At 35.2% G+C, this 144,179-nt stretch overlaps 5 protein-coding genes across 5 annotated transcripts in view; 3 read left to right on the top strand and 2 right to left on the bottom strand.

Annotated features, from left to right (window-relative positions):
• LOC132561712 (uncharacterized) overlaps positions 1-847 on the bottom strand; it is a 1,754-nt gene extending 907 nt beyond the window's left edge. The window contains exon 1 of the mRNA XM_060226411.1: positions 735-847. Within this exon, the coding sequence (XP_060082394.1) occupies positions 735-847 (113 nt within the window). The remainder of the gene's footprint in view (positions 1-734) is intronic.
• Positions 848-17,400: 16,553 nt separating this feature from the next.
• LOC132561718 (sex-determining protein fem-1-like) lies at positions 17,401-27,630 on the bottom strand. Its single transcript, XM_060226420.1, has 4 exons — positions 27,354-27,630; positions 24,359-24,460; positions 17,829-18,035; positions 17,401-17,624 (listed from the first exon to the last, which is right to left on the bottom strand). The coding sequence occupies exons 1-4, from the start codon at positions 27,628-27,630 to the stop codon at positions 17,401-17,403; spliced, it is 810 nt and encodes a 269-aa protein (XP_060082403.1).
• A 22,515-nt stretch (positions 27,631-50,145) lies between these two features.
• LOC132561702 (lys-63-specific deubiquitinase BRCC36-like) lies at positions 50,146-58,066 on the top strand. The gene is made up of 5 exons (XM_060226401.1): positions 50,146-50,268; positions 51,974-52,093; positions 53,225-53,312; positions 53,491-53,579; positions 56,473-58,066. The coding sequence occupies exons 1-5, from the start codon at positions 50,164-50,166 to the stop codon at positions 56,608-56,610; spliced, it is 540 nt and encodes a 179-aa protein (XP_060082384.1). The 5' UTR covers positions 50,146-50,163; the 3' UTR covers positions 56,611-58,066.
• A 2,970-nt stretch (positions 58,067-61,036) lies between these two features.
• LOC132561719 (microfibril-associated glycoprotein 4-like) lies at positions 61,037-63,942 on the top strand. The gene is made up of 3 exons (XM_060226421.1): positions 61,037-61,342; positions 62,849-62,951; positions 63,257-63,942. The coding sequence occupies exons 1-3, from the start codon at positions 61,037-61,039 to the stop codon at positions 63,940-63,942; spliced, it is 1,095 nt and encodes a 364-aa protein (XP_060082404.1).
• A 16,286-nt stretch (positions 63,943-80,228) lies between these two features.
• On the top strand, positions 80,229-114,578 carry LOC132561724 (A disintegrin and metalloproteinase with thrombospondin motifs adt-2-like). Its single transcript, XM_060226426.1, has 17 exons — positions 80,229-80,325; positions 91,627-91,820; positions 92,467-92,550; positions 93,414-93,534; positions 103,714-103,864; positions 106,290-106,368; positions 106,694-106,771; positions 106,985-107,136; positions 107,976-108,010; positions 108,834-108,939; positions 109,353-109,535; positions 109,942-110,083; positions 110,706-110,825; positions 111,854-111,905; positions 112,599-112,715; positions 113,535-113,684; positions 114,344-114,578. The coding sequence occupies exons 1-17, from the start codon at positions 80,229-80,231 to the stop codon at positions 114,532-114,534; spliced, it is 2,052 nt and encodes a 683-aa protein (XP_060082409.1). The 3' UTR covers positions 114,535-114,578.
• Positions 114,579-144,179: the final 29,601 nt, after the last annotated feature.

Below are 144,179 nucleotides of genomic sequence, written 5' to 3'. Positions count from 1 at the left end.
AGCAGCGCATTTGATTCTCTAGCCGTTTGGACCCCATAACTAAATTGTTTGGTTTGCGATATTTGGTAAGCATACGCATGTTAACATCTAAAATTAATACATTTTATCATATGATATCTTTTTATATCTGCAGTGTTACATTTTGCTTAGTCTGAAGCGACGTCAGTCTCTAACCAAACATTCACCTAAAAGATCGCTTAAGTGATGACCCTTCAGATAACCGGAGTGAAAACAATATTGCGTTTATAACGTCATGAATGCAATTTCAATAGCTCAGTCGTTACAGCGTTGGCCTAGAGTTCTGAGGTTCAAGGTTCGAGGCTCCCTATCCATGACGGCTTATGGTTTTCATGTAGCTGCAAAATGGACAGGTCAGTGCTAACGTGGTTGTGACCATGACCTTTGCCCTTTTGCTCTGAATGGCGTGCGACGTGTCTCCCGTATGGTGTTTAGTGAGGCAGCTACTACTGAAAATGACCCTGAATGTTCACAGGTCGATAAACACACCAGACAAGCAAACAGACCCGTAAATTCTTCGATATTCTTAAAACTGAAATGCATCTGAACTAGCGGAGCTAAATGTTAATTATCTAGAAGGATTCAAATTTGCACGTAGCTATCGTTTAATGTTTATGTTTACTAATTAAACATTCGTTACATGAGTTCGAACCCATGTTACTTGGCTTGACCTGCCTAACACAGTACATAAGCTACGTGGATATTTAACAACTTACTCTTTACTCGGATCAGTCGCGATTAGTTCACTTTCCTGCATGCGATATCGTACACGTCTCCGTGTCCTTTTCATCACTACCACGTGCATTTTCTGAGCTGTGTACCTCCTCATCTTGAACCGACTTTAAGTTTAACATATCTGGTGTTTTTGACACGTTCGGTAACATATATATGTATGGTCAAATCAACGATAGGATCTTGTCAAAAATACATTATCCACACCCAAGGACGGTATACTCGTATAGCCATGTTCTCTCCATATATCCGACAACATGGACTGCATGAATATTTTATATATTGAAATTGATTACCATTTTAAGACTGTTATTGTGGTATACGTACTGACGTCGTCAACATTACACACTCTGAATACGATACTAGAAGGCGCCTTCTCTCCTCACACTGACTTTACTTTCTGGTGTACGTGTGTGACACTGGAAGTCATGTACATTTTAGCGATACCCTTGGCTGTTGTCCTGGACCGTGCCTCAAAATGAGCCCATGTTTTCATGAGACGATACACCCAGCAAGCAATCACTGCAGAATTAGCTCACGTACTTCTGTATATAATTATAAGATATATTTTATCAATGTGCTTTGTCCACCCATAAAGATGCGAGTAGTGTGGTTCGATGCTCTCTATTCGCGGCGGTTTGTTTTTCCCGGGTAACAGAGAAACAGACAGGTCTGTGATGACGTGTTTGTTTTTCTTGCGCAAGACACTTACAACTAATTGCTCTGAATGACTTGAGCGCGATGGGTCTTCCATATGTTGTTCAGTGGGGTAGCCACCAGCTGCTATAGGAAGACCTCAAAGTGACCCTGACTTGTTCTACATTTATTGTACATTTTGATACTTTGTTTAACTTTGTAGCTGTACCAATAAAGCATGTTCGTTAATGCAGACCACCGTCAATTGTATTGCTTGAAAAACAGAATCTCGAGAAATCTTGTATTTATCTATTAAGAATTAATATCTGTAGCGAAATCATACACGTGGAGTCTTAAATATCTTAATTATTTCGTGATTCCGAAGTTACATGTTTTAGTATTTTGTAATGAACTGAGTATGTTTGAATTCATGGTTACGAAGTGACTGCTTCAGAGATCGTCATAACGAAGCGACTATTCGAGATTGTGCAAGCTTACAAAGTTGATGTATCAGAGTTCGAGTTAATAATGTGACTACTATGTATTTGAGCTCCTGATAACGAAGGGAACTTGACATTCCTTAGAAAAATTATTCCACTTAAAGAAACATCAGTACCTCTTTAGTTTACCCTGTTCTTGTCTAACTTCATTGTAGAATCTCCCCGGGAGTGATGGTGTCGACATTTCAATTAACTCCTACACCGGTACCTAACCTTAAATTGTATTGCTGTCAATGCACGTGTTCAATAACCACAATACTTTAAAAACCACGGACAAAATGTAATTCCTTGATTGTATAAAAGTGTGAGATATGGATTGACGACAGTATAAACATTGAAAAAAAATCTTAAAGTGATTGGCAGATATATTATCTGTAAATGTTATAATACTGGCAAAGAATTTGTCTATTTGTCTGTCCTACTTCACCGTGGATTTAAAACTATTTATAGACCTTGTCCATTCAATGCTAACGGAGCGCGGAGGTACACGAATATAGATCGATGGAGCGTTTCTAACGAAAAATAAGTTGTACCGTTAAACAGTGTCACCTATATATATATATCTAGAGGTGTGTTGACCTGCCTTATTTTCAAAATCTTAAATTCAATGATGACATGACCGTTTTTAAATGCTTCATATCTGAGGGGTAAAGATAAAAGATCAAAGAGTTTTAACTAGGCCTGTAAACAAATCTTGAGGAATTATTTCTTTAGAAGGATTCCAAAAGGAGATCGGCATATCTCGGCCAACTCCGTGAAAATACGGAATCCACCGTCAAGTCAAACGTCTAATTAACACTATTGACAATTTACACTAACCTCCCAAAAGCCATTGTAAAGTTTTTTAATCACCTTTTAGGAAAAGCGAGGGAAAAGTATATGCTGATTTACTTAATGAAGTATAATAAATCTCTTTGACTTTAAAATTCCTTAAATTTCACGGGGATCCGAAATAACGTTTTAGTTTTCTAGAAATGATATTCAAACCGAAATTCTAACCAAAAGTCAAGAAAATGAGGACAATTTATGATCAAAGGAAATGTTTTCATTAGAATTCTTGAGCGTTACATATAAATAAGTCCACGAGTTCCTGAAGGATAATGCGACGCTTGCTTCATCGACTATGCCTGTAGTAACTTTATCAAAACTGACGGAATAGTATCGAACACATTACTTTATATGACCACTAAATTGTATACAAATTCACCCAATCTCCAACTTGGTTCTCTCGAAACGATTACAATTCTATGCGGTTTTCGATTCACTGTTGATATTTTTAACAGATATTGTGATATAGGGAAGTATTTCTGGAATGTAAAATGTAACCACGAGATGACGGTACCCTTTCTATAAAGATAAAGAACTAGACAAAGTTGAGTCATAATTTAAAAATCAAACCGCATTACACAGCTGTTTCTTCCTTCGCGGACTCGTCAGTGGTGCTAAAGGTCGAAACCTTGAAACATTGGAGGTAACTATGGAGACTTAAAATTTATAAAATGAATATCAAAATCTAGATCGGTAAGTCGTGAAAAAAGGTAGGGTGTCATCTGTCCAACCACGTGGGTTTTCCCGGATATTCCGGTGTCCTCCCACAGGAAGTCTCACGCTGTTATCCGGACCAACACGAGTGATTAGTGTTAGTCGATACTTTGTTTCACAATTCTTGTAAAGCAGATAAATGTTATGTCTGTATTTAGATAGGGAGGTGCGATAACCCCTATAAATTATATAAATAACGTTAAGCACGTGAGTATATTCTAAACCGTGCCAGTAAATGAGGCGATTTTGTGTAATCAGACTACACCTTTCAATCTCTGACATCGGCGGTAAAAACTTTATCCAAGACAACACTGAATTGCCATGTGATTGATGTGAGACCCCTCTTCTAATAGCGCATACCTTTGAGATTTTCGAATGTTCATCTTGCTTCAACCAAATATTTTCCGTTAAGATGAAATCATATATACGTACTTTACCCACTAATAGCCAGCTAGCGTTTGAAATGAACTGAAATCTTTCCTGTTACTTTAAGTCTATCACGAAACGTTTTCACACACTCACCACGGCTTCCAACCACGCCTTACCTTTCAGACTTATTCTAAATCCCTATCTGCTTTTTACTTTTCCACGTAACCACCAGCGACCATCATTGTCCCCGGTTGAGTATTACATCTATCATTCCATTTATAAATTCAAATGTCAGTAAACGATCAGTCACTAGCAATCAACATTACTAGGAACAATTTCACTGCTTACCTGTTCAGGTAAATTCCATTTATAAATTCAAATTTCAGTAAACGATCAGTCACTAACAATCAACATTACTAGTTACAATCTCAATGCTTACCTGTACAGGTAAATTATGTAATTAGTCACCTTATGTCAGGCAAACATCCACATGTAACCTCTACAGACACCACATACTTTATAACACCCAGCAGATTCCGGAAACTAATGGATCAATTTCGCATGATCACATGACTTATTAAATGCTATCACTCTCGAGTCTCATCGCAACACTGCAGTTCAGATACTTAATGCCACTTGTCATAAAATCAATCGTGGATATAGACATCGATCATACCGAACAGGCTCACTGTAAAATATGGACCAAAATACATTGGAGCATGTTATATGGTGTTCCTCTCAGGATAAAAATGGAATCATTTTATTCTTTATTTTCACAGAAATTTCCATGATTTTTTTATGTTACCGATTCAGGAAAATGAGCATACATTGAAATCATTTGTGTAATGTATGTGTACCGAATGAAAGTGTTATGAATATATAGAAAATTATTATTAAACCTACAGTTCGCGCACATTGTGACTTGTCACCTAGCAACCTATATCAATGTTACCTCTCCTTTACAAACGTCACAATCTCTACCACGAGTTGTCGTTCGTTAGAGAGTCCACGGAACGAGAACTTTGGGTACAGATCTAGACATTGATTAAATCTAACTGAATTTGAAACATGTAATTTAATTATTGATAAACCGGTACAACATCGGACTTTGCAAACGCTCAATTGAAGATCCGGTGTGTGCCGTGGTTCGAACCCTACTCATGGTATCTTGGTTAGACACTTTATCTGAATCATATTAACGATAGCAATCCGTGGGCCTCCCGCATCGGATTCATAGAAGTAACCGCCAAATAAATTATCACGGTTGTTCACGGAGCGATAAACACAGCAAACAAGTATGATTTATAACAGGAATGAATGAGGTCATCAGACATTTACAAAACGGTATCCAAATACCTGGTTATGCCTCACTCCAAATTTTCAAAACGTATAAATCAATTTTTCATCACATATTTTTTTTTTATCACAATCGCCACTTCAATCGTCAATTAACGTCTTTAAAGCAACATATTTGTTTTAAACGGATCAAAACTTAAAATGTAAATAAGATGTATCCTATTATTTGGATTATATTACACGTGTTAATACAAAAATGAAACCGATAACGGTTGCATGGTCATATTAACTTTTCTGAAATAAATGAGATATTTTAGGTTCAAAATGTTGAGTGTATATCATCGATTAAGGTTTAAACAATTAAAGGTGACAAGCACGGGGTTTTAGGTGTAGGTATGTATTGACGTGTTCTGTCAGAACAAGGTAAACACAGTGGTCACGTGATCATTGATTAAAACACCTGAGTTCCATCAAACATTTCACATCATATTTAATGTATAAGCATGGCGGCCATTGTTCGTGCTAGACGGATAAATTTGACGTTAGCATTAATATAGGCAAAATTCAATATCGTATGTAAATACTTTGGGAAAGAATTCATATATATATATAATCAATGTTTTATGTCTTTCTTCCTGTAAAAGACCTACGGCCTTCAGAAAATTCAAATTTATAGAATCTTAATAGATAAAGTTAATGGCGTCATGTTTAATTTAAAATTCTATAACAGTTATAATGATCGACACAGAAGTATATGGAAATTAGATATTGATTTTAACAGAAATTGTGTACGTTATATAAAAATGTATGATGATCAATAATTTCCCGACTGGTATGAAAAGTTCCCGAATTTCCATGAAGAAGGGAAAATTAATAATAGTGTTAATATGAAGTTATTTAGAGCTAGAGTAAAGCCAGGTTTAACTTTGTGAAGTTAATCTGTGTTTTCGTGCGGTGTGCATGTATACGTGTACCACAAGTTCTACTTAAGTGGTCCAATTAGAGAGAGAAAAACTTGTTACATACAAATGCCTATGTATAAAAGGTATTACTATATTCTCTGACCTAAATGACTTTTCTAGAATGGAGACGAGTTATAAGAGTGCTGGTGTGGTAGGTATTTAAAACAAATTAGCTGACATGCTTTAGAGAAGAACAGATTTGATCCAATATCGAGGACGTCGGGGTTTGATCTTTGTGTCAATACAAATACAACGTTTCTAATAAACGGACCCGTTGGTCCGGAATGAGTGTATTACGACTTGTGATCACGTCGCTATTGAGCTAGGAAGATTAAAAAGTCACGAAGATCTCACTGTCTCCTTAAGAATTAAACAATTGCGTCAGACCAGCAACGACCAGTATAAATAGTATATGAGTGGGTGACGCCATGCGTGGGGTCCAGACCCACTCAAAGTTATAGCCAATTTTAGCGTCGTTATCGGCAGGTGAGCTATTTTACCGTCTGCTAAAATTCACACCTGGAACGATAATTGAAATAATCTGTTGTTCCAATAGAACTTTCCATTGTAACATATTTATTCTGTTTTCTTCAGATCTGCTAAATCATAAGACTCCCTAGGTTACATCGTTAAAACACATATCCATATTTTATCTCCCAACTGACTGTTTGTTTACTGGGTATATCAACCGTCAATAGTCAGGGTCGTTTTAAGGCGAGGTGTCCTACTGGTGGCCACCTCAATGTGCACCATATAGGGAGCCCGTGACATGTCCCTCACAGCAATTTGGGGTTTATTATTTGTTAAGGTTTATCGTCCAGTCCGTTCAGAAGCTGGGGTCATTTTATCAAGAGGTATCATTGTAGGAGCAGGTGACTACCACAATGAACAACATGCGGGAGGCCCATGGTACGTTATCTAAAGCAGTTTGAGTATACAGTGTCTTTGGCAGAACGTGTTTTGTCCATGCCATAAGCACAACGACACATACTGATCTATTTCTCTCCGTTTTCTGAGAAACATGAACTGCCACGAGCAGGGCGTGTCGAACCACACACCTCGGGCCGTCACTGTCGAACAACACACCTCGGGTCTTAACTCGAGGTTGTGCTGATCAGTTGATACGTTTGTGATTCTGAATAAATTGCTGTACTTTTTAATGGATGAAAGTACATTGTACACGTCTATTAGCATCAGAAGTAAGTCGCTTAAGGACCTTTAGTTTGTAAGTCGTAGATCGATAATCTGGTGATTGATCTTGTGATTGATCTGGTGATTGATCCGCTACAGGATTTACTCTATATTCTAAATGATCTCATAACTATAATTGATCCTCTTTAACAACTGTTGTTTTATATCGATTTATCAAGCCACAGGAATTATGATATTAGGATTCAACATAAACGGCTTTAAAAATTGCTTATCATTGCTACATGTATAACCGTATATTAACCCTTCTGTGCTTTCATATAAAATCAATGTCCTGGACTTGAGTTTTACGCGGCAATTTATCAAGTATCATGTTATGTTATTTATAAACAGAGTCACCGGGATAACCTGGTTATACAGTTTTGTGTATGTGGTATGTGCATGGATAAATACACACACGTGATACATTTTTCACACATGCAGGAAACGAGTATATTTTGTTGGGGATTGTAAAAATATTTCAACCAATTGTGAAAATTTTGAAAAATTCAGTAACAAAACGTTAAAAAGTTAGTAATTAGCGCATTATAATGCTTATTAATGGGTTATTATGGGTTATTGCAGTGTGTTCTCAGATTGTTATAATTCCGTGTGTTCTTACCTTGTTCTATCGTGGAACATAACGCCACTGAAATAGACACATAATTATCAGTCTTACTGTTCATGGAACCTGTTAACGGACTGGAGATGGGTAGATACAGGGACATATAAGTTATAATTACTGAGGAGGAACCCCAAACCAATAACTCAATCATCAACACCATTTATTTGAGGCTGAATCTTATTGAAGATTAACTGTTGGTGATAGTGACATCATTCGTACTGTACACACAATATGTTATATTGTCGACATATTATCTAAAAGAAATCGGTATATTTTAAGGACTTTGATTCCAGCTTATCTGTCGGTATATGATAAAAATAAATTCCTATTTCACTGTTGGTACATCATTGGTTTAACTTCCGTTACATTATGAGAACAATGACTCCTGTTTATTTGTGGGTATATTCAGGGACTTTATTTTCGGTACATAACGATAATAATTGATTCCAGTTTAATTGTCGATACCATATACAAACACTGACTACAATTAAACTATCGGCATAATATGAGAACAAGGACTCAGATTTAACAACGATGCATCATGAGAACCCTAATTTAACTACATGTACTTTATGATTGACTCTAATTTAATTACCGGTATTTTATGATTGATTCCAATTTAACTGCAGGCACATTATGATTGACTCCAATTTAACTACAGGTACTTTATGATTGACTCCAATTCAACTACAGGTATTTTATGATTGATTCCAATTTAACTGCAGGCACATTATGATTGACTCCAATTTAACTACAGGTACTTTATGATTGACTCCAATTTAACTACAGGCACATTATGATTGACTCCAATTTAACTACAGGCACTTTATGATTGACTCCAATTTAACTACAGGCACATTATGATTGACTCCAATTTAACTACAGGCACATTATGATTGACTCTAATTCAACTACAGGTATTTTATGATTGATAACAATTTAACTGCAGGCACATTATGATTGACTCCAATTTAACTACAGGTACTTTATGATTGACTCCAATTTAACTGCAGGCACATTATGATTGACTCTAATTCAACTACAGGTATTTTATGATTGACTCCAATTTAACTGCAGGCACATTATGATTGACTCCAATTTAACTACAGGTACTTTATGATTGACTCTAATTCAACTACAGGTATTTTATAATTGACTCCAATTTAACTGCAGTCACATTATGATTGACTCCAATTTAACTACAGGCACATTATGATTGACTCCAATTTAACTACAGGCACATTATGATTGACTCTAATTCAACTACAGGTATTTTATGATTGACTCCAATTTAACTGCAGGCACATTATGATTGACTCCAATTTAACTACAGGTACTTTATGATTGACTCTGATTCAACTACAGGTACTTTGTGATTGACTCCAATTTAACTACAGGCACATTATGATTGACTCTAATTCAACTACAGGTATTTTATGATTGACTCCAATTTAACTGCAGGCACATTATGATTGACTCCAATTTAACTACAGGTACTTTATGATTGACTCTAATTCAACTACAGGTATTTTATGATTGACTCCAATTTAACTGCAGCCACATTATGATTGACTCCAATTTAACTACAGGTACTTTATGATTGACTCCAATTTAACTACAGGTACTTTATGATTGACTCTAATTCAACTACAGGTACTTTATGATTGACTCTAATTCAAATACAGGTACTTTATGATTGACTCCAATTTAACTGCATGCACTTTATGATTGACTCTAATTCAACTACAGGTACTTTATGATTGACTCCAATTTAACTGCAGGCACATTATGATTGACTCTAATTTAACTGCAGGCACATTATGATTGACTCTAATTTAACTACATGTACTTTATGATTGACTTCAATTTAACTGCAGGCACTTTATGATTGACTCCAATTTAACTACAGGTACTTTATGATTGACTCTAATTCAAATACAGGTACTTTATGATTGACTCCAATTTAACTGCAGGCACATTATGATTGACTCCAATTTAACTACAGGTAATTTATGATTGACTCTAATTCAACTACAGGTACTTTATGATTGACTCCAATTTAACTACAGGTATTTTATGATTGACTCTAATTCAACTATAGGTACTTTATGATTGACTGCTATTTAACTACAGGTACTTTATGATTGACTCTAATTCAACTACAGGTACTTTATGATTGACTCTAATTTAACTACAGGTACTTTATGATTGACTCCAATTTAACTACAGGTACTTTATGATTGACTCCAATTTAACTACAGGTACTTTATGATTGACTCCAATTTAACTACAGGTACTTTATGATTGACTGCTATTTAACGGCCGGTACTTTATGATTGACTGCTATTTAACGGCCGGTACTTTATGATTGACTGCTATTTAACTACAGGTACTTTATGATTGACTCTGATTCAACTACAGGTACTTTATGATTGACTCCAATTTAACTACAGGTACTTTATGATTGACTCCAATTTAACTACAGGTACTTTATGATTGACTCCAATTTAACTACAGGTACTTTATGATTGACTCTAATATAACTACAGGTACTTTATGATTGACTCCAATTTAACTACAGGTACTTTATGATTGACTCCAATTTAACTACAGGTACTTTATGATTGACTCCAATTTAACTACAGGTACTTTATGATTGACTCCAATTTAACTACAGGTACTTTATGAATGACTCCAATTCAACTACAGGTACTTTATGATTGACTCCAATTTAACTACAGGTACTTTATGATTGACTCTAATTCAACTACAGGTACTTTATGATTGACTGCTATTTAACGGCCGGTACTTTATGATTGACTGCTATTTAACGGCCGGTACATCATGAGAACTGATAAGTACATTTTGAGAATAATTTACTCTAGTTTGGTTATCGTTACATTAAAAAAAGGGAAAAAACATAAAATGATTACCATTTTAGAACGTTCACTTCTCAGTTTAACCTTAGTACTTTACAGACAATTTTAGATTACAGCTACTTTGGATCAATCCGATATTTTCATAAAAGAACCTTAAAAGTGCACGTTGGTTAAACATGTTTTGATGAAGGACTTCTCGTAGGCGTCTCAGAACGGTACCACACACATGTTCCATGGTCCCATTTTTAAATAGTCACTTAATGTCGAGTATTGACCAAAGACTCCAAGTGTAACTCCATCTCTAGCTTAGTGACATGAACAAGCTCAGATTTTACAATGATTAATTTTAAGTGTTAAGACGTCATTTAATCGATTTTATCTCGTGGTGATAGTTTTGACTACTAGAATGTGATTTACACGGCACTATGGCGGTTATTAGTCTGATGGTAAAGCCCTACTGACTATCATACTATCATCTGATATACACATCGATAGGATTTAATTTACAGAAGGAATGCAAAAACATATTTATTTGCTAGCAATAAGCTAAATCGTTTAAAATCCAAATATAATACACTTGTAGAAATGTGTTTATGGGGTTGCTGCACGTCCCATGTAGAGTTTGACATTTCTTTCGTTCAATTTTGGTTTTCCTCAGTCGCCTCATAGGTCCCTAGCATCACTGACGAGTCCTACAAGGACGAGACAGCTGTATGATGTAGCACCACTGACGAGTCCTACAAGGACGAAACAGCTGTATGATGTAGCACCACTGACGAGTCCTACAAGGACGAAACAGCTGTATGATGTAGCACCACTGACGAGTCCTACAAGGACGAGACAGCTGTATGATGTAGCACCACTGACGAGTCCTACAAGGACGAGACAGCTGTATGATGTAGCACCACTGACGAGTCCTACAAGGACGAAACAGCTGTATGATGTAGCATCACTGACGAGTCCTACAAGGACGAAACAGCTGTATGATGTAGCATCACTGACAAGTCATACAAGGACGAAACAGCTGTATGATGTAGCATCACTGACAAGTCATACAAGGACGAAACAGCTGTATGATGTAGCATCACTGACGAGTCCTACAAGGACGAAACAGCTGTATGATGTAGCATCACTGACAAGTCCTACAAGGACGAGACAGCTGTATGATGTAGCATCACTGACAAGTCCTACAAGGACGAGACAGCTGTATGATGTAGCATCACTGACAAGTCCTACAAGGACGAGACAGCTGTATGATGTAGCATCACTGACAAGTCCTACAAGGACGAAACAGCTGTATGATGTAGCATCACTGACAAGTCCTACAAGGACGAGACAGCTGTATGATGTAGCATCACTGACGAGTCCTATGATGTAGCACCACTGACAAGTCCTACAAGGACGAGACAGCTGTATGATGTAGCATCACTGACGAGTCCTATGATGTAGCATCACTGACGAATCCTAGAGGGACGAAACCTCTGTATGATGTAGCATCACTGACGAATCCTAGAGGGACGAAACCTCTGTATGATGCAGTTTAATTCATTGTTTGGCTCTACTGTATCTTACTCTAAATCATAAACATGTGTCATTTACTTTTATGTCTTTTTTACAATCTTTAAAATGCTGTAAAAATAAAATTATGTCATGCGATTTTTTATGGTCGTGTTACTCCGTGCTGTGCTATTGATTTCACTAGTAATTCTCCAGTAGAAACAAAAACACTGCTATGACTAATACAGGTAGGACAGACGTGATTCTATCCTGGTTTATAAATCAGGGCCAGGCAGCGAGGTCGGTTTAAATATGTATTTACTTTATAACAAATCAAAAGAAATCTAGCTTTGTATACTGTACACATATGTACTCGTCCACATATATACTTCCTCGATACCGTTTTAAATAGTGGTCTATCGTGACTTAAATCTGATTTGCACTTCTAATGGACATCCTTTCCCTAAACCATTGTGTGCTTGAGTTATATACTTTCACAAAGTATATCCCAAACTATTATAGAATCTGTATATGTTATCTTAGTCTCACACACAACCCGATTTCCTTGGTACAGATAGCCATGTCGGGGTGGCAATTATAATTTTTATTATATGATATAAAATACAAAAACAAAATATTTCGTAGAATACATATTACACATGTTTTCGCATATTTGACATTTTATCATATTTTTGAACCCAATGATATAATTGTTTTATGTTACAAATGAAACATTCTCTGATTGATGTCACGTGATAAAGCTTTCAGCTTTCGTACCTTTCAAATTAGTGTTCATTAACGGATTTAACAATGATCTGTTGTTGAGAAGAATTTTAAGTCCTGAGTAACACACCCCGAAATACCCTTATTGTTCTATTTATAGAAACATATCTATTATATTCTATATTACATTATCATATATTATATCTATATATTGTTGAATTTGGGACCATGTAAAAAGGACAGACAGGATCTTCAGAGATTTGTATCTGTCTGTAGACTCTCCTTTATCATAGTAAACCAGATTAGACATTATAGACAAATGCTAACGTTATCTCGCTATAAACCTTTTATCAGAAAGGTGACACAACATACCTGTATCCGGGAGAATATCCTGGACTTTTAGCATTTCATTCTACAATCGTCAGGTAGTCATCAAAATCACAAAACCGGAAAAGACGGGCACGATGATGGCTCCTATAACTAGAAAACGTTTGTATTGTGTGTGAGAGCCGTTAAGCAGCTTTCCAAGTTTATAAAAACCTGCCTTAATTCCAGTTGAATGGAGAAAATCACAGGTCTTGTTTTCAGTTAAATTTCTCTCTACCTTAAGGTGTATAATGATATAGGCGATATACCCGTACTTCTCAATCCGGTCTCGCTTTCAACTACTACGGTTGCCCATGACGATTACGACGCTTCGACATGCCCCCTCCGGCAGGATTATAGGCTATCTAGGTGTCATGTATATATGTAGATAAATATAAATACCCTGTATTAACAAATGAACGCACTGATTTAAACGTCCGTTCTACAGGTTGTTGAAAAGGAACATTTGAAAGACTTTTAATTACACATCTGGTGTCGACTTCCCTCAGACAGGCAAGCTTTATGATATCGTCAACAAAATCTAATTCCTTTTCAGAGTAAGTTTTTTAAACTATTAACTATCAGAATGACAGGGTGAAGTATTTTCTGTCTTTTAACCTATTGTGTATATTTTGTTATTTTATAATTTTACTGAAATTTGAGAAAATTAAAGGTTGTATTTCATGGAGACTTTTTGTAGTGAGGACCACTCTATAGCATTCCGCGAGATCATCCATTTGTGTACCTTTAATTTACCTGAGTGTACAGCTGTACACCAATACCTGTCAGTTTGTCGTGATCTCAAACAAAGTAGAAAGAAGAATATGATTTTTAAGTATCGTTAATTCTATTTCCTTACTTCCGAAGATGTTCCATTTTTGTTAAATACCATACTTACTTCTCATTTTGTAACAGCAATAATATCGGAATGGACGGTCCAAAACAGAGTCCTCCATATCGCCCTTCTCACCGCATCAATTTCTTCATCCCCGCCTTACTGTCTCTCTCTCATCATCCCTATCTTACTGTCTTACCCTCCTCATCCCTGGCTTACTATATCATTCTCCTCATTCCTGTCTTACTGTCTCACTCTCCTCATCCATGTCTTACTGTCTCACTCTCCTCACCCCTGTCTTACTGTCTCACTCTCATCATCCCTATCTTACTGTCTTACCCTCCTCATCCCTGGCTTACTATGTCATTCTCCTCATTCCATGTCTTACTGTCTCACTCTCTTCATTCCTGTCTTACTGTCTCACTCTCCTCATCCTTGTCTTACGCTCTCGCTATCTTCATCCCTGTCTTACTGTCTCTCTCTCCTCATCCCTGTCTTACTGTCTCTCTCTCCTCATCCCTGTCTTACTGTCTCTCTCTCCTCATCCATGTCTTACTGTCTCACTCTCTTCATCCCTGTCTTACTCTCTCTCCTCACCCCAGTCGTACTTTCTCATTCTCCTCATCCCTGTCGTACTGTCTCACTCTCCTCATCCCTGTCTTACTGTCTCTCTCTCCTCATCCCTGTCTTACTGTCTCACTCTCCACATCCTTGTCTTACTGCCTCACTCTCCACATCCTTGTCTTACTGTCTCACTCTCCTCATCCCTGTCTTACTGTCTCACTCTCCTCATCCCTGTCTTAGTGTCTCAGTCTCCTCATCCATGTCTTACTGTCCCACTCTCCTCATCCATGTCTTACTGTCTCACTCTCATCATCCCTATCTTACTGTCTTACCCTCCTCACCCCTGTCTTACTGTCTCACTCTCCTCATCCATGTCTTACTGTCTCACTCTCCTCATCCTTGTCTTACTGTCTCACTCTCTTCATCCCTGTCTTACTGTCTCTCTCTCTCCTCATCCCAGTTTTACTGTCTTACTCTCCACATCCTTGTCTTACTGTCTCACTCTCCTCATCCATGTCTTCATGTCTCACTCTCCTTATCCCTGTCGTACTGTCTCACTCTCTTCATCCCTGTCTTACTGTCTCACTCTCCTCATCCATGTCTTACTGTCTCACTCTCCTCATCCCTGTCTTACTGTCTCACTCTCTTCATCCTTGTCTTAGTGTCTCAGTCTCCTCATCCCTGTCTTAGTGTCTCAGTCTCCTCATCCATGTCTTACTGTCCCACTCTCCTCATCCATGTCTTCTTGTCTCACTCTCCTCATCCATGTCTTACTGTCTCACTCTCCTAATCACTATCTTACTGTCTCACTCTCCTCATCCCTGTCTTACTGTCTCACTCTCCTCATTCTTGTCTTAATGTCTCTCTCTCCTCATCCTTGTCTTACGGTCTCACTCGCATCATCCCTGTCTTTCTGTCTCACTCTCCTCATCCTTGTCTTACTGTCTCTCTCTCCTCATCCTTGTCTTAATGTCTCACTCTCATCATACCTATCTTACTGTCTTACTCTCCTTATCCCTATTTTACTGTCTCACTCTCCTCATCCCTGTCTTACTGTCTCACTCTCCTTATCCCTGTCTTACTGTCTCACTCTCCTCATCCCTGTCGTACTGTCTCACTCTCCCCATCCCTGTCTTACTGTCTAACTCTCCTCATCCCTGACTTACTGTCCCATTCTCCTCATCCCTGTCTTACTGTCTCACTCTCCACATCCTTGTCTTACTATCTCACTCTCCTCGCCCTCTCCATCAATCCTATCTTACGGTTTCACTCATTCAACTCTCATCTTACCATCTTACCTTCTCCACCATCACTTTACCGCCTCGCCCCTTCTTCGCTACCTTACCGTTTCGCTTTCCCCGCTACGTCTTACTATCTCGCCTTCTCCACTCTCACTTTACCGTCTCGCAATCTCTTCAGCTTTACAAACACTGCCTTTTCCACCCCACCCTCTCCCCTCCTCTCATTATGATATTCGTTTGAAGGTCTGTATGGCGGTAGATGTACGGATTGATGTTGTAAAACATAATGAACAATTGAATACAATTATATGATAACATTTTCACATATTAATGAAAATTCAAAGCAATGTTGTTAACAAATGTTTATTTTGAACGTAACAATATGAAAATTAATTCATTTCAAAATGCCAGTGTAAGGGGGATAACTCTTACACATTATTCAACATATAAGAATGTACTACATGTAACACCTTACATAATGCAGAACGGCTTAAATAATGTATCATAGATTTGGACCAGCCACATAATTAAATAATGTTCACATGACAATTGTAGACCGGAACTTCAGTCTCTACATCAACATCCCTATTATCCGTTATCATCAGGTTTTTCTTTTAGCACGTTTTTTTTTATTTAATATTTTCATATTTAGAAGCCTATTTTATAATTTCTTCATGCATTTATCATTTGACGCTATAACTCATTTACCTTATAAAATTTTTAATTTGTAATTGCAGGATATCCAAAACCGCAAACGATAAAAATATCAAAAACATCAGATAATGAAAAAATAAATATGTGATAAAAAGTTTTTTCAAAGACTGAAGATTCCGTATGATCGATGATTTATATATACACAGGATGACCTCTATAAAGTAAGGTACTTAATCTGTTTCAGTCCCAATATCTTAAGTGTTCGATCTGTCAAACAGCACTTCTCCCGTGTAATCACGTGATTAATCCGTTCGATACGTGCATTACATTGTGTCAATAACAGCATTCGGACGTGTCTCATTCATTAGGATGTTCCAACAAATTAGGTTTCTTTGGTCAATATGGAACTCGGAAAATACGATTTTGAAGAAGCGTTCCGACAACGCGGAGGTATTGCTCAGTTCCCGGCATTGTCATCATGTACTCACTTTAAAATGAAAGAAATTGCTGAAGATATTTCTAGCTGATAAAGTTTGACAAACATGTCAGGTTTTTCCACAGAATATTTCTTTAAATCGTTAAACAGATTTTATGCAGACCAACCAACCCCTTTGCTACAAGCTCTACAAGGTTCGTGAATTCTAACATTCTTTCTGTTAGTTTGTTATATAATACGTTTTAACTTTATCATTTCTACTCTGTTTGCGTAATAGTCCACAACATTATTGATAAATATTCAGTTTTATTTCCATCGCCCAGTCTTGTGTGCAGTTTTAATTAAAGGAAGAATTGTTCCGGAAGCGGAAACGCGGATGCGCGTGATTGACTCCGCTACCCAACGGTATCGTACTCCCTCCCAGAATTCCTTCACTGTGACGTCGACCGGAAGGTGTCGTGATACGAGCTTTAATTCTCTGGAAGAAATTTTTCTGTTGGAATGCGTTCAGTTCCATTCCCGCCTTAGCGAGCCATGCCCGGTCCTTGTCTGTTTCGTAACCTGAAAAACAATCACAAGATAATATTTAGAGTTTATTTGGCACCTTTCAGTACGGAAATTTGAGATAATTTCTACCGAACGTAACCACTGTATTATCTAAATTGACAAAGTAGTTGAAGTGTTGTACTAAAATGACAAGACTCCAACTAACTGCAATAGTCTTACTTCAGCTATCCACGTATAAACATCTACGTCACAACTTACCGGCTTTCAACAGTCGTCGAATATTTTCTGTTGACATTCCATGTGTTGATGTAAACGCTAAATAAAGAGCAGTTTGACCCAGTTTGTCAACAATATTGACGTCACATCCGTTTTTAATGAGATAATCGGAAGTGCGCTCCCTACCGTCCGCCATGGCAATCATGAAGGCTGTTTTACCCGTAGAATCCAATTCGTCAATGAGTCCACCTGAGTTATATAAAACAATATATAAATGTTAGATGTGGCTGCATTCGTATTGTAACTTGTGTTACGTATGACTGACCTGCTATGTACGTTCGATCAACGTTATGTCGTCACCTTCACTAATTTGGTCTAAATATGTATATGTCAACGTGTCCTGTATAGTTTTATATCAGTTAAGGATGTCCTTATAACGAATATTTACACCTATACTGTATTTATATTTATACCGGAAGTTGACACTATCGAAAGTGTCCTTTATACCGGAAATTAGCACTAACGAAATTGTCCTTTCTACCGGAAGTTGACCCTATAAAAAGCGTCCTTTATGTCTGATGTTGAAACTACAAAAAGTTACGCTTTTACCTGATGTTGTCACTAAATGAAGTCATTTTTTTATACTGGAACACTAGATGAAGTGGTTTTTTTTATACCGGAACACTAGATGAAGTGTTTTGTTTTTTTTATACCAGATGTTTGAAACTGTACATCGTTTATACCTGGTGTTGATACTACATAAATTGTCATTAATCATAATTGAATGTTAACTGTGGAGGAAAATGCCGTATTTACAGACAAACGACATGACTCTCCGAATGTGTCAGATAATATCATAAACACTTCCGGAAAGGACTAAGGACAAGAATATCACATATCAGACAGAAAAGACATATGTTATTTGCTATGTAAACATTTTTCATGTCATTTTATGCGGGTCAGATCTGAATGTTTAGGTTATGATGATCAACAGGTCGTATCCCTCATTCCGTCATTCATGGCAGAGTCTATGTACTAAGTGTTTATTTTGGTCCCGGAGTAATTTGGAACGCGACCCCTTCTACCAACCGCACAGGTGTGCTCGAGCAGGTGTAATGAGGAATATAAACTATTCCGAAACTGTACTACATACTTGTTGAACTTTTATGTACTTTTTTTTCTATATTTAGAATTAAAGTTTTACTTCTGAGTGTTTAATGATAGGAAACTCAAAAGATGATATAGAAATAGAAATAAGAAAAAAAAACCAAAAACAAACAAACAAACAAAAAAAATTAAAACAAAAAACAAAAAACAAAAAAACAGAGGTACAAAATAAACAAAGCCCCTTGTGTATTAGACAATGTATAGACAAGCTTTATATATGTGTTATCTGGCCGAGAGAAAATAAATCGTATTTGCGTCTGTTGAGAACAACACTGTGGTCATCATGGTGACTGGACCCTGTTACACTATGATATCATTAAAACAGTTTAATTGGTAGGTATACATCGACATTCGCCACTCATGGACCAAACCCACTTGGAACTCTATAAAATAATTAAACGATCGGATTAATGACTTTGTGTGACTCCCTTAATTGTCGCTGAATTTACTGAAATTGTCCTTTTTAATTTCATTTTCATCAAAAGATAAAGTTGATGTACCTCAAAGATATCAAAGATCTTTTCAAACATCTTCAGATATTTTAAATATTGTTTATAATATTATTTCAGGAGACTTGTAGCGTCATCAGTTGGGTATAATGGTTTAGATTCAGGAATGAACTTTTAGATGTTGGTGAAATCCATGTGTAATTATTTTTATTCAGTGTCTATCGTCGGATTCGGACGTGCAAAAAATAGTCAGAAAAAACGGTTTGCCGCATAGGTTTAGTATACTTTGATTTACAAAACTCACTTTAGCCAGCTGTTAGGAAAACATGATTCTTATCATCTTCATTACTGACAATAAGCTTAGTGAGTGTTAAAACACGAATACCATTCTGTTTCAATATTGAGATCCATATTCACATACACATCCGGGGAACGTTTTATTATAAACTATCAAATCTTTAATATTTAAAAATAGTTTCAAAATTTTATGTAGTCTAAGAAAACTGAAAACTGTTGACTACACAGCTTGTTAATCTATCTCAGTTTTAATAATTTCAGAAAGTCGTTCAGTGAGATAATTTTTATTGTAGGTCCTGTCTCGTGTAATATATCGGTCAGAAAGAATTACAATACTCCCGTGTTTAATTAACATATAATTATGTGACGAAAAATTCCGAATATTCTTAGAACTCGATAAAGATGGATGTTCCACTTATAAATCACAAAGGTTAGGGTGTGTCTCGATACAATGTATGATTATAAAACACGGAGATTCATACCCAGTGTAAGGTTTACTGTCTAGATCAGAGAGAGCTCCCGGGGGCCCGTCATTACATTGTCAAACAGAACACGACAGTGATCGATCGCGTCAACAATATCGATCATGGATATCAATAATAATTACATATATGGTATATTTACTGTCTTGTTTGTACCGAACGATGTTTGTATATGGGCAAGTCTGGTCACAAAAATCAAACATTTATACATGTACATCACCCCCTCCCCCCTCTCCCTCTCGTCGTGTCCTAGCTGACCGACCCTCGCCACTATTGAACTACAACAGGCAACAGGTAATGACACTTTCTCTGTCAGACTTTTTATATCTGTAGCCAATTTCTGATAAACACAGGTAACATCCCCCTTTCGGACGAGTTGGGACGAAGTTATGTTGTCAACAGGACAAATTTGGTTGACCTCTGTATTAATAATACGTCATTGTTGTTGGAGTCTGTAGCAGTGACGATGTCGGTTTGTGCAGCTAGATAATTTACTCGCTGCACTATTTTAAAAAATGACTAAAGTTGCATGTAAGAAAACAACGTTTTGTCAGAAACATATATCTAGGGTCAAAAAGTAGGTCACGTGAGCAATTACGGAGTATATTACGAATAAGTCAAATTATGACGTTAATTGCTATTTATAGGAAGAATCGATCAATTGGACAGACTTTGTTTTTTGACTTTTTCATTGCTCAATAAATCAAATGATTTTACAACATGTAAAGCCTCTTTTTAAAACAAATTCCACAAATTGTGTAAAATATTTACCTCATCGCCCCAGTTGTCAGACAGAAACGCTTTATTATCAATAAAAACATCAATGTATTGGTTTTTCCCTTAAACAATATAATATGACATCTTTAAAAGTAATGTTTGTTTTTATTGATCTAAATAGTAATACATGATGTAAGTAAGTATAGGTAATGAATTTCACCTTTTCACATAACCATTAAAAATCTGACGTTTATTTGGTATGGGCATTTATAGTGTAAATAAACACCTGGGGTCTATAAGACATATCAACTTCAAATTGTATTCATTTGTGAAAGCAGATATTGTGTGAAACAGGAAACAAACGCTGATCGAGCAAAAACGCTGTTCAAATGTCCGGTCGCTGACGGAATCCATGATGTAATCGTGTGACATACTGAGAGTCAAATGTTAAAGATGATGAAAACTAATTAGCCTTTAAATGTCAAAACTAACAAACGAGTCTTCATGAATAATTCACACAGTGGAAGTAATTTGGGCGAGACCGTGATATATTAATTTCATCTTTTCTCAGTATTTCTGTTGGAGTTGGTAACTAAGTTTCTTCATATATACTAACTATTCTAGTATACTTTAAAATCATATACTTTCGTGCGGATTAATTCTCGTGTTTTCCCCCAAAATTTGGTTTTTCACAAATATTTAGTTTTGCGAAAAGAAATATCTCAATAACTCTTGTTATATTAATTTGAACAGTTCACGGGCGTATGAATTCTGAACTAAGTTCATCCTAGATAACATCGAAAATAAATCCCCACGAAATTTAACGACCTTACAGTATACAAAATAAATCCCCGCGAAATTTAACGACCTTACAGTATACAAAATAAATCCCCGCGAAATTTAACGACCTTACAGTATACAAAATAAATCCCCGCGAAATTTAACGACCTTACAGTATACAAAAGTATACAGAAGTACACAAAGTTGTATATTATTAATAAGTTACCATGACAACAAAAGTATACAGTCACAAAGTTGTATATTATTAATAAGTTGCCATGACAACAGGTCACATTGACAGAATCTTGTGTCTTTAGGTATATGCCATGATATGTATACATCTCCTCTATCCATATTTTATCTGAATAAACTTAGCATTGCGTAGAATCTTCCTTTACAAACATCGTTCTACATTCCTCCTTAGACACAATCAATAACCGCCGCACATATTTGAAATATTTATGCTTCCTTTCTGCACAGCGTTACACTTTTGTGGTTTGTACTTTTTTCCATTTAGCATTTGTTACATTAACATTTCATTCATGGACTGTCAGGTGCATTTGACAAAATATGACCTTCCCCGTCACGGTTCAAAACTTCCCGTCACTCCTTAACATATGAAATCGTAACGGTCAGCTTTCTCCAATTTCAACATGATAAAGACACTAGACATTTCTTATGTAAAATAATAATAATAAAAAAAAAAAATCTGGGAGACAGGTGCGCTTGAAGAGCTTCATTACAATTCAGGGGTCACTCAAGTGACCCAGTCTGTCACAGTTTCACAGGTGTATCATAGTATATGTTGGTCGTTCGTGCGAGAATTTCACCCAATATACGTGTAACGTTACATTTTGACTTTTTAAATTACTTTTTATATGTCTTACGTGTGTAGTGACGGTTTCTATGACGTTTAAGACCGGAAGTGTAAAAGTTTTCCAAAAAAGTATATAAGATGCAGACTAGTGAAGTTTCCTTTATAATTCGAACTTCATCAATATCATTGATATTTATAAACTAATGTTACCATAGCAACCAGTCTGGACTTTATCCAACGATATCGACATAAAGGTGATAAGAGACCCAGAAAAACAACATATGTTCACTTCTTTAGGTTTATTGAAATTGGACACCAATAGTCAAGTCTTTATTATTTTTTCGTTTTCCCATCATCCATTCTCTTTATCATTTTTTCCTTTCTGAATCCCTGAATCCCTTTATTTTGATTCTATCTGTTTAAAAGTAACCAGATCATTCATCTTTAGATTTGTTTCTTCAATGGAGTCAGAAATCCATTTTACGTCGGAAGAAATTGTGTCTGAACACGTTTTTAATGACAAATGAAGTATGTTGAAATCAAACAAAACAATGACCATTTTTCGATAGTATAAAATACCAGACTATCCCCTACTGGTGTTACACTTTGTCACGCCTCCCTCAGCGTCCTTCCCGACCCAGATTCCAGCCCTAATATATTGACATACAGACGAGCGGACGGACAGGCAGACAGACAGACAAACTTGTAACTGTTTAATGTATATATGATGTATAGGTTCTTTCAGCAGAAATGTGAAAGAAAAAAGATTTAAGCTCCCTACAGCAGCGACAGAAATAGCCTGACGTGTCACGAAGAACTTGTCTCTATAAGTAAAGAGCAGTGTTTCTGTGAAGCGTAAATGTTCATCATCTCATGATGGACGTCTCTCTCAACACTCAGAAGACACCGTTGAATATAAATCCAGTATTTATCATCATTACCGTGTCTGAGAAACAATTAAGTAGTTGAAAAGTTACATTAAAGTAAACGATTATTAACAGTTTAATGTATAGCAGAAGTAATAATTACACAGTCGACATATGTTTCTGTCCGACGTAATGGTTTAATCCTGTCAGGGTAACTACTTCCTTGACAAACTAGAGCGTTATTTTAACTTAACAATTATTCAGACATGAATTTCATTTCCTTTCTTAAATCTTCATACAGGACCACACAGCGGTCTTTCCTTACTATGGAATATAGGTCTTACATGGGTAAACGGTAGTTCTTTAAGATGTAACAACAGCACGGTAGTCTTAACACCTCTCCATCACAACACAGGCATACATGACAACACGGTAGTCTTAACACCTCTCCATTACAGACATACAGGACAACACGGTAGTCTTAACACCTCTCCATCACAGACATACAGGACAACACGGTAGTCTTAACACCTCTCCATCACAGACATACAGGACAACACGGTAGTCTTAACACCTCTCCATCACAGACATACAGGACAACACGGTAGTCTTAACACATCTCCATCACAGACATACCGGAGGACATACAGGACAACACGGTAGTCTTAACACATCTCCATCACAGACATACCGGACAACACGGTAGTCTTAACACCTCTCCATCACAGACATACATGACAACACGGTAGTCTTAACACCTCTCCATCACAGACATACAGGACAACACGGTAGTCTTAACACATCTCCATCACAGACATACCGGACAACACGGTAGTCTTAACACCTCTCCATCACAGACATACAGGACAACACGGTAATCTTAAGTCCTCGTCAACACAACAACGTCATTTAGTGCAACATTTGTTGTGTACTGGTGTACTTTCCCAGATTTGTGTTGTATCCTAAGTGACTACGTCATCAATTGTTGTGTACTTACCGGCTTTGTGTAGTATTTTGAGAGCATCTACGTCGTCATATAGTACTGATTTCATTAGGGCAGTTTGTCCGTTTCTGTTCTTCGCATTTATTTCAGTTTTATCTGAAAAAAAAATCACATTAATGTTGCAGGATCGACTATAGAAATGAAATCCAAACTTATAACCAGAACATTCAACGTTTAAAGAAATAATTGTTGACCGTATAAAGCCAACTATTTTGTTATGTTCTAGACCTCAACTCTTATTCATTTTAGTTCAGTAGCTCCGTATTCAGACCACAATGCCAAGACCTTGTGGATGATGGTGTCTGTTATACGAAGTTTACAGTATTCTCTGCTACACAATGGTATATTCTATCTTATCACTACGATTTATCACCGAATAGATCGCTATAATATGTGTTTTGATACCGTCTCCTGGTTACAACATGTTCCTTTAGGCCTTTTGACTTGGCTGGTCTGAAAACCTCATGTTTACATGAATAAATTAATTTCACAGGATATTATAAACCATCTGCAGCAGGACACATCACTTCAAAGACACAAGAGACTGATATATAGCCGCTGTATTTGATTCCGGAAATAAATTCCGGAGACGGACGGGTAATTATTGTGTTGGACAAGTGACATTTCTGACTACCAAATAACAAGTTTGTAAACAGTCTTTTACTGTATATGACGCAGTATAATGATTGATGAGACTTGGATGTTAATCAGTCAGCGCTGCACGTTCTACTGCTGTTTAATAGTACAATGTGCATTTGTCTTGAGGCCGGTTGTTTAATTTGCGTGTGATACAGGTAAAATTAATTTTGTTTTTCAAAGTGTCATAACGATTTAAATGAGACATGTAAATTAAAATGGGGTCATGGAAAGTGACTTGATTTCTCATAATTGCATACATATTTGATTAATGAACATTTAAAAACACAGAAAAAGGATGATGTGCGGATTCATTTGTCGGGAAAACGTGTCAAAATAATCAGTATTGTGGGAAGTTATATAAAATGTATTTGTCTAGGATCAAATTTAACATTACTTACTCAGTGTATTGCATATTCACTATTTACGCAGCAGATGTACATAAAAATCTATATATGTCATGTGTTTGATTTCATGTCACGAAAAATAAAATGTAAATTGGTTTTCTGTTTACATCATTCCAGATGTCTTTTCCAAACTTTTGCAAAAAATACGGGAAAAAAATTTAAAAAGTAAAAAAAAAAAAAAAAATTAAAAAGAAACGATTACGCCGTCTGATGCAATTTTCATCGACATTTTTATAACTGTGGCTTATATATATATATACATGATGATATAATGGTAGATAGAAAGGGGACATAACTCTGTTAAGGGCAATTTTCTTAAATGACGAAATATTTTTTAAGGACAGTTTTCCTATATCAGAACGAATACAAGATCCGGAACATATTGATTTAAGCGGACAAATCTTCTGGTCGTGTTTATTCTGAATGTTTCCGGTATCAAACGTGATTGTTTTGTTCGTGTTTTGAAATTTAGGCCCATATTTGTCAAGGTTCCTCGGAAAGCAAAACACAATCAACGTTGGTCTGTCCTTATTTCATTAACGAACAACTTTGGCATAATGATGAAAACAGTAAACAAAAAAACAAACAAACGGTCTATACATGCTATACATGTATATAGTGTTTCGTTAAGCGTTTGCACAGAAAGGACTTCGCTTACAATATGTAACCCGAGATTTGATTTATGAGACTATAACCCGAACAGGTAAAAACCGGAAAATTTGGAAGTTTGACAATCTATCGGACGGGACAGTACCATGTCTAATGACCTTGTTTACACACATAAAGATAATCAAATTTCTACTCGTATACGACAGAATCAAAATACCATGTTTAGGAATTGAAAAGGAATTGAATACTCATTGTACACTGCATTAGAGTCTTCAATACAAGACACTCGCTGTTCGCATTAAAAAGTCTTCACAAAAGTCTTGGACTGTTTCAGCATCAGTTACAGTAAAGTTATGACTGGGTGAATGGTGTGTCAGTTGTGGAGTTATCATACAGACGACTGACATCGTGTAAATCTAAAGATTTCACCCAATTGTCTTTTTTTGTTCATGTTACTTGGATGTAGCATAAATAGCACCTGAACTACAAAAATGACTTTTCTCAAACACGAATAAACACAAAATACTAAAAATGTCCTTTTAAGAACGTAACAGGAAAGATGACGCATGTCTTTGGCTGTTTCTTCAGTTCAACATCCTGGAGATATTTTGATATGATTGTGACGACGTTGACGGATGATGTGTGTATCTATTTATTCTTATTGTGAAACAAGTGTTTTTTTCCAAAATTATTAATCACTCATGTTGGATAGAAGCACGCAAGGAGTCTAACTGAGGGAAGAATCAGGAGTACCTAGGAATACCCACGTGGTCGCACAGGAGACCTTCCCACGTCTGTCACGGGAATCATACTCCGGACGTCTTGGTGAAAGCCAGGTCTGTTACTACCCGACAACCCGACCAACCTTACCTTTTGCATTCTGTTTTATGTAAGTTGATTAGCGAGACTGACGAGTCAACAACGTTCTAAATAAAGTCATAATATCAAAAATTCTGTTTAATATATGATAATTAATTCACAGTAATCCACCAATCAAACCGAAGTAAGATTTTACTTCGAGCTTGTACATTAATTAGATAAACTAACAAGACCACGTGACTCTTTGTAAAGTGGATGTGTACTTTCAATAGAATTTTCTATGTTTCCCGATCTAATGTGTTTTGTTCCCGTTCTTATATGGGGAATCCTTTCGTGAACATGATCTCCAGTCAGTCTCTGATGGAATAGGCGATGCTGAGGATTCTAATTATCGAGAAAGGGATAATGAGCTGTGTGTTGAGCCCTTAATTCCCCAGGTTATCGTTCAATAGCATACCAACAAAGAACGACAAGAAATTTTAGCTAAAACACCACAATCATGGCAATGCCATACATACCATTTTTTAAAAGAATTTTGACGATGTCAAGGTGACATCTCTCTGTTGCTTCATGTAATGGGGTACTGCCTTCCACATCCGGTATATTAGGATCACTTCCGGCATTGAGTAAGTTTTTAACAACTTGTGTTTTTCCGTTTCTGGAAGCGTAGAAGAGGACTGTACGTCCGTTAGCGTCTCTCGTGTTCAGTTCTGATTCTGTGATGCCAGCAGCTGAAGCAAGTGCGTACGACCTTGACATCGGCTTAGCAACAACAACCGACATCGTCGTTAACATGGATGATGTTTGACTGAAAGTCCAAAAACAAATTTGCTAAATATCTGTCCGCACAAGAATATTATTATCCAGTTGATTTTTCATGAAATCCTTTCAAGATGATAATTTCAGTAAAACTTGTTTCTTTTAATATGCTTTGCCACAGGTTGTCGAATTTCACCGCAAAAGAACTTTAAAGTTTAAAACCGTTGAAAAGTTTTCTAGATAAGTACACAAAAATTAAAATGCACCTTTAGCATTTAGTTAGAATGTAGCTCGCAAAAGAATTTTCCAGAATCTTCAAACAAAAACATTAATATCCCAGCAATAACATTTCACTAGTGTTGTATAGTCCCTTTAGTCTTCTCACAAAAACGTGACTGAAAATACACAGTCTCGGCCAACAGCGGGAGGCCTAAAGCTTTTGTCCTTAACTTTGAACACCAACGACGCTCGCTCGTCCAGGTACACGACACGTTTGATACTCCAACGCAGTTGCCTTGTCTTATAGTCACCGAAGTAGGTTTTTAATGTCAGCTACGTGCAGTGTGTAGTAAAGCGAGGCATGTTGATGATTGTATCTGTTAACGATACATATCTACCTTTAGCTCCTACGTACATCACTCACACTGCCTAGATACACCTGTCATGTGTCCAGGTACACGGTCCGGGCAGGTCAACTAAATTTTTATATATACATGTATACACTAACACGTAACGTAACGATAGTAAAGAGCTACCGAATGTTACCACACCTAAGCCTTTAAGTCTTATTTCTGTTCGTTACTGTGACTTTGTCTGATTTCAGTCCTTTATTGTGACTTTGTCTTATTTCTGTCCTTTACTGTGACTTTGTCTTATTTCTGTCCTTTACAATGACTTTGTCTTATTTCTGTCCTTTACAATGACTTTGTCTTATTTCTGTCCTTTACAATGACTTTGTCTTATTTCTGTCCTTTACAATGACTTTGTCTTATTTCTGTCCTTTACAATGACTTTGTCTTATTTCTGTCCTTTGTCTTATTTCTGTCCTTTACAGTGACTTTGTGTGATTTCTGTCCTTTACAGTGACTTTTCTTATTTCTGTCCTTTACAATGACTTTGTCTTACTTTGTGTGTAATGTAAAAGTGTGACTTTGTCTTATTTCTGTCCTTACAATGACTGTTTGTTTTAATTGTCTTACTTCTTTACAATGTTTCTTATTTCTTTCCTTTACAATGACTTTGTCTTATTTCTGTCCTTTACTGTGACTTTGTCTTATTTCTGTCCTTTACAATGACTTTGTCTTATTTCTGTCCTTTACAATGACTTTGTCTTATTTCTGTCCTTGCTGTGACTTTGTCTTATTTGACTTTGTCTTATTGACAGTCTTTAAACATTATATAACATTGTAATACATTATTACAAGTATATAATAGAATATAATTAATAAGTATAAATCTAACAATATAATACTAATATATAGTAATACAGATTTTGTTATAACACCAAACAAACACATTGTACAAAGGACACACAAGTCAACAACACTTTGTCTTATTTCTGTTTTAATACAAACTTTGATAAGATACAATACTTTGTCTTAGCCAAATATTGACTCTTATTTCTGTCCTTTATTTCTTTCCTTTACAATGACTTTGTCTTATTTCTGTACAATGACTTTGTCTTATTTCTGTCCTTTACAATGACTTTGTCTTATTTCTGTCCTTTACAATGACTTCCTTTACAATGACTGTCTTATTTCTGTCCTTTATGACTTTGTCTTATTTCTGTCCTTTACAATGACTTTGTCTTATTTCTGTCCTTTACAATGACTTTGTCTTATTTCTGTCCTTTACAATGACTTTGTCTTATTTCTGTCCTTTACAATGACTTTGTCTTATTTCTGTCCTTTACAATGACTTTGTCTTATTTTTGTCCTTTACAATGACTTTGTCTTATTTCTGTCCTTTACAATGACTTTGTCTTATTTCTGTCCTTTACAATGACTTTGTCTTATTTCTGTCCTTTACAATGACTTTGTCTTATTTCTGTCCTTGCTGTGACTTTGTCTTATTTCTTTCCTTTACAATGACTTTGTCTTATAACTAAGTAAAATTTCTGTACTATACAATGACTTTGTCTTATTTCTGTGACTTTGTCTTATTTCTTCCTTTACAATGACTTTGTCTTATTTCTGTCCTTTACAATGACTTTGTCTTATTTCTGTCCTTTACAATGACTTTGTCTTATTTCTGTCCTTTACAATGACTTTGTCTTATTTCTGTTCTTTACAATGACTTTGTCTTATTTCTGTCCTTTACTGTGACTTTGTCTTATTTCTGTCCTTTACAATGACTTTGTCTTATTTCTGTCCTTTACAATGACTTTGTCTTATTTCTGTCCTTGCTGTGACTTTGTCTTATTTCTTTCCTTTACAATGACTTTGTCTTATTTCTGTCCTTTACTGTGACTTTGTCTTATTTCTGTCCTTTTTGTCTTATTTCTTTGTCTTATTTCTGTCCTTTACAATGACTTTGTCTTATTTCTGTCCTTTACAATGACTTTGTCTTATTTCTGTCCTTTACAATGACTTTGTCTTATTTCTGTCCTTGCTGTGACTTTGTCTTATTTCTGTCCTTTACAATGACTTTGTCTTATTTCTGTCCTTGTACAATGGTCTCGTCCTTTACAATGATGTCCTTTATGACCTAAATTGTAAACCTAGGAGGCAACTGAGGAAAAACCAAAGTGTTCGAAAGAAATCTAGACGGGGGAGGGTTTAGCCCAATAATTCAGGGAATTTCGTAAATTTCATATATCTGATGATTTTAGAAAACAGTTACTGAGTGTGTATGTTCTGAACCGTCCTACTATTCGTGTAAATTAAAACGTGACGAGCAGGTTACGGTAAACATTGGGGACTTAACATACTACATAATCATAGTATTGTAATATTTTTATATAAAAAGCAACTATTTCTTTCTTGTTGTGTAATTATATATTCAATATAATATATATACATATTCATAATCTGACATCTTTGTTAACTCTGCTCTTTGATCTGTTTGGACACGATATGATTTAAGTAAAGACAAGACAAGCGTCCGTTCGATCGAGACATAAATGCGAACGATAGTTACCTTACTGTGTTCTTCGTTGCCCATTGGAGGGCGGAAATTCCACATTAAAATATCTTATTATATCACAAACTTATCTAGATCCAATGTTAACTATTTTATTGTTTTGATACTTGGAGACAGAGCATGATAAACTGTATGATAAATGATAAATGTCACATTACGTAAAGGCTACACTCCGGAAATAAACACACAAACCGGATGTACAGGTCATACAAGTCTGTTTAATTGTAAAAAATATCCTCATTAAAATCAGCCCTTAGACATGTCTTTAACTTTCACGTTGATATATATGTATATTAACAATGTATTGTCTGTATTGTCAAGAACTTTGCTGACAAAGCCCATCCTATATATCAAACTGAATTAGAAATGAAGGACACGGCAGAATCGTTTACATAAACTGTTGACCACGGTCTTTGTTTACGATACAACGAATAAAATCGTTTTTTACTTAACTGTATGACAATCGAGATAATTCTTTTGACCAGTGTGAATTTTCTATTTCGAAATAAGAAATGTATTTCAATGTTCCTGACTTTAGTGTCGCCATTGGCTCGATAATTAATTATGTTAATCACGTGATAGCTACAACGTCCAGAGATGTCGTTGATGAACCTTGTTATAGTCACCATGGTGATGATTTCTCTGTCACGATGCAAGTTATATCTGAAGATCGTTAGTGGACAAGGGTCAGGTAGAGAGGATGAAACTGGTCCTATATTATACTTACAAGTTGTGTTTATGAGGTAGATATGATGTAAGTACAAAAAGTAACAATTGTATACAATTTTAACAAGAGTTCGGCATTTAAGACAGAATATCGATACCCTAAAATCTCACTGTTAAGACAACAATGACAATAATTCGGTCTGATAATAAAACATACCTTTCTTACAGAAGAGTGTTTTGAAAACAGAAATTGACTTTGGAAATACACAAGTCTCCAAAATAAACCATTGGAAATGTCATCTTTCATGCTGAAAAACAACTTAAGTTTGAGAAGACTTATTTAATTTTTTTGTGCTAATCGTTTTGGGTTTTAATTGTAGAATGCGCGTTATTATTCATGTTTTTTTTTCACTGCAATAACCCTGAATGTATATAGAAAAAAACAGACTCAAAATGATCTCTCCCTCAATCTGTTATTCCCAAAATGATCTCTCCCTCAATCTGTTATTCCCAAAATGATCTCCCCCTCAATCTGTTATTCCCAAAATGATATCTCCCTCACTCTGTTATTCCCAAAATGATATCTCCCTCACTCTGTTATTCCCAAAATGATATCTCCCTCACTCTGTTATTCCCAAAATGATATCTCCCTCAATCTGTTATTCCCAAAATGATATCTCCCTCACTCTGTTATTCCCAAAATGATCTCTCCCTCAATCTGTTATTCCCAAAATGATCTCTCCCTCAATCTGTTATTCCCAAAATGATATCTCCCTCAATCTGTTATTCCCAAAATGATATCTCCCTCACTCTGTTATTCCCAAAATGATATCTCCCTCACTCTGTTATTCCCAAAATGATATCTCCCTCAATCTGTTCTTCCCAAAATGATCTCTCCCTCAATCTGTTATTCCCAAAATGATATCTCCCTCAATCTGTTATTCCCAAAATGATCTCTCCCTCAATCTGTTATTCCCAAAATGATCTCTCCCTCAATCTGTTATTCCCAAAATGATCTCTCCCTCAATCTGTTATTCCCAAAAAGCTTTGTCCAAAATGTGTTTTCCGAAAATGATCTCTCCCTCATCTGTTATTCCCAAAATGATATCTCCCTCAATCTGTTATTCCCAAAATGATCCCTCTCCCTCTCCCTCAATCTGTTATTCCCAAAATGATCTCTCCCTCAATCTGTTATTCCCAAAATGATCTCCCCTCAATCTGTTATTCCCAAAATGATATCTCCCAAAATGATATCTCCCTCAATCTGTTATTCCCAAAATGTTATCTCCATCAATCTGTTATTCCCAAAATGATATCTCCATCAATCTGTTATTCCCAAAATGATCTCTCCCTCAATCTGTTATTCCCAAAATGATATCTCCCTCACTCTGTTATTCCCAAAATGATCTCTCCCTCAATCTGTTATTCCCAAAATGATCTCCCCCTCAATCTGTTCTTCCCAAAATGATCTCTCCCTCAATCTGTTATTCCCAAAATGATATCTCCCTCAATCTGTTATTCCCAAAATGATATCTCCCTCAATCTGTTATTCCCAAAATGATCTCTCCCTCAATCTGTTATTCCCAAAATGATCTCTCCCTCAATCTGTTATTCCCAAAATGATCTCTCCCTCAATCTGTTATTCCCAAAATGATCATCTCCCTCAATCTGTTATTCCCAAAATGATCATCTCCCTCACTCTGTTATTCCCAAAATGATCTCTCCCTCAATCTGTTATTCCCAAAATGATCTCCCCCTCAATCTGTTCTTCCCAAAATGATCTCTCCCTCAATCTGTTATTCCCAAAATGATATCTCCCTCAATCTGTTATTCCCAAAATGATATCTCCCTCAATCTGTTCTTCCCAAAATGATCTCTCCCTCAATCTGTTCTTCCGAAAATGATCTCTCCCTCAATCTGTTCTTCCCAAAATGATATCTCTCTCAATCTGTTATTCCCAAAATGATCTCTCCCTCAATCTGTTCTTCCGAAAATGATCTCTCCCTCAATCTGTTATTCCCAAAATGATATCTCCCTCAATCTGTTATTCCCAAAATGATCTCTCCCTCAATCTGTTATTCCCAAAATGATATCTCCCTCAATCTGTTATTCCCAAAATGATCTCTCCCTCAATCTGTTATTCCTGATATCTCCCTCAATCTGTTATTCCCAAAATGATCTCTCCCTCAATCTGTTATTCCCAAAATGATCTCTCCCTCAAAATGTTATTCTCTCCCTCTCCCTCAATCTGTTATTCCCAAAATGATATCTCCCTCAATCTGTTATTCCCAAAATGATATCTCCCTGTTATCAATCTGTTATTCCCAAAATGATATCTCCCTCAATCTGTTATTCCCAAAATGATATCTCAATCTGTTATTCCCAAAATGATCTCTCCCTCAATCTGTTATTCCCAAAATGATCTCTCCCTCAATCTGTTATTCCCAAAATGATCTCTCCCTCAATCTGTTATCTCTCTCCCTCAATCTGTTATTCCCAAAATGATCTCTCCCTAAATCTGTTCTTCCCAAAATGATCTCTCCCTCAATCTGTTATTCCCAAAATGATCTCCCCCTCAATCTGTTATTCCCAAAATGATCTCTCCCTCAATCTGTTATTCTGATCTCTCCCTCAATCTGTTATTCCCAAAATGATATCTCCCTCAATCTGTTATTCCCAAAATGATATCTCCCTCACTCTGTTATTCCCAAAATGATCTCTCCCCCAATCTGTTATTTCCATAATGATCTCCCCCTCAATCTGTTATTCCCAAAATGATATCTCCCTCAATCTGTTCTTCCCAAAATGATCTCTCCCTCAATCTGTTATTCCCAAAATGATATCTCCCTCAATCTGTTATTCCCAAAATGATATCTCCCTCAATCTGTTCTTCCCAAAATGATCTCTCCCTCAATCTGTTATTCCCAAAATGATCTCTCCCTCAATCTGTTATTCCCAAAATGATCTCTCCCTCAATCTGTTATCTCCCCAAAATGATCTCTCCCTCAATCTGTTATTCCCAAAATGATAATCTGTTATTCTGATATCTCCCTCAATCTGTTATTCCCAAAATGATATCTCCCTCAATCTGTTATTCCCAAAATGATATCTCCCTCAATCTGTTATTCCCAAAATGATATCCCCTCAATCTGTTATTCCCAAAATGATCTCTCCCTCAATCTGTTATTCCCAAAATCTGTTATTCAATCTGTTATTCCCAAAATGATCTCTCCCTAAATCTGTTCTTCCCAAAATGATATCTCCCTCAATCTGTTATTCCCAAAATGATATCTCCCTCAATCTGTTATTCCCAAAATGATCTCTCCCCCTATCTGTTATTCCCAAAATGATATCTCCCTCAATCTGTTATTCCCAAAATGTTATTCCCCAAAATGATATCTCCCTCAATCTGTTATTCCCAAAATGATCTCTCCCTCAATCTGTTATTCCCAAAATGATATCTCCCTCACTCTGTTATTCCCAAAATGATATCTCCCTCACTCTGTTATTCCCAAAATGATCTCTCCCTCAATCTGTTATTCTCAAAATGATCTCCCCTCAATCTGTTATTTCCATAATTATCACTCCCTAAATCTGTTATTCCCAAAATGATCACTCCCTCAATCTGTTATTCCCAAAATGATCTCTCCCTCAATCTGTTATTCCCAAAATGATATCTCCCTCAATCTGTTATTCCCAAAATGATCTCTCCCTCAATCTGTTCTTCCCAAAATGATATCTCCCTCAATCTGTTATTCCCAAAATGATATCTCTTTCAATCTGTTATTCCCAAAATGATCTCTCCCTCAATCTGTTATTCCCAAAATGATATCTCCCTCAATCTGTTATTCCCAAAATGATATCTCCCTCAATCTGTTATTCCCAAAATGATTCTCCCCAATCTGTTATTCCCAAAATGATATCTCCCTCAATCTGTTATTCCCAAAATGATCTCTCCCTCAATCTGTTATTCCCAAAATGATCTCTCCCTCAATCTGTTATTCCCAAAATGATATCTCCCTCAATCTGTTATTCCCAAAATGATCTCTCCCTCAATCTGTTATTCCCAAAATGATCTCTCCCTCAATCTGTTATTTCCATAATTATCACTCCCTAAATCTGTTATTCCCAAAATGATCACTCCCTCAATCTGTCATTCCCAAAATGATATCTCCCTAAATCTGTTATTCCCAAAATGATATCTCCCTCAATCTGTTATTCCCAAAATGATATCTCCCTCAATCTGTTATTCCCAAAATGATATCTCCCTCAATCTGTTATTCCCAAAATGATATCTCTTTCAATCTGTTATTCCCAAAATGATATCTCCCTCAATCTGTTATTCCCAAAATGATATCTCTTTCAATCTGTTATTCCCAAAATGATCTCTCCCTCAATCTGTTATTCCAAAAATGATCTCTCCTTCAATCTGTTATTCCCAAAATGATCTCTCCCTCAATCTGTTATTCCCAAAATGATCTCTCCCTCAATCTGTTATTCCCAAAATGATATCTACCTAAATCTATTCTTCCAAAAATGATCTCTCCTTCAATCTGTTATTCCCAAAATGATCTCTCCCTCAATCTGTTATTCCCAAAATGATATCTCCCTAAATCTGTTCTTCCCAAAATGATCTCTCCTTCAATCTGTTCTTCCCAAAATGATCTCTCCCTCAATCTGTTATTCTCAAAATGATCTCCCCTCAATCTGTTATTTCCATAATTATCACTCCCTCAATCTGTTATTCCCAAAATGATCTCTCCCTCAGTCTGTTCTTCCCAAAATGATCTCTCCCTCAATCTGTTATTTCCATAATGATCACTCCCTAAATATGTTATTCCCACAATGATCACTCCCTCAATCTGTTCTTCCCAAAATGATCTCTCCCTCAATCTGTTCTTCCCAGAATGATCTCTCCCTCAGTCTATTATTCCCAAGATTATATCTCCCTCAATCTGTTATTTCCAAAATGATATCTCCCTCAATGTGTTACTCCCCTTAAGGATATATATTTAACGATGTGCTGTTACTTACGTGGCGTTCGTTGTGATCTTGGTCCAGTCCTTGATGAAAAAGATTTTATAAACGTTAGGTCTTTGTGATGTTTTTCTGTGAGGATCTGAAGGACGTTGATGTAAAGCGTTGGAGTAACACTACATATCACAGGTAAATAGATATTAAAATACTATCATTGTTAGTGTGATCCAGCTATAAACTTCGTACTATATAGCAGTTGTATTTTCGTTAATTCTTAGGGTGTTTAATGTCACGAAATAAAGTTATATTTACTTCGAAAATGAACATAACAGAGAGGATGACCATTCTGTTTCCTGACAGTTTAGAAAAAATAAATATTTTCCTCCATGATTCTAATGAAGCGGCTTAAAGTTAATAATAATAATAAAACAAAAAACAAAACAAAAAAGAAAAAAAAACAACAAAAAAAAAAAAAAAAAAAACAAAAAAAAAAAAAAAAACAAAAAAAAACTAAATATAAGCAATAAAAACACTAAAAAAACAACAGTAAGAAGGTAAGTGTACCTAGATATTTTCCAACCTGATGATGAGAAGAATAATTTTTCAATGTAGCTTGGTTGTGATGTCTTGCCTACCAAAACATCAAATCCAAACCGGCACATTAACGTAATCACCATAACATGATTAAAAATAGATTAATCGTAATCCTGATATTGTCGTATCCATCCAAGGGTTACTTAAAGAGCCACACCCACTCCGTTATAGATATTTTTTCATATTTTATTGATTGGAAATGTTGTTGTATACTAATAGATAATATATAAATAAAGACTTGTATAAAGTTTCGAACTTGAAATTGAAAGGGTACCGGAGATATCAGTGCCGGAATTAGTCTCATTAATCAACACCAGGATATGATTATTGATGAGGAAAAGTCATGTGATACGTTCAGACGCGGTCAGAACCACAACAAAAAGAAGAGGAAGAGGTGAACAGTACGTCCATATGACATCGCTTGTAAAGACATTTTACCGATAAATGAAATCAATACTCTATATATCATGTATGGAAATCAACTTACGTATGTATTGATCACATCTTTCAATGCTTAGATATGACACAAAAACGTGCTGATTACGAGAAAAACTACGATTAATTGCAAAGAGACCCTCAAATGGGGGCTACAATACACTAACGAACTTATAGAACATCGCGAAATGGATCTATCTAAAGCGAATATTCGATGATAAGAGTTTTTATGAATATGATTTTAGAGTGATACTACACGAGAGAGCCAAACAGAGAGCAATACAGAGATGAACCAGCCATCTTCCTTCTTTTCGCCTCAGAGTCCGTCAAAAAAAGACGGCAAATTTATTTACAGTTTTTTGCGCATGCGTCAGAGGGCAGGACTTCCTGCATAATTATGAATTAGCTCTGAGTCGTTTCGAATTCTTTTTTAAAACTATTTATTACGTTAGATTGGTAGAAATTTACTTTAAAATTGCGGTATTACAGGGTTAGTCAGAACTTTTGCTACTCGAGAAAAATAGAAAATCATGAATTTTTTTATATAAAATAATATCAGTCGAGGAGTGGGTCTGGCTCTTTAAGTATTTATCTTAGCAATAGCTACACATGTTGCTAAATGTATTTTGGTGCATACTGTGCTTGTTTGGTAGCATTCAACGATCCAGTCTACAAGTTCCGATGTCTTTTTGTCATCTTGAAAGGTTTTGTATTGATTTGCTCCAATCGTACAGGGTCACTTATTCTCCACGTGTCCTACTACTGGACCAAGAGTTATAAATTTTTATTTGCACAAAAACAGTTGATTTATGGACCAATCTCACGTGAAATGTTGTAAATTCAAGCACTATTAAGCAATTTGAATATAAATTAGATGAATACTAGAATTATCTACCACAAACATTGTTATATAGAACAGACTGAGTTGTAAATGTTACAACATTTTAATTTTTTTATTTCAGAGCTGATCGTTAAATGATCGTAAAATCCTATTTTGTAAGAATAAAATCTATGTATATATGTGTTATTACACGTGGCCCAGAATGTTCTGTCTGCTGATGACGTCATACGACTACAGATGTTGCGCAAACGCAAAACAAAGGAACAATTCGGTGACTTGGTTTATCGACACACAGGTAATTGATCATGAATTTAGTATTAACACTTTGTAATATCACAGGACGCCCATTGTTCGTTCAGAATACTTGACTAGAAAAATAAACCAGATATAGGCGACATTTTTATGACCAGAATCAGTGTTTTATTTGTTTGTTGACCCCCGTGTTTGTCTGTGTACCTGTCCTATCATACTTACGTCGTTCTCCTTTGTATATCTTTCTCCGGCCAAACACAAGGTTTTACTGGATAACCAACTTTATCTATAAAATGAAGTGTTGTTAATTTCATTGAGTACAATTATAAACAATACATATCCCATTAAGTGTACGTGTCACGTGACGTGCGTGACATAGATATTTTCTCTACAAAGACATCATGACATATCGTAATTAAAAAGTGACCGTATATTGATGTAATCACGTGCTTGATGTTGTTCTAAAATTACCAAATATAAGAAAATCACAAACTTTATTGAATTCTGGGTCTAGAACACTTGACGGGACCATTTCTTTCAATCACGTTGGATTATCGTCAGTCGCCTCAAAAACTTTGTAATGAAATATACTACTACTTCTATTCTTCTGTGGCCTTTGAAAAATTATCAAAATTTAGACACCATGATGTCTGAAATATGTGACTGATACAGTGTATTCTGAAACACACATAAAACTTTAACATACACAAGGCCTGTAACTATTGTACATAACACTAAAATTCAGTATACTAATAATACACACGCAAGCTTAATATAAATCACAACAAAGAAATTTAAAACAAACTAGTTTTATCATATGATATATTAATTTTTTAAATGTTAAATGGTTTAGTTAACATGTCCAGGTACATTGCACACATGGTTAGTCTTGCTGAACTCGTCATTGATTCTTAAAGCAAAGTTTGAGGGGAAAGTCAATGTCGAAGAAAAGTTTAGAAGATGGCGAACATGATTTAAACCTCCTTATAAATCTGTACAACTTGATAACATTGAAACAACATCAAGCATACATTTTGTGTTGATGTTAACCGTCAATATTGTTGTGGAGGTCACCGATATTTTCTTGTCATGAGAGAAGCGTGGGTGAAAAACAGATCGGACGAATTTGGCAATCTCACGCACGAACACCAACAGAAAAAAGAGAACAACAAGGATCCTTAATGTCAGGACAGCACGTAGTCACTGGCCATTAGGCACTGGTGTTAGCGGTATTTTTTTTCAACTTTTCGGACCAACATTGTCAGCTTTACCAATCCGTGACACGAAAACAACATAAAGACCATACTTAAAAGAATGACACAAAAATTATTATAGAAAAAATATAACTCTTAAATAAAATCTACATTAAAAATTATTTGAAACATCGGTCGTATTTTAATGAATTTTCTAGAGATGAATTACTGACATTATTTCAAGCTAGACATCCTCCCGTTAAGGATTTGCACGAGTTAATTCGGCGTCACGGTGGGCGCTACAATGACCACTCTGTCCAAGGCGTGCCTTGTAACTGTGGTCACTGCGGTCACTACTCTGGCCAAATAATTGATCATAACAACTATATAGAAAATATTTATTGATGTCCAATATATATAATTACATATTTTTGTCGGTTGGAAGGTGGCGGGGGCGAGAACACCAACTCTCTCTAAATAGGAAATTAGCAGAGACGAGTAAATAACATATTTTCATACACATTCTGAATTAGTTAAAGTAGAGCCAAAACATGGAATAAATTGCATCCTACAGATGTTTTGTCAATTAGATCTGGACGTTAGTGAGTTAAGAGCCTGAAACCTATTGGTGGACGAAAGAAATCCAAACGTTATGTGACGTGAACTAGCCTCAAAGTTCAATAAATTTGTAGAGAACTCAATATTTGTATCCACAATGTTTTTTCATTTAATCAACAAGTGACTAGTCAGTTGTATTATATTGTATTGCGGGTTTTTAACTTATTTCATTAATTTATTTTTTGATTATGTAACTCTTCCAAATATATCTTTGTTTGAGATGGCTCCGTTCGAACAGCTGTACTTTAAAATACTGTATCAATATAGGAACGTTCTCGTAATTTTGTAAATTAAAAAATAGATTTATTTTACAACTATCCTACGACTTTTTGATGATATTCGTCCTGGCATAAAACCCAAGTGCAAAAGTTCATTCCTACCCACACCTCCCTCTCCGAGAAAAGGCAACAAAAATGATTCCCCATTCCAAGAGAAGGGGTTATCTGTTTGTAAACCTCAGTATTTCTTCAATATCTATAACAAGCAATCAAGAAAAAAGGACGGGTTCAGAATACAAATACAGATGTAGTAAGGGTTCCTAGACCGTAAAGGTTTCTGGGTTGTTTGTATACCAAATGAAATCCATCAAGGCTCCTTATTTAGAAAACCTTCGTCAGTGTGAACCACTCTTATGGCGTTCTGGAAGAGTTACTATGGCACGTCGAATTAGAAACTAAGTAAATACCGATATGTCTCCAGATTCTTAATTCAAACTCAAAATCCATGACATATGCACACAAGAAAGATTTACTTGGAAACTCCTGGAAAATGTACAGGGAGAATAAAACCGACGTTCCTGATGGGTAAACGTCTTTTGGTTTGTAGTCAATGTAAGGAAGTAATGAAATGAGAAACAAATATAGTATCAACACTAACACACAAATATAATATCAACACAGGCACACAAATATAATATCAACACAGACACACAAATATAATATCAACACAGGCACACAAATGTAATATCAACACAGGCACACAATATAGCCACAAACACCCAGACATAGATTAGCAGCATTTATACACAGAGATAAAGTCAAACACAAGCAAACAAATATATTATTTACATTCCTTCCTTTCAAGTGTACCTTAAGACAAGGGTAAAGATCACGTCAACATTCATTTCTCTCAAAGTTACGTGTTGACACGAGTCTATATATCTTATGATAATTATGTAATTTTGTCAAGAGTGTGATATATAACATCCTTGGACTTTCAGGGTAAAGATCACGTCAACATTCATTTCTTTCAAAAGTCCTTGTTGACACGAGTCTATCACTTTCACGAATTAAAATGGTAAGTAACATCAGAATAAGATTTGTTATAAAGTTCTTGATGTTACGCTTTATTTCAAAAGTCCATAAACAGCAAAATTTACATACTAGCTAGATGTTTATCGCTGATACTGCAAGTCTAGACCTGTTTCATATAATTATTAAAATTAAGCATATGGATGTTGTAAGATGATATATCATTGTGTCGTTCACCGTGTACTCAATGATAGAAAGCATTCTTATGTCCATGTGTACGTTTAATTTATTTGACAATAAACCTTGACAAAATAAATATATAACAAGTATCAAGGTCACTGCCTCTATCTCCTAACTATGCAATACACCAGCAGTTCTATTCCTAGTTTAAATATAGGATTGCCTGGAATAAACAATATCATTTCACATTTTTATAATCATTATTTCATCTATGTTTTTTTATTGTGTGATTTCCATGTTTTGTTCAGTGTTTTAAAATAAAACTATAAAATCTTCGGGAAAAAATATTCGATCGCATATTGTCTTTATTTTCTACTAAAGGTCGTATAAGAGTACAAAATTAGAGTTGAGGCTTTATCTGACCAAAGAAAATTCAAGTTGACGTTAAATATTAAGTAATTATGACAAAAAAATACCTAAATATTTACGTTACAGACGTTTAATAATAATAATAATAATGATAGACTTTATTTCAGGTCGATAACACTTTGAGTCAAAGACTCTTCTTACAAGCGGTCGACAGTAAAATGTACAGTATTTACAACATTAAATTACATTGTATTATTAAAAGGTTATAACATCACATATAGAGTAAATGTATCACAGTGAACATAATGATAGTTTTAATTTGGATCATTAATTAAAAGTAGTGCACTACATAAAGCTCATGATGCATATATATTGGAATTAAAACACATATTCAAGTGTCCAATATACATATATGTCAATGTGACAAATAATAAAATTTAACCGACTATACGCTAATATAGCATATATTAAAATTGATTGGTTGTAGCTAAAAAGATGGACATTTAATTCTTAACTAAAAGTTACTGGACAGTCATATTACTAAAACCTTACAAGGCCACTTGAAAGTAGTTAGAATCATAACTAAGACAGATTTAAAAAGTGTTTTTTTGCATTCCACCTTGAAAGTTTTTAATGTCCCACTTCCAGTCACAGTAACTGGTAAACTGTTCCAGAGTAAAGGACCATTGTATATAAATGAACTTTTAAATTTTTCAGTTTTGTGTTGAGGTAATACCTGAAGTTGCTGACCTAGTTTTCTTTTTATGGACATTGGAGACCAGGGTATTACAATTTAGATAGTTTGGACAAAGTTTGTTGATAACTTTATACATCAGTATACACTCATTATACTTCACCCTGTTGCTGAAAGGTAACCATTTAAGTTTTAAAAATAGTTCATCTCCAGAGACAATGTAGTCAGCATCTAAAATTATGCGGAGTATTCGTTTTTGCATTCTTTCAAGTTTTTTCAGGTATGTTTGAGAACAATGCCCCCAAACATTAGAACAATAATCAAATTATGGTAAAATGAAACAGTTAAAAAACGTGATTCTTGAAGATACTGGTAAAAATTGTTTAATTCTACACAGTTGGAATATTTTGAAATTTACTCTTTTGATTACTTCTTGGGCGTGTTTATCCCAAGTAAGTGTATCATCTATGCACACGTCTAGTAATATCACTGTGGTAATATCACTAGGTAATATCACTGTGGTAAGGGGTAATGATGTGTGGAGGAGGTTTTGTTAAATTTCCCCGCTAATCACAGAACTGTTTCTGGTTTTTATGTTGAAATATTCTGCTGTAAAGCATACACTTTCCTTGGACTCATGTTTCGTGATTTCGCAAAAGAATATTGCTTGATTGTATGGATATATGCTACCGAGAAATTGTCGGAAAATGAGAATAACACATTTCTTAATGGTCGCAAAACTAGTTACTTAAAATGTTCATGGGAGATGGTGGTGGGGTCGGAGGGGGGGGAGTTGGGGGGGGGGTTACTCTGAACCCACCAAGTCATTTATCAACGAATCAATTGACTGTTAAATTAAGTACCCCCTGATTGAGCTCTGATGATCCCCGATAAACGTCATAATTGATTTATTTTATACTAGAAAAACATATAATGATCGGTATCAGAATAGTGAGACTTTGTGATAACGATGTAAATAATCTGACAGTATAAAGAAACAAGCTCATTCTTTATATTCAGTTTCTATATTGGGTTTCTTTCAGCTGATCATAATAAAGTATTGTTATAACACACGTGTCAGTGCTACACTGCGGACAGTTACAACGGTATGACTAGATATATTTTATATACCTCACCGTTTGATAATTCCACACATCTTTTTGTGATGTACATAGCAATACCTGGCGACATATTTGTATGTAACTCTGACATCGCTTTGCTGTCACCAGGACTCGTCCTCCCTGTGACTATATATACACACACCTATAAAGCGTGTACTTTTCATTATACATTTAACATATAGTATATAACGGTTAAATCCCGAGTCTTACTGACACGTACGTCAGAAACACAATAACTATGTAGTTATATCTGTGTCACATCCAGCCTTAACCTGCTTTTCTTATTTCTTTTTTATGTTGTGATGTGCTATTTATAGTGTGGTACTTTAGAGTCACTTCCGAATTAATATTTTCCAGTCAAAACGACATTCACTGTTGACGATATATATATTACCGACGATAACTGGCTCGTCAGCCTAAAATCGGTATACCCTCTGTTTTATTATAGATCTGTTATCAGAGGCTGTCTGATATAGAGACAAGTAATAACTTCATGTGTTTAAGTCAAGATGAGAGAAATATAGAAACATGAATCAAAACAGTTGAAATACTAAGTATTTACATAGAAGAAGAAGAGGAGGAGGACGAGAGGAGGAGGAGGAGGAGGAGGAGAGGAGGAGGAGGAGGAGGAGAGGAGAGGAGGAGGAGGAGAAGGAGAAGAAGAAATAAAAGCATCGTTTCATATACAGTTTTGATGATAATAAATTATACCAGCAATTATTTGATTACGAATCCTGTTTTTTCTTTCTTTTTCACTGTTAAAATTGATATTACAGTTTTCATGGTACAATGTATTTTAATTGTTAATACTAACGTTGTATAGCTTTATATTGAGATATTTTGCGGCTTGAATTGGTGTTGCTGTTTTCACTAATTATTAGCTTCTCTTTGTTTGTATGCATTCATTCGATTCACAAATCGTTTTTCCTTCATATCAGCAGTAATCTAAAACTACAAATCTATCAAACTTAATTTTCTAAAAGTTCTAATTATGTCGCTGTAAGCACTGTAAATATCAATATTGTGATTTTCCTTGTTAATACTGATTTTGTCATTTTGCTTGTTCATACTGGTATTGTAATTGTAACTAATGCTAAAAATATCATTTCCATAGTCAATATTGAGATGTTGCTATTTTCACTGTTTATACAATATAATACTCTAATTTTCACAAATAAGGATATTTGAGTATCCCACACTTAATGTCGACATTTTCAAAATTAATACTGACATCGTTATTTTCGTGGTAAATACTGATATCGTTATTTTCGTGGTAAATACTGATATCGCTATTTTCGTGGTAAATACTTCTATAATAATTTTCATGATGAATACTGATGTCGTTATTTTCGTGGTAAATATTTATATTGTAATTTTCACGGTAAATACATCTAATGTAATTTTGATGATAAATACTGATATCGTTATTTTCGTGGTTAATACTGATATCGTTATTTTCGTGGTAAATATTTCTATTGTAATATTCATTGTAAATACCCACATCGTTATTTTCGTGGTACACATTTTTATTGTAATTTTTATGGTAAATACAGATATCTTTGTTTTCGTGGTAAATATTGATATTGTTATTTTCGTGGTTAATATTTCTTTTGCAATTTTCATGGTGAATACTGATATCGTTATTTTACAAATCTAAGATTGCAATTTTCAACGGCGAATTAATATTGATAATACTGATATTTTCAAGATAAATACTGATAATTTCAAATATTGATATTGTATGTTTAATTGTTTATGTCGATATTGCTGTTTAGTATTATTATACTGATAATCACTTTTTGTACCGATATTGATCTTCTATCCGTTACTGTACTCTGAAATGTTATTTACCACACAAAGCAATCAGAAATATCTTTAAATCGAACAAGTAATCATATAATTGTAACTAAGATTGTATGTTTAATGTGTTATTCAATTTATAACACTTTTTGAGGAAATAAGAGAATAATAATAACAATAATTTGATGGAGGTTTAGTCGATAAGGGTTATCTCCCCTGTCGCAGGCAATATGTTACAATAATTTTTTAAATTCTACTCAAGTTGGACAAAAAAAACCCCCAAAAACCCAAATTTAACTTGTTTTTTAAAGTTACCCATGAATAGGATCTTGGCGTATGATGAATACATCCTTTACAGATTATGTCAGGGGAGGTAACCCTTGCACATTTTTGATGCTAAATTGTCAACAAAAGTATTGAAATTTGCTCGAGAATTGTAAGTTATAAACTGATAATGTATACATAATAATTGTTAGATAAATCAAAACATGACATTTAGTAAAAGTTTTCCCTTGTTTTTATATTGCATAAGACCACGGACATGTTATCGTCTGCTACAAATTATTTTCTAACCTTCAAAGAACGGAAATATCGAACAAGAGATTCCACTGAACGATTCTGAAACAGAACTTCTTGACTAAGCTCTTTATGTCATCGATACATACTGAAAAAAGGCCGCAACATAGTCTATGACAGTTTTTTTTTAAAATGACTTCCATCCAGTTCGGATCGGAGCGGGAGACGACCGTAAAACTCACTATAGACGGTATTCTTCCGCGAAGAATTATTACAATCTAACTATGGTACTGGTATTTTTCTGTGTTCGATAATCGTATTTGGCAAGAGTAATACTGTTTGATCATCCTCAAATTTTGAAAAGTCGGACTATATTTTTTCAACTGTCCGTTAGACTTGCAGTAATAACTGCTGACTTTGAAATATTGACCCATGGGGTGATGAATTGAGTTGCTATCGGGACAAATTCAATACGAACTGTTTCTGTATACGTATGGTAGGGGAGATAACCATTATTGACACGAGATGTCAGGTATCATTCTCTATATTTTACACAGTCGTTTAATGAAAAATAGTACGGGAACATTTTTTCTTCTTCTCTAGTTCTGTTTTCAGCCGGTTAAAATTGTAGTTCAAATAAAACATCAACAGGAAAACTACATGTACAGGGTAATGTGAGGATGTAAGGATATCATCTTTTTCATCGTTTTACTGCATTTTCCACATGTTTGTGTTTTTTTCCATATATTTCATAGCGGGAAATACTTGTCCTTTGAAATGCATACAGAGTTATCGCCCTTCCCATGTAACGCGATTTTCGTGGTGGGGGTCAAATGTCGTTACTTTTGCTGATTTTGCTCTTAGTCTCCCCTGAATAAACTTCCTGCTATTGGTTACTTAAAAGTTCAAATAATTCTTGAATCCAAAAATAATTAAACTTAAAGCGATATTGCGCCGTCAAATCCACTTTGCGACACGTGAAGTCGTGGTCATTCACCGTCAGCTTGATGAAGGCAATCCCTGCCTGTGTGTTGTAACTTTGCGACAGGTGAAGTCGTGGTCATTCACCGTCAGCTTGATGAAGGGAATCCCTGCCTGTGTGTTGTAACATTTACCGTCAGCTTGATGAAGGGATTCCCTGGCTGTGTGTTGTAACTTTGCGACACGTGAAGTCGTGGTCATTCACCGTCAGTTTGATGAAGGGAATCCCTGCCTGTGTGTTGTAACTTTGCGACACGTGAAGTCGTGGTCATTCACCGTCAGTTTGATGAAGGGAATCCCTGCCTGTGTGTTGTAACTTTCACCGTCAGTTTGATGAAGGGAATCCCTGCCTGTGTGTTGTAACTTTGCGACACGTGAAATCGTGGTCATCCTTGAATCTCATTATCGTTTCAATAGTATGTATATTTCTTTATGAAAACGAATCAAATACACCAAACTGTAACTACAGCTACTACAGGTCTGATAATATATTCCTAAATTGTACTTTTGTTCACTTGTAAAATCATCTTTAATAACGTTCTAACTGAATGTAAAGGCTAAATATACGAGGTCCACCAACTTTATGTTTTCATTCAAATCATCCGGGTGTGAGAACAATCAAGAAACAGTTACAGATACTGGATGTTAGTAAAGTCTCGCTGATATACATCTTAAAGGTCACATTAGGTCAATATAACAAAAATGATATATAATCTAGGAAACCGTTTAAACAAGGGCTATAAGAAACAAAACGGCTACATTTAGACATCTCTAATCAATATGTTAAATCCATAAAAAACAGTCCTACTACATACACTAATGTAATATACCGAGAGTCAGGCAATATTTATGAATATATATCTATTGGTAAAGTGAATTTCTTAATCTCTTTAAAATTACCTCTAGTGCTCTGGCACTTAATCTGTAACATTCTCTTTCAGATAAGGTTAGCTTCACTTCATTAGAATAGGACAGGAAGTCAACAATATCACACGTTGTGATTCGTGTTTACATCATGATCAATGAATGAACGCTGATATCTTTGAATTCAAACATTTGTGATATAAACATAAACAATTAATATGTTCAAAACATCAACATAGTGTGACAGTGTTGTTATTTAACTTCACTATACTTCACATAACGTTTTAAAATAAAGTTATCTATTTCTCTGTACAATACTATAACTGGCACTTTGAAAAGAGAAACAGATTCTACGACTTGTACTGGTAGGAGGAGATTGATTACGTCTACATTCCAGAATTAGAAACTAAGTCTATTGTTAAAGGAAATTTGTCGAGATTGACATTGATAGCTACTATTGTCCCACCTCGGACCATTTCTGTTAACTTATGATTGGTAGTCCTCTTGATAAAGTCATTTTGGGGGCTTTATTCGATTTTACTTGTTTCCCTCAGACTGAGAGCAGAGCTAATGGTTTGTATGTGTGGATTTCGCAATAGGAAAATAGTTTTACGAAAAAACTTTAATTCGAAATCAAACTCGGCGAATTGTAGTAAAGAACCGGCCTTTCATAGAAAATCCGAAAAGATTTTCCTCCTTTTGTTCGACATCCATCGAATATTCAACGGAATGCAGTACAGAATGGAGGCATGTTTACAAAGTGTGAATTTCGGGCGCTTTTAAATCTATATCCGACACACGATTTCATTTTGAGAATTTCTCAGAGAAGTATGTTGTACTATATATGTATAAATATGATATATTTTTATTGCATCTTTAGCTAGTGAAACATAGAGAACTATCACATTTATGATATCGCGTTCTTGTTATTTTTCACTTGTAGACATCCACCAATGTAAAGAGAGAACACAAACCCTCTTATAACATTGACCAATTATAAAACCCTGTAAATAAAAACAAAAACAAAAAAAAAAATGAAAAAAATAAGGGGTTGTTTACTTGTGACACAATCGTCATTTCCAATGTAAACTTTCATTTCCATGGAAATCAACAACTCAAATTACCTTATCTTGTGCCGAACCCAAACCCCAACCGAACGTCCGGAAAGTGGGTCTAGACATTCAGTCGCTTTGTAACTTGTCATACATGTAGGTTGAATTCTCTGAACGTTTTACAACAAATTTTGTCTCCTAGTGATGTACTATGTGAATATCAAATTAAATTCACATTGAAAATTATTGTTTTGTTGATATGTTATTAATACTTGTTTTAAAACTGACTATATGATTCTGTTAAAATGAGTGAGTTGTGTACGAGAAAAGCAAACACAGTGGTATAACGGCGATGATAACAATATTGTAAGCAGACATCAAAACAGTAGATATATTGTATACTGTCCCGACATCAGACATCAATTATATCTATATAATAAGAAGACTAATTATGAAAATAATCACCCTGGGGATGATATTTAAATAAAGTTGTTGAAAATTAAATTTCAGAATATTTTCATGTAAACTTTAGCAAACACAACAGTTTATTGGGTTGCTATGGAGTGTTTGATCCATTGAACTCATCTAAAAATAACATTTTCAGATTACTTTTATTATTGTTATCATCAAAGTATTATACTGTTTGCATATTAATAAAACAGTTAAAGGGAGATAAGCAGGGTAAAAAAGAACCTCAACATTTTCGCTTACCCATATTCTAACGTCTATAGCAACAGAAGTGCAGCAATATATCGCTTGCTTTTTGAAAATTCGTCACAGACCATAACAGAAATAATGACCATCAGAACTTCATAGTATTTATCATTAGAACAATTCAAACTTGATAAAAATAAAACAATTGTAATCGTTCCAACATCGTACTAATTTGATTCCGCTAAAATTGTACTAATACCGGTCAGGATTCCTGATTTTAGTAGTCTCTATTTACTCTTCTGTGTGTAAGGTAAAAAAGGCGCATTTCCGGTTTATGTTTAGTCATTCTCTTATCTCAAAACACAGGAAAAATGGCTATCAATTGTGTTCATCTAGAAACTGATGCTTATATGGTTTGTCTAACCCACGCTTTATCGACAGAACGGGAGGAAGTCATGGGTCTATTAATCGGGGAGGTAAGTGTTGAACGCCAAAAGGAAGGAATTGAAAACGTACGGGCAGACACGACGAAATGGGCCCAGGACAAAATCGTTGTGAAAGTTGTCGCTTAAATAATTTCGTCTAGGTTTTTTAGTGATCGTTTTTATGTAGTTTAAAGTGGTGTTGCTACACTTTTAATGGTAACCTGGAATATTGTTTGCGTTAATAACCTCCTTATAAATCTTGTTATTTTTTGTTTTGCAAATTATTATCCATATGCAGGGCTGTGCCCAACCTGTTGATTTGGGTTGGACACAACTCAGTCTATTGGTAATTATGATCAGGTTGGGCAAATCTGTCATATGCAGATATTTATGTATATATCTAAATTAAACTGAACAAAGCTACTGTAACCCTGGTAAAATACTAGCAGCAACATACCACTTGGCTAGAGAGAACTTCTCTTTAGCTCGATTGGTTGAGCGTCAGACTAGTAAGCCAGGGGTCCCGGGTTCGATTCCAAGCGGAGGCATTGAGATGAAAAATGACCTCTGTTACAATTGGCGCCCATGTAGGGACCCGGGATTAGTACTTAGCCATGCCCCATCGGCATCGCAGTGACCCCTGGAAACTCGAGGACGAGTTCTTTCCTGGAGGGGGAGTATGTAACCCTGGTAAAATACTAGCCGCAACATACCACTTTGGACTCGCAAATGCGTCCGCCACGTACCAGCGTCTGATGGAGGAGTGCCTGCACGGTCTTCATACACAGATATGTTTTGTCCATATTGACGACATTATTTTTGGCTTCAGGAAAGTAAACTTGACGGTAAAAATAGTTTTACATTTAGCAGAGGCATATATAACACGTGTTATATGTGTTTCTTAATATAACTTCAGCACATACCTACCATAGCACGACTGCCTGAAGTATGGTCAGCCATTACTCCAACAATGTTAGAGGCTTTACACAGCAAGATATTTATGACAGGCACCATGTAATGTGTCACAGTTGGCGCAATAATGCCAGATAATAAAACGGCTGACCAGCGGTTTTCTTATGTTATAGGAGTTGGTAAGCCATAAAATATTTATTACTTTTATCTATCAAGTTTATATTTCATTTTATAATGGGTTGATAAAATTGAAATATAATCCTTACAAAGTTGCACTACAACAAACTGGTTGATGAACTTTTGATATGATACATAGCAAAGGGACATAACTCTCTGACAGTTGTTTCTTCCACTAATTTTATTTTTGAGATGAGAAAAGGGGACATGTTAGTGTTACAGCTATCTAGAGAACATCCTCTCAGATCCAAGGATGTTCTCAACCTAACAAATTCAAAGTCGAAAGCATTCTCTTCAGGTCTTGAAACATTTGCATTATATATACCTTATCACCTATCAAGTAGCCCATTTCTTAATTCTGTGCAAGACTTAATCACGGTTTTCCATAAGAGCTGGTCGCCGGCCAATTTGACTGGCTACTTTGATCATTTGGCCGCCTACACCAATCCAGTTCCGTAATAATGTTCCGTACACGACTACACGTACACGGCAGGCCAGCCTCCTACTTTCACTACACAGCCTACTACTAACAAAATTATGGAAAACCCTGCTTAATAGGAACGTGGCACTGTATAGTACAACCTTTAATGTCCTCGTCAGTGCCAACAACAAAAAAATTAATCTATTTCAGATTTCTTATTAATGCTAGATTCACTTTTTCTTTCAGATTGATGAGAACAGAGTGTCTCATATATCTGCAGTGATAATGTTGAGACGTTCAGATAAACAGCCTGACAGAGTGGAGATCTCCCCAGAACAGCTATCAGATGCTTCCACAAAAGCAGAGGTACACAGTAAGACTGTTAAAATTAGCATTACTTGACCTTTACTGGCTCAACATCATACAAAAAGAAATGTTTACTGAGATGATGGTCCTATGATTTACATCCTTCTGGACAATAACTTGATAATATTCATTAAACATCATCAATTATTGCCCAGAGGTTTGTTTCATTGGCAAACCTATCTATTAATGATATATAAATATGGTTTTCACTTTTAAAGAATAATGTTTTCATGCCTGTTGTCCAAATGGAAGTGCTGGCACAAAAATGATGTGAAGGTTGAACGGTTAAGGCATATGATCATCTCTATCATCAGCTCTTCACCTCAGGGTCATGGATGTTACATTATTAACCCTTCACCTAAGGGTCGTGGATGTTACATCATTAACCCTTCACCTCAGGGTGGTGGATGTGACATCACTGGCCCTTCACCTCTGGGTCGCGGATGTGACATTATTGGCCCTTCACCTCAGAGTCGTAGATGTGACATCATTAGCCCTTCACCTCAGGGTCGTGGATGTGACATCATTAGCCCTTCACCTCTGGGTCATGGATGTGATATCATTAACCCTTCACCTCTGGGTCATGGATGTGAAGTCTATGTAGGGCAGTCACCCGGTACTAGCTGCAGGTCTTTTTTTTTCTTTTCAAAGAACACCGGCTTTCCTCCACTATCTCAACTTGGTTCATTCTTAAATGACCTTGTCTGTTCATAGGATGTAAGCAACAGTAAACACAATCTTGTGATGATTTCTTTTGGAAAGTTGTCCAAACTTTATTTCATAACTGACATATCCTTACTCAGTTGGTAAATCATTTATATATAAACTGATGTTAGATTCCTACACACTGTTTTATGTCGGTTGGACTAGCATTCTTATAATGAAAAATATCGGGGAAGGGGGATATTGTTTTTGTGCTGTCTGTTTGTTGTCAACTTTAAGCTTGTCCAGAACTATTGCACCATAAGAGGTAAGGGTTTCATATTTAGCAAGTGTGTTCCTGGTGACAAGACCTTTCAGGTGGTACCAGAATTTATATTCATATGATTTTAATTTTGTTGCAACTGGGGGCATAGTGTTTCACAAACACATCTTGTTTTGAAATTAATTTTCCGGTTTTTATTTTTGCAGGATTTAGCAAAAGAACTAAAGCGCCCCTTGCGAGTTTTAGGCTGGTATCACTCTCATCCACATATCACTGTCTGGCCGTCTCACGTAGGTAAGAAGTGTATTATTGTATTGGTGTCATATAAATGTGTGGTCCTCATTACTGTAAAACTTTGAACTCTCCTGTATCACATGTGACTTTGATGGACTGATGTGACATCAAATGATACACTCAAGAAACATCTTCTCCCCATCACAGGAGAATAATTGAGTTGGCTATTTGTTTGCAGATGTGCGGACACAAGCAATGTATCAAATGATGGATGAAGGCTTCATAGGTCTCATATTCTCTGTTTTTAACCAAGACAAAAATACGAAGGTTAGTACACTTCTACTTTACAATGCCACTAAGTCTGGTACACCATGTTCTACTAGAAATAGTCATCTAGGTTGGTACACAATGGTCTTAACATATCTCTTAGTATTGGAACTCATTGAAAATGGCGTTCTGGACTCATCTAAAAAAAACTGACAAAATTGTAGGTACTCTTCTATCTACCTAGTCACAAAAGCATAAAGAGAAAACCCAGACTTGGTGTATTATGATATTGACTTAATTACATCCACAGTATGTATCTAATTAAATCTACATCAGTAAAGTTTACATCCACAGTATGTAATTAAATCTACAATTCCACAGTATTATCTAATTAAATCTACTACACAGTATGTATTAATTAAATCTACATCAGGTGGAAAGTTTACATCCACAGTATGTATCTAATTAAATCTATGTCAGGTGGAAAGTTTACATCCACAGTATGTATCTAATTAAATCTATGTCAGGTGGAAAGTTTTCATCCACAGTATGTATCTAATTAAATCTACATCAGGTGGAAAGTTTACATCCACAGTATGTATCTAATTAAATCTACATCAGGTGGAAAGTTTACATCCACAGTATGTATCTAATTAAATCTACATCAGGTGGAAAGTTTACATCCACAGTATGTATCTAATTAAATCTACATCAGGTGGAAAGTTTACATCCACAGTATGTATCTAATTAAATCTACATCAGGTGGAAAGTTTACATCCACAGTATGTATCTAATTAAATCTACATCAGGTGGAAAGTTTACATCCACAGTATGTATCTAATTAAATCTACATCAGGTGGAAAGTTTACATCCACAGTATGTATCTAATTAAATCTACACAAGGTGGAAAGTTTACATCCACAGTATGTATCTAATTAAATCTATGTCAGGTGGAAAGTTTACATCCACAGTATGTATCTAATTAAATCTACATCAGGTGGAAAGTTTACATCCACAGTATGTATCTAATTAAATCTATGTCAGGTGGAAAGTTTACATCCACAGTATGTATCTAATTAAATCTACATCAGGTGGAAAGTTTACATCCACAGTATGTATCTAATTAAATCTACATCAGGTGGAAAGTTTACATCCACAGTATGTATCTAATTAAATCTACATCATCCACAGTATGTGGAAAGTTTTACATCCACAGTATGTATCTAATTAAATCTACATCAGGTGGAAAGTTTACATCCACAGTATGTATCTAATTAAATCTACATCAGGTGGAAAGTTTACATCCACAGTATGTATCTAATTAAATCTACATCAGGTGGAAAGTTTACATCCACAGTATGTATCTAATTAAATCTACATCAGGTGGAAAGTTTACATCCACAGTATGTATCTAATTAAATCTATGTCAGGTGGAAAGTTTACATCCACAGTATGTATCTAATTAAATCTACATCAGGTGGAAAGTTTACATCCACAGTATGTATCTAATTAAATCTATGTCAGGTGGAAAGTTTTCATCCACAGTATGTATCTAATTAAATCTATGTCAGGTGGAAAGTTTACATCCACAGTATGTATCTAATTAAATCTATGTCAGGTGGAAAGTTTACATCCACAGTATGTATCTAATTAAATCTACATCAGGTGGAAAGTTTACATCCACAGTATGTATCTAATTAAATCTACATCAGGTGGAAAGTTTACATCCACAGTATGTATCTAATTAAATCTACATCAGGTGGAAAGTTTACATCCACAGTATGTATCTAATTAAATCTACATCAGGTGGAAAGTTTACATCCACAGTATGTATCTAATTAAATCTACATCAGGTGGAAAGTTTACATCCACAGTATGTATCTAATTAAATCTACATCAGGTGGAAAGTTTACATCCACAGTATGTATCTAATTAAATCTACATCAGGTGGAAAGTTTACATCCACAGTATGTATCTAATTAAATCTATGTCAGGTGGAAAGTTTACATCCACAGTATGTATCTAATTAAATCTATGTCAGGTGGAAAGTTTACATCCACAGTATGTATCTAATTAAATCTACATCAGGTGGAAAGTTTACATCCACAGTATGTATCTAATTAAATCATAGAATTTGTTGTATTATATACCTTTATACATCTACACAAGGTGGAAAGTTTACATCCACAGTATGTATCTAATTAAATCTACATCAGGTGGAAAGTTTACATCCACAGTATGTATCTAATTAAATCTATGTCAGGTGGAAAGTTTACATCCACAGTATGTATCTAATTAAATCTACAGTTTACATCCACAGTATGTATCTATTAAATCTATGTCAGGTATCTAATTAAATCTACATCAGGAAAGTTTACATCCACAAGTTTACATCCACAGTATGTATCTAATTAAATCTACATCAGGTGGAAAGTTTTCATCCACAGTATGTATCTAATTAAATCTACATCAGGTGGAAAGTTTTCATCCACAGTATGTATCTAATTAAATCTATGTCAGGTGGAAAGTTTACATCCACAGTATGTATCTAATTAAATCTATGTCAGGTGGAAAGTTTTCCTCCACAGTATGTATCTAATTAATTCATAGAATTTGTTGTATTATATACCTTTATACATCTACACAAGGTGGAAAGTTTTCCTCCACAGTATGTATCTAATTAAATCTATGTCAGGTGGAAAGTTTACATCCACAATTAAATCTATGTCAGGTATTTACATGTATCTAATTAAATCTAATATGTCATCTTTAATTGGAAAGTTTACATCCACAGTATGTATCTAATTAAATCTATGTCAGGTGGAAAGTTTACATCCACAGTATGTATCTAATTAAATCTATGTCAGGTGGAAAGTTTACATCCACAGTATGTATCTAATTAAATCTATGTCAGGTGGAAAGTTTACATCCACAGTATGTATCTAATTAAAAGTCACTTTGTCACATCATGGAAGTGATGAGTGCTCCTTTGATACAGTCTTTGGAGAATCGCCTCGAACAAAACCAGGCACGTATCTCACAACTACAGAAGGAAAACGCTGCTCTAAAACAACAACTTGGTTCAACCTGACAACTCACAGACTTAGTGAACATGTGACATTTATATTGAATCCAGGGTTGGATCTCATACTCAAACAGCTTGATCATTGTGTACCACAAAACATTTCATCTTGTATAAACATGTGTGTTAGATTAGGTATGAAATACCAAATATTTTCTAGCATCATGTGAACAGGTTTATCAGGAAGGCTGTCCAACACATGTACTTTTAGTGATGTGTGGGGAAAACATCTATGTATAATATACTGCAGTAAAACATTTTCTGGATTGATGTTAAACCCGGTTGAATATGAGGACAATTTCACTATAACATTTTTGGGATGTTATGTCGGTCACACAGTGGTGTTTAAATGTGAGAGATACACAGGTGTAATAGTTTATGTAAGGTTTATATCTATATTTATAAGATACAGTCAGAAAATTGACACAACGTCAGCTGATGATCAGAAGTGCATGACGTAACATACTTTACCTGTAGTGGTTTGTGTTTCTCAGGAGTTTGAGAATCAGACCACTCTGTACTGACGTAGTTATGTCCTTGGGTGTGACACTTACGCTGATGGCTGTGGATGATATGCAACAGTCTTTCTGTATGTTGTTCAGTGAGATAGCCGCCATCTATTACAAGGCATCACAACTGTCTGGCTGTTTACGGGGCAATGCGGTATACAGTTCTTTTCTGTGTAAATGTTGTTGCAGGCATCAGATTCAGAAACTACCTAGATTATATACTGGTGTACAAGCCAAGTGTCACTTCTGTTCTGAGCAGTTTGGATGAACCCCGGTGCTCATTCATAGTGCTGATATTTATGATTTTTCTGAAAGTTGTTAAAAAATGAGATGATACAGGAGAATCTATTGTTCAGGAGAGGTATTCATGTTTATTTTCATACTAGAATCATGAATTGATGAGATTATCAGCATGGTGGTTTGTCCTTTAAGTGTGGTCTCTGTGAGATATCATTAACCAGAGTTTCTAACAGGTTACAATATGGTGGGACAAGATTATTGGCATTAAACATTTACCTTAAGGTACTTACTCACATGCAAGTTCATGTAAGGAAAGACAACTCTTGGTAGATACTGTCATAAAACAATGTTGATTTTCCTTGTTTTGATTGTAAAAAGATCAGCTTTGTATCGATTAGACAAATAGTATTGGTAAGTTATCGTTAATTAATTATTAGCCTACTGTAATATAGACAAGTTTCTTGTAGGGTCATTATTTCATGTTACCAATAAACACAGAATTTTCAGGATGTTGATATATAAATGTATGAGAAGGGACAAGTACAATCCCCTAACAATGGGCATACAGTTACTTCCAATCTGATGAAAGCATCACATATTTTCTATCAGGTGTGAAAGGGTTGTGCAGGAGACTTCAATTTGCTCAGTTTTCTGTAACAAATATTTTATGTTTACAAAATATTTATTGTTAAATAAAAATTTTAAACTTTCCTTGAAGTAAATGTTTTTGTTGTTTATTGAACAGTTCTTTTCCGTGTAAATGTTGTTGCAGTACAAAAATTCAAATACCTTGTAATCTGGGGAAAAAAAGCGAGGGACATGATTTTTAACACGGTTTAACTTTGTATATTTAAAATAAAAAAAACAAAAGCTGTCATCAATCTATCAATACATATAACCTGGAACTACATTTACTTTATAAAAACAAGTTTAAAAATCTTGTATCAAAACCACCTTGTACATCTATACTTGTGTATCTGATCATAATATTGTAGCCCCACAAAGTTATTTACGAGTGTAGTTGTAACATTATGTTATCAATAGGTTTAGTGTTTAAAATAGTAGCACCTCAGTTACATATACAGATAGTATAAATTATTGTGATATTCCGTCAACTTTTATATCAATTGGTCTGGACAGACTGATAGGTGGAACATCTATCATTGATAGAACATAACTCGAGACAAATAACGGAATGCAATTGAATTACGGAACTGACCATTCCCTCTGGCAAGTCATGATACCATCTTTTTTACCATCTTTTTTTCTCTCTGTACTTTATGAAGTACATTAACTGTTCTGAATTGCAGCACCTATAAAACAACCCCTAGCTACTGATAGACAGGGGGTATCTTGTTCGGCCCTTTATAATATCTTATCAGTTTTACTTTATGTTAATTACTATCTGTTCAACAATAACACTTAATCTTCTAGACATTTTAAATTGATTTTTTAAAATACTGAGTGTTTGGAAACACGGTAATAAAACTATCAGAAAATATTGATAAATTAAAGCAATTGACGCGGGTGCTTTCTGATGACGCAGTCAGTAAAACATCATTCATTAATTAAGACGTCAATCCAATACTTACTAAAGGATACGATGTTTGATATCGATTTATGGTTAGTGTAGATTGTTAAGACATAACAGTATGTATTTCTTTACCGTGAGAATCACCATGTGCTGACTTTTTAATGTAAACATTTTGTCGATGTAAAAGTAAACATAATTATGTTTAATTACATAGTCTTCTGAACTAAGTAACTTCTCTGAATACAACACTGGAGTGATAGATATTTTATTATATTAGTATAACCACCTTTCCGCAAACATTTTGTCACGGTGATAAACACAGGCGCCAATGATATATTAGTTCTGTATATCAATATTTATTTTGGCGATTTGTGATCCATGAAATGTCAATATTTTCCAAATTTACCACGACTTTTTCTTATAAGGGAAAAAGGGACATTAAAATGGTAACTTAACAGGACTTTCCCGCTATCGTTGTAGTTACGCCCATTTTATGACACACGTGCTGTTTGGCCTTACCGACATATGATTGGCTAAATGTGTTATATCGTCATAACATAATATTCATTTTGACGTCACCAAAGAAAGAATGACGAAGACAGCACTCGAACCTTACACAATGTACAGAATATCAATATATCTTAGAGCAAGAGAATTATCTTATTGTTACCACTCAAACCATATGTTGATGTACTATTACGATAGACAGAAGATATTATTCGATTTTACAATAATTTGAGATTAATGAAATGAGTCTTAGGTGTTTGTTTGTGGCGCCTCCAGCGGTATAAAAAATGAAAAATAATCACAAAGTATTCAACAGATTGTACAAGAGAAGGAAACGACTGAAAACGTCTGTTTATCATATGATTTACTGTTGCAAACAATTTGGTCTGATACAATATCTTAATCAGCGATATGTAACGCTCTAGATAATAATGTGTAATACATTTTGTTTCAAAAGTTGGATATATGTATATAAACATATTGACTACATCCATCGTGTATGTCCACCAGATCTGGAAATCAAAGATACGACATACTCTTCTACATTAGCTGATCATCTCGATCTTTTCCTACAACGAAACCAACATGAACAGCTTTCCATTAAGTTGCATGATTCCTATTGTGAATTTTTCATTTCTGAATAGCAACATCCTAGCATCTCCAACCTATGGTATTTATACAGTCACAGTTTATTCGATATTACAGGGACTCTTCCCATTATCACGATTTTCATGCAAGGTGTCGTCAACTGACTGACAAACTCATAAAACAAGGTTTCAAAAGATGCAAATTGATGAAAATTATGGGAAAGTTTTATGGCCATTGTGATCTCATTGAAAAATGTTCCATTTCTTTGGGTGACATGAAACTGAACGTGTTTCATGCTCAATAGTTGTTCTGTCGATTCCGGTCTTGTATACCTTGTCCTCATTTGAGAACGTGAAATAACTTGAATTGACCAAAGTTTACATGGCGGGTGTCTTCGATGAAGCATAATACGCTTACTCTTTTGGAACACCTGGTCCTACTTTCCTTGTACTTTTCATGAGTATCCGTGTAGATCTTTCTTTTGTTCATAGTTTGCCCTAGTTGTATGGAATTTGAGTTTGAATTATGATTACGTTGCCATGTTGGTTTCTTGATATTTTATTTATAATCATCCCATATTTATGTGAATACAAACATATTGTGAAACACTGACACAAATCTTTCCCGTGTAATGTCTGTATCTTTCATTCAAGTCTTACAAGTATTTCAGACATACTCATTTACAGGTAGACCAAACACTGACGATAACAATATTAGATTTCCATATTCATGTTGGAATTTCCGTTCTCTATATTGTATCCGTGTTAGCTACCCCTGGGACTAGACTGCCGTTACAGATTCCTTTACAATGAGTTTAACCTCTTTATTAAAGTTCAATTAAGCCGAAGTGTATTTACATAATCAGACATTCATCTCGAAATTGATTCCATGGTCAACATCAATAGTAAACACTAGATTAATGATTTCTTGTTATGATAATATTTGTTTTATTCGTCTACAAAGCCGATCAATAGACAGAAGGAATTAAATAACACAAGGTTTCCTGTGTGAGATGTAAATATTCTATAGGACGAGGAGAAACACGGATACCTTCGTTATGGATAGCAGGTACTTGATCTTGTATCTAAAACTATTCGTTTTACCAATGATCGTAGCGGAGTTTCGGCAGGCTAGTTTTATAGTGAGACAGGATTGTGTGAACACTGGTTTCCTGGCTGGAGATGTTTCTGTTTCATTGACGGGTCTGGATCTGATGGAATGTGTATTGACTTGTATGGATGATCCTAACTGTCTCAGCCTGGCTGAAGTAGCAACAAATCAGATCTGTAGTCACAGCAACATCACACTATCTTCCAACTGTGATCCCAGTCAGTCAATACCGGGCTCCAAGATTTTAGAGAAGGTAACGTTCTGTCGAGTTTGTTTATGTTAATCATATTGGTAAATCACTCCAATGGTTATAACTGTCTTACCCTTCCCCACCACACAAACGCAGCCACTTTATTGAGGATGTAATGAAAAACAACAATGCAAAATAAAATAACATCTGTTTAAGTGGGAAAAAAACATTAATTTCCTGGAGAAAGACGAAATTTTCTCTGCAAGTTTTACTCCAAAAATTAATGGTTAATAATTAATTGTCTTTTTACAAGTGCATACAACAAATATGATAATTCGAATTCAATTATGTTTGGATGTTTATGAAAGTTTCTTTTAAACGAAGAACCAAACCTTAAGTGATGTCAAGAAACAGATTAAAATCATTTGTACAGTACCAATATATATATATATAAATGTGCATCAAATTGGGGTTATTTTGAGGCAGTGTCAATTTCTATGTTATATAACTAGGTACGAATGTAATAGGAATGTAGGATAATTTAGAAGGTTTTAGCAAATTCGCGCTAGTATATTAAATAGGTTTGGGAGATGAATACATAAACATAAATGAAATATTTATAGAATTTTAAATATATCATCATGATGTGCGTGTTTGTAAGAAATTCTTGATTTTTCGTACATTTGAAAATATGATAAGTATGTTTTTTCTAGTAAACATTGAAGATATTAACAAATTAGTGTCATTCGATAGTAATTGCTTGGTCTTGAATTCCTTAAAATATCAGCCTACATACATGGTTAGTGTAACTTTCAGCTATACTTTAATCGTTGTTAAACGTGCAAAGGTCTATAGAAAAGAACAAGACAATTAAGAACACATGTTCTGTAAGGAAACGCGTGTTCTGTAAAGGACCATGTGTTTTGTAAGGGAACATGTGTTCTGTGAGGGAAAGCTTGTTCTGTAAAGGAACACATGCTCTGTTAGGGAAGGCATGATTAAATGTTTTTTCAAAAGATCGGATCGCAAGATACACAAGTATGAACAGAATATCCCAATGGAAATTTTATAAAACAGGCAGTACATTCCAACTTCTAGATTTACTAACTAGTCATAACCCAAGCTTTAATTTGACAAAACCAGGGCAGCTTATGAACAAAAGAAATATCTTCACAGTGACTCCTGAAAAAAGACAAAGCGTTCCGGAATAGTAAGTGTCTTTTGCTTCATCGAGGACACCTGCCATATAAACCCTGGTCAAACCAAGCAAGCAATGTAACGTTCCCAAATGAGAACAGGGTATATTACAACGGAACCAAAAGGCAAACTACAAACACGTCCAACCTCGTATCGCATACAGAAATATATTTCTCCGTGAGTTCAATATATCCACAGTAAAACTTTCCCATAATTTTCATCAACCTGCATCTCTCGAAACCAATTGTTGGGAAGTGTTTCTGTCATTTGACGATATCTTGCACAAAAGTTTATAATAGGAATATTTTTTCAAAACTTTAAAATAAAGACATGTTTTGCTTTAAAGAAAATGCCATATTTAAATACTTTCAGATCAGCAATACCTTGACTTGTTTGAACGGTGGAACTTTGCAAAATGACAGCTGTCACTGTCAGGGAGGATACGTTGGACCGACGTGCGAACGTCTGGCGACAGGTAAACGTCGGACACGTGGAATTAATCTGTTAATGTGTGTTAGAGATAAGTTTGGTATATAAAATTTGTTTTCAGGTAAGTGACGTTGTTTGGTATGGCAAAACAGTGTGGACTACAAGTGATAATATTGATTACAACAAGAAATTTTAAAATTGTCATCGCTTGGTTTTTTTAACTAGAAACAGTACAATTGACATACTACAGACAGATGCAAGTTTATTTTTTATGCTCTGTTTTCAATGTGTATCTTTCATAATACAGTAAAATCAGTTTTAACAATAGGTATGTATTTATGTATATCACAGATTGCGCAGAAATGGGTCAGTATTCTTACTACACCGGACAAGAGGGTTATTTCCAGATACAACCTGTTCTGTCTCCGAACCCAATCACTGTCCTCTGTAGTCTGTTGGCTAATTACCCCAAGCCACGGCTCTACATACAGCGTCACGTCCTTAAGTCCGCCGTCTTCAGCAAGACCTGGACAGAATATGCAGAAGGTTTTTCTTTCGATGACTCCAACTTATGGTTAGGCAATATTTATCAGAGCTACATAACGAGATCCTATCCGGACTACAACCTCATCATCGAGCTGGCAGGTGCTGGCTGGAATACGATCAAACAGAGGGCTTACCACGGGTTTAGGGTAGAGGATGAAACCGACTATTTTGTTATGACATTTCAGTCTTCCAGTCCTCACCTATATCCTGATGCTGGGGACTCGCTTGTTTATGTCAATGGTTCAAATTTCACAACCATGGATCGTGACCTTGATCAAATTTCAAGTCTCCATTGTGGTGTTGTACGGAATTGCGGCTTCTGGTTCACAGCTGGAAGTAAATGTGGACAAAGCAGCCCAAACGGACTGCTCATTCAAAATGCAATCGAGGAGAGACTATTTACCGAGGATGAGGTCTTCTGGACCTATGATATGGGAGTTTGGTCGCCGTGGTACGTTCAGATGTACTTAGAAAGGACGATTCTGAGTTAAATATTGCATAGTAGTTGTACAAATGATGTATTGAAAACGCACGAAGAAATCTATATATATATTGACTGACAGCATTGTATGAAACTGTTGGATGTATGTTACGTTACCTGTAGATTCCGTTTTGTATACATTGTTCTCATTTGGGATTGTGACATTACTTACATGGACTGACCACGATTTACGTGGCGGTGTCGTCGATGAAGCAGGCGACACTCACTCTTCCGAGATGCCTGGTCTTATATTCCTGATACTTTTTTTCATGAGTTTCCGTGTAAACCTTTCTTTTGTTCATATCTTATCTTTCTTTCATTGAATTTGTGTTTAAATTAACATTTCGTCAACATGTCGGTGTTTTTATTACTTGTATCTTTTAAAGAAATGGATTCAAAATAATCCCTGCACTTCAAATCAAAGACATAAAACGTATCAACATTAATCTTGCTTACTACGTAAGCAACTAGACATATAATTATTTCAAATTTTATTTGTCGGTCGTAAACTATCCACATGTGATAGCAACAGCCATGTTTCCCATTCAGTTTGCAATATGTTGTAGTTTAACCTGAAATCCTTACATTTACATGGCTTTGTTCTTTGTGCATATTTTACGTGAGCGTCATTAACTGTACATCGATTTTACCCTGTCAGTGTATTGTAATTTGTTGTAGAGAAAATAAAGATGAATCATTAGATTTTTTATTAAGTCTTCATTACTTTTTAATATTCACCGAAACGGTAATCCGGACAAGAGTAAACTACCTGGAAAATCAGGGCAGACTACGTATAGGAAAAATGTATATCACCAGAGATAGCATCGAGTTATCTCTCTTGTCACTGACATAGCCTAGAGTTATCTCTCTTGTTACTGACAGCCTAGAGCTATCTCTCTTGTTACTGACATAGCCTAGAGTTATCTCTCTTGTCAATGATACAGATATAAGGTGCACAAACGAAGTTTACACTTTAACATATCTTACACACAGTTTCTGAATCGTATCAAATTTACATGTACTGGTATCGTAACTAACTACTCCTTTACACACAGTGCAAGAATATTATAAACATCTAAAATCTCATGTGTAGGATAATACTAAAACGCCATGTGTGGTGTGATCTAAAAACCTAACTTCACATATAGTATATCCCAATATCACCTTATTATCATAAAATAAGTGTAACATAATGATATTTCTACCAAAGGAAGACTTTTAGTAAAGTTTGTCATGAGCCCACAATTATCGTTCTGTTTTGTAATAGAGGTAATTACATTAGCACGTATACGTACATACAAATTCGAAATGTTACTACCGGAATAACGATCTTTGGTATTCTGTTAAATTTACCTACTAATATGATAACTTTTATTGATAAGGTAACACACAAAATGAATATGTACATAATGCGTAAGTATTTTTACACTTGCGGAGGACAAACACAACGTCCGTGCAAGAAGTTTTATTCAAGCAAGTGTCACGTCATCACGTAAATCATTTTACACAATTCTTTCAGAGACATTCACTAACACTGAACTGACTGGCGGACGAGAGACTTTTTTTATCCGAAAGTTGTTAATCAATCAATGGTGTCACGGTGGAATATTAAAAAAGTTCACAAATATTCTGAAGTATCATTCTACTGTACATGTATGTGATTAATTTAAACAGTATTTTACTACATTATATTAAGATAGTGACGTGGTATAAACAAATAACAAAATAAATTGAATTACAGACAAAATGAGATCACTATGACTATAAAAAAGTCCCAAGTTCCATTCACTAGTCCTAGCTGGTATTTCTACAATTATGCCTGCACAAAAAAGATTCTCTGGTCTTTCAAACCTGAATTGCAGCAAGGGCCAAATTGGAAGCCAAGTGCTCAGTTTGTTCTCTTCTTCTGTTAATTTTCAATTTTACTTTTTTATTTATCAATTAATTATTACAGTTGATACATTCATACTTGGATTTTGTGGCGTTTATTTTCATCTATAGAAAATATCCAGGTAAACGGTAACTTCCTAAAAACGGTAAATGCCTATAAATGGTGAATACCTATATATGGTAACTAACTATATATCATCTCTACCTATTAACGGTAACTAACTATTAATGGTAACTACCTATAAAAGGTAACTACCTATATATCTACCTATCTCTACCTATTAACGGTAACTAACTATTAATGGTAACTAACTATATATCATCTCTATCTATTAACGGTAACTAACTATTAATATACACGGTAACATATAAACTATATATCAACGGTAGCTGTTTATAAACGGTAACTGTCTTAAAACGGTAATTACCTATAAACGGTTCCTACTTATAAACGGTTACTACATATAAACGGTAACTGCCTATAAACGGTAACTGCCTATAAACTGTAACGGTAACTACCTATAAACAGTAACTACCTATAAACGGTAACTACCTATAAACAGTAACTACCTATAAACGGTAACTACCTATAAACGGTAACTACCTATAAACGGCAACTACCTATAAACGGTAACTACCTATAACGGTAGCTGCATATACACGGTAAGTACATATAAACGGTGACTCCATATCAACGGTAGCTGTTTATAAACGGTTACTGCCAATAAACGGTAACTACCTATAAACGGTATATACCTATAAACAGTAACTACCTATAAACGGTGCCTACTTATAAACGGTAACTACATTTAACGGTGACTGCCTATAAACGGTGACTGCCTATACACGGTAAGTACATATAAACGGTAACTACCTACGAACAGTTGCTGTCTGTAAACTGATACTACCTATTAACGGTAACTACTATAAACAGTAACTTCCTATAAACACTTACTACCTATAAACGGTGCCTACCTATAAACGGTCACTGCCTATACACGGTAACTACCTATAACGGTAACTACCTATACACGGCAAGTACATATAAACCATGACTCCATATCAACGGTAGCTGTTTATAAACGGTTACTGCCAATAAACGGTAACTACCTATAAACGGTGCCTACTTATAAACGGTAACTACCTATAAACGGTATATACCTATAAACAGTAACTACCTATAAACGGTGCCTACTTATAAACGGTAACTACATTTAACGGTGACTGCCTGTAAACGGTAACCACCTATAAACGATAACTTCCTATAAACGGTAACTGCCCAAAACGGTCACTGCCTATAAACGGTGACTACCTATAAACGGTGACTGCCTATACACGGTAAGTACATATAAACGGTAACTACCTATGAACGGTAGCTGTCTATAAACTGATACTACCTATTAACGGTAACTACCTATAAACAGTAACTTCCTATAAACACTTACTACCTATAAACGGTGCCTACCTATAAACGGTCACTGCCTATACACGGAGACTACCTATTAACGGTGACTGCCTATACACGGTAAGTACATATAAACAGTTACTCCATATCAACGGTAGCTGCCTTTAAACGGAAACTACCTTTAAACGGTCACTGCCTATAAACAGTGACTCCATATGTACGGTAGCTGTCTATAAACGGTAACTGCCTTTAAACGGTAACTAACTTTAAACGGTAACGTAATTGCCTATAAACGGTAACTGCCTAAAACGGTCACTGCCTATAAACGGTGACTACCTATAAAAGGTGAATGCCTATACACGGTAAGTACATATAAACGGTTACTCCATATCAACGGTAGCTGCCTTTAAACGGTAACTACCTTTAAACGGTCACTGCCTATAAACAGTGACTCCATATGTACGGCAGCTGTCTATAAACGGTAACTGCCTTTAAACGGTAACTGCCTATAAACGGTGACTACCTATAAACGGTAACTACCTATAAACAGTGACTCCATATCTACGGTAACTGCCTAAAACGGTCACTGCCTATAAACGGTGACTACCTATAAAAGGTGAATGTCTATACACGGTAAGTACATATAAACGGTTACTCCATATCAACGGTAGCTGCCTTTAAACGGTAACTACCTTTAAACGGTCACTGCCTATAAACAATGACTCCATATGTACGGCAGCTGTCTATAAACGGTAACTGCCTTTAAACGGTAACTTCCTATAAACGGTGACTGCCTATAAACGGTAACTTCCTATAAACGGTGACTGTCTATAAACGGTGACTGTCTATAAAAGGTAACTACCTATAAACGGTGACTGCCTATAAACGATTACTTCCTATAAACGGTGACTGCCTATAAACGGTAACTTCCTATAAACGGTGACTGTCTATAAACGGTGACTGTCTATAAACGGTGACTGTCTATAAACGGTAACTATCTATAAAAGGTAACTACCTATTAACGGTGACTGCCTATAAACGGTAACTACCTATAAACGATAACTGTCTATAAACGGTAGCTACCTATAAACGGTAACTGCCTATAAACGGTAACTACCAAATTTTCACGTGTAATCGTTAGAGATTTTTTTGTACAAGTATGTGTTTTTGATTGTTTTTTGGGATTACAAGACGTGATTATTTGCAAATGTCGGTGATGCACATTGAGGGGAAGGAGGGATTAAGAAAACGCTTGGTTAATCAGGTATGATTATTGTAAGTACCTCTTATAATGGTGAATCAGTTTGATAAATTATGGTATTTTGTACAGCAGAGTAAATAAAACACACGAGGAGATAAGCTTACATAAGGAATAAAACAGGAGAACTATTGAACAAGGGCAGATAACTGATGAAGATTGATAAAACAAAGTAAATATGAAAAACGAACAGATAAATTATCATAAAAAGTAAACCAGAACTATGAAACAAGGGCAGACAATTGGTGACAATATATATGATATAGTTAAATGGGAAACACGAGAAGACCAGTAATGAAAGACGGTAGATATGAAATATATACTAATACAATTAACATTAATGTTCTATTTTGTCTATTGTCTGTTGAATAGGTGTGTTATCTCAGTTAAAGACAACAGTGATATCCAATCAGCGGCATTGATAATGTTTACGTATAATCAATATCACAGAACTTACAAAGAAATTAAGGTTTAGGTTGAGTGTTTGCTTTCAAGTCATGATTTCATTTTTGTGAAATTATTTAGATAGATATAAAAATTGTAGAGGAAAACACTTGTTTTATTTGCTTATCTATCCATATTGAAGTGCTGAGTGTTAATGGATAGGAAAGATTTTTAAATACACTTCAGCAGTATATTTCAGTGTGGCAGTACTATAAAGTCAGTATCACATTGAGGCTTTCACGAATATATCTCTGTCTCCAACAAACACACACTAAACACATGCACTCAACTCGCCTCGGTAGGCCACCATCAAATGACCATAATTGTTGATAGAACATACAACAATGTAATCTCAAATCCATTGTATTAATGGATTTACTACTTGAACTTTTTAAATCACATATTTTATAAGCATACTGTCAGTTCACAATGAGAACGGTGGCCCACAACCTTCGCTCTTACGTGATATTTCACTATATATCATAGTACTTGTATATATAATGCCTTTATGGCGAAGAAGAAGTCGGATGAATTTGTTTTCACCCATTTATATGAGACAATATGTTACATGGACACCTGAGACTTGTAGACAAGAAAAATCAGATAGAAGGATGTGAATACATGGACTGAACTCGTTTATAACCTACCACCTGACAGTATGAATGTATCTCTGCCTTCATATCTGTACTGCTTTAACCCCACTAACCTGAAGCATACAGTCGTTTCTACATTCTGAAGGTCATGAAATTTCTTTTATCGAATTTGATTTAAGTTTCTATTGCCGTGTCGTGGTTTTTCTGTTGTTTTAATAATGTCAAGGTCATCTGTCATTTGAAACAATCCATCGAACAGGTATGTGAAAAACAAAACGTGACTTATAATATGACCACAATGTATTAATTTTTTAAATATATATCAATACCTCGATTGTTTCATATTTAGATTAGTCTCTTTGATAAAAAAACATTTCTATCTAGTTCAGTGTTTGTAGCAAACCCACGAATACGTAACATGACAGTTTTAACTGACTGGTTAATGTGAATTGTAAATTCATGAGACACATATATCTTATTACTTATGTGAATCAAACGATCGTTTTCTACTTCCGATTTGTGGGTCGATGTTATATATAAAAGGTAAAGAAATGACTCGAATCTGTCTTAGCTGTATTCAACAATTATCAATATGTGTCTCTTGTAATAAAACATATTGTCACATCTTACATCATAATGTTGGAGAGTGCACAACGTTCTACTTAAAACGTTATACGCACACCTTCATGTATGAGTGTACTGCTTTCTGTGATTGATATGTTACCATAGATACCATGGAATTCTTATTAATTAAAAAGTTTTGGATTGCAATTTTACTTTAACACAGTTGATTTAATTGAGGAGTATTCTAGTGTTTCAAAATTGTTTTCTGTGATAAAACACTCTGTCAATATATTGTAGATACTTCAGCTTGACTGTTCAAATGTCACGTGATTTGTCTTGTTAAACTGTCGTCGATGAACATAAAGAACCCAATTGAATCATATCGTCTAATTATACTTCTAAAGGGCTCCAGAAATACGTCTTTAGTTAAATACCTTCACCTCATGTCTCTGACGTTTGATACAAACAGCAGCCTGAAACATATGCTATCCTTAATACGTGATACGATGCTTTCAAAATGAGCTACATTGTCGTATATTAGGTGTTCGTACTGATAACCACCAGCTCTGCAGCCTTGATTTATATATACGAAACTACTGGAGACTTAAGAAGTTTTTAAATCATCTGAAATGGCGTACGTTTGTAGTTAAACAAGGTCATTGAAGGTTCCTCCCAAATGTATCTTGCATGTTTTGAACGAGACATTATGTTGTCTTATCAAAAGAAGAAACCCTGGTTGGAGCTTTCGAGTTGACGAACATTCTACCATTCAGGTTTATACAACGCTGTTTTACTGTATATATTAATACGTTATGACGTCTAATTCTATTTCATACAGGTCAAACTGTTTCATATCAACATTCAAATATCACTGATTCATGTGAGATAGATAAAATGTGTCCCAAGCAATTAGCATAATTTTTGTTAAGTGTACTGTTTCAGAACTGAAAACTGTCTATAACTATAGGATTATACAAAACAAAAAACACATACAGTAATAGAATATTTCGATAAAATGTATTCTTACCCTTGTCAGTGGATATAAGAATTTTAAAAATACCTGCCCACCACCTTACTCACGACAATCATTCAGGATTATATCAAATAAACAATTATATATATATAGACAATAACATTTCATTCCAAATTTACAAATTACAGAATATGTAAAATAATTAATCAAATTTTATCCTACAGCGGTTTTTGTATTTCTACTATTCGTCAGTGATGTTTAGTGCTCATCAGAACTTGGTTCTGTTGAGCGCTCAACGCTAGGACCAATAGTAGAAGAGAAAATTTAAGACTTTTGTCGCATGTTACAATCGACACTTCATATACCCTGCATGCCTGGGACGTTTTGGCAAATGTTTTAATTCTTTTAATAAAGTTTTCCGTGTTAACAATGGAATGACGTCACGTCACCAATTCCATTACCTAGTGTCAATGTCACAAAAAATGAAATAGCTAATGTTGGAAACATGAGAAGACATGGTAAGGACAAGATCATCTCTCATCCCTTTGTGGGTAACTTAGACTACAAGGAAAGAATGGCCAGACATCCAACATGCCTGCTGTTTGAGGACCTAAACATCCCCTCGTATTGAGATTCAACTGTTAGGGAAATGAGTTATCATGATGATGCTGTACGTTTTCTTGGTCGTAAATGTAAAATGTTCTAACAAATATTAACAATTATTGGGAATAATTTTGCATTAACAAACCAAACCATGAAGAAAATGTTCTGACTTGAATCACATGCGGAGTTACAGGTAGAACATTACGGTTGTTCGATTAAGAATTTTTCAATAGCTTCATTCAAAAGACTTGTACATGCCTTCCTTTCAACTTTGTTCTTTTGTATTTATAGTTGTGTCATAAAATAAAGATTGGTCTGTCTTCAAATTACTTGCTAACAAGATAATACATGATAACAGATGATGTTTTATATCTTATTACTAAACTGTATTCAAATATCAATGTGCAAATTACCGCAACTTGGGTTCGAAAATAAGGAACCTCAATTAAGAGGCCACCTCTCTATAAAGGCCACTTTCATACTTTCCCATCAGTGGCCGTTTAATATAGGTTAAACTGTAATAGGTAAATCGTTTGATTCGAATGTATTTCATTATTTCTGTGATCTACCGATCTAGTTTAAGGACGCATTCTGGTTACTTCATCAGGACACTCATTTTACACGTGAAGTTAATTAATTGTGTGGGACAATTTTCTGAGGAAAAAAATCTATGTCAGTAGGTTGATAGACTGCCAAATAGTTTTACTAGATATCAGTCCCCGAGGGGACTCGGGACCTAGTGTACACACAGTAGTGTGGCTAAGTAATGTACAGCCGAGAGTTTCACGCCTCACTGTCCAGGTGCCAGGTGTTTCCACTGCATGATAAGCTTCACAATTTCGATTTTTAAGATATGATGAGTTAGAAATTTCAATTCTTCAATTAATGTGATTTCTTTTATATGTCAACTGTTGATTTATGGTCTAACGAATATGTTATTGGCTTAAAAGTTTTTATGACACAAGGAAATTTACATTTTTGATAGATGTGATCACAGAAACAAAAATAACAAGTTATGTTTTGAGTCAGTGAGGCAAGGAAGACCCACAGCTGATGCGGAAACTACTCAACCATGAATCATGGCTGCACTGACTGGCTGGATTTAGTGGAACGATTTCGTCTTTATTCGCCTTTTTGGTAAGATGTTAAGCCTGAAGGTTTTCCTATATGAGTAAGATGATGAGACTATTGACTGGGATTTCCTATGTTACACAGACATCAGGGAAGAGTTTTGAAGCTTAATCTTCCACCAACGTAAATAAACACAGAACAATAATACAACCCCTAGGGTTACTAAATAGCCGATATTGATGAAGACGAACAAAATAGACAAGCATTTTTCTTGTCTCAGTAGTGAGTCAAATCTTATATCAATAAAGAGGATTAATGGAACGATATTATCACCTGTTTTTTAAGGAGCCTTTGACAAGAAAATGTGAACAAATCAAGACAAGTTCCATAATCCTCACATAGAAAAACAAATTGAAAACTTTTGTTTATATTTATCACAACTCAGATACTTTTGTAAATATTCATACAAAATCTAAATTGACGTTATTCTCATTCTATATTTGGTGACGTCACAATGTAAAAGTATCTGACGTCATTACATCACATCAGATAGTATAGAAACCCTCAACCAATCAACTTTTCGCTCGTACATAATAATTTTCTCAAAAAATCCAATCAACTGGGTGTAGGAAAACGATATGAGAACCACTTGAATATTTTACTTCCTATTTCTCTTGCTATTTGATAGATTCTAGAGTTTTTACGTTCTTTTTATGACACATAGTGTTACCATGGAGACATACGAAATTTCCAATGATTTATCGAAGTATTTAATGTTACTCCAGTATAATTGTATCAGTATTCAGGCGTAGTTATATATATCTAAACGTCACAGTGTTTAAGTAATCGTAGTATTAATTTTATTGATGAAACCTTAAGCAGTTTCCATGTAAACCCCCCCCCCCCTTTTTTTTTTTGTTCATAACATTTCCTCGTTTTATCGATTTTAGATTTGACTTAAGATTCTGTTGTCATGACGGTATGTTTTATGTTTACATAGATGAAACATATATAAGATATGTAGACATTTAAGTGTCATAAAACATTAAATTACGCAGAAACCATATACTGGGGATTTTTTCCGCGTATTTATTTTTTTGGAAACAAGCGATAATGTCAAAATCGCAGAATTTGCATGTTTTCTTGTTTTGTAGACACACAAGTAACACATATAATATAAACTTGATTTTTTTTGGAAAAGGATTTATATAAGTTGTTTAACTTGTTTCCAATTCCAATTCCTCTGTATGCTTTGCCATGTATCATTTGCATGTTGTTATGGAATAAAAATAAAGTTATGAGTAACACTTATATAGATTAGCAACTGTACACTTGTTGGTAATGAACACTTCTATAATGAATACTTATCAATATTTAATTCTCTGGTATGACCGATCAGTTCAATCGTGAATGGATGTTAGAATCTACACTGATATATATGTAAAAGCAATAAGCAAATAATTGCAAGAAGTGCATTTTTGAGATTTTCCCAAAAGAATTCACAGCGCAAAAAATATCCTGATATCTGCAAAATCAACAAAATCCATCTCAGGTCTACATACTGGTGTAATCCATCTCAGTTCTACATACTGGTGTAATCCATCTCAGTTCTACATACTGGTGTAATCCATCTCAGGTCTACATACTGGTGTAATCCATCTCAGTTCTACATACAGGAACATTCCATCTCAGGTCTACATACTGGTGTAATCCATCTCAGTTCTACATACAGGAACATTCCATCTCAGGTCTACATACTGGTGTAATCCATCTCAGTTCTACATACTGGTGTAATCCATCTCAGGTCTACATACTGGTGTAATCCATCTCAGTTCTACATACAGGTGTACAGGTGTAATCCATCTCAGTTCTACATACTGGTGTAATCCATCTCAGTTCTACATACAGGAACATTCCATCTCAGGTCTACATACAGGTGTAATCCATCTCAGTTCTACATACAGGTGTAATCCATCTCAGTTCTACATACTGGTGTAATCCATCTCAGGTCTACATACTGGTGTAATCCATCTCAGTTCTACATACAGGAACATTCCATCTCAGGTGTAATCCATACATACTGGTGTAATCCATCTCAGTTCTACATACAGGAACATTCCATCTCAGGTCTACATACTGGTGTAATCCATCTCAGTTCTACATACAGGAACATTCCATCTCAGGTCTACATACTGGTGTAATCCATCTCAGTTCTACATACAGGAACATTCCATCTCAGTTCTACATACAAGAAAAATCCATCTCAGTTCTACATACAGGTGTAATCCATCTCAGTTCTACATACAGGTGTAATCCATCTCAGTTCTACATACTGGTGTAATCCATCTCAGTTCTACATACAGGTGTAATCCATCTCAGTTCTACATACAGGTGTAATCCATCTCAGTTCTACATACTGGTGTAATCCATCTCAGTTCTACATACAGGAACATTCCATCTCAGTTCTACATACTGGTGTAATCCATCTCAGTTCTACATACTGGTGTAATCCATCTCAGGTCTACATACTGGTGTAATCCATCTCAGGTCTACATACTGGTGTAATCCATCTCAGTTCTACATACTGGTGTAATCCATCTCAGGTCTACATACTGGTGTAATCCATCTCAGTTCTACATACTGGTGTAATCCATCTCAGTTCTACATACTGGTGTAATCCATCTCAGGTCTACATACAGGTGTAATCCATCTCAGGTCTACATACAGGTGTAATCCATCTCAGGTCTACATACAGGTGTAATCCATCTCAGTTCTACATACTGGTGTAATCCATCTCAGTTCTACATACTGGTGTAATCCATCTCAGTTCTACATACTGGTGTAATCCATCTCAGGTCTACATACTGGTGTAATCCATCTCAGGTCTACATACTGGTGTAATCCATCTCAGTTCTACATACTGGTGTAATCCATCTCAGTTCTACATACTGGTGTAATCCATCTCAGTTCTACATACTGGTGTAATCCATCTCAGTTCTACATACTGGTGTAATCCATCTCAGGTCTACATACTGGTGTAATCCATCTCAGTTCTACATACTGGTGTAATCCATCTCAGGTCTACATACTGGTGTAATCCATCTCAGTTCTACATACCGGTGTAATCCATCTCAGGTCTACATACTGGTGTAATCCATCTCAGGTCTACATACAGGTGTAATCCATCTCAGTTCTACATACAGGTGTAATCCATCTCAGTTCTACATACAGGTGTAATCCATCTCAGTTCTACATACAGGTGTAATCCATCTCAGGTCTACATACTGGTGTAATCCATCTCAGTTCTACATACAGGTGTAATCCATCTCAGTTCTACATACAGGAACATTCCATCTCAGGTCTACATACTGGTGTAATCCATCTCAGTTCTACATACAGGAACATTCCATCTCAGGTCTACATACTGGTGTAATCCATCTCAGTTCTACATACAGGAACATTCCATCTCAGGTCTACATACTGGTGTAATCCATCTCAGTTCTACATACAGGAACATTCCATCTCAGTTCTACATACAGGAACATTCCATCTCAGTTCTACATACTGGTGTAATCCATCTCAGTTCTACATACTGGTGTAATCCATCTCAGTTCTACATACTGGTGTAATCCATCTCAGGTCTACATACTGGTGTAATCCATCTCAGGTCTACATACTGGTGTAATCCATCTCAGTTCTACATACTGGTGTAATCCATCTCAGGTCTACATACTGGTGTAATCCATCTCAGGTCTACATACTGGTGTAATCCATCTCAGTTCTACATACTGGTGTAATCCATCTCAGGTCTACATACAGGTGTAATCCATCTCAGGTCTACATACAGGTGTAATCCATCTCAGGTCTACATACAGGTGTAATCCATCTCAGTTCTACACACTGGTGTAATCCATCTCAGTTCTACATACAGGTGTAATCCATCTCAGTTCTACATACTGGTGTAATCCATCTCGGTTCTACATACAGGTGTAATCCATCTCAGTTCTACATACAAGAACAATACATATTGTTTGATTCGGTATTTTTTGTTTTGTTTGTTTGTTTGTTTGTTTGTTTGTTTGTTTGTTTGTGTGGTATCTTTTTCGTTCGTATTTGTTTTGTTGATTTTATTGAGGTTTGGTGTACTTCCGTAGGTGTTATCTTGCTTTTTTTATTTTTTCATAAGTTTGTTTGTTATTTTTTGTTTTTGGATGATGTAGCTCCTTATATTGTAATTAAAGTGATTTTATAAAAGTCATGTCGTTGTTTGTTTTGTGCTGTTCGTGTTGAGAAGTCTTTGTCTATTTATAATATCACTGTTTCAAATAGAAAGTTTCCCTAGTATTTTATAGAAAGGTTTCCACCAGTGTTCGTAGTGTACTGGAAGTGTGTCAGGCTTTATACTTATCACTTTTCTATCTCACTTTCACACGACAGTTGATATTGATTTATCTCACCTCTGATGTATAAATTCCAAGCCAGTATTGTTACTAATAACAAATGACGAGTATATGAAAATGCCAAATATTAGTATTCATGTGAGGACATATGACTATTCAATTATATTTTCAAAGTGAAACTACATTTCGGCTGTGGTTTTTCACGGTAACTTCCAAGAAAAGCACTCAAACATAGATTACTGATTATATCCGTAATCGTTTAACATCTCATCAGTCGAACCGTACAGTCGTTCATGTTACATTTCAGGAGCAATCTTCTGCTCTGGCTCGGATGATTCACATTTGTATATGCTAGATGTCTGATCACTTTCCATTTCCTGTCCAGGGCCCGTATTCATGAAACCATTCTTATACTCAAGCCCCCACAGATTTTGTGTTCAAGCAGATCTTTTTATAATTCGCCTAAATCATATGAAATAATACAAATGTCAAATATAAACTTTGAATATAACTTTGATTTGAAGTCCTTTCAAAATTTATTTAAACTCTTTGGCAAAATCAGTCTTATTTATTAATTTTTAACTTTAACAAGACATAAGGCTTGAGCACAAAGTTCATGCTTGAGCATGAGAACGGTTTCATTTCTTGTGATTGTCAATAGACAAACTGACATGGAATCCTTTATAATGATGACTGTAACACACATTACAATACATCAACAAGGGCATACCAACATGTCAACCAAATTATAATAACAATTCAAATTAAATAAAAACTTGGTAAAAATGAACAAAAGAAAGATTTGCACGGAGCCTTCTGAACAAGGAGAATTAGACCAGATGTTCCGGATGAGTAAGCGCCCTCTACTTCATCGACGACACCTGTCGTGTAAACCTTGAGCAATCTAAGTAAGTAATGTCACGTTCTCAAATGAGAACAAGGTTATACAACAACCAGAACCAAGAGACAAACTATTTCTACTGTAGATGTACAGCTAGAATTCCACTCGATATGTATGGGTGTAAGACATATAATTTGATACTTTGTGTGTTAATACCACAATGATTCTTTGTTATAGTCACGGTTTAATCATTTAAAAGATCTATCAATTGGACATAGTCTAAATTAACCAGATAGAGGGATTCAGCCAAGGTCCTTTGTCGCTTCTTATACTTTAAACAGTATGCTTTTTAAACAGGAAACGTTTTCAAACGACGCAAATGACTTACGGATTAAGGGATGGAGTAGGATCATTTCATATCATAGTTTTGGAAAAAACAACTAAAAACAGGATGTATGTTTAGCATATCGTTTTCTATAGTACAGGAATTCTATGATTCCTCTCCATCGGACTCGTGTTTAGAAGTACAGTTTGTAAGTCTGCCACTACCTAGTAACGTGTATATCTGTTCTATATTTGTTGTAGATTTCCTGGTGTTTCCATAACTTGTCAAGGCGATTCTTGAAAATCTGGTATATCCATATAAACTGCGCAATAGTTAGAATTAAAAGTTCAGTAATGTTGGGATTGTTTTTCCTTACAACAGATTGATTCTATTGGACAATGAAAAGCAATTACAAAACGTTAAACAATGGGAAACGCACCTCAACAGGATGGTGTTAGTATATCTTCTTTCTACGAAATAAACAGGTGATAAGTTATAGAGCTCTGTACTCACACGTGTTCTTAACCACCACGTGCTGAATTATTTACTAATTTATTATCTGAAGATTGTTATAAATACCTGTACACTTATGAAATGGTAGTCAGGACTTTTTGTATAAGAGGATGACAAATTGAATGAAACTCATCAGCTGTTGCTATCCCTAGGTTACTGGAAAGCATTTCACATAGATCAAAACACTTGTATCATCATCTAATTGATGAAAAAATATTGCCCTTATTTCCGGAATTAAAACAGTCATCAAGGTTTACAAACTGCCCACAGAAAAGTTAGTAATGAAGAGAGTATCTGATCTTGGTATGGATGATTCATGCTGACAATACTTAGACACAACTTGCCCTAGTGAGACAAAAAAGAGAAAATGTGTTTTGTGGAGGTTGTTAGCAAAGGTGTTAGTCTGGACAATAACTTATCACACCTCTGTGAACGAGTGACCCAGGGTTAATTCCCTTGTCTTGCCCCGCTAGGCACACGTCAATCCGGGTCTCTCGCTGTTTATATAGCCCACTCTCTCTGATGGTGAGGCAGATTTGCTTCTTAGTTTCACCTGTAGGAGGCCCATACTGGGATATTTCTTGTTTTAATCATTTCTATATCTTTCTACTGTAAAGGTATTTAATAACGGACTTTCATCTTTAGTGTAAAACATCAATATAGTAAGTATGAATAATATGATAAAATATTGGCATTACACATCGTTATTTATCAGTAGATGTACTTACGGCTTAATGTCATTTTACACGAAATATGAAATCAAACTGATACCAAATTAATTATACTAAAACACTCCTCCAATTTATCGTATATTTATGCTAATTGAATTTCAATTGATGAGTGAGTGATTATAGATATATAATTTGTTGTGTGTAACTCCAAACGACTCGTCTGTGATTGACAGGTCTGCAGCAGTAAAGCTGTCAGCCCCCTAGTGTTCCCAGCTCTCGTCTATGTGCGTTTTGTCATCCTAGCTCAGCACATAGCCTATATACACGTTTCTGTATTACAGGGCGCAGTGTACGGTCACGAAACCAGCTGACCAGTCGGACTTTCTCTGTCGCAAGGATCACATAGACCTTCGGACAGGAAAGATGACCATTTGAACATCATTTATTGGAAATTACAAAATACCAAACACTTATTTGAAATATTTAAAAAAAGCTGCAGTAATTGAATTCAATAGCAAAACCTAGGATTTACAAAAAGAAGAAGATTCAGACCAGAATTCCAATTCAGAAATGTATGAGAAAGGAACACTCGCGTACGATAAAACGGTCAGCTGAAGTCAGGTCCGTCCACACTAGTGCCAATGCCACCAACAGCGGAGGGAGTAAGAACAATAAGGATTTACACCGGCTAAGATAACACTACTAGAACAACACCTGTATATAACGGACATTAGGAGAGTTAAACATGACACGGGTTCTAGCTTTATCGTTAACACTATCAGTCTTTCTACAGCTCCTCGGATATTCAAGGACATCCGGAACTAAGGGAGGTAAACAGGAAGGTAGGTCTACTTATTTTGTATTCTGTAACCTTACACGTTGACAGTCATGGTTTTCTATGATGGATCATTGTTAATTCACTGTCACTGACCTACCTACTTTTTTTAGTTTTTTAATTTTCATCTGAGGAAAATACAGGCGTTTAGGAATTAATAAATTTTAATACAAATTAAGAATTGATTTAACTGAAGCTATTGACAAGTTGAATGTAAAAATAAAAGAGCATGATATTATTTCAAAAGTCTTTTGCACTTATGTCTGAGAGTTTTCTTGTCATACCCAGTCTCTCGTGACATTTATTTAGTCTGACCTACATTTACAAGACGCTTTCCTTTCCGGAACTCCGCTGTTATTCTCCATACATCAATGCTGTAATTTTACCTATTGTTTAAGATTTACTTCCATGTCATCACTGTGGAGTTAGAGTCACGGTTAAGTTTCCATTTTGGTGTTCTTTTGTTGTATTAATTAAAATGATATATTGGTAACGTAGGGTTGATACAGTGCCTGCTAACATTTAACCTCTATGTTTGCCTCAATGCGTTATGTATGACATCTCCTGGGAAATGAGGTATGGAGAACGAAGTATATGCCACTGACACCCATGCAGGAGTAGGGAACTATCAGGCGAATCATTCGGAGTCCTTTACAGAGTTTCTACTTTGTCTTCTTATGCGCGGACATGAAAGAGACCGATTTGATCAGCTGCAATGGAGACTGTGTATGAGATACCCGTACTTACTTGACCCTGACTGTTGGAGTCTCCTTAGATACCCGTACTTATTTGACCCTGACTGTTGGTGTCTCCTAAGATACCCGTACTTATTTTACCCTGACTGTTGGTGTCTCCTTAGATATCAGCTCTCATTTGACCAAGACTGTTGGTGTCTCCTTAGATATCCATACTTATTTGAAACAGACTGTTGATGTCTCCTTAGATACCCGTACTTATTTGACCCAGACTGTTGGTGTCTCCTTAGATACCCGTACTTATTTGACCCTGACTGTTGGTGTCTCCGAAGATACCCGTACTTATTTGACCCTGACTGTTGGTGTCTCCTTAGATATCAGCTCTCATTTGACCCTGACTGTTGGAGTCTCCTTAGATACCCGTACTTATTTGACCCTGACTGTTGGTGTCTCCTTAGATACCTGTACTTATTTGACCCTGACTGTTGGTGTCTCCTTAGATACCCGTACTTATTTGACCCTGACTGTTGGTGTCTCCTTAGATACCCGTACTTATTTGACCCAGACTGTTGATGTCTCCTTAGATACCCGTACTTATTTGACCCAGACTGTTGGTGTCTCCTTAGATACCCGTACTTATTTGACCCTGACTGTTGGTGTCTCCTTAGATACCCGTACTTATTTGACCCAGACTGTTGATGTCTCCTTAGATACCCGTACTTATTTGACCCAGACTGTTGGTGTCTCCTTAGATACCCGTACTTATTTGACCCTGACTGTTGGTGTCTCCTTAGATACCCGTACTTATTTGACCCTGACTGTTGGTGTCTCCTTAGATACCCGTACTTATTTGACCCTGACTGTTGGTGTCTCCTTAGATACCCGTACTTATTTGACCCTGACTGTTGGTGTCTCCTTAGATACCCGTACTTATTTGACCCTGACTGTTGGTGTCTCCTTAGATACCCGTACTTATTTGACCCTGACTGTTGGTGTCTCCTTAGATACCCGTACTTATTTGACCCTGACTGTTGGTGTCTCCTTAGATACCCGTACTTGTTTGATCCTGACTGTTTGTATCTCCCTAGACATCCGCCCTCATACGATCCTAACTGTTTAGAATCCACCCTGATATATCCATGTTGTTATGACGTCAATCCCCCAAACATATATCCGTATTCATACCCTAATGTATATACCAGAAAACTGACAGAAAACACAAACAACAGTAATAATTGTGTTTCATTTTAGTTGTATTTCAGTCTAATTTAGATAAAAATGAATATGTGTTAGTACATTCTTATTTCCACGTATAGTCTGAAGACATAAAAGCTAACTTTAGATTAGCTTGTTACGTATTAACCATTATATGGAGGTCATGAGCGTTGTCCTGGTAACTGTTTACCTACGATTAATGTACACATATATATATATATATGTAATAAACGTGTATTCATGTACTCCATGTAACAACGCAATATATAACAGCATGTTTATGTACATTCCAGAGACATCATTATGTATAATGTTCCATTGTGTTTGTTAGGTCGAAACTAAAGTCCATATCGATAGGAAAAAAAACAAACAAAAAACACTAACCCTGATATTGTCTTACATCAATCTTTGTATCGTAAAAAAGTTCAGTAACCTTACCTAGAATCAGTGCTTAGATCATTAGGGTGGTTGTCTTTTGTGTTGAGGTTTCTACTTAGCTTTGTAATTTGGTATTGAAGTGCATGGCGTGTTATCTCCGCTTCTGAGATAAAACGTATTATATCTATCTGAAGAGCGCTATATCATAATATTGTGTTTAGTTTCACAGGAATCTAAAACTTGATTAAAGTTGCCTATGAATATTTACAAATTTTCCTTATGAAATGACAAACTTAAGTCACAATGATTTTCATACAAAACAAATCCAAATGCAATAGATAATAATGGCAATTATGTTCTTAAATAAGACACTTATTTTCACTTTCTGGCAAATCACGCCGTAAAGGGGAACAGTGTTATTATCACGTGTGACTTTGGTGTCCAGTATTATTATTACCACGTGTGACTTTAGGGGTCCAGTGTTATTATTATTACGTGTGACTTTCGTGTCCAGTGTTATTATTATCACGTTTGACTTTAGGGTCCAGTGTTATTATTATCACGTGTGATTTTGGGGTCCAGTGTTATTATTATCACGTGTGCTTTTAGGGTCCAGTGTTATTATCACCACGTGTGACTTTAGGGGTCCAGTGTTATTATTATTACGTGTGACTTTCGTGTCCAGTGTTATTATTATCACGTTTGACTTTAGGGTCCAGTGTTATTATTATCACGTGTGACTTTAGGGTCCAGTGTTATTATTATCACGTGTGCCTTTAGGGTCCAGTGTTATTATCATCACGTGTGACTTTGGGGTTCAGTGTTATTATCATCACGTGTGACTTTGGGGGTCCAGTGTTGTTATCATCACGTGTGACTTTGGGGTCCAGTGTTATTATTATCTCGTGTGACTTTAGGGTCCAGTGTTATTATTATCTCGTGTGACTTTAGGGTCCAGTGTTATTATTATCACGTGTGACTTTGGGGGTCCAGTGTTATTATCATCACGTGTGACTTTGGGGGTCCAGTGTTGTTATTATCACGTGTGACTTTGGGGTCCAGTGTTATTATTATCTCGTGTGACTTTAGGGTCCAGTGTTATTATTATCTCGTGTGACTTTAGGGTCCAGTGTTATTATTATCTCGTGTGACTTTAGGGTCCAGTGTTATTATTATCTCGTGTGACTTTAGGGTCCAGTGTTATTATTATCACGTGTGACTTTGGGGGTCCAGTGTTATTATCATCACGTGTGACTTTGGGGGTCCAGTGTTGTTATTATCACGTGTGACTTTGGGGTCCAGTGTTATTATTATCACGTGTGACTTTGGTGTCCAGTGTTTTTATCATCACGTGTGACTTTGGGGTTCAGTGTTATTATTATCACCTGTGACTTCAGTTTCATATGAAACAATGATGTTCATTTATTGGTGCAGAAAGTTCACTGATTCACATAACAATCCAGTTAGCTCCAATATAATATTTACGTTTTAAGTTTCCTGTAACCAATATTCTACAAAGAGTCAGGGTCAAAATGCTGCAAATGTCTTTCTGAAATTACTTTGATGCAATTAGCCGATCACTGTTGGATCTAGGGGGAATAATTGCTAAAGTTCACTGGAGGCCTTCATGTTGTCTAGGTCCTCTCCTGAATAACATTTCACTGTTACTATAGCAGTCGTAAAACATATGTAAAATGACACTAATGTTTTGTAACCATTTGTGTGAGTCAATCATCACTATAAGACGTGTAGACTTTATCATTCATAGAATATATAATCACAATGTCAGTCAATTATCGGCGCATTTAATTAGGAGAGGCACGCAAGTCAAATGATCAGGCTTTCTGACACAACGAGTGTCTACCTGTCTCCTGACAGTCAATCTGTCGGTCTAATGGATAGCAGTTCTGACGTCACTACTTTGTCAGAGACCATGTGTATATCATACACTGAATATACATCTCTATTATAACACCTTTATTTCATAAACTTCGTATAATGGACCTTGAGTCCTTTTTAAATATTCTAAGCATATCTAGTGAGAAGTTTGCTATTACAGACGGGATTTGGTTATACTTAAAATATTACATTGACAAATATTTCACTCTCCGTAAAAGAAAATTTCTGCTTTATATAGTAATCTGTTTGTAATAAAGTGTTTAAATGTAAATAGTACTGCTGTGTCGACTTCACAAATCATACTCAGTCTAATGATAATATTGTTGTAAATACTTACAGATATCAAACGATCATTGAGTTCCGGTAGGTTCAGATTTGTTGTGATATATATGTTATAACTTCTCACCTTGTTAGATTTGAGATTAGGTTGATGTTATTGTAAAGCTGTACATTAAGCTATTCTATTTCCTCGGGAGTTATGAAACTGTTTGATGATCATTAGTTTGTCTGTTGGTCCCGTTGTTCGATAGCATGTTTTCATTTGAGAATGTAACATAACTTACTTGGGTTGAACAAAGATTTATATGGCGGATGTTTTCGTTGAAGTGGAAGACGCTTTTTATTCGATACACCCCCAGTTTTGTCCCTTATTCATTAGTTCAATGGTACTTAATATTTGATATATTAGTCACTCGTATTTTGTTCCATTTCACTTTTAATGTGTCATACTACGATCATATACCTAAGGCATATTATAACGCACTTAAACATTTTGAAAATTCTTTGTTTCTATTTTAGCCCTCCCCCCCCTCCTTTCCTCTTATATTTCAAAATTTTGACCGTTATATCATTACTGACAAGTCCTGGAAGTCAGAATCAGCTGTGTGATGCAGTTTCATTCATCATTTCAGTCTACTTTACTTAACTCTTACTCTGAAAAACTCCTATATCTTGTGTGAATGTTGTACAATCATTACAGGATGTTTGTGGGCGGGGAGGGCGTTTGGGGGGGGGGTTAATCTTGGTCAAGTAAGTCTAAGCTTAACTCAAATGACCATAAATAAGCATCAGCAGTTATGTGTTTCGGTAAACTTTGGGAAACACAATTTATTATTTTAACATCAAGTTTCACAAGCATTGCGATTCTAGTGATGTTTTACCAATGTCGCCTTTTATTGTCTCGACTTGTCTGTGAAGTGTTCTGATGTGGTATTTTGTCAGTAATAACATCAGCATTAACATCCCCTGTGGTTGTCACATGAAAAGACTTATTTACACAAAGAAAACAAATCCTTCATTAAATATGCATTACATTTCAAAATTACGTGTGCATTTTGATAAATCACTTCAACATAAAAATATTAATTGTGTCTTATGGTTTATGAGTCATGACTTATAATTTTATTAACAAGTTGTTTTACTTCCTGTTAGTAAAGTTTTTAAGTAAGTAAATATATATATACACGTAAATCTGACCTTGATAAACATCTTCCCTGTTATATACTCTTGTAGGACTCATCACCGAAAACGGTATCATATTGTAGTTTCATGTTCGAATCATGATAAAACTCCTAAAAAGTTTTCAAATTTGTTTCAGCTTTCGTAACAGTTCCTTTTATATAACAAGTACTCCCAAAAACGTTCCATTAGATACCCAATGGTTTGATGTCGAGATACCACCAGTTCATGTATGCTTCCAGATGGATTTTGTGTTAGATGCTGCACAATGTGATATTGTCATATACCCCTGTTCTACGTTATATAAAAAAAATCTGTTAAAAATCAAAATACGACCAGTCTTATATCAGGAATTACTGAGAATATTACTTTGGTACCTCTTTAGCTAATAAAGACTAAGTTATGCATTTCAACACAAACTTATATTGCATTTAAAAGATCGGCTGCGCTATCAGTGTGGCTGGCCCTGCCATGTATATAACTGAGAATATTGTTATTTTACTTCTTTAGCCAGTAAAGACAATATCATACATTGCGGTATACACACAATACAAAACGTGAAACAAAGAGGGAGAGTAAGCGATAACTATTTAGTGTTAAAGATTCATTCGTTCACGCTTTCAATGGAGCCATTGTCATATTTGTGACAGAAATAAATGCAATGTTTATCAGTTTGCTGGTGTTTGTATGGTTGTATAAAAGACACACGAGTAAATAACACCTTGCTATACAGTTAGATATAGCAGAATCAGTCAATGATTAAAACTGCGTCATATAATTGTTTCGCTCTTGTAGGACTGGTCAGTGATGTCCAAGTTTTTAAGCCTTGGTGATGACTGAGGAAAATCCAAAATATTCGAAAGGAAAGTCAAAACCGCAAAGCCCCATAATTCAATTTTTCTCGTAATTTCCAAATACCTCATCATTGTATAACAGTCGACTGTGAAAAGACAATCAATTTTTTTTTTCAGTAATCTTCATTGTTGTTAAAATTTCTATTTTGTACCCTATAAAATGTGATAATCTGATAAAGAAACCATCCTAAATAAAATGAATGAAATGATTTTTGGAAACTTACGATCGTGTAAGCTGGTATGAGAGTGAGGGAAATCTACAGGCCACATGACTGGTCTAGTTATAAACGATATACAGTGTGAGAAACGATCTGCACATTCATCACCTTCTTATAGATGGCGAATACATGAGATAGAAACTTGATGTCCTTGACCAATATTCCTTAAGTGACCATTACTAACCACATGTTAGGGGGAGGGAAGGTCATCAATACAGGACGGATGTGATATAGCATTTTGCACAGGAAAACGACCAGGAAATCAAGATATAAAATATACCACGGTTTGTCCTTCAGATATAAATAGAATCTTAAGTGTCTTTTTTGATAAATGATTTTTTGATGAAACGAATCTAAGAAGGTTTTATTTTGCTTACGAGTTTTGGCGTTTGAATTTTTATCACAAAACTCGGAAAAGATCCATTTTGGAAGGTATTTAATTAAAAATGTGGACAAAGTCAGACAGAGGCAGCAATTTTGTTGCGGCGTTTTCAATTAATGACGTAATGTATGTTGTTTTTATGACATCACAATCGATTTCTGACTGGTACAGCCATTGAAAAAAGTATAAGTTTGTAGCCAATATTATTAGGGTCTTTGGCGTTATGTGCACTGGTATTACTAAATAATGATACATTTTAGAATGATGTTAGATTCTACAACAAACTGCGTCGATCTAGAACTAGCAGTCATTTAAGGGACCTAAGGTGTTGAAAACAAACCAAATCAGTAACGATATAGATAGATTATACCATTAACATTTATTATCATAACAAGTAATTAATTGATTATATAAATATGTCTGAATTTTTAATTTTGCAAAATGCTTAAACAAAGTAAATTTCGAAAATCTAAAATCTCTGACAATTTTGAACCTCTATGACCTTTAGAGCCAAGCCATCGCCCAGGAAGTGGCATTTAGCATTATAGCAAGTCGCGTGAACTACATGTGTGATTATAGTTCATCAAAGAATCAAACCATACTAAACAAGGTAGGGACGTACGGACGTGTTATAGCTACATACTTCGAACTGGAAATTTCTTATTTCGGATTGTGCATAAAAGTGTTTGCAGGTAAATTTTAAGTTCGCCTCAGTGATGTTTTAAATCAGAAATACAGTGTAGAACCCACCAACTAATCATGACGATGCTCCTCAACATCATGTATATACTTATATCAATTAATAACCTTGCAGTTCTGGCTCAGTCAATGACAGTGTACATAATGGGTGTGTTAGCGTCACGGATCAGTGAACGCTTGATCGATAAAGCACACTTAATCACAAACGACTGCATGGAATCATAGACAACAGGTTTCCTTATATAACTGTGGTCAGTAAGATGGTATCGTATGTATGTGAATCCAGGTTTACCAGTGAATGCTATAAGACAGATACTCATTAAGTTCAAGAGTAATACAACCTACCTGTTACTTGATATTTTATGAACTTGACCTTTGAACTCCATCACTGTCGATATTCTTTTTAAAATAAAGTAAAAAAAACGTCAATAATAAGAAGAATGTAGGATACGGTACAACCTTTTATAGTATCAGATAAGTTAGCTTCGTGACATTAAAAAGTTAGTAATCTATGGCTTTAGCTTTCAGTTTAGTGTTGCAAAAGCTTCCAAAAAAGGAAAATAGATAAATAAATAAAGAATGCTAAGTAAGCACCTATAAAACCATCTACCACTTATTAGCCCTATACTGTAAATGTAATTCATTTGACGCAAACAAACAGTTCAGCGCAATAATCTTTTTACCAAAATAGTGTTATAATAGAATAAGTACATCCATTAAAACAACATAGAAACTGCAATTAACACTATTATAGTTTAGCGCAATAATCTTTAGCGAAGTTATGTTTAAGCGCGAGATTTTCAGCGTAAAAAAGCGTTAAATTAAATTGCCACTAAAATATATGCTTTATGACAAGAACAATTTGTTAATAACGCGTAGTAACATGATTTTCTTCCCTCAACGGTTTTCATTTTATTCCGGTGGACTCGCTCTGATTTCCAATAAACGATCATATTTGATAACATGTAAACCAATAGGTCACTAGGCTAATTAGATGTAAAGGTGTGTATATAGTTATACTATCGTATGTCGTGTCTCTGAAATCGTAATCAATATGTATATTGAAGAGGCAAACATCTGAACACCACGTTCATCATATAGATCTATGTGTATCTAAAGTCTGACGTCATCTCACAGTTAGTCCAACCACCTGGTCATAAATATCAACTCGTATGACGAGTATAGACATTAAACATGGCCGTCGGCTATTTATATCTCTGTAGTCGTTCACTGTCTGATTGACGTCTGCTTATACCAATCATATTGTGTATTACCCCGCTATACACACGTCAATGACTTTCAGAGTATCACATCTACTTAAAGTTACTAGTTTTCTGTATGTTTGGTAAACATACTGTAAATAACTTATTTTATTCGCGATAAGCATCATTCGCGAATTCAAATGTCTCGCGAATATTCTTTTGACGATGGCATTACATATGATAACAGCGATGGTGCTTCTTTAAATCAGATGTAACACTCGTCACACGGAAATTATCATATACTTCAAAATGAGTCAATGTGATTGTGTTGAAACAAGGCTTTCTATTGGGTGAAACTGTTGTCAGCCATTAAACATACTGATGATTTATAATGTTGCTTTTGATTGGCTTACAGAATTGCGTTAAACATAAACACTGGAAATCATTCATGTCTAAGTTGAATTGAGGCCGAGGAAGGATTGCTGTGACATTGTTTTCAAGTCTTTGATCAATAATATAAAGTAGTATGAAATAACAAATATGAGTTTATCAAACACATGTACCCCGCGTTCTATATTGTGAAAAAACCAGCGTTTGGCGGGGCCCGAAAGTGCGTGTGTATGTGTTTTGTGATTAAGAGAGGACACACAAGTGAATTGCACCATTCATTACAAATTTAGAATAAAGTACAGTAAGGGTAGGTGATAGATTAAATTGCTAAAGTTTTAACTCTTCGTAATGGAAGACATTTATAATGAAATATATAACAGAAAATCTCTGATGTTTGTCAAACTAAATGAGTCACACGTTAAATTACAATCCCCTGTTATATAGCATCTCAACAAAGTTTGCATTCATGAAAATTAAACATGAATAAAACAAGGTCATGTATCTTCTATCATGACACATAGGCTACTGAGCAAGTCTTAATTAAACTAGCTATTATTAAACACAGGTTATGAATACAAAAGTCCATGTTCGTCGATAATATTTATCAATTTTCAATAATTGACAGTCTAATAAATATTTTTCCAACAAAGTGAACTTGAGCAAGTTGTTTTATGTTTATAATTGTCCCATTTGTAAATATAATTTACAACATTTGAATAAGACATAAAGATGTGTTTTGAGGACGAACAGCTGACGTCAGCTGTATAGACTTAGGTAAAAGCCTCACGTATCACATATCCATAGGGACCAGTGATAGAATGCCTTCTGGTGGATAACTGACGGGATCGCTTCATCAACACCAGTCTTCAATGGTTATCTCAAGGTTGATGTCAATAAGGTCAAGGTCACGTGTCAAAATCGAGACGTCATACGTCAAGCTCGGCACACTAAGTTTACTATCTAGCTTCAAATGTTCTTGGGTTCTATATACAGATAGTGTATACCTTTCTTCTTATAAAAACACACGTTGTCCGACGTCTCGTCTGAGGGAAAAAATACTTACAAACGTACTGCTGGCAATCTGAATACACAAAGTGACTAAGGTGTCTTTTTGAGTGCATGTGCACCTGTTTTTATTCCGTAGTCACATTTTCTAAATCTCGAGATCCAACTCAGTATACTTGTAAAATCAAAGAGAGTGCAATCCACTTAATTCAACAAAGCAAAATGATTATAATGAAATGATACCTATATCACATTAAAATGGAAACTAATTATTGTTTTAAGGTCTTAATTCAGGTAAAATCAATCATATGAATTCAGTTTTATGTTTAATCAAATAAGAATGACAGGGAGGACAAAAGAAAAGCTTTTAAGTATTATGTAAATCATGTTCTTGAGGATCGTTGACTGTAATAAATTCTAAAATTAAGTAAATTAAGAATGATTGAATAATTTTCAATTTTAAGAGAACGTCATCTCGCCTTGATTTTCAAGGGAAGTTAATTCGATTGCCTAGAAGTGTCATCGTTATTGAAACAACAATGAATAACGTTTCCTGATCGATCAGCATTTATATCATAGATATCGTAAACGAAAATGAGGACGCTTTTCCTTTCAGAATACCTGGTCTTATTCTTAGCGTAAAGTTTTCTGTTGTGTTTTTACACCTCATCTGTTCGATTTCGGGCTTGAAGTAATATTTTGTTAACATATTGTTGTCATTGGTTACCGTTCATAAACGGTTTTTTATTAACTTTGATAAAAAGGTGAGGGGATGTTCTCTTGCTGGTTATTGACTTATCAATATACAACCTGCTGATTTACTAAGCAGTGGTAAAACATCACTATTCATAAAAATGACATTAAATAAATTCATGAGCCTTGCTAATATAATTGTTCCCCTTTATTTCTACAGGTGCGTTCCACTACAACATTCGGATGGACGAACAATCCGTGACGTCATCACATCCAAAACACGTGAATTTTGTGATAGAAGACCAAGGTCGGACCGATACTTTACAACTTAAACGTAAAGACAATATCGACATCAATTCTCCACTGTGTTTCATTATACAGGGACACACCTTGTGTGAGCAAGGGGAAGTAGAAGTAAGTGTAATAATACATGATTTCATGGTTTGTCCAAGGTCATAATGAAATGTGAAAAAGTTGTTCTTAATGGAAAATGAGACCATTTAGATGTTATTCTATTGATAGTGCAGAAAGGTATATCTACCGATTACTATGTACAACGCACTAGTCCTTGGGTAATACTTTTCGGAATCAACAGACACTCTCTTTCTGTCGTCAATGAAACAGAAGATCTGTCCGTGTAAATCTTTCTTTTGTTCATATTTTGCCCTAGTTTTAGAAGACGCTGACTCTTCCGGAACACATGGTCTTATTCTCCTTGTACCTTTTCAGGAGTGTCCGTTTAAATCTTTCTTTTGTTCATTTTTGCGCTTGGTTTACTGAATTTGACTGTGGATAATGATTATGTTGACGTGTTGGTATTTTCTTTTTTTTATGTTGTGTTGTTGTTTTCTTACTGTATGTTATGTATGTGTCGGCATGGTTATGGAAAGGGGGATCCCCGTCTCAACCCTAGGTTGTTTCTACCTAATTCACTTATGCCTAAATGAGTACTGAGGTGTCCATTTAGATGATAAAAACAGCAATGATCAGGTTCATTAGAGGGTGTCAACATACCCAAACTGTTTTACAAAGAAATGTACACTTGACTTTATTTTTTCAGGATGTTGCATTTTATCATTCAAAAGATAGAGTCGGTGCATTTGCTGTAAAAGTAAACAAAGATGGAAGAAAAAATAAACAATTAGTAAGTACGCTTTCATTAATATTTAATGGATGAAAATCAGTATTTTAGATTAAATAATTGGTAATTACTGTTATCGCTGTCGCACTATAACACAAAAATACATTTAACCAAATATTGTTTTCATACCATGCAGTTTGTAGCTTTATTTGAGGGAAGAACGACGTTACTGTCAACAAAAGGAAGAATTGATACATTAATTTCATTTTATTAAAATTTTATTTCATTTCATTAAGCATTTAAGCTATCAAAGAATGAATAGGACACAACAAAGTTAATCATACAAGCACAGAATCATGTGTATCTCTATAAATTATGTCAAAAAACAAAGAATATTAGGGATGAAATTACACCAGACAACACGAGTCGATAAGGATGATATTACACTAGACAACACAAGACGATAAGGAGAATATCACACCAGACAAACCAAGACGATAAGGAGAATATTACACAATACAATACAAATCGATAAGGAGAATATTACACCAGACAACCGAAGACGATAAGGAGAATATCACACCAGACAACACAAGTCGATAAGAAGAATATCACACCAGAAAATACAAATCGATAAGGAGAATATCACACCAGACAACACGAGACGATAAGGAGAATATCACACCAGACAATACAAGTCGATAAGTAGAATATCACACCAGACAATACAAATTGATAAGGAGAATATCACACCAGACAACACAAGACGATAAGTAGAATATCACACCAGACAATACAAGTCGATAAGGAGAATATCACACCAGACAACACAAGTCAATAAGGATGGTATTACACTATACAACACTAGCGATAAGTATAGCATTATGTTACTGGTATTTTAATAATTATGTTGTTTTTTTCTACAGGAGGGTGTATATATATCAGATGACAAAGCTCACATGGTGGCGCCATCTTCTTCTCTGTCTCATCTCTTTATTAATAAATCATCACATCACATTACAAAGCGGAGCAGTACGTTCGTGGCAAGTAAGTAAAACAGTTGTACTATGTCTTTATCTCTACCATTCAGAGCTTAATAATAGTGGCTGTTGTCCCGTTGCACAATTCCTAAGTTGCACCTAAATTTTAGACATGTTCGTAAATTCTTTTCCATTTAAATTGTTTAAGTGAGCGTTTGCGTCTGTGAGGAAGTTTTCCCATTACAGTTATCTTCCTTAGTCGGGAAGACCAAAGTCATTAAAAACGGTTTTACTCTTGGATTATGTAAAGAATCACAGCTTCTGCACACACACCACATAGGTAGTCTTTATATACATGGCCATAGTAGGACTTAAGAAATATAAAACCTAACCTTGTGAGTATATCAAAACTTATAACTTGGTTGCAAATTCAATTTTTGTTTCTCATTTGAGAGCCTGACATTACTTAAATGTGTCTAGTATTGACAGTTCTTTTTCTCTATTACCTTTCTAGACTATTGATGTTCATTTGGAGATGTTTTGTAGAAAAATCCCAATTAATGTATCTGAGAGTTCCAACATTGTATATAAAATGTGTATTGAAGGAATGGTGCTTTATTTATTGTGTTACTCAGTAATCTTAAGAACTGGTACACTCAGATCTAATGTTTGTCTTGTCTTTTGAGTGAGAATTCAATGGCTTATAGACAGACCGTTTTATTATGATATTAATTAAGATATTGTTCTGCTTTAAAAATGAAGCCCCATTGACAATATGGCATGAATTCTGAAGTTCGCACTTTGAAAACAAATCTAAGTAAAAACAGTATTTTTAATCGTTAATGAGTACTTATTATTTGTGTCATTCTCCTGCAATAAGGCAGTGTTTTTCGAGTTAATATTTTTAACCCGATACCTTTCCCTGTAAGGACTCTTCGACTAATGTTTAAGATAGAAATGAACCAAGTAGTCCTCATATTTTCAATATTTTACAATTCGAAATACGTCTTAGAATATACACATGCGCTTGACATTCTTCTAAAATTACTTGATGTATGAAAATTACGGAATGTGTTTAATTATTGGGCCAATGAACCTCCCATCTACATTTTTTCTTTTCTTTTGATCAATTTGGATTTTCCGCTGTCGCCTCCTACGCTACATTTAAGTCCTTGCCCTCACTGATAACTGCTAAATGATAGTGTAATTGTTTGGTTGTACTGTGGTTTGGTTGTACTGTGCCGTAATTTATATATGCAATAAATGTACTATTCACTTTTTAAATTTGTCTTTATACAGTTTTCTTTATCTTTCCTTAGACATTCTTCCTTTTACACCCTGTGCTTTGATTTAAAGTCATTGAAATTTGTCTTTTCTTACTTGAGTATTCGTAAATTTTTTGAAGCCACAAACAGGTGACTCTAACACCTGTAACAACGAGAACATGTATAGGTGTATGTAATTTAATATTAATACAATTCCATTGGTGTACGAAGCAGCTAAAACACATCTAATCATCATGCACTATCATTACTTTACCTGTTGGCTGTACATGTTTATGTTTCATTAGGCCTAAATAAAGAGTTTTCACTCAAATGATCCATGGCTTACTATCTCCAAGCATGCTTTCCAGTTTTTTTATATCATTCTATTACACATAAAAACTAAATCATTACTTTTTGCCGTGTCGCATTTTTCAATGTTGTAATGTCAACTGTGTAATTAAGAAAGAGGAGAACGTCGTGACCTGTTAAAGCACGTCAAGTCCCGAGTTGTAATCATCATTCTAGATTTCATTAAAAAAGAAAAGAAAAACATCACGAAAATACGAACATGGCAACATAATTCAAACTCAAATTCCATAAAACTAGGACAAAATATGAACAAAAGAAAGATTTACACGGAGACTCTTGTAAACGTACAAGGAGAATAAAACCAGGTGTTCCGGAAGAATAGTGTCTTCTGCTTCATCGACAGCCTCCATGTAAATCTTGGTCAATCCAAGTAAGCAATGGTACGTTCTCAATAGAGCATTAGATACGTTCAGCTTCATGGCGCACAACGTGATAGAATATTCCTCAATGAGATCACAATGGCGACCATAAAAATTCCCCATAATTTTCCACCTGCATCTTTTGAACCTTTGTGTTACGCGTTTGTCGGTCATTTGACGACTTCTTCAGTGCTAAAAGTGTCTCCGCTGATATTTACCTATTGCTAAAGTGTGCTAAATTTTGTCTTGTCTATTGTTTACAAACTTCAGATGTCGTATTGATCTCACAAAAACTGGAATTACTCCGTCGTAACGGAATAAACACACTTTGTTGTTTGTTCTTAAATGTTGCTGATAGCCATAAAAACCGTCCATATCAAACGCCTACACAAAAGCTGTCAGGTGCTACAAATGTTATGCATGTATTTTAAGCCTCTTTGGAAACCTTAATTTGTTTTGTCCTGCGAGATACTGCCATTTAGGTCACCAAGGAATGCTGGGATGTCGTCTTGTACTGTAACCGTTATTTTGATAAATACACGTCAATGTTTTAGTTTTGTGTTGTTTTCAAGCTGAGATAATTTCATGTGTTGACACCATGCTATATTTGTATATTTTACGGCATCTACAGTTCATAGAGGACATTGCTACTTAACCGTTTATATGGCATCTTTGTGTGTTTATTTGATGTTTATAGGGTACTTGACGTCTTCTTTTAGTCTATAGGTAACTGTTATATCTCTTACAATAGATTATGATAGATATAGTAAAATATAGTGTTGACAGTGTCCATATGACTCAGTTTGTAGGCGTGACCGTATGTTTACACTGTACCATAACACTGAAATAGATACAAACAATAAGTTTTGGAAAAATCTAGTGAATGTTCTCATGTTATTTTAAACATATCCGTTTTAACAACGGCTGCAATTTTCTTATTAGGCCAAATTATAATTTGTATCTCAAATCTGAATTGGTGTTCATTTGTGAATAAGAATTGTCCAATTTTTGTGCAATTGGGACAGACAAATCTAAAACCAATGGGAAGAATCTTTATCAAGCTTTACACATAAAGGTGAGGATAAATTCAGATGTCGGTCGAACTGCTGTAAAGGTTTGGTAAAAGTGAGTTTTCCCTTATATCGCTGTAGAGTATGTCAAATGAATCCTGAATTATACATTTTTGTTGTTCCTACGGAAAATACCTTATTTAATAAATAAGCACATAGGTTTGTAAATATCACAGCAGTTGTTTTGACATCATGGCAACACACAAAGACGAAATCCACATTTGAAATCATGTGGAACAGACAATATCAGAAAAAAAAAACCAATAAATGCATCTACAAATTCAACAATAAGCAAGTTATGTCTAAATAATGACATATTTGGTGCGTAATATTGTTTTTGTAAAGCATCAGTGTTATATTAGACAAGGATTATCAATTTAATGACATGACGAGGGTCTTTATACTGTGTCGGAGCCAAAAATAATTGGGTTAGCCAAGTCCATATCTGTTTCGGAGCCAGAATTGCTGGGGTTGGCTAAGTACTATTTTCCTAAAGGCCTCATTCCATGTTAAGGTACAATGTAACCGGTCAATGTTCAGTCCGACCCAACAACACGTTTTTAGTGATTAATCAAATGAAGGTGTTAGTATGCCAATAACCATGACACGTTATCATACATAATGAGTTGTCATTTAAATTTATGAGCTGTCTTCCCTCGTGGACACATTTTGTCTGTACTTAATTAGGTCATTAACCTATGTCTTAGCAACAAAGTTTATTGACTTATGGTTTTTAATTATACTGAGAGAGGTAACCGCATACAGTCACAATTAATTTATAAATATCCACTGGGAAACGTAATGTAAACCTCGTTACGTGTAACGGAATAAACATGCTGTAAGGACACTGCTTCCATAAAAACGGGTTTATTAACGAAATTTGACTTTATTTCAGTTGATAGCTTAATATATTTTAAGTGTCATAAACATATATAGAAATTATATTAACAACATCAAAAGTAGTTTGAAGTCAGCAATGATAGACTTTTTTGTGCTGGATGTAAGTCTATCTTATGATTGTATTAAAAAACGTAAAAAAAACATCAATTATTTCCGATTGTGAGCTTTTCCATCTGATTCAATAAGATCGATTGTTGCTCATAACTTAGAAAGATCATTGGATATGACGTCAGTTTAGTTATGACATCAGTGTGCGCCAAATGTCGCATTCAGTTATCGACATATAGAACGAGATATTGGTAGAGCGCGAGATTTTTCTGTCTCATTTACGAGAGTAAAGAGTCTAGGAAAAGATTTCTAAGTTAACTAAAACATGCAATACACACATGAGAATTTTGTATACCAAACACCGAAAGTGCTAGCGTGTATTCTTATATGCCCCGTTAGCTGTATTTCAGGCTGCCAAAGTTACCACTTACATTAGGGGAGAATGCCAATGAGCTGCGGGGTCATGTGATAGTATGTTGTCACAGGTGACCTAGTCGGATGGATCCTCCCTGTACTTTCAGATCTGTCGACATTGTTTGTTACGATAAAAGCATTAGATCATTGACTGCGTCTCTTGAACGTAAATGAGCTAGTATTTTGTCAAGGTAGATAACCTTATATATATTGTCATTTGTATAAACATACTGTTGTAAATGACATCATACAAATAGCCATTTGACAAACAGGTGAAGACCTATATTATTTTGTGACGTCATAATATCCTTCGTTTAACAGTGAGTAAATGAAAATTTTACAAAGGTGTAAGAAATGAGAAATGATACAGTGAGCCTAGTTATTGTCTTTTTAGAATTTATTATGCTTAATTATTTCGTTATGTATGCTTTGAATGAAATTAAAATTAAAATAAAACAATGCGAATATAGAAATTATACTGTCACATTTTGTGTTACAAACGTTTGAACCTTTCTACAATAGCCATGTAATGTAGGGTGATAATTAAATGTCAAGTTTAATTATTTATTATCATAATTGATGACTTTAGAAGAATTATGGTAATTAGTACACCTGAGAAGGTCTATTGTCTTTGTCGTTATGATACGTGTCTGTGTGGTAAGATTGATGTATTACAAATACACAAATCAGCATGGCTCAAAGCTAGGAGAAATATAGTGGCGGATCTGTTATAGCAGGACCCAATGTCTACTGATCTACTGTTTTGTAATTTTCTTGGTATGATATAACCACGATCCTCTGATCGGTGACATCAAACTACAGAGGAGATAGCTTCGACAAGTTTAATATGATTTACTATAGGACAAACGTTACATGTAGCTGTTCATCACCAACAGCCAGTTTCTATGGTAACTGACAGTGTCACAATCAGGTGACTATAATTTACTTATAATGTGATTGAGGCTGCTTGTTATATGTACCGAAATCTGTTGCTGACGATATTTTATTGAAATATTCACGTTCGTAATTCGTCGCGAATCAAGCAAAAATTTGATGCACGTAAAATGTTGTTACATGGCATGATAGTGTTGTTATTCTGTAAAATGTTGATTGATGTGAAACCCTATTTGTCATGTCGGCAATGATTATGTATAACAATACCATACAGTTAATACATCGACATTCACACACTTCTTTAGTAGACATGGTAAACTTGTTATCGACATGTAAAGATGTAATACGTCTTCAAGCTGCCAACCAAAAACATCAAGAAAATACCAACATGTCAACATAATCATATTCCGATCTCAAATTTCATAAAACTTATGCAAAATATGAACAAAAGAAAGATTCACACGGAGTCATTTGAAAGTGTACGAGGAAAATAAGATCAGCTATTCCGTAAGGGTAAGCGCCTTCTGCTTCATCGACGACACCCGCCATGTAAAACATATCCTCCGTCTTCAACACAGAAATAACATGACAATATAAAACGACAGCTTGTGTACCAATTGTTTAAACATATACAACATGTACCACTTGTACAACCCCAAAATATACCGAATAGGTTATCATTAAGGTTGATAACACTTCTTATTTGTTATCAATATGTATACGAGGCACAATAAGTAAGAACGAGAACATACAACTATATTTCTCTGTCAGGAGGCACAACCTCATTCATATAATATTGTAGTGTGCTCTGAAAATGTCATAAAAGGTGACAGGAAATGTGGAGGCGTTTCACCTCTTCACAAAGACAATTACCTGGAGTTCTAGTTTGGCATTTTGCCATGAGAAATAGTATTTCTGTCTGGTCATACAAAGTGCAACTGAACAAAACTGTCAGTGATGGTAACCTAAGAAATCGTATTTATCAATCTATACTTTCTTCATTGCTTACTCCTCATTCGCAACTTGTTTTCTTTGAAATAACGATAATGCCTTCCAAACAGTATACAACAATGACATCAATGATTGCTGACAGATACCCAAAATTGATAAAATATCAAAATGTCCAATTCAACGTTCCGCACATTTCTGTTAATTATACCGCACCTCCACGTATTGAATTTGACTTTTCTTTTGATCAGTTTGGATTTGCCCAAGTCGCCTCCTAGGTTTCAAAATTTTAGCATCACTGACGAGTCCTAGAAGGACGAAATGGTGCACTTTAATTCATTGTTTGGCTCTACTGTTTCTCGCTCTAAATTATGAAAATCTTGATATCAGATATGTACTTACGGATCTAGGACTGGTGTCAGATTCGATCATTAAAGTTGGTGCTATCATACAATAAATATGAAAATGTTTTATTTCTCGATGATTTTTATAAATTGTTTACGATAAAGAGGTTAAAACCTAAGGTGATACCTGCCTGATAATTTCTCCGAAATATTCCTATTTTTTTTTACTATATTTTTTCGTGGTATTGAACCCACAAATTCTTGTACCCACTTTTTTTCATTTTTTTTTTTTTTGTGAGGAGTGGGGGAAAAGGGGTGGATATATGGGAGAGGGGAGGACCAAGCCATTTAAGCCCCATGAGAAAGTATCTGGTGTTCAAGTATACTGTTTTTTTTATAGTTCTAATTCAAATCGCCCGTATATCAATCATTATGTTTTTAGGTAAACAGTTATACTGGATAACTATGCCAGAAGTTAATTTAAAACTTATTTTTCTCTTTTAACATCCTATTCATACATCTCATTTTTATCTCCTCTAATTTTTCCTCTTATAGTTTATATTGTTGATTGTTACTGTTGAACACACAGATATATATATATATATATTGTCATGCACTGTTTGTAGAGCATGACGAAGGTTAACACTTATTATCGACACATCCAGAGACTTTATTGATGTAGAATTACTTACAGCGATAAAGCGTCTGTCTCTCACCTTCTGTCAGTGGGGCATTATAAATCATATATGATGTCCATTCTGCCACCACACCGTGTTACCAACAATATTACCGTCATGTGTAGAGCATTTTCCTGACAGATAGGTCACTTAGCATATCTGTCTCTCTATTCTAGGAATGAAATAAAACTTCATTTTTTTCATTTATTGTATTTTGTTATTCTGTATTTAGTGTGATTTATATTGTGAGTCTCTAGCTTTAGAAATATAACAAATTCCATTTGCTGCATTTAGTGTTGTGGTAGTTTATGCCATTAATAAGCTTATTGTCACTTAACATATATATAGTCTTATATTAGGACTGAAATAAAATTCAGTTTTGCCGTCAAAATGCATTTTTGCAGTCAATTTGCATTTTGCAGTCAATTTGCATTTTTGCTTAATATTATATAGGATCAACATTTGCATAGAAACTGTTATCACTTAGCATATATGTCGTATTGAGATTGAAATAGAAGAAAATCCTTTTTTCTGATCATTTTTTAAATTTTCGTTTGGTTTATTTATTTGTGTACACGATGAATGTATTTAGATACCGAGTGTAGTGTGCATAGTGGCTACGTTATATCTTTTTATCTTAATATTTCATTCAGAACCAACATCCGATATGAATCATCATTTGAAGGCATTATACAAGAATTTCGGTTTGAATGAAAACGTATAATGATGTTGTAATTTATTATACTTACCTGGGACATCTTCATACGTGTATATTAACGTCGTCATTTACTTGTTCTCGTACACAAATAATTGTTTATTAAAATCAATACCGAAAAATTGAATATCATGGTAAATAAACAATTAACAGAAGAATTAATATAAAAATTTGAATTGAACTGTGAACTTCGATATAAATGTATCTGATATAACTGAACCGTCAAGAAACTGTACAAATATAGATTGATATATATGTAAAATAAATCCAACCAAAATCGCCAATTCACAAGTCGTAATACATTAATGTCTTTTTGGTAAATCATGCAGGTTTTAATGTTATTCAATGAAAACTATTTATCTAGTCTACGTTTATAAAGTACATTTTTTAAATATTTCAGTGAAGGATCAAATATTGAAGCAAAATAAATAAATTGTTCATGGAAATAGTACAACACACACACAAATAGATTAAAACAATTTAGAAATATAAAAAGTAAAAGGAAATAAATGAATTTAACTTCTAGGACTCGTCAGTGATGCTACATCGTACAACTGGTTCGTCCTTCTAGGACTCGTCAGTGATGCTACATCGTACAACTGGTTCGTCCTTCTAGGACTCGTCAGTGATGCTACGTCGTACAACTGGTTCGTCCTTCTAGGACTCGTCAGTAATGCTACATCATAAAACTTGTTCGTCCTTCTAGGACTCGTCAGTAATGCTACATCATACAACTGGTTCGTCCTTCCAGGACTTGTCAGTAATACTAAGGGTACAGCATGCGGTTGATGAAAATCAAAAGTTCGAATCTTGATTTGGAGTTTTACTGGCCCAATAATTCAATTCAGTTTTCATATCTCTGATAATTCCCGAAGATTGTAAAGTACATTTGTATATTCTGAACCTTAACACTAAGAATTAAAATGTAGTTGTGATGCTATGATCTACCCTATTCTGTTTACTATTTTTAGTTTTCGTGTTACACATCTTCCGGGTTTCCATTTAAACCTCAAAATTGAATACCCTGAAGAAAACCCCACTTTAGTAAACAAAACCAATATCACTGGATATTTAGTGATATCTAGTGTATATTTATATATACATAAAACCGCCAGCGAAGATATGTTTTGTTTAATTTCGACCCGTCAATTGAGTCATCCTTCTGTACTTTAATTATCTATATATCTGTATATTTATGTTCACTGATAGCATATGAGAAGGGATGAGAATAAATCAGATATGAATTATTGCGGTTTCGCCTTTTCCAATCATCGTCATTCTTAAAAATTTCTCCTCTCTTTTTCGGAAGTACATTTTCAATATACTGTAAAGTTGTTGATATTTAAGTGGAATCTAATCTCGTTATATTTACGGCCGATGAAGATTGCGCGAAATACCCAGTGAATGAAAATCTCCAAAACAATTTGCCTTTATAGAAGGACACCAGATCACAGACACGTGAAAAATTCAAAACCCGTGCACTTGTCCATACCTTAACACACACGAAATGTTATAGAAGCATACTTTATGCTACTCAGATCAAAAGATGCACGGAATATAGAGAGACATCAGTTTCCTATGTAGCTGACCAGCGGTCAGTACAGAGGGAGTGGTCATTTAAAGCTCAGTCATCAAGAGATATACACAGGAGTCCAGCCACCTTGAGGCTAATGATAAGATGTAAACATGTATACTTAGAACACTAAGGCCAACTTAATTAAACTTTTGCTCTACATAGTTAAACAGCAGGTGCACCAGGACATATGCGCATTAACGTACTGACACCTGCGTTATCAATTTAACATTTTAAAGTACATTTTAGTCAGTGGTCTTACACGATATAACTCACGTTAAGCTTTGGTCAGACTTTACTCATAAATTTCCTCACGATAAAATAGCAACATACGGTAGAAAGGTTTCTTCGTGACAGACATATTATATAGATAGACTAAAAGGAGTCCTGGAAGGACAAAACAGTTGTAGGATGCAGTTTAATTAATTGTATGGCTCCACTGAATCTCACTTTAACAAATTAAAAGGTGTTATATACTTCTGTGTCTTTTGTATAAACTCTAAGATAGCAGCATTCTATCATTGTGTATATCGTCAGGGTTTCAGTTTACTTGACCAGAATGTCTCCTTGGCTTATCGAATTATATGCTATAGATTATATTATGTGTTAAAGATCGTCTTTTCAATTTATTTTTTTATTGACATTAAAAGTATCAAATTACTTTTTCCAGGCGGGCGGACCGTAAGCATCTTAGGACGTCGGATGGTAAACATCGTGGAATCCTCTAATCGTGTCAATGAATATATTGGCGAATTAAAAGAAGAAAATAGTGATTACATCGTAGAAGTCCTAATTATGATTGATTACAGTCTCTACAAAAAGTAAGTTCACTTCCGTGACAGGGGTTTTACATCATTATGATGCAGACTTTACTAAAACGTCGGCTCTGTTCTCCAAAATATATTTATACTTTTTTCTCGTTCGTTTATATGTTGTACTAACGATATTCAGTTGAAATGTCGATTTTTTCCTTTGTTGTTCTCAAACTAATTTTTTCAAATTTATCCTTGTAAATCTTTCTTTGGTTCATATATTGCCCTCGTTGCAATACCTTTTTTGTCAGTATATAAAAAGTTGCTTTTTGATTTATTCAAGAAAATCCTTAGGAACCAGTGGACACTTATGTATACATACTCAAAATTCATATTTGTCAAATCGTGATAACATGACATACTCAAAATTCATATTTGTCAAAACTTGATAACATGACATACTCAAAATTCATATTTGTCAAAACTTGATAACATGGCATACTCAAATTCCATTTGTTATAAATGTGATAACATGACAACTCAAAATTCCTATTTGTCAAAACTTGATAACATGGCATACTCAAAATTCCATTTGTTATAAATGTGATAACAGGACAATTCAAAATTACTATTTGTCAAAACTTGATAACATGGCATACTCAAAATTCATATTTGTCAAATCGTGATAACATGGCATACTCAAAATTCATATTTGTCAAATCGTGATAACATGGCATACTCAAAATTCATATTTGTCAAATTGTGATAACATGGCATACTCAAAATTCATATTTGTCAAATTGTGATAATATGGCATACTCAAAATTCATATTTTTCAAATTGTGATAACATGGCATACTCAAAATTCATACTTGTCAAAACTTGATAACATGACATCCTCAAAATTCCATTTGTTATAAATGTGATAACATGACATACTCAAAATTCATATTTGTCAAATCGTGATAACATGACATACTCAAAATTCATATTTGTCAAAACTTGATAACATGACATCCTCAAAATTCCATTTGTTATAAATGTGATAACATGACATACTCAAAATTCATATTTGTCAAATCGTGATAACATGACATACTCAAAATTCATATTTGTCAAATCGTGATAACATGACATACTCAAAATTCATATTTGTCAAAACTTGATAACATGACATCCTCAAAATTCCATTTGTTATAAATGTGATAACATGACATACTCAAAATTCATATTTGTCAAATTGTGATAACATGGCATACTCAAAATTCATATTTGTCAAATCGTGATAACATGGCATACTCAAAATTCATATTTGTCAAATCGTGATAACATGACATACTCAAAATTCATATTTGTCAAAACTTGATAACATGACATACTCAAAATTCATATTTGTCAAAACTTGATAACATGGCATACTCAAAATTCCATTTGTTATAAATGTGATAACATGACAACTCAAAATTCCTATTTGTCAAAACTTGATAACATGGCATACTCAAAATTCCATTTGTTATAAATGTGATAACATGACAACTCAAAATTCCTATTTGTCAAAACTTGATAACATGGCATACTCAAAATTCATATTTGTCAAATCGTGATAACATGGCATACTCAAAATTCATATTTGTCAAATCGTGATAACATGGCATACTCAAAATTCATATTTGTCAAATTGTGATAACATGGCATACTCAAAATTCATATTTGTCAAATTGTGATAACATGGCATACTCAAAATTCATATTTGTCAAATCGTGATAACATGGTATACTCAGAATTCATATTTGTCAAATCGTGATAACATGACATACTCAAAATTCATATTTGTCAAAACTTGATAACATGACATCCTCAAAATTCCATTTGTTATAAATGTGATAACATGACATACTCAAAATTCATATTTGTCAAATCGTGATAACATGACATACTCAAAATTCATATTTGTCAAAGCTTGATAACATGACATCCTCAAAATTCCATTTGTTATAAATGTGATAACATGACATACTCAAAATTCATATTTGTCAAATCGTGATAACATGACATACTCAAAATTCATATTTTTCAAAACTTGATAACATGACATCCTCAAAATTCCATTTGTTATAAATGTGATAACATGACATACTCAAAATTCATATTTGTCAAATTGTGATAACATGGCATACTCAAAATTCATATTTGTCAAATCGTGATAACATGGCATACTCAGAATTCATATTTGTCAAATCGTGATAACATGACATACTCAAAATTCATATTTGTCAAAACTTGATAACATGACATCCTCAAAATTCCATTTGTTATAAATGTGATAACATGACATACTCAAAATTCCTATTTGTTATAAATGTGATAACATGACATACTCAAAATTCCTATTTGTCAAATCATGATAATATGTCATACTTTAAATTCATATTTGTTGTAAAGGTAATAACATGAATATTTCGAGTTGATATCTTAAAGTCTTTATTTTCGGTAGATTTTTAGACAAAGCAAACGGGCAGGACGGCGAGGCTCTGACCCAACTCCGATACTATTTCGCTCATATAGTTAACGGGGTAAGTATGGGTAAATCACCTATCGCCACTGAACAGTTTTACTGTTTAGTTCATATCAACTTAATTTGTACATTAAATCCATGTCAAATATTAAGTTTAATTGCGGATACATATATTGTCTATATGGTTTGGACATTTTGAAACAGATATCAATTGCTGTTAAACATCACATTATCGTGTCCTTACAGAACACAAAATTAATAACAATATATATATATATATATATAGTATCGTATTATCATCATGCGTAAGATAGCAGTTCCCTTTCGGTGACAAGAATGATGTATTCTGACAGTAATGTTGATTGTACACGTATTCGTTTCAGATGGATCTTCGATATTCGTCAATAAATAACACAGATTTTAAAGTGTCCATTAGATTAGCGGGGTTTTTTGTTGCAAAAGTAAGTATCCGACATTTTAATAATACTGTCCTGTTTTAATGGTGTTTCGATAGAACGTGTATGAATCAGATAATACCTGCTAAATAAAATGAAACACAATGATGCATGTTTACTTCCTTTATTTAAATGATTAAATACAGAAAAAAAATTGTTTCGATTTTAATACAAGTTTCACTTTGTTTATCTTTTCATTCATATTATGATTATTTATAGAACAAAACAGACCTTCCCTTTGTACTGACCTTCCGGCAAGGAGGTGATATAAGGTCAAAGGTCGATGGGAGTGCTACACTTCTGGGACTGACGAACTTCCTAAAAGGGAAGCCAAATTTGCCCCACCATGATCACGCCATGTTGTTTACTGAGTAAGTCACGTAATATATAACATAAATATTTACATATTTTAACGGTCGTCACAATGATCTCGATAGCATTAAACAAATCCTGATGACGTTGAACGTATTTGATCTTTATAATAACATATGTTGGTTCCGTTATTGTTTACATTAATCACCTTGGGAACGTGACATGTGACATTGTTTACTAGAATTGATGAAGATTTACATTCTGGGTGTCGTCGATGAAACAGAAGACGCTTACGTTTCCAGAACACATGATCTTCATGTACCTTTTTCAGGAGTCTCTCTATGTGAATATGTCTTTTTCATAGTTTTACCTAGTTTTATTGAATTTCCGTTTTATGAATCTGTTGACATGTTAAGTAGTATAAGACAAGTAATGGGAGACTTGAATGTTCAGTTAAACGTAACATTGTCATGACAACGAGAAGAAAGACATCGACATTTTAGCCTAGATGATATTAAAAAAAAAGTTATCGCCTCTGACGATTTACGGAAACATGAAGGAAACAAAACGATTTTGTCTAAGTTGTCGCCATTGACAGCCAATACGGGTTTGAAAATCCTTACGTTCTGTTCAGAGTCTTTCAATGAGACAAAAATGATCGGTTCTCCCATTAAATTCTGTATATTATTTTCAAAGCTCTATTGTTCAGTTTTCTTTTCGTTAATTCCGAAGTTTCTTGTCTTCCTACACTTTGTAATGACCATGGACATTTAGAATATGAAAGACAATGAGAACTCGAGAGCGTATTTCCAACCTAGATAGGTCGCTAAACATGAAAATGATAAGTTTATGTGATGTATACAATGTATGGTTATTATGATTTCTCTGTTTTATTCAGGCATGACGCGACAAACGGACGGGGACATATCCTTGGTAAGTAATCCTAAAAAAAATGTGAATGAAATTTGTTTAACAGATGCATATCGTCTCCCGTCGTAATATGGAAACATAAGGCAGTATATATAGTTTATTGTTATCTCAAATATAAAGTTTAAAGTGGAAAAACGACATCGATATATCAAAGATTAATTAAAGGGAGATAATCTAGTAAAAGAATGCTACTGTTCATTTTCCTGTTAGTGTCGTTGTTGTATACCCTGTTCTCGTGGATTGACCAAGATTTACATGGCGGGTATCGTCAATGAAGCAGAAGACAATCACTATTCCGGAACACCTGGTCTTATTCTCCTCGCACGTTTTCAGGATTCTCCTTGTTTCTTTTGTTAATATTTTGACCTTGTTTAATTGAATTGGAGTTTGAACTATGATTACGTTGTCATGTTGGTATTTTCTTGTTGGACTTACAGGTGATAGCTCTTCTGTATGCATTTAACTGTGTTTCTCAAACGAGACATAAGAATATCGTTTCGTCAAGAATCGTATAACGATAAACAGATGTAAAATCTATAGTGTGGTTATACATTGATGTAGTGGTCAGTTCCTAGTTGATCAAAGCTTGGTTAGAATTGATCAGTTTATCAAAATTTTGAACATTTTGACTCATTTGACAGCTGTAGATTTGTTGACATTCACTAACCTCTAGTTTACTCAACAAGGATTTGAGCAACTGAGACCTGAACACAGTAAACTTGGTTTTCATATATGGTTAGATTTGGTTGTGTATTTAGTTGATTCTTCCTTGTGGGTTGACATTAACATATAGATATGTATTATAACGTGTTATTGTACCTCTCAGGAACCAGCTACCTCAGTGGAATATGTACCCCTATGAGTACGTCTGTGATAGTGGATCACGGCTCCTACAATTCAGCCGGTATAGCAGCCCACGAGCTCGGCCATAAGTAAGTAGACATTTCACTCAGCTTCGTTCAAATTTTACATATATTTACATGTTTATTTGAGCTGCATGGGTACTACGTAAACGTGGCAAACTTCGATTGGTGTTATGGCAGTAGAAATCGCAGAGAATATGCAAACGAACGTGAGATAAACATGCAGTGAAAGTCACGTGGGATTCTCGCTTTCACGAAAATTATCGAAAAACTCCAAAATGTTATATAATGTTGTACAATTTCAAAGTACTGTCACCTTTAATATGTTAGATTCGAAAACCTACAAAATTGTTAATAATGCTGTTCAATTCCAAAATACTGTCACCTTTATTATGTTATATTCGAAAACCTACAAAATGTTAAATAATGTTTAGTGTCCTTATACTGTCACCTTATCGTGTTGAATTCGGTTTTTGTTACAGTCTCGGTGTTATATACCACGATGGAGACTCTTCCGCCTTGACATTAGGATGTCCCAAAGAATTGAACTACATAATGGCTCCCTCATCCGCCATCATTAACAGCAAAACAAAAGAATACAGTTTTAAATTTTCAGATTGTTCTATCAGACAGATTGAACTACAAATGAAAAAGCTTTCAAATAGGTAATATAAACAAGGAATATTCTTTTAGAATTATTAGTTTTTTTTAATACCGTCTTGAGAATATCGGTCAGTAACAGAGCCAGAGTGACGCTGTTGTTTACTTCTGAAAGAAACACTAATAAATGATTATTAATTTAAAATTTAGAAGATTAGACGAATGTGGAATGAGAAATCATCAGTAATGGATTGTTAAACAGTATTTAACTGAAAATATTAAGATTAATGTCCTTTACAAGAAAATATAGATACAGTGCCCGTTAATTTACAGCATAACTCAAACTGCCAACATTATGTTATTTTAACACTTTTCAGATAAAAAGAATTACCAAACGAATTAATAACGAAATGCTCCAAGCTTACTTCATCAATCTAATTCATTGCTGACTTATATATATCTCTTTTACAGAAACCGTAACTGTTTGGCCGAGGACACTGGGCCGTCACTAGCTACTATCGTGGTAAAGCCTTACCTGATGATCCCACCGGGACAGATAGAAGACGTACACAACCAATGTAGAGACGTGTACGGAAATTCCTCCTTTATGTGTGTAAGTGAATACAGATTAAACACCAACACTAACAAGGTGTTAAAACAACTCTAAAATGTTCTCTAGGACTGAAAATCTTGATCAAAGTCTGACAGATCTAATTTATTAAACATTTTAACGCCCTCAAAGAGACAGGTGCTGTGAATTCTTTATATTCAACTGACAAGTCAGAGGATATAAACACGAAAGCAAACGTAATTCACTTATGGATAAAAAATACCACGTGACAATCATGTGTCTACAATAAACGTGAAACAAACCATTATTTCATACAATATTTTCAAACGAATGAAAACTGACTCGTCCAAAACATCATAATAAAAGCAACATAGGGCAACAACAACATAAGGTCCTCATGCGTTAGCGAAGACCTCCGACCTCTGAATAAAGATCAAAGCATGTTATAATGTGTTTCCAAATTTAAAATTAAGCAATATAATAAATTTCAGTACAAAATTACCTCTTATAAAAGTCTGTCTTTTGTTCATATTTCATTCTTCCAATATATACCAGTTTTTTCGTGATATACTCTGTTTCAATATTCTAGCTATTTCGTGTTATACTCTGTTTCAATATATACCAGCTTTTCCGTGTTGTACTCTATTATTATCCTTGTTTGCAGCCGCCTTCTTCGACGGAGGAAATGTGTTATAAGATGTATTGCTACGATCCAAAAAGGAAGATATGTATTACAGCAAGTGAACAGAGAGCAGCCATGGGCTCCTCTTGTGGAAATAAGAAGGTAGGGAAATATTGATAATATTATGGCATTATTTTGAGGACGATTCCGTTTAAATCTCAAATTGTCAATACTATTAGTAATAAAAGCGAAACAAATAATATCGGAAAACCTAAATCAACATTTTGTTTTTCCTTACTCTCCATATGTTAAATCAAAATTGTGACATTTATTGATTTGTTCGGATGAGAGCACCTTCCCATCTGTTGTGTTTATCTATTTATTTATTTATTTGCTTTGTTTTATTTTTTTTTGTCAATTTTGATTTTCCTCAGTCTATGTTTCAACAATTTATATCCTCGTGACAAGTTCTGGAAATATCTTTATTTTTCATACTGTATCAAATTCTGAATTAACATTGAAAGGTGTTATTCACATGTGTGTGTTTTATGTTATCTGTGGGTACTAATGTTAGGCATACAACCAGTTCTATCCATCAGGGATAATTTTAAAACGTTCGTACTGAATTATTAAACACGAAGTCAAACCTCGTTACGTCTTAGCCACCGCTGTGTTCGACTGATAGAAAATCCTAAACCTACTGTACAGGTGACACTTTTGTTACATAAAACATATGAAGGTGCGTGATAAATGTTGTCCAAGTAGTTTCTTTTACACTTTTTATTTATCAATATTGATTCTGATTTGGTTGATTCGTTTGACTGTCCATTTTATGAGATTACGATATGTTTCCTCGTTAGTTATCGTGTTGGTTCCGTTGGTGTATACTTTGTTCTCATTTGAGAACGTGACATGATTTACTTGTATGGCCAAGGTTTACATGGTCGTCGATGAAGCATTAGACGTTTACTCTTCCGGAACGCCTGGTCTTATTCTTCTCGTACATTTTTAGGAATCTCCGCGTAAAGCTTGGATTATGTGGACATGTTGGTACTTTTTGTCTTGAAAATATAGTCAACCAATTGACCATTTCATCTTAAACCTGAGACTACAATTTATACTAAGAGTGGTTATTTTCCATTTCAGATATCTTGATATCTTTATATTTTTGTTTTGTTCACTTCTTTCAGTGGTGTAAACTTGGGAAATGTGTTTGGGATGATAAAGCACCCTCAGTTCCAGGTAAGTCTAGTTTTAAGTAAATTCTCGTTAGTAACCTGACAGTTCCGTTGTTGTTCCCGTGTTCTCATTTGGAAACGTGACATTACTTAATTGGATTGACAAATATTTACACAGCGTGTGTTATCGATGAAGCAGAAAACGTTTACTCTTTCGGAACACCTGGTCTTATCCTCCTCGTACTTTTACAGAAATCTCTATAAAAGACGTTATTTTATTCATGTTTTACCCTTGTTTGATCAAATTTGATTTTGAATTTGATTCTGTCAACATGTCAGCACGTTCTTACATCAACATTGTCTGTTTTTGTTCCGTTAATGTTTTACTTGTCAAACTGTCTGTTTTTTGTACTTTGAAGTTTGGTTGGTTGATTGTTTGGATCCACTATATCTTATCTGAATTTGTACTTCCAAGTACTTTTCACTTGTGAGTCTTTTGTAGTATTGTACATACATCGTTTAACGTTTTAAAGTGTCTTACTTTTGAAGTAGTCGAGTGGCAGCGTTCATATAGCATTCACTTACACCAGATGAGTTGGGGGCTTAATTCTATTTTGAAATGTATCTTGTCAACTACCGATCGCCCGTGTCTTCTTCGGGAACTCTCTTATAAAATCCCCTATAAGATCATCCTATTAATTGACGGTGATTTATCAAATGTGACAAACCTCCTTAGATTTGTGATTTTCCTTTACAGCTGACTGCCCGTTCCCTGATGTACCGCCTTCCAGGACTAAATGTAGTGAAGAAGCGTCACCTTTCAGATGTAGAGACCCGAGTTTCTACAGACGGTGTTGCGAGTCGTGCAATAAAAGTAATTATCATACGTATTTATCAGATAAATCAGACTCTAATATCGTATGAGTTGTACGGTGGCTGATTGGCTGATTTTCCCGCGAAAAGACGAGAGTTATGGGCTGTTAATTCTCGTCTTTGAAGGGCTAAAAAACAAAAGGTTTGATTTGCCTTGTCTTTTGGAGATGAAAAAGACGAAAATAAAGGTAGCTAATTAGCGTGCATTCATTTTGATTTTTCGAGTATCATATGTCGTCTTTGGGGCCAAAATATAAGATTTAAAGTTTGTTAACTCTCATCTTTTCGCCGAGAAAAGACAAAAGAACGAGATTTAAGATTTGTTATTTCTTATGTTTTCGGGAGAAAACACGACACGAAATTTTTGAACTCGAAAATATGAGAGTTAAGACTGCATTTCGTCTTTTCGCCGTTTTGGCCAAAACTCGAGAATTAAGGTTTTTTATATTCTTGTCTTTTCGGGGCGAACAGACGAATGGAAGATCATTTAGATTTTAAATTCCTGAAATGGCATCAATCGGCAACCATAGTATATGGATTCCACCGAAGAAACAGATTTAGCTTGCGCATTCCAATAACGATATTTTCATGACAGTCTACCATTGTCTCTAAATACTAAAAGTTATGAAACTCGTCCTATTTTCATGATCATTTCAAAGTTTAAAACACACACAAAAAAAAAAAAAAAAAACGGATTGAAATAATTACTTGATATTACAAGGACAAATATGCATTGAAGAATGTTTGCCAATGACATCTTCCCTCCTTACGTGTTAGCGTACGTTTGAGCGGGTCATCAAGGCTTTTTTCTGTTTTGCAGACTTTACGAAGGAAGAATCCTGCAAAGACATGAAGATTCTCATAAACGGATTACAATGTGGACAATTTATACAACGATATGGAACAGACATTTGTACTCTGGACCCTAATGTAATGAACTTTTGTTGTAAAAGCTGTTCAAATCCACCAGGTAACAATTTATTAACTTTGATATACATGTCATCTAATAGTATATTTCATATGGTCTGGTATAGTCTTTTATTGATATCAAAAGTTTCCCCCGGACATGATGAAATATAACAATTATTCATCATGAAACAAAAATCTCATTAGTACAAATAAGAATTGAACACAGTATTGTCATATGATAAATTCGACAACATTTATCTTTTGATTCGTCCTTCGTCATGTCTTCAGTGATACCATGTGACCTACAATGTCGATATGTAGACATGGACTTGACAAAATTCAAAATGGCCGAAGTAAACGCCGCAATTCCTTTCGTGTTAATATGTCTTGTAATTTGTATATTGGAATATTAAAGCACCTGGTAGTCCGAAAAAGACATCTTTCATTTTCATTGGTCTATATAAAAGGTTGCATGATGTCTTTCAAACATTGTGGAGCCAAGCCTCGAAGTATCTTAAACATTAATAATAGTTTATGTATTGAGGCCTATCAGAGAGAGATTCCCAATGAAGTTTTTGATACAATTTGTGATGGGAGGCGTTTCTGCGCAGTCCTGTAATGTATAGATGGTTTCAATAGACTGTAAAGTACATATGTATATTTTAATGTGTCCCTATTTGAATCAGATACATTTTAGCTCATTCTCTCTCTGTGTTTCAGCACCTACTGTATCTCCTATAGAAAATCACTCGTATTCCCACGTGACAGCATCAACATGTACGGATAACAACTTCGTTCGGATTAATGGGTTAGAGTGCCAAGACTTTATCTCTCAGAACGGACGACGTGTATGTGATAGAGATATGATAAACAAACACTGCTGTGCAAGTTGTTACCTGTTAAAAAGATAGCCTCGAACCCAGTGGAGTATGTTGTGTCAAACTTCAACAGTTTAACAATCATGAAATCAAGTTTCCAAGAAAAGGGCGCACACATAATCCAATCATTTGTGTGTATTGGTTGGAGTATTTGTGTATCAAAGAAACGTTTGTCATGGATACTATATGTCGTTACGGAGAAAAAGCTTGTTACAACTGACACTAGAAGGACGAGATAATTGATTAGTGTCGTTGTTGTACGGTGTTGTATGTTGTTGAATTGACAAAGCTTGAAACAACTGGGAAGCTGTACTTTCCTAGGCCCTTAATCTGATGCAGCTTGACACAGCCAAGTCCTTTGACATACAAGTTGATTTTGTTTATATTCCCTGCACGATTAGATGTTCTCCCAAGTTATAATCTGAAAAAAATTTGTCGATTTTGGGGACGATATCGTAAACGAATCCGTGTGTGACATGAAAACAAGACCAAAAGAAAAGGAGTACAGGAAGTGACCTGTACTGAAGGAGTCACCATGTGTGTATGTACACGGGGGTACCTGTAAAGACGAATTTTATCTTTATTTTTTTAAATATTCATGCACCCGTATAAACATTATCAGCTTGTATTTGTAAATTTTGTATGATGCTACAAAGAGGGCAACTCAGAAATAGATAGGTGTTGTCAATATCATAGCTGTTGTTTATGAGGCGATCATTTTCATGTATCATGGAATTACCTGGTTTATACCCCAATATTCCGTCATCGTCAAAATAAACAAATAAATAAACAAATAGTTCTGTAATAACATATGTTGATGACGGCTCAAATTTCGTGCTTAAAAAAAAAAAATAAGTGAATTCGCGGTTAATTGATAACATTGGAATAAATACATGGTAGGAACTCATTGAAATAAATACAAAGAAAATATCAAATACCCAAAACATATTTATTCAACAGCTCATGGTATATCACACTGGAAATGCCGTACCACGACATAGTAGTCATTTGTTGGTGATTAAGAAATCGATGTAAGCTTTGGGTAGAAATCAGCGTCGACCTATTTACAACAGCTTTGATCTTCTGTCCATTTCACAACCGCTCCTTTGTTCTATGTGCGAATCAACGAAAATCCATTACTATATTAGTCCACTAAGATGTGTTATTTGTAGTCTGGTTTTCATGAACAGATATCATGAGAGTATTATTTGTGTGAAAAACACCTGTAATTATACTACAGTTTGGTTACTATGGTCAATGGTTCCGGAGTTTGTGTTTCCGAAGAACAATTTAATTGCTTAAATAGTCATACAATAAAAAAAGTTTATTGCGTCACGTGATGCCTCTATACACGTGTATTTTATAGAAATATTGTTTTTGTTTCCTGAAGGATCCAATCAATTGTCCAGATGATCTTTACAACAACCAATAAATGGTGGTTAGGATATGATACATATGTAGTATAATTTAGAACATGCTATCATTGTCTTGGTGATACTACTGTGTAATTCTACTGTTGGACATTAGCTATCAGCACGAGCCGATAATTGTCTCGTGCACAAAAGGAGTGCTCTTATTTTTATATTTGTCCTATTCGAATTTGAACTTATTCAGTTTATGTTAGAGTAAAAGAACAAATTCTGAATAAATCTACATATGTATGTAACATGTGACACGCAATGTGCTATAATATTAGTGTTTTATTTTTAGAAAACACGGACGGGAATTTTACATATCCTTGTTAGACGTTTTAATAAATACACAGTAGATATTTATAAAGTTCTGTTGAGGTCTTTGGAAAATATAAGTGAAACAAAGTCGCTTTCCAGATATATTTTGATATAACTAAGGTCAAATAAACACTAGATGTTTATATACTGTTGTACTTTTGTTCGTTATGTTGTTCTATATTACTGATTGTGTGAAAAACGTCCTAGTCTCGTCCCTTCATATATTAAAAAAATACTGCTGTCGAAAACTAAGTATTTCTGTACATCCACAGACATTTCAATGTCCACCGTGGAAATAATTATATGCTGTCGCACACTAAGTATTTTTGTACATATAAGGTTTTGTATTTATAACAAGTACACAGATATTCCAACGTCTACCCTGGAAATAAATGTGTGCACGAATTATTTTATTGAAATAAAAAAACAATTATATAAACAATCATTAATTTAATTCAAAGAGATGGTAGTGTTACGGTTCTAGAAGAGGAGTTGCCTTAAAATTTCTAACATATATCAATATACGAGCAATATCATGTTTAGCAAGAAGGTATAGAAGTATTATGAACCCGTGGTGGTATATAGATAATTATGAAAAACAGACACTGGAATATATATAATAACACCGATACTTAACAGGAATATTAACACAAACCCTGGCGTTCTTCAAGGCTATATGCTGTCACCTGCGATATTCCTTCTAGTATCTGAAACATACATCCATTGAACCACAAAATAATTTTAAGATACAATTTTTGTCGCTTCGATCACTAGTGCCATAGGTTATAATTTTATATGAAGATCTGATACATGTATTTAGGTAAACCAAAACACATAATACAACATATTGAATGACACATGATACAACACATTGAATGACACATAATACAACACATTGATCGACACATCCTACAACACATTGAACGACACATAATACAACACATTGAACGACACATAATACAACACATTGGACTACACATCCTACAACACTTTGAACGACACATAATAAAACACTTTGAACGACACATAACACAACACATTGAACGACACATAATAAAACACTTTGAACGACACATAATAAAACACTTTGAACGACACATAACACAACACATTGAACGACACATAATAAAACACTTTGAACGACACATAATAAAACACTTTGAACGACACATAACACAACACATTGAACGACACATAATACAACACATTGGACGACACATAACACAACACATTGAACGACACATAATACAACACATTGAACAACACATAATACAATACATTGGACGACACATCCTACAACACATTGAACGACACATAATACAACACATTGAACGACACATCCTACAACACATTGAACGACACATTATAAAACACTTTGAACGGCACATCCTACAGCACTTTGAACGACACATAACACAACACATTGAACGACACATCCTACAACACTTTGAACGACACATAACACAACACATTGAACGACACATACTACAACACTTTGAACGACACATACTACAACATATTGAACGACACATAATACAACATATTGGACGACACATACTGCAACACTTTGAACGACACATAACACAACACATTGAACGACACATAATACAACATAATGAACGACACATGAAACAACATATTGAACGACACATGGTCCAACATATTGAACGACACATACTACACCATATTGAACGACACATAGTACAACATATTGAACGACACATAACACAACACATTGAACGACACATACTACAACATATTGAACGACACATGATACAAGATATTGAACGACACATGCTAAAACATATTGAACGACACATATATGCAATAGAGATGTTGGCTGATAGCTTTTACTTTGAAGGATATATAACACCAACGCAATCCGCATTTGGTGTCTGTGCCTGATACATTGTTTTAAGGCTGTATGCTAGATTCTCTCTGTGATGCTACATGGCTTTATCTACCGATTGATCCCCGAATAAATTAGATTAGAACAATCTAAACAATGGTGTTTTTCTTTCTTTTTTATCCATTATATCAACCATGACGAGAAAAAGACGCCAAAACAAAAACAACATCATGCATGAGTGACCACGTTTAGGCAGTTTCTGAGACCCTTTATTGATACAAACCACCAACAACGACATTTACATCTTCTTTTCGCTGTCATGATGTGGTATATGTTTGGTACTTCGATGCTGTTGGTTCCGAGTGTAAAGAAAATTATTTCGAATGCCAAACAGTATCGACAAACTATCGAATATAAAAGAATATTCTTTCTTACATTACTAATAGAACTCAAGATATTTCTGTTGTTTTAAAAAAACCACACAAACAAACAAACACAAATTCTGTTTACACTAAATACTCTCACACAATAAAAAAAATGGATTCATTTTAATTTCTACAAAACATCCGGCGATAAAGCATTATCCGGAAACCTTACTAACATATTAAGTTAGAAGTGAGAATACTAAAACACAACAAAGACTCAGATGTGTTATTATTATATAATTCTCAATCAGCATTGGTCAGTATTGCTGTCAGTATAGGTCACAAGGGTATCAATATCTCGTCTAGATTTTGATAAAGTTTATCATGACAAGGTGCGAAATATAGATTTATCAAATCATCTTAATTGATAGAAATAAATCAAACAGATATTAAACGAACTATATATCTAAAGTGAGCCAATTCCTATCTCACTCTCCCCATCCCCAAATACCACGTGAAAATATTCGGCGCATCGTAAGCTGAAACTCGAAATCGATGAAACGATGGGAAAATGTGAACAAAAGAAGATGTTCACGAAAAAAATGAAACCGTACATTTACAAATCAAGACCATGAGTTCCGGAAGGGTAAGTATATCATTCTTCAGTGACGACATCTGCCAAATAAATCTTAGCCGATCCAAGTAATTAATGTCATGTTCCCAAACTAAAACAATGTCACTTTCCGAAAAAAAATTCACTGACTTCATCAATCTGTATCCCTCCAAACCCCGTATTGACGGACTACGCATAGGGGAAACAGGGTTCAGTTAAACCTAAAGAGGTGCTATGTCAAGCGTCTTTGTGTTGTATCCACACTATAATCAATTGATACAGGAATATATTTTCCACGCTGTTATTAATGAATTGTGGACAAATTTCATAAAAGTTGCACTCACTTTAGTGTATACAATTATTTAATCATCAATATCATCATATCTTAACATGCTAAGTGATGGTTAATTAATTGACAGTTTGTAGTATCTGTGATATAATATAACCCTAATATTTGTCGTTGTTTTAACTGATAATTATCTTTATTTTGTGTAAAGTTTACAGCAGATGCAGCATTCACATCAATCATAACTGAAATGTTTTCTGTCGTTTTGTCCACAGTTCTTTTACTGCTTTGATTATTATGGATGACAGTAAGGGTGTTAGCCCGACTTGACGCTCCAGGGGAAGTAACTCTTGTATTTAAAAAAATATTCGGAGCAGCTGATCCGCCCTTCCTTCGTAAATAACTGATTAAATGGAAAAGTTCAGCTATCTTATCTAGCCGTATACATACTACAAAATTATTTCCTCTGCAGCAACTCGAAAAAGAATTCGACAGAACATGATTCAAAGAACTATAAAACACTGTCGTAGAAATGACAAGTAGACATTTGAAAAACAAGCCCTTCTCTTTTTCCCCAAAATACTCAATGATTTACACCGGATCAAGATCTGAGACTTCAGCAATGGACTCGACATCATCAATGTCAGCTTGTATTTGTAACTTTTAACTTCCAACAGACCTAATCCTCATCAAACATATAACGAGAAATTTACAACAGATACACATCTAGAACATATACACATCTACAACAGATACACATCTACAACAGATACACATTTACAACAGATACACATCTACAACAGATACACATCTACAACAGATACACGTCTACAACAGATACACGTCTACAACAGATACACATCTACAACAGATACACGTCTACAACAGATACACATCTACCAGATACACATCTACAACAGATACACATCTACAACAGATACACGTCTACAACAGATACACATCTACAACAGATACACGTCTACAACAGATACACATTTACAACAGATACACACTTACAACAGATACACACTTACAACAGATACAAACTTACAACAGATACACATTTACAACAGATACACATTTACAACAGATACACATTTACAACAGATACACATCTACAACAGATACACATTTAAAACATATACACATTTACAACAGATACACATTTACAACAGATACACATCTACAACAGATACACATTTACAACAGATACACATCTACAACAGATACACATCTACAACAGATACACGTTTACAACAGATACACATCTAAAACAGATACACATTTACAACAGATACACGTTTACAACAGATATACATCTACAACAGATAAACATTTAGAACAGATACACATTTACAACAGATACACATTTACAACAGATACACATCTACAACAGATGCACATCTACAACAGATACACATCTACAACAGATACACATTTACAACAGATACACATTTACAACAGATACACATTTACAACAGATACACATCTATAAGAGATACACGTTTACAACAGATGCACATTTACAACAGATACACATTTACAACAGATACACATTTACAACAGATACACATCTACAACAGATACACATTTACAACAGATACACATTTATAACAGATACACATCTACAACAGATACACATTTACAACAGATACACGTTTACAACAGATACACGTTTACAACAGATACACATTTACAACAGATACACATTTAAAACAGATACACGTTTACAACAGATACACATTTAGAACAGATACACATTTACAACAGATACACGTTTACAACAGATACACATTTACAACAGATACACATTTACAACAGATACACATCTACAACAGATACACATTTACAACATATACACATTTACAACAGATACATATTTACAACAGATACACATTTACAACAGATACACATCTACAACAGATGCACATCTACAACAGATACACATCTACAACAGATACACATTTACAACAGATACACATTTACAACAGATACACATCTACAACAGATACCCGTTTACAGCAGATATACATCAACAACAGATACCCGTTTACAGCAGATATACATCAACAACAGATACACATTTACAACAGATACACATCTACAACAGATACACATTTACAACAGATACACATTTACAACAGATACACATTTACAACAGATACACATCTACAACAGATACACATCTACAACAGATACACATCTACAACAGATACACGTTTACAACAGATACACATCTACAACAGATACACATTTACAACAGATACACATCTACAACAGATACACATCTACAACAGATACACATTTACAACAGATACACATTTACAACAGATACACATTTACAACAGATACACATCTACAACAGATACACATCTACAACAGATACACATCTACAACAGATACACATTTACAACAGATACATATCTACAACAGATACACATTTACAACAGATACACATTTACAACAGATACACATCTACAACAGATACACATCTACAACAGATACACATCTACAACAGATACACATTTACAACAGATACACATTTACAACAGATACACATTTACAACAGATACACATTTACAACAGATACACATTTACAACAGATACACATCTACAACAGATACACATCTACAACAGATACACATCTACAACAGATACACATTTACAACAGATACACATCTACAACAGATACACATTTACAACAGATACACATTTACAACAGATACACATCTACAACAGATACACATTTACAACAGATACACATTTCCAACAGATACACGTTTACAACAGATACACATCTACAACAGATACACATTTACAACAGATACATATTTACAACAGATACACATCTACAACAGATACACATTTACAACAGATACACATCTATAAGAGATACACGTTTACAACAGATGCACATTTACAACAGATACACATCTACAACAGATACACATCTACAACAGATACACATTTACAACAGATACACATTTATAACAGATACACATCTACAACAGATACACATTTACAACAGATACACGTTTACAACAGATACACGTTTACAACAGATACACATTTACAACAGATACACATTTAAAACAGATACACGTTTACAACAGATACACATTTAGAACAGATACACATTTACAACAGATACACATCTACAACAGATACACATCTACAACAGATACACATCTACAACAGATACACATCTACAACAGATACACATTTACAACAGATACACATCTACAACAGATACACATCTACAACAGATACACATCTACAACAGATACACGTTTACAACAGATACACGTTTACAACAGATACACATCTACAACAGATACACATTTAAAACAGATACACGTTTACAACAGATACACATTTACATTTACAACAGATACACGTTTAAAACAGATACACGTTTACAACAGATACACGTTTACAACAGATACACATTTACAACAGATACACGTTTACAACAGATACACATTTACAACAGATACACGTTTACAACAGATACACATTTAAAACAGATACACGTTTACAACAGATACACATTGACAACAGATACACATTAACAACAGATATACGTTTACAACAGATACACGTTTACAACAGATACATATTTACAACAGATACACATTTACAACAAATACACATCTACAACAGATACACATTTACAACAGATACACACTTATAACAGATACACATCTACAACAGATACACATCTACAACAGATACACATCTACAACAGATACACATTTACAACAGATACACATTTAAAAGGGACACGTCTTTTTAATATAAAACTTTTATAAACTTGCACATATTTCGTATTTTTTTTAAATATTTGTTGTTGTTCTTGGAAACTTGATAATATTTGGGACATACAAAATAATGTTTTCCTAAATATACTTCCTCCATCTGTCAAGAATAGACATACTAAGATATAGTGGTGTTCATCATCTATTTCTTGTGTATTGTCAAGTATTGTGGGTATAGATCCAGACTAATCATCAGCACACAAACACGACAGCGAATTAAATCGAACATTAGCAACGGAACAGATTAAAATAACAGAATTAAAGGATATCATAATATAGACAACCACACTCTCATATATACACACATACATTATAAACAACAATGATAACAGAATTAAAGGATATCAGAATATAGACAACCACACTCTCATATATACACACATACATTATAAACAACAATGATAACAGAATTAAAGGATATCATAATATAGACAACCACACTCTCATATATACACACATACATTATAAACAACAATGATAACAGAATTAAAGGATATCATAATATAGACAATCACACTCTTATATATACACACATACAGTCTGAACAACAATGATAACAGATGTGTCTCTGTTGTCTCTGTAACTGTATGTCTCCATTCGCCGTCTCGACAATTAGTTACATATATACAATTTATCAGTCCGATAGTGATGCTTTTGTCACAGATCCTAACATAATGTTCTTCATTCTCGATACTCCAGGGGTTACCGTCATTTTCACTCTCTGTATCCCTGGAAAAAGTCCCGACAAATCTGGTGGTTAAATGTAGGACACCTTGTGAAGACTAATCCATTGATGTTGTACTAGCTTTGGAGTTGAGTGTCGCTCCTTTGTAATCTTCACAAGGAGAGTATCGATCCTGTAATTGTTCATTTTCTCTCATGTTTACAACACTTTCCCTACTCTAGCTGTATCTATCTACATGGGGACAGATATTACTACCCACGGTTATCTACATGCTTACAGAGTAAAACTCCAAAGTCTACGCCCAATTGATGTAGCACAGTTCACTCTGAATATATCATTCTATAAATGTTCAATAAACATTTATAAATATTATTATTCATTTTCTACTTTATCCCCAAAACTCTATAAATTAACGTTCCATTTACATCAATGACCTGTCAGTTACAACGCCTATTTACACTGATGTCAAACATACAGACTAGATATTTTCCATAGAACATGAACATATTCTATTCTGACGAATCATTCCCACTGCCAGTTACTACGATAGGATTACGATTATTGGATTTTTGTTTCTTTTTTTTCACAATTTTCTTTCGTTATCTATTTTATTATCATTAACTCTGACAGCTTCAATGAATTAATTACTTTTTCATATTTGTTTAGATCAAGGATGCCGATTAAACGTCCCTATTTGACATAAACATAAACATCAAAGCATATCAAATGATTTAGATACGAAAACGTGTTGAAACACTTATATCACTCCGCTTCAAGATATCAGCTCATTAAATTTGACGGGAGACGGTGTAAACAGTGTAGACCAGGCAAAAATATGGCTAATTAGGAATGAGGAAAACAGGAAAAGAAAGGGGTAGTGTAGGTTGAGGAGGAGGGAGAGGAGTTTCCCGTCATGCCAAAAATAAAAAATATATAATTTTCCTGTTTATTTTTTAAGGATTATTTACATTAAGGAGCCCATTAGAGAAAAGCATGTTTCACCCGGACACGGAAATGTCATAAATTGGTCAATACTTGGTCAATCTCGTTAATCAAATGCTCATTGGAAACATAAAACACTACTTTTCCTTTATCTTGTGTTGCTAGATAAAGCTATTCTTGGATTTGTCCGACACCGGTTCCGCAAGCTTCAGGTATTGGTTCCTTTCGTTGACAGTCACAGGATTAAGTGGGTTCGACGGTTCTTAAATACGTCAGTTTCTTTACTGATGCGACCTCGTTTTATTATGAAGAAATTTTCCATTTTCCACTTATGTTGTTTTTTTCCATATTACTCGAACTCATTTGGCATGACGGCGTATTGTATAAGAGTTCTCTCCCTTGGACTACACGATGTCGTTAGAGTGTCCATCACATGATTGAGCTGTAGTATTCACCAAGCATCTCCTTATGATAGAGTTTTATAGAGAACAATTCTATCCTCTTCGTGTTTCGGTGTCCATCAAGCATACCTTTTTGAACGTTAAGACGTTACGCCTACTTATGGTGAAGTTTCTTTAAAAAAACATGCTTTATCCATTTAAATTCCTGACATGTTTATAAACATTCAGAACATTTTTTTTACTTATCTGTCATTTGATTATAAAGTAGTTTCATTCATTCCTTGTTAAGATGTGCATTTGATGTTCTTATTGCAAACAAAAAATAATTCATGTACGCTGAGGTTTTTAAGTAAGAGTTTAAACAATACTTTGCCATCTATTCTAAAATATCTTGTTTTCCTTCGGCAAAAGAATTTGGTAGATATTGCGGAGGTGGTCACCTCTACAGAGTGGTCCGCAGCTGACCTTTGTATGAAGTGTAAGTCACACCCTCTCCCTCCTCCAATTTTGGTTTTACAAATTGTATTTACTAACTAAGTTCGTTTTAGATCTTTTTTGATAAATTATCTAATTTTAGTTTATTTACCGTTTCGTTTCCAAAAATAAAGTCTGTATTTAGCACCACGAAATCATTAGTCACCCCGATATTAATTACATCCCCCCGTAAATCGTTTTTTCGTTATTTCGCGTTACAGTTTTCGATACTTCGTTCTATCGCTGCAAAAACACAATGATTCAACTGACGAAACAACGATACGACACATATCTGTGACATATCGTGTCCTATTTATAGCCGCTGTTCCAGCAACTGGCTTTCCCCCTGTCATTTCTATTTAATTGTAATGATGTTTGTATTTTTTTTATCTGCATTTAAAATAAAATTGGCTTCATTTAGTATTTCATAATAGCTTTTCTGTGTTTCTGTTGCTAGGTGATATCATGCTTTATCACGTCATATACTTATCATTATTTACAAGTATATAATTATCAATATGTGTGACCACAGAGAAACATAGGCTGTATCATCTTCAACACAATGATGATACTAGTCAGTATACAACACATATCATATTGTATCAGGAATCATGCTATGATTTAATCGATATATTGTAAAAAATTTACGTCTGATTAACTTATCATTACCTATATGTAGGTAGGGTGAATCTTGTTCTGTCAAAGGTATATATCTAGTTTTATTAGTGAAGTTGCTTAAATTACTTTTTTAACTCCTTGGAGGCGAGGTAGATGGATATCAACCCGAGGGAAAAGATGACTCTGTTAACAAACACGAGGCTTGTCGAGTGTTAGGAACTTGTACAACTTTTCCCGAGGGTAGAGATCACCCTAATCACCAACAATGAGTGAATGATTATATTTCTCTTGTCCCATACACTGAATTTAGCACTTTTATGTGCTTTTGATATCCCAATAATTTGCATCGTTGACGTGATTGATTTGTTGATATGACGTCAGTGAATTGTTACTGTGACGTCATATCATTGTCCTGACTGGTGAATCCTCCCGTCTCTACCTCAGGGTGACACAAACAAATCTTACACTGGTAAAAAGGCGTTGCTTGACCTGTCCGGGGTACGAGAAACAAATCTGCTGTCTCATAAGTCATCATTGACCGGATGTTTCCTCAGCACCAATTCGGTCCACGATGGCGATTCGTCTGAAGAAGTTGGCAGTGTTGTCATCGAAACCTAACAGTTTATATTGTGTTGGATTGGAATATTGGATATAAATCCGAGTTCTGTTTATCTACTAAACTTTCAATTATTTGATTTGACTGAGCAAATCTCTCTTCCATGGTTTTCCGAGAGGTCTTCCACAAGTACCGACAAAATAATAGGCTTAAACTGAAACTGGCGAATTCCTGCACGAGAGGTGAAGCCAAAGCTAAAAATAGTATCTGCACATTTTCATGATGTGGGGCTCAAATAAACGACTTTGTATCTGGCGTGTCATATATCAAAATAATTATCGATTTCCTTTTATTTGCGGCCTCGCGGAATATCACCATTCTCAATTTGATAAATCTTGTGTAAATCTAAAAACGTCAATAATTGCATAACGCAGTGAACTTTCGGTCATATGTAATCGTTAAATATTTTAGTATATTCATTAACACAAGATTTCCATTTTCACATCAATAACACATTCATTATAAAAAAAGCTGAAAGATTTTAATCGTTTACATGATAAGATAAATGTATTTCAGTCTTTACATGTTTTCCCCTCTAAGCTGACGATCGTGTGACGTTATTCGTAAAACATCAAGATCAGATACATTTTAGCAATTAAGATAGGAAATACTTAAACGTTAAGATAAGATATATTTAACCATTAAGATCAGATATCTGCTATTATAAGTGTAAGATTTAAAATTTAAAATTAAAATAAAATTAAGAACACCAATAAGATACACAGTAGATTGAAATGTCCCGATTAGTCATCGCTCCGAGATATCATAAACAATTTGATTCAATATTGAAATAAACACAAAACAATTACTACAAGTACAAAGCAATGTTATTTCATTCTTACAATCACGACAATTATATTCTTATTAGTGTCACAGTACAACGTACCGTGGTTTCTGCCTGAACAAATGTACAACACATTATTACCATCAGTTGTAAATTAAAAAGTGGTGATATAAAAAGAACTTAAATCAATATTTATCTATTTAGGCTAATATAGAGTGTACTTGCTTACTTATGATTAAGGATGAACTTTGATCGTACTCCCAGCAACATTCTGGTTTATTATAGTCTCATCAAAGATATCGATTAATTGATCAAATTAACCGAGTAATCTGATTGGCTACTCTCTCCGGTTATATTTAGCATATAAAAATTGTAAATACTGTTAAACTGATACTGATTTTTTAAACTGATTTGTCGATAGGCCCAAGGTTAACAAAGGGCTTGAAGATTGCCATAGTAATACAACCATTGTGATCTAAAATCAAGTTTAGTGAAATGACTGGTGTTATCAAATACTTCCGGTTTACATACTTATATATAATTGATGATTATAAATAAATCAATTATCTACTCACTTTGTCATATATATTATAGTTTCTGCCAAAATAGTAAATAATTCAAAGTAAGGGTGATTGATAATATACTGATACAAGCTGTGTCTTATATCAATATATCTATTGTGGTCGTGGTTCATTTCCTCATACAGGACATTTTTTAATACATAAAAAAAAGAAATTTCAAAAATCCAGTCGTGAAGATATGAAAAAGAATATTAATTACTTACGAGTATATATATTGTAGTCAGGCCAGCGAAGTTTGAAACTCTTTTGAAACATCTCTGTATGCATTAACACGTAAGTCAGAAGAGATATGATCAATTATCAAAGCCCTATCATCGAAGTACTTAAATGACGTTTAGCAATGAAAGCCCACAATACGGTTTGCCTGCTTGTAATACATGCTAATTAACTATTCGGGCGGCCTGCTAGCAAAGCTTCAGACACATATCATATAACACAAGTACACTTTTAAGATTTTTATTTTTTTCTATTTGGATAATTGATTGATGTTAGTCCTTTGAAATTAACTCCACACGGAGAAACGAAACACATAAAATTGTTGAATGTTTGAGATAGGCAGGCTATAGCCACACACACACACACACACACACACACATAAGCCAACTGTTCACTGCAGTGTTTACTCCAAGCAGTCTTCCGAGTCATCTTGAAATTTATTTGGTTTTTTTATTATTCATATATTGACTGTCGATGTGTTTCAAATGTCCCATTACATATCGTTTAAGGTGAACTATATTTTTATTGCATTTTGTATTCTAGTTTTATGATCCACGAGTATTAAAGTGACATGTTCTTAGTTTCTGTAGCTAACGTTAAGAAAGATAAGCTGACGAGGCAATTACCATTTAAGGATGACCGCTACCTTACTTTAAAATGCGCCTACATTGCGAAAGATGTACACGTTTAATTGTCTTTGGGTTCGTAAGAGGTTATCTTTTATCCATCTGACCGTTGTTGTATATTTATCTACGTTACACATATCTACTATACGATACATGCGTACTGATGATGTGATATTGCATACGTCATTTCCGGTCGTGAGACACTCCCCCCATAACCGTGGGTTTCTCATACTAATAAAGGTTTGTTTTTCTCGGGTAGAATCGGACCGGTCTGTGCTGTTGTGGTTGTGACATTGGGCTAACCCTAGTTGCTCTGGCGTGCGGCGGGTCTCTCGTATGTTGTTCACTGAAGTGGCCACCACTCGCCACCCTGGCTGTTCACGGGACGAGAAAGCAAGCAAATAATCTAACAACAACTATTAATTTTAGAAAAGTCAGTAAATGGATAATGGTCAGTTCGGGTTGCTACACATCAATTTTGTTTAACTGATTGGACATTTCTTGCATCGAGATAAGCAGGGTAGTCAGGAATTCTTATCCACCACATTGAATTAAAAAAAGTGGATTAGATTTCATAATAACGAAGTCGTGTTTTATGATACTCCAAACGTAGCACTGGACAACCTCAAATTCAAAATATCCCTCTAACATATCTTAGATCACATCTCTATACCGATACTGATTGCCAATCAGAACTTGTCATTTTTTCCGTTTTGTATCTTACAATCCCGGCATGAATGTTTGATTATCACACTTTGATTTTTTGTTTTCGTCAGTTCCCGTCACAACACCTGTTTACAAAAACGGAAATCTAAAATTTTACTGACTGTGTTAGCTACGGGGCCTAGTTGTGTCTGTTAATGCAGGATTTCATACTCCTAGGTAATTTTACAGACACTATCAAATTACTATTACATCAAAGACAGAATTTCTCGTGCACCTGTTCTGAATCATTCGGTATTAATGGATCATGTAACTGCTGACATACTCTATCGTTTTGAATGTTGTAGGTTCATAGCATTATTGTGACGTCATAAATACGTGATGTCACACGATTGTCATTGCCAATACGTTCCCTTTGAATAATAATTCGCCACCTAGAAATAAATTGTTGAGTTTTCCTTGTTTTCTTACAGCCATAAATTATATGATAAATAGAATCATGTATTCGGAGTCATGCCATACTTTAATAATTTGATTTAGTATTCGGCTTGACTACCGTCTCAAATGACTGAGTATCCTACATTCATTTGATATGACTAGGACTGTAATATCCCGTTTCTGTATCGACTGGAACGTGTCGCTTTAACGTCTTGCTTCTGTCGTTACAGTACGTTACACATACTAAAGCTGCCTCGCTTTCCTTTTATACCGCGGGTATTTCACACGTGTTGTGGTCGACACTGTCTCTCATTATGTTACTAAATTTCTATGACAGCTGCCAATAATGTGCTCAGCCTCAAAAACTAATTTTCCAAAATTACAAGTGGTGAATAAGTTAAATAGCGGTATTACTACTATTCTAAACCTGCTTGCTGGTCCTTTTCTTACCATAAGAAAATATCTATGTGTAAAGCTACTCCAGTCCGTATTGTCCTGTCCCATGTAAAATCCTCTAACCTCTCATCGCTTCATTAATGTTACACTATAAGGCCGTTTCATTGGGTTTCTACACCAAGTGGTATATTGCTTCAAAACTCTCTCGTTCATATGAGAAAAATTAATCTCTCCTATATACTACTGATGCGGATTGGCCGCATAAAATCGTTTTACCGTAAACTCACAAGATGTGATTAGCCAATCAGAATGCAGTTTACAGAGCGCCGCGGTCGTACGGTGCGAAGTATAAGTTCTGTTATAGTATGCCTCAGCGTGTTGAGAGCTCGTTTGGCGATGAAAACAGTGTCTTTACAATTAACGGAGGCTACGGAATTAAACCACATACATTGATGGAGATTTTAAACATGAAAACTGTTCTTCTGTTAATCATGGTATGTATACTTTAATTCATGTATTAATCACAATTTCGTAGATATTTTTATAAATATATATATATATATACATATACATATACAATACGTACATAGATCTACTTTCATTTTCACGGATAACTGGCTACGCGCCTCTACTACAGTAACAAGGAGACCCGTGTTTACAAATATGGCCCACGTGTGTGTGTGTTTGTATTCATATAATTTCTGATTGTCGTAAAGTGTACAGCTTTATACACTGATAGGTAACGGGTTCACACGGTTTGCTCAGGATGGTTTTTTCCAATCTTTAATCTTTTACACATAATCAGCTTCCGCAGATTTAGTTGTGATGGTGATATTTTAAAGATACATGATCAGGACAGCTGTTTCATTGCGTGTAACGTTGTGGATAAGCTGTAGATTTTAATTTTACTACAAAGTTGTTCGAATTTGTACGCGATCCACATGTATCGATGTTAAACACAAAAACTGATAGTTCTTGTACGCAGTAGATTCAACACAGCTGTTTATTACTAATTGACTGACTAAGATTTAAATACAAGTCTTTGCTAACACTAATCTATTACAGTGACTTCATCAGTACGACCATCAATAATTATTATTTAATTTCCCCCCTTTTAGCTGTATATATGACTATTCTGTCGTGTTTTGAAACTTTTCCAAATCTTTATATTTTAACACGGACGTAGGGGTTACGTAACATTATCTCCGACAAAATCGAGAAGTGCGCGTGAAGCATCCCATTCCTGTACGGCGATATCCATGGTGTCATAATTAGGTTTTCTCGTGATTTGCTGGTAATTAAATCAAGCTACCCTAAAACAATTTTTTTATTTAGCCGATCGGATCAGACGTTTGAAGTCTACCTAGATCTAATTAGATCCATGATAATTATCGGGCGATAGTCTTTTGTATAAAATTAGAGAATGCCTACGGACATCTGGTCAGCACAGACAAGATGACCAGTGACGGACCTTTACAACTCCGGCCGGGTATCTATAATTTATAACACGAATCCTGGGGCTAAATATCGCACTTAATTAACCTGCCGTCAACTTTTACGTTTTTGTTAGTCATGACCTTTGAACTCTTGCGCATGCACACGTGATGTGAAACTTCTATTATTTAGAGAGGTGTTTTGGTCTCCAAACCTGGCTGATTTCCACCATTTGACGTTTGACATATAGGAGACACTTTGACGAATGAAATAGTTCACAGTGTGAACATGAACCTATTGTGGTTTTCATCACAGCACTGGATGATCACGATAACAGATTTTGGTAACCAGCAAACATTAATTTACAGCAGGCGGGCCTTATATTAAGATGAGATTTTTTTCATTTTGTTTTAATTATAAGTAACCAGGGTTTGATTAAACCACAAGAAATGTCCAGATTTTGAGACATGTTCATTTCAGGAACACAAACGTAACGCCTGGTATCGGCGAAAATTTATAATGTAGAGCTAACAAGCCCCTGAGATAATATAACACACACACACTTCGTTTTAAATCGTAATTAACTGCTATCCAATATGTTTGGCCAATATGTGAAATTTGATTGTGTGATCTCAGTCTATGATGGAGAATATTTCAAAACGACCTTTTTTTTTATCAATGTACGACGTCTCGAAAATTAATTTTAAAATTGTCGTATGGATCAACATATTGTAGACGATATTCCTGTGATGGTAACTTACGGGTTCTCTGAACGCATCAAGGTCACAAACATGTTGTATTATTGGCTATGACACATTTAGACCAAGTTGTCTGTTTAAGTATGATCTCTGAGACGTATTAACCACCATAAGTCAGTACCACAATCACACATTTAGACCAAGTTGTCTGTTTAAGTATGACCTCTGAGACGTATTAACCACCATAAGTCAGTACCACAATCACACATTTAGACCAAGTTGTCTGTCTAAGTATGATCTCTGAGACGTGTTAACTCTCATAAGTCAGTACCACAATCACACATTTAGACCAAGTTGTCTGTTTAAGTATGACCTCTGAGACGTGTTAACTCTCATAGTCAGTACCACAATCACACATTTAGACCAAGTTGTCTGTTTAAGTATGACCTCTGAGACGTATTAACCGCCATAAGTCAGTACCACAATCACACATTTAGACCAAGTTGTCTGTCTAAGTATGACCTCTGAGACGTGTTAACTCTCATAAGTCAGTACCAGGCGATTCGTGTGTGTTACTGAAAGGATTTTTTAAAGCTTGCAAATTTCTGATTTCTATGGTTGAAGAGAAGACTGAGAGAACGTGTAGGGTTGACCTAGCATCCTCAGTGACACACGGGTCTTAAAAGAAATGAAAACCATGAAAAAATCCTCTCCTTATAAGGATTAAAGTTTGTAATTCACCGATTGCGTGATAGCAATGTCCGCGGTCGTGAACACCAAGTGCCAAGGGACCTCATTGTCACCCCCCATCGACTGTCAACCTTTAATTATCACTAAACCATCAAAGTGAAAGCAAGGGAAGTAACTCTTGGAGATCAGAATGGTCTATGTCACAGGGACATGAGAATTAGTTACAGTCAAGGTGAATATGGACATATCCTGGTCTGTGTCACAGGGACCTGAGAATTAGTTACAGTCAAGGTGAATTTGGACATATACTGGTCTGTGTCACAGGGACCTGAGAATTGGTTACAGTCTTTATGTGAATATGGACCTGTCCTGGTCGGTATCGTCCTGGTCGGTATCACAGGGCCCTGAGAATTTGTTACAGTCTTTATGTGAATATGGACCTGTCCTGGTCGGTATCACCGGGCCCTGAGAATTAGTTACAGTTAAGGTGAATATGGACCTATCATGGCCTGTTTAGATCATGATAACACTTAGTTTTCACATGAACATTCTATCGCATTTCACACACAGATTGCATTCGGCAAACCTGGGCTGATTCCGTTGGGCCGTTTCTGATGTGTACTAGATTCAGATTCAGCCAATGTTGTGTGATCCGTTAGCATTAAAGTTGACCCTCCTAGTTGTATCAAAGACAGCAAGATGATACACGGCCTTAATCAACTTGTGATTAAAAAGAAATTGAAAAATATCAAAAATAGTTTTAAACTATCTGTGTGTATAATTCTAAATACATACGACAAGAAATTAGGCTCATCACGTTTACGGTTTTGAATATTTCTCTTGTTTCCGTGCTACAAACTTTTGCACATTAAAAGAAAAAGGACAATTTTGATTGTAATATGTGTTATTTGATTCTATCTATGTGGAAGAATTTAAAAAAAAAGGTTTAACGTTTAACTAGCGATTTGAGGTCAGTAGACAACCATTTTGTATCGGATATCCAATTTAACTAATTGATTCAGTTAAGACAAAACCTTACGAATACAAAATTAAACATATCTTTGTTCGTTATCATGTATTATTATGTAGGGATCTCGGAAAGTTACAAGCGCTACAATCGAGAAGGCACTATGTTACGTGATTGTCTTCGCGCATTCTGTACGAAACTGGCGATACATTAATTCGCGATGAAGAGGTTTCGCTATGTCTAAGTGTTCCTGCATGCGAGCCGCTTCAGAGGCTGCTATTGTATACGTATATATATATATTAATATACTCGCTCGTCCTGCACAGAAACAGATGGGGATGAAGACGTTAAGAGAACTACTTGGGGAATAGCCCGTCAAACGTAGCCCAAAAACTGCAACAAATAACGTATTTACATGAAAAGCCCTGCCAGTATTATCTAAATTACATCGGATTTTTCCAGCGAAGGTGGGCAAGCACCGATGTGAATTTCATCAGCTACACAGTGTAATTACTATGTCGGCCAGCATCACCATACGTGGTTGCTGATGCATATCACTTAGCTTCTACTTCAAAAGACAGCTCAACTACACGATATAGATATATTCTATAGTCTGTTTCATCATTCATCAAGTGGGACATATCGACGTCTATTTGCGTTACACTTCGATAGGTTTTATGGCGTTAGTCAAGTTCTTCTTTCAAGAAAACAAATTTCTTCCTTCATTTCATTTACACTTCATCACATTTTATGACAGTATTGAAATGTGTCTTTCAATTTTGACGAATTTTACCAAAATGAAATGAAAGAATATTTTTATCTCTATGCTCTGTAAATATAACTTTTTGAATAATTTAAGAATCCGATACGTGAACTGTTTAAAGATGATAACCTAAGATACAACACGATTTTACGAGGGGCTGCTTGCATTACCGAATGGCGCTACAATTAATACTGTTCATTGATTTACGAATATTCCAACTGGTGTTATTTCCCTAGTGGACAAGAATTGCGATTATTTTTTATTACTTACGGCTACAGAACCGCCAGTAGGTTACAGTACCTAAAGCTAGCGTTTGGCAGCCAGAAATCCTTTATAAGCCTACACTGAAAAGTCCTTACTTGAAAGACAAATGCACGGACGGATAAAAGATTTTTTCTTCAGATTTTGGCCCCTAATTCCAGACACGCCAATTGGATGCGCCACGATCGGCGACACAGATTTAAACTGCAATACTCCCTGTTTAAGTTTGTTCTGTCAGTGTTATAATTGGTATAAAAGAATTGAATTCGTAGTGAAAGTAAATACATGTACAAATCGCGCAATATGATGTTTGCCTGCAAACTTGTCGTTGATGATAGCCGTCTTGCCGAGACAGATCAATATTGAAATAAGTCAAGCAGGTAAGCAAACGGCAGAAAACAAGTTTCCATTTTGCTTGATGGTAAAGTTGCCATTTTATGTCCATTTTCATCTCCAGCATGAATGGTCAATATTTGTGAACCGAGAGGTACGGTGATGTCTCCGGTGAAGGAGACCCGTCTGGAACACCTGTTCTTCTGATTCTTGTGGGTTTACTCTTCACGTAAATCTTTCTTTTGCTCATATTTTGATCACATTTCATCGATTTTTAGTTTGAATAAATATAAATATATCTTATTAAAGATGTCAATATTTCATTTGTTTTTATGCTACTCCGGTAAAAAATATCCGGAATTGGCCGAATAAAAGGTTCGGTTTAGCGATTTATACGTTTAAATCTCTGTGATTGTTCTATATGGTTGTAAACAGTTCCTGTTGTGTAGTGAATTCTCATTTCCGCCGTCTACATTGTACTATTGCTGCGCTCACAGCTGCTGGTGCAACGCTGCACGAAATCAATGGAACAGATCTCCACTACAAACACTCCTCCTCATTAAAGGCAGAGAGATGAAACGAAATAATACATTATCAGTGACGACAGGAGGGGAATTGAAACGCATACTTCTTTTTCATTATCATTTCATACAAACTACTTCTATTGGACAATGTTTGTAACTGTAGCTATGGTTTTACAACGCAGGTTGGAGGTGGGGGTTGGTATTCGCTCATGGTCTGTTTACTTGTGCTTCTTCAAAATTGTATTTACAAATTATATAGATAATATTGATAGATAAAGACTCAGAGTATTAGTAAATTACTTATCTTTATACATATTTTACATTTTAATCAAATAGTTAAATAATTTGCATATGATTTTAATTTCACACTTCAATGATCAAGGCTGACACTTATCTACTTAACCCGTCTGTCACAAAAAAGTTAGGTTTGTCATGTACATTGTACAGATACGAAATCTATAAATAATGTTACTGATTGATTTGTTCCGTGAACTTACAAAGCTCCTAGATAAATCCAGGTAATTTCGCTGTTTCTCGAGTCGTAAACGACACGGACAATAATCACTTTTCTATCTGAATTCTCTTTGCGCTAAACCGATATTCATAGGTGATTTTTCGTTTCAGTCACTGATCCTAGTTTGAATATCATTGATTGTCACGAAAAATAAGAAATTTGCATTTTATCTCTCGGAATGACATTTCTTATCACCAAACATGATCAATCTAGAAATCACTTTGATGTTTTGAAAACATTGCTACAAGGTACTGATAGGAACCATCGGCATTTTAACACAAGTAGGAAAGGTGTTAAAAATATAGAAGCACACAATAATAAATTTGTAGGTGTTAATTTGCCTTGTCCTGGGTTTTAATACCCAGTATGTACCACTGTCGAGAATACTGGCCCAGGAGAATTAGTAAAACTACAGTGTTGAAAATCTTCTTCAAACATAGTTTTATCTTCATTAGATTTAGTTTATTTATAATCAGAGTAAATATTGGCAGTTACTAATACCGTGAAGTGCGTAAGTGACAATCTAAATGGACCACAATTTACGTTACCATGTACATACTGTTTGTATGAGGGTTAATTAATTCCTGTGAAATCCATAAAGAAATATCAAGATTGTAGGACAAAAGGGGAAAGAATTCAAGTCTCGATCAAATAACTGTTTCATTGAACTTAGGATATGTACAAAATCATATACCTTCATCATAATACCTACATCATAATCCGAAGTTTTCAAGTCGATTATCTGTGTCATTACCTCCCTCCCCCCATTCCAGCCCCCCCCCCGCCCCCCTCCCACTCCACCACCCCCAACCCCCCAACCCCCACCCCCCTTCCCCTCTCTCAGACCCCGAGAACATCCTTCTGTGTCATACAGGTACACATACATGTCAAACAACTGTGTCCGCAGTGTTTCTGTCTTATGTTCAAAATGATATTGGTCTCCATAGGGCGCCATACTCAGTCCCTTCATGACTAGGACAAGACGCTTTATGATATTGGTCTCCATAGGGCGCCATACTCAGTCCCTTCATGACTAGGACAAGACGCTTTATGATATTGGTCTCCATACGGCGCCATACTCGGTCCCTTCATGACTAGGACAAGGCGCTTTATGATATTGGTCTCCATACGGCGCCATACTCGGTCCCTTCATGACTAGGACAAGGCGCTTTATGATATTGGTCTCCATACGGCGCCATACTCGGTCCCTTCATGACTAGGAAAAGGCGCTTTATGATATTGGTCTCCATACGGCGCCATACTCGGTCCCTTCATGACTAGGATAGGACGCTTTATGATATTGGTCTCCATACGGCGCCATACTCGGTCCCTTCATGACTAGGACAAGACGCTTTATGATATTGGTCTCCATACGGCGCCATACTCAGTCCCTTCATGACTAGGACAGGACGCTTTATGATATTGGTCTCCATACGGCGCCATACTCAGTCCCTTCAGGAAGACATCATGGTTTGTTTCAGTCAAACTGTCACAAATTCACAATTGCAGTCGTCGGTAACCCACGGTTCTGACGCGCCAGGACCTTACTGAACAGTGTCGAATGTCCCCTGAATGTCGTCATCTGACTGTCTCTGTATGACGTCACACTTCTGTCTCTGTATGACGTCACAGTTCTGTCTCTGTATGACGTCATACGTCTATGTCTCCAGCGTAACTTCATACACGTCAATGTTTGCGATTGGATGCCTTCTTGTTGCCTTCGTGACGTCATACATCTAAAAAAGTCATTTCGGTAAGGATAAACACGTGTAGCTGTTGTCTTACATAGGTAAAAGATGCTTGTTACAAAACTATTTTATTTACTTATTAATTTATTTCGATGTATATCGACATGAAAGGTTTCCAATTTTTCCACAGAGTTCTGAAGATTAAAAAAACAGAAACTGTATATTACAGAAAGAAATGATAATGTTTTTCTGGAGAGTATCACGTGACGCGTAAAAATATCACATTAAAGTTAATCATAATTGGTATCTATATGATGGGTGTAAATTTCTAAAGTGGCCCATTGTGACGTACTATGTACAACAGCTGACCAACGTTAATTTGTAGTAACAGGATATCCACATGTGGTCAGAAATTCACTGAACCGATTCGGAGAGAACACGGACATCACATTAACATCACATAGATACAGAAGCTTAAGGCGATTTTATACAGACTCCTTATACCTTTCATGGCCTGACCGTAGATGTTTTCTTTACAAACCATACGTCTAAATAATCAGCTTGACGTCACATTTCTAACTATGACATCATACTCCATTGTCTGAACCAATACGTGACACGTCGACAAGTGTCTTCTGTGTGACGTCATACAGCGACCCCCCCCCCCCCAGCTGTTCACAAGACGTCGACGTTCACTGTTCAAAAATAATTGTAAGATTCCGCAGTTCGACGTCAACATAACACCACAGTTATCTGTATCCTTTGTGACGTCACATGTTGTTGTCCCCACTATGACGTCACCTGCACTTTTCGTTATTTGTGGTTAGAAGAAACATTTCTAGGTGTAAAATACATTGTATAAGTTGTTGCTTTCTCCGCCTAGACGCAGAAAATATATCCGTTAAAACGTCTTACTTTTGAGTCTCGGATAAAATGGTTAAACGTGTTATGTAAAGGGATTCTCAAATAACAAGTATTTATCCTCATCCAGCCATGTAAAAAAGGATTGGTGTGAAATACCTAGAATATTTTTCCCAAGTCTGTAAATACAATTTCGCATGTAAGTTGTTGAGCACGTAAAAGAATGAAGATCAAAGTGAATTCATACATATTTCTATTCATAATTGCAGCTGTGACAAATTACAGCTAACGCACTTCAAACAAAACGTGACTGATTAGGCGAGTAGTTGACAATATGTTGCACATAGATGCAAGCATCCGTCCATATATAATTGTATCTTCAGTATCATGTAAAACCACAATTTATGAGTTAAGTCAATAACAGCATATCCTCTTTAAGTCCAATATGTCTCTGGTGTGTGTATCTGACCTAAGGCCATGTTTATAAATTTATAATCAGCTAATAATAACACTTTAGTTTGTCATTAAGCCACAAATCTACTTTTCTAGCCTTTGATGTCGCCGTCCTTGGTGTGAATACCTGTAAGGTATGTAGACGGGTATCGGAACAAACGATGTCCCACCTGACTGTGATCGACCTGCTTTAACCCTGGGGTATAACCTTACATTTAGTCTCAAATCGCTAAGAGAACATCATAGTTTGTAAAAATACATTTACCACCAGGTCTGTGATGTTAGGAGTCGATAGAAAGTCGCCTTAAGCGTATATATCTATATTCCGCTTTTGTGCTGTCCACGTTCGCTTCGGTTCAGTGGATTTATGATCATATAATGTGTTAAATTTAAAGCACGTGGTCATTTCTGAAAGAGAATGTTACAATTGGATATCCTGTTACTACAAATTAACGTTGGTCAGCTGTTGTACATAGTACGTCACAATGGGCTACTTTAGAATTTTACGCCCATCATATAGATACCAATTATGATTAACTTTAATGTGATATTTTTATGTGTCATGTGATATTTTCAAGAATTACATCCTCAAAAAAACTTTATCTGTCAGTTATATGTAGTTTTTACTTATATATAAAGAACTTTGTGAAAACACGAAATCTTTCTGTTTCCAAAACAGAAGTGAAAAAGTAAAGGGTCACATGCTCGACCTTTCAAGCCGGTATGCACCGGAAACAAACAAACAAAGCACACAAACATGTAAAGTAGATGTCTCAACTTTTTAGCTGGAGAGGGACAAACAGACATGTAAAGTAGATGTCTCAACTTTGAGAGGGGGAGAAGGACAAACAAACATGTAAAGTAGATGTCTCAACTTTGAGAGCTGGAGAGGGACAAACAAACATGTAAAGTAGATGTCTCAACTTTGAGAGGGGGAGAGGGACAAATAAACAGACATGTAAAGTAGATGTCTCAACTTTGAGAGGGGGAGAGGGACAAACATACATGTAAAGTAGATGTCTCAACTTTGAGAGCTGGAGAGGGACAAACAAACATGTAAAGTAGATGTCTCAACTTTGAGAGCTGGAGAGGGACAAACAAACATGTAAAGTAGATGTCTCAACTTTGAGAGCTGGAGAGGGACAAACAAACATGTAAAGTAGATGTCTCAACTTTGAGAGCTGGAGAGGGACAAACATACATGTAAAGTAGATGTCTCAACTTTGAGAGGGGGAGAGGGACAAACATACATGTAAAGTAGATGTCTCAACTTTGAGAGCTGGAGAGGGACAAACAAACATGTAAAGCAGATGTCTCAACTTTGAGAGCTGGAGAGGGACAAATAAACATGTAAAGTAGATGTGTCAACTTTGAGAGGGGGAGAGGGACAAACATACATGTAAAGTAGATGTTTCAACTTTGAGAGGGGGAGAGGGACAAACATACATGTAAAGTAGATGTCTCAACTTTGAGAGGGGGAGAGGGACAAACAGACATGTAAAGTAGATGTGTCAACTTTGAGAGGGGGAGAGGGACAAACATACATGTAAAGTAGATGTGTCAACTTTGAGAGGGGGAGAGGGACAAACATACATGTAAAGTAGATGTCTCAACTTTGAGAGGGGGAGAAGGACAAACAAACATGTAAAGTAGATGTCTCAACTTTGAGAGGGGGAGAGAGACAAATAAACAGACATGTAAAGTAGATGTCTCAACTTTGAGAGCTGGAGAGGGACAAATAAACAGACATGTAAAGTAGATGTCTCAACTTTGAGAGCTGGAGAGGGACAAACAAACATGTAAAGTAGATGTCTCAACTTTGAGAGGGGGAGAGGGACAAATAAATAGACATGTAAAGTAGATGTCTCAACTTTGAGAGGGGGAGAGGGACAAACATACATGTAAAGTAGATGTCTCAACTTTGAGAGAGGGAGAGAGACAAATAAACATGTAAAGTAGATGTCTCAACTTTGAGAGGGGGAGAAGGACAAACAAGCATGTAAAGTAGATGTCTCAACTTTGAGAGCTGGAGAGGGACAAACAAACATGTAAAGTAGATATCTCAACTTTGAGAGCTGGAGAGGGACAAACAAGCATGTAAAGTAGATGTCTCAACTTTGAGAGAGGGAGAGGGACAAACCAGCAAACAGACATGTAAAGTAGATGTCTCAACTTTGAGAGCTGGAGAGGGACAAACAAACATGTAAAGTAGATGTGTCAACTTTGAGAGGGGGAGAGGGACAAACAAGCATGTAAAGTAGATGTCTCAACTTTGAGAGAGGGAGAGGGACAAACAAACATGTAAAGTAGATGTCTCAACTTTGAGAGAGGGAGAGGGACAAATAAACATGTAAAGTAGATGTCTCAACTTTGAGAGAGGGAGAGGGACAAACAAACATGTAAAGTAGATGTCTCAACTTTGAGAGAGGGAGAGGGACAAACAAACATGTAAAGTAGATGTCTCAACTTTGAGAGAGGGAGAGGGACAAACAAACATGTAAAGTAGATGTCTCAACTTTGAGAGCTGGAGAGGGACAAACAGACATGTAAAGTAGATGTCTCAACTTTGAGAGAGGGAGAGGGACAAACAAACATGTAAAGTAGATGTCTCAACTTTGAGAGCTGGAGAGGGACAAACAGACATGTAAAGTAGATGTCTCAACTTTGAGAGAGGGAGAGGGACAAACAAACATGTAAAGTAGATGTCTAAACTTTGAGAGCTGGAGAGGGACAAACAGACATGTAAAGTAGATGTCTCAACTTTGAGAGGGGGAGAGGGACAAATAAACAGACATGTAAAGTAGATGTCTCAACTTTGAGAGGGGGAGAGGGACAAACATACATGTAAAGTAGATGTCTCAACTTTGAGAGCTGGAGAGGGACAAACAAACATGTAAAGTAGATGTCTCAACTTTGAGAGCTGGAGAGGGACAAACAAACATGTAAAGTAGATGTCTCAACTTTGAGAGCTGGAGAGGGACAAACAAACATGTAAAGTAGATGTCTCAACTTTGAGAGCTGGAGGGGGACAAACAAACATGTAAAGTAGATGTCTCAACTTTGAGAGGGGGAGAGGGACAAACAGACATGTAAAGTAGATGTCTCACATTTGAGAGGGGGAGAGGGACAAACAGACATGTAAAGTAGATGTCTCAACTTTGAGAGCTGGAGAGGGACAAACAAACATGTAAAGTAGATGTCTCAACTTGGAGAGGGGGAGAGGGACAAACAAACATGTAAAGTAGATGTCTCAACTTTGAGAGGGGGAGAGGGACAAACAGACATGTAAAGTAGATGTCTCACATTTGAGAGGGGGAGAGGGACAAACAGACATGTAAAGTAGATGTCTCAACTTTGAGAGCTGGAGAGGGACAAACAAACATGTAAAGTAGATGTCTCAACTTGGAGAGGGGGAGAGGGACAAACAAGCAAACAGACATGTGAAGTAGATGTCTCAACTTTGAGAGAGGGAGAGGGACAAACATACATGTAAAGTAGATGTCTCAACTTTGAGAGGGGGAGAGGGACAAACAAACAAACAGACATGTAAAGTAGATGTCTCAACTTTGAGAGAGGGAGGGAGACAAATAAACAGACATGTAAAGTAGATGTCTCAACTTTGAGAGAGGGAGAGGGACAAACAAGCAAACAGACATGTAAAGTAGATGTCTCAACTTTGAGAGAGGGAGAGGGACAAACATACATGTAAAGTAGATGTCTCAACTTTGAGAGAGGGAGAGGGACAAACATACATGTAAAGTAGATGTCTCAACTTTGAGAGGGGGAGAGGGACAAAAACAATCAAACATGTAAAGTAGATGTCTCAACTTTGAGAGAGGGAGAGGGACAAACAAGCAAACAGACATGTAAAGTAGATGTGTCAACTTTGAGAGGGGGAGAAGGACAAACAAGCATGTAAAGTAGATGTCTCAACTTTGAGATGGGGAGAGGGACAAACAGACATGTAAAGTAGATGTCTCAACTTTGAGAGGGGGAGAGGGACAAACATACATGTAAAGTAGATGTCTCAACTTTGAGAGCTGGAGAGGGACAAACAAACATGTAAAGTAGATGTCTCAACTTGGAGAGGGGAAGAGGGACAAACATACATGTAAAGTAGATGTCTCAACTTTGAGAGAGGGAGAGGGACAAACAAGCAAACAGACATGTGAAGTAGATGTCTCAACTTTGAGAGAGGGAGAGGGACAAACATACATGTAAAGTAGATGTCTCAACTTTGAGAGGGGGAGAGGGACAAACAAACAAACAGACATGTAAAGTAGATGTCTCAACTTTGAGAGAGGGAGGGAGACAAATAAACAGACATGTAAAGTAGATGTCTCAACTTTGAGAGAGGGAGAGGGACAAACAAGCAAACAGACATGTAAAGT

Source organism: Ylistrum balloti, unplaced genomic scaffold, assembly GCF_031769215.1.
Source record: "Ylistrum balloti isolate Yb309-2 unplaced genomic scaffold, AGI_CSIRO_Ybal_v1 Utg371268, whole genome shotgun sequence".
Lineage (NCBI taxonomy): Eukaryota > Metazoa > Mollusca > Bivalvia > Pectinida > Pectinidae > Ylistrum > Ylistrum balloti.
Note: the sequence above shows the minus strand (reverse complement) of the source record. Positions and strands in the feature narration are given on the sequence as shown.

Coding starts and splice junctions, on each gene's coding strand:
- LOC132561718 (XM_060226420.1), bottom strand. CDS start 27,630: ATGTTAACGACGATGTCGGTTGTTGTTGCTAAGCCGATGTCAAGGTCG. Junction 24,461..27,353: donor CAAAATTCTTTTAAAAAATG/GTATGTATGGCA, acceptor TTTTTTTTTCAG/ATAAAACTGAAATAAATGCG. Junction 18,036..24,358: donor CAAAATACTACACAAAGCCG/GTAAGTACACAA, acceptor TATATAACTCAG/GTGGACTCATTGACGAATTG.
- LOC132561702 (XM_060226401.1), top strand. CDS start 50,164: ATGGCTATCAATTGTGTTCATCTAGAAACTGATGCTTATATGGTTTGT. Junction 50,269..51,973: donor TGGGTCTATTAATCGGGGAG/GTAAGTGTTGAA, acceptor TTTTTCTTTCAG/ATTGATGAGAACAGAGTGTC. Junction 52,094..53,224: donor ATGCTTCCACAAAAGCAGAG/GTACACAGTAAG, acceptor TTATTTTTGCAG/GATTTAGCAAAAGAACTAAA.
- LOC132561719 (XM_060226421.1), top strand. CDS start 61,037: ATGGATAGCAGGTACTTGATCTTGTATCTAAAACTATTCGTTTTACCA. Junction 61,343..62,848: donor GCTCCAAGATTTTAGAGAAG/GTAACGTTCTGT, acceptor AAATACTTTCAG/ATCAGCAATACCTTGACTTG. Junction 62,952..63,256: donor GTGCGAACGTCTGGCGACAG/GTAAACGTCGGA, acceptor TGTATATCACAG/ATTGCGCAGAAATGGGTCAG.
- LOC132561724 (XM_060226426.1), top strand. CDS start 80,229: ATGACACGGGTTCTAGCTTTATCGTTAACACTATCAGTCTTTCTACAG. Junction 106,369..106,693: donor TCGCTCATATAGTTAACGGG/GTAAGTATGGGT, acceptor TATTCGTTTCAG/ATGGATCTTCGATATTCGTC. Junction 112,716..113,534: donor TTGCGAGTCGTGCAATAAAA/GTAATTATCATA, acceptor TCTGTTTTGCAG/ACTTTACGAAGGAAGAATCC.